The 122029-nt window shown below is 41.7% G+C and overlaps 1 pseudogene; it reads left to right on the forward strand.

Annotated features, from left to right (window-relative positions):
• The first annotated feature begins 62126 nt into the window (after positions 1–62126).
• On the forward strand, positions 62127–121664 carry LOC132650922 (grainyhead-like protein 2 homolog; annotated as a pseudogene).
• Positions 121665–122029: the final 365 nt, after the last annotated feature.

Raw genomic sequence — 122029 nt, forward strand, 5'->3', positions numbered from 1 at the left:
CTAAATCACATACGTGTCGCCCGTTCAATTATTACAACAGGAAATCTGAAAAGTGATATATCACACTGTACAGCACAGAAACAATTTTCCAACCGAAGAACAGAAATCCAAAGCACTACTTTGTGTCGCTCGCACAATTAGGAATACAGGAAAACCGAAAAGTGTTATCTCGCACTGTATGACACAGAAACCATTTTCCAAAGAAAGAACAGAAATGCAAAGCACAACTTTGTAAACTAAATCACATACGTGTCCCCTGTTCAATTATTCTAACAGGAAAACTGAAAAGTGATATAATGCACTGTACAGCACACGAACAAGTTTCCATCGAAAGAACAGAAACGCAAAGCACAACTTTGGAAACTAATTCACATACGTGTCACCTGTTCAATTATTACAACAGGAAAACTGAAAACTGATATATCACACTGTACAGCACAGAAACAAGTTTCAAATGAAAGAACAGAAAAGCAAAGCACTACCTTTAAACGGAATCACCTGTGTGTCGCTAGCACAATTAGGAATACAGGAAAACTGAAAAGTGTTATCTCGCACTGTACGGCACAGAAACAAGTTTCCATTGAAAGAACAGAAACGCAGAGCACAACTTTGTAAACTAATTCACATATGTGTCGCCTGTTCAATTATTATAACAGGAAAACTGAAAAGTGATATAACCCTAACCCTAACACTAAGTCCCTAACCCTAACCCTAACCCTAACTCCTAACCCTAACCCTAACCCTAACTTGTTCCTAACAGGAACAAGTTTCCATCAAAAGAACAGAAACGCAAAGCAAAACTTTGTAAACTAATTTACATATGTGTCGCCTGTTCAATTATTATAACAGGAAAACTGAAAAGTTATATAACGCACTGTACAGCACAGGAACATGTTTCCATCGAAAGAACAGAAACACAAAGCACAACTTTGTAAACTAATTCACATACGTGTCGCCTGTTCAATTATTATAACAGGAAAACTGAAAAGTGATATATCATATTGTACAGCTCAGGAACAAGTTTCGAATGAAAGAACAAAAAAGAAAATCACTAATTTTAAACTAAATCACATGTGTGTCACTCGCTCCATTAGGAATACAGGAAAACTGAAAAGTGATATATCTCACTGTACAGCACAAGAACAAGTTTCCAACGAAAGAACAGAAAAGCAAAGCTCTACTTTTAAACAGAATCACCTGTGTGTCGCTCGCTCAATTAGGAATACAGGAAAACTGAAAAGTGTTATCTCGCACTGTACAGCACAGAAACAAGTTTCCATTGAAACAACAGAAATGCAAAGCACAACTTTGTAAACTAATTCACATATGTGTTGCCTGTTCAATTATTATAACAGTAAAACTGAAAAGTGATATAACCCTAACCCTAACCCTAACCCCAAGTCCCTAACCCTAACACTAACCCTAGCCCCTAACCCTAACCCTAACCCTAACACTAACCCTATCCCTTACCCAGCCCTAACCTAACCCTAACCCTAACCCTAACACTAACCCTAACCCTAAACCTAACCCTATCCCTTACCGAGCCCTAACCTAACCCTAACCCTAACCCTAACCCCTAACCCTAACCCTAACCCTAACCCTATCCCTTACCCAGCCCTAACCTAACCCTAACCGTAACCCTAACACTAACCCTAACCCTAACCCTAACCCTATCCCTTACCGAGCCCTAACCTAACCCTAACCCTAACCCAAACCCTAACTTGTTCCTAACAGGAACAAGTTTCCAACGAAAGAAAGTAAATGAAAAGCACTACTTTGTAAACTGAATCACATGTGTGTCACTCGCTCAATTAAGAATACAGGAAAACCGAAAAGTGTTATCTGGAAATGTACAGCACAGAAACAAGTTTTCATTGAAAGAACAGAAAAGCAAAGCACAATTTTGTAAACTAAATCACATACGTGTCGCCTGTTCAATTATTACAACAGGAAAACTGAAAAGTGATATATCACACTGTACAGCACAGAAACAAGTTTCCAACAGAAGAACAGAAATCCAAAGCACTATTTGTACACTAAATCACATGTGTGTCGCTCGCACAATTAGGAATACAGGAAAACCAGAAATGTGTTATCTCGCACTGTATGGCACAGAAACAAGTTTCCAAAGAAAGAACAGAAATGCAAAGCACAACTTTGCAAACTAATTCACATACGTGTCCCCAGTTGATTTATTCTAACAGGAAAACTGAAATGTGATATAACGCACTGTACAACACAGGAACAAGTTTCCATCGAAAGAACAGAAACGCAAAGCACAACTTTGTAAACTAATTCACATACGTGTCGCCTGTTCAGTTATTACAACAGGAAAACTGAAAACTGATATATCACACTGTACAGCACAGGAATAAGTTTCAAATGAAAGAACAGAAAAGCAAAGCACTACCTTTAAACGGAATCACCTGTGTGTCACTTGCTCAATTAGGAATACAGGAAAACTGAAAAGTGTTATCTCGCACTGTACAGCACAGAAACAAGTTTCCATTGAAAGAACAGAAACGCAAAGCACAACTTTGTAAACTAATTCACATATGTGTCTCCTGTTCAATTATTATAACAGGAAACCTGAAAAGTGATATAACCCTAACCCTAACCCTTAGTCCCTAACCCTAACCCTAACCCTTACACTAACACCTAACCCTAACCCTAACCCTATTACTTACCCAGCCCTAACCAACCCTAACCCTAACACTAACCCTATCCCTTACAGAGCCCTAAACTAACCCTAACCCTAACCCTAATCCTACCCCTAACCCTAACCCTAACCCTAACTTGTTCCTAACAGGAACAAGTTTCAATCGAAAGAACAGAAACGCAAAGCACAACTTTTTAAACTGATTCACATATGTTTCGCCTGTTCAATTATTATAACAGGAATACTGAAAAGTTATATAACGCACTGTACAGCACAGGAACAAGTTTCCAACCGAAGAACAGAAATCCAAAGCACTACTTTGTACACTAAATCACATGTGTGTCGCTCGCACAATTAGGAATACAGGAAAACCGAAAGGTGTTATCTCACACTGTATGGCACAGAAACAAGTTTCCAAAGAAAGAACAGAAATGCAAAGCACAACTTTGTAAACTAATTCACATACGTGTCCCCTGTTCAATTATTCGAACAGGAAAACTGAAAAGTGATATAACGCACTGTACAGCACAGGAACAAGTTTCCATCGAAAGAACAGAAACGCAAAGCAGAACTTTGTAAACTAATTCACATACGTGTCGCCTGTTCAATTATTATAACAGGAAAACTGAAAAGTGATATATCATATTGTACAGCACAGGAACATGTTTCAAATGAAAGACCAAAAAAGAAAATCACTAATTTGTAAACTAAATCACACGTGTGTCCGTCGCTCCATTAGGAATACAGGAAAACTGAAAAGTGATATATCTCACTGTACAGCACAAGAACAAGTTTCCAACGAAAGAACAGAAAAGCAAAGCACTACTTTTAAATGGAATCACCTGTGTATCGCTCGCTCAATTAGGAATACAGGAAATCTGAAAAGTGTTATCTCGCACTATACGGCACAGAAACAAGTTTCCATTGAAAGAACAGAAATGCAAAGCACAACTTTGTAAACTAATTCACATATGTGTTGCCTGTTCAATTATTATAACAGTAAAACTGAAAAGTGATATAACCCTAACCCTAACCCTAACCCCAAGTCCCTAACCCTAACACTAACCCTAGCCCCTAACCCTAACCCTAACCCTAACCCTATCCCTTACCCAGCCCTAACCCAACCCTAACCCTAACCCTAACACTAACCCTAACCCTAAACCTAACCCTATCCCTTACCGAGCCCTAACCTAACCCTAACCCTAACCCTAACCCTAACCCCTAACCCTAACCCTAACCCTAACCCTATCCCTTACCCAGCCCTAACCTAACCCTAACCGTAACCCTAACATAACCCTAACCCTAACCCTAACCCTATCCCTTACCGAGCCCTAACCTAACCCTAACCCTAACCCAAACCCTAACTTGTTCCTAACAGGAACAAGTTTCCAACGAAAGAAAGTAAATGAAAAGCACTACTTGGTAAACTGAATCACATGTGTGTCACTCGCTCAATTAAGAATACAGGAAAACCGAAAAGTGTTATCTGGAAATGTACAGCACAGAAACAAGTTTTCATGGAAAGAACAGAAAAGCAAAGCACAACTTTGTAAACTAAATCACATACGTGTCGCCTGTTCAATTATTACAACAGGAAAACTGAAAAGTGATATATCACACTGTACAGCACAGAAACAAGTTTCCAACAGAAGAACAGAAATCCAAAGCACTATTTGTACACTAAATCACATGTGTGTCGCTCGCACAATTAGGAATACAGGAAAACCAGAAATGTGTTATCTCGCACTGTATGGCACAGAAACAAGTTTCCAAAGAAAGAACAGAAATGCAAAGCACAACTTTGCAAACTAATTCACATACGTGTCCCCAGTTGAATTATTCTAACAGGAAAACTGAAATGTGATATAACGCACTGTACAACACAGGAACAAGTTTCCATCGAAAGAACAGAAACGCAAAGCACAACTTTGTAAACTAATTCACATACGTGTCGCCTGTTCAGTTATTACAACAGGAAAACTGAAAACTGATATATCACACTGTACAGCACAGGAATAAGTTTCAAATGAAAGAACAGAAAAGCAAAGCACTACCTTTAAACGGAATCACCTGTGTGTCACTTGCTCAATTAGGAATACAGGAAAACTGAAAAGTGTTATCTCGCACTGTACAGCACAGAAACAAGTTTCCATTGAAAGAACAGAAACGCAAAGCACAACTTTGTAAACTAATTCACATATGTGTCTCCTGTTCAATTATTATAACAGGAAACCTGAAAAGTGATATAACCCTAACCCTAACCCTTAGTCCCTAACCCTAACCCTAACCCTTACACTAACACCTAACCCTAACCCTAACCCTATTACTTACCCAGCCCTAACCAACCCTAACCCTAACACTAACCCTATCCCTTACAGAGCCCTAAACTAACCCTAACCCTAACCCTAATCCTACCCCTAACCCTAACCCTAACCCTAACTTGTTCCTAACAGGAACAAGTTTCAATCGAAAGAACAGAAACGCAAAGCACAACTTTTTAAACTGATTCACATATGTTTCGCCTGTTCAATTATTATAACAGGAATACTGAAAAGTTATATAACGCACTGTACAGCACAGGAACAAGTTTCCAACCGAAGAACAGAAATCCAAAGCACTACTTTGTACACTAAATCACATGTGTGTCGCTCGCACAATTAGGAATACAGGAAAACCGAAAGGTGTTATCTCACACTGTATGGCACAGAAACAAGTTTCCAAAGAAAGAACAGAAATGCAAAGCACAACTTTGTAAACTAATTCACATACGTGTCCCCTGTTCAATTATTCGAACAGGAAAACTGAAAAGTGATATAACGCACTGTACAGCACAGGAACAAGTTTCCATCGAAAGAACAGAAACGCAAAGCAGAACTTTGTAAACTAATTCACATACGTGTCGCCTGTTCAATTATTATAACAGGAAAACTGAAAAGTGATATATCATATTGTACAGCACAGGAACAAGTTTCAAATGAAAGACCAAAAAAGAAAATCACTAATTTGTAAACTAAATCACACGTGTGTCCGTCGCTCCATTAGGAATACAGGAAAACTGAAAAGTGATATATCTCACTGTACAGCACAAGAACAAGTTTCCAACGAAAGAACAGAAAAGCAAAGCACTACTTTTAAATGGAATCACCTGTGTATCGCTCGCTCAATTAGGAATACAGGAAATCTGAAAAGTGTTATCTCGCACTATACGGCACAGAAACAAGTTTCCATTGAAAGAACAGAAATGCAAAGCACAACTTTGTAAACTAATTCACATATGTGTTGCCTGTTCAATTATTATAACAGTAAAACTGAAAAGTGATATAACCCTAACCCTAACCCTAACCCCAAGTCCCTAACCCTAACACTAACCCTAGCCCCTAACCCTAACCCTAACCCTAACCCTATCCCTTACCCAGCCCTAACCTAACCCTAACCCTAACCCTAACACTAACCCTAACCCTAAACCTAACCCTATCCCTTACCGAGCCCTAACCTAACCCTAACCCTAACCCTAACCCTAACCCCTAACCCTAACCCTAACCCTAACCCTATCCCTTACCCAGCCCTAACCTAACCCTAACCGTAACCCTAACACTAACCCTAACCCTAACCCTAACCCTATCCCTTACCGAGCCCTAACCTAACCCTAACCCTAACCCAAACCCTAACTTGTTCCTAACAGGAACAAGTTTCCAACGAAAGAAAGTAAATGAAAAGCACTACTTGGTAAACTGAATCACATGTGTGTCACTCGCTCAATTAAGAATACAGGAAAACCGAAAAGTGTTATCTGGAAATGTACAGCACAGAAACAAGTTTTCATGGAAAGAACAGAAAAGCAAAGCACAACTTTGTAAACTAAATCACATACGTGTCGCCTGTTCAATTATTACAACAGGAAAACTGAAAAGTAATATATCACACTGTACAGCACAGAAACAAGTTTCCAACAGAAGAACAGAAATCCAAAGCACTATTTGTACACTAAATCACATGTGTGTCGCTCGCACAATTAGGAATACAGGAAAACCAGAAATGTGTTATCTCGCACTGTATGGCACAGAAACAAGTTTCCAAAGAAAGAACAGAAATGCAAAGCACAACTTTGCAAACTAATTCACATACGTGTCCCCAGTTGAATTATTCTAACAGGAAAACTGAAAAGTGATATAACGCACTGTACAACACAGGAACAAGTTTCCATCGAAAGAACAGAAACGCAAAGCACAACTTTGTAAACTAATTCACATACGTGTCGCCTGTTCAGTTATTACAACAGGAAAACTGAAAACTGATATATCACACTGTACAGCACAGGAATAAGTTTCAAATGAAAGAACAGAAAAGCAAAGCACTACCTTTAAACGGAATCACCTGTGTGTCACTTGCTCAATTAGGAATACAGGAAAACTGAAAAGTGTTATCTCGCACTGTACGGCACAGAAACAAGTTTCCATTGAAAGAACAGAAACGCAAAGCACAACTTTGTAAACTAATTCACATATGTGTCTCCTGTTCAATTATTATAACAGGAAACCTGAAAAGTGATATAACCCTAACCCTAACCCTTAGTCCCTAACCCTAACCCTAACCCTTACACTAACACCTAACCCTAACCCTAACCCTATCCCTTACCCAGCCCTAACCAACCCTAACCCTAACACTAACCCTATCCCTTACAGAGCCCTAAACTAACCCTAACCCTAACCCTAATCCTACCCCTAACCCTAACCCTAACCCTAACTTGCTCCTTACAGGAACAAGTTTCAATCGAAAGAACAGAAACGCAAAGCACAACTTTTTAAACTGATTCACATATGTTTCGCCTGTTCAATTATTATAACAGGAATACTGAAAAGTTATATAACGCACTGTACAGCACAGGAACAAGTTTCCAACCGAAGAACAGAAATCCAAAGCACTACTTTGTACACTAAATCACATGTGTGTCGCTCGCACAATTAGGAATACAGGAAAACCGAAAGGTGTTATCTCACACTGTATGGCACAGAAACAAGTTTCCAAAGAAAGAACAGAAATGCAAAGCACAACTTTGTAAACTAATTCACATACGTGTCCCCTGTTCAATTATTCGAACAGGAAAACTGAAAAGTGATATAACGCACTGTACAGCACAGGAACAAGTTTCCATCGAAAGAACAGAAACGCAAAGCAGAACTTTGTAAACTAATTCACATACGTGTCGCCTGTTCAATTATTATAACAGGAAAACTGAAAAGTGATATATCATATTGTACAGCACAGGAACAAGTTTCAAATGAAAGACCAAAAAAGAAAATCACTAATTTGTAAACTAAATCACACGTGTGTCCGTCGCTCCATTAGGAATACAGGAAAACTGAAAAGTGATATATCTCACTGTACAGCACAAGAACAAGTTTCCAACGAAAGAACAGAAAAGCAAAGCACTACTTTTAAACGGAATCACCTGTGTATCGCTCGCTCAATTAGGAATACAGGAAAACTGAAAAGTGTTATCTCGCACTGTACGGCACAGAAACAAGTTTCCATTGAAAGAACAGAAAAGCAAAGCACAACTTTGTAAACTAATTCACATATGTGTCGCCTGTTCAATTATTGTAACAGTAAAACTGAAAAGTGATATAACGCTAACTCTAACCCTAACCCCAAGTCCCTAACACTAACCCTAACCCTAACCCTAACCCCTGACCCTAACCATAACCCTAACCCTAACCCAAACCCTATCCCTTACCCAGCCCTAACCTAACCCTAACCCTAACACTAACACTAACCCTAACCCTAACCCTAACCCTATCCCTTACCGAGCCCTAACCTAACCCTAACCCTAACCCTAACCCTAACCCTAACCCCTAACCCTAACCTAACCTTAACCCTATCCCTTACCCAGCCCTAACCTAACCCTAACCCTAACCCTAACCCTAACCCTATCCCTTACCCAGCCCTAACCTAACCCTAACCCTAACCCTAACCCTATCCCTTACCGAGCCCTAAATTAACCCTAACCCTAAACCTAATCCTAACCCTAACCCTAAACCTAACCCTAACTTGTTCCTAACAGGAACAAGTTTCCATCGAAAGAACAGAAACGCAAAGCACAACTTTCTAAACTAATTCACATATGTGTCGCCTGTTCAATTATTATAACAGGAAAACTGAAAAGTTATATAACACACTGTACAGCACAGGAACAAGTTTCCATCGAAAGAACAGAAACTCACAGCACAACATTGTAAACTGATTCACATATGTTTCGTCTGTTCAATAATTATAACCGGAAAACTGAAAAGTGATATATCATATTGTACAGCACAGGAACAAGTTTCAAATGAAAGAACAAAAAAGAAAATCACTAATTTGTAAACTAAATCACATGTGTGTCACTCGCTCCATTAGGAATACAGGAAAACTGAAAAGTGATATATCTCACTGTACAGCACAAGAACAAGTTTCCAACGAAAGAACAGAAAAGCAAAGCACTACTTTTAAACGGAATCACCTGTGTGTCGCTCGCTCAATTAGGAATACAGGAAAACTGAAAAGTGTTATCTCGCACTGTACGGCACAGAAACAAGTTTCCATCGAAAGAACAGAAACGCAAAGCACAACTTTCTAAACTAATTCACATATGTGTCGCCTGTTCAATTATTATAACAGGAAAACTGAAAAGTTATATAACGCACTGTACAGCACAGGAACAAGTTTCCATCGAAAGAACAGAAACTCACAGCACAACATTGTAAACTGATTCACATATGTTTCGTCTGTTCAATAATTATAACAGGAAAACTGAAAAGTGATATATCATATTGTACAGCACAGAAACAAGTTTCAAATGAAAGAACAAAAAAGAAAATCACTAATTTGTAAACTAAATCACATGTGTGTCACTCGCTCCATTAGGAATACAGGAAAACTGAAAAGTGATATATCTCACTGTACAGCACAAGAACAAGTTTCCAACGAAAGAACAGAAAAGCAAAGCACTACTTTTAAACGGAATCACCTGTGTATCGCTCGCTCAATTAGGAATACAGGAAAACTGAAAAGTGTTATCTCACACTGTACGGCACAGAAACAAGTTTCCATTGAAAGAACAGAAAAGCAAAGCAGAACTTGTAAACTAACTCACATATGTGTCGCCTGTTCAATTATTATAACAGGAAAACTGAAAGGTGATATAACCCTAACCCTAACCCTAACCCCAAGTCCCTAACCCTAACACTAACCCTATCCCTTACCGAGCCCTAACCTAACCCTAACCCTAACAATAACCCTAACCGCTAACCCTAACCCTAACCCTATCCCTTACCCAGCCCTAACCTAACCCTAACCCTAACCCTAACACTAACCCTAACCCTAACCCTAACCCTATCCCTTACCGAACCCTAACCTAACCCTAACCCTAACCCTAACCCTAACCCTAACTTGTTCCTAACAGGAACAAGTTTCCATCGAAAGAACGTAAATGAAAAGCACTACTTTGTAAACTGAATCACATGTGTGTCATTCGCTCTATTAAGAATACAGGAAAACCGAAAAGTGTTATCTGGCAATGTACAGCACAGAAACAAGTTTCCATCGGAAGAACAGAAAAGGAAAGCACAACTTTGTAAACTAAATCACATACGTGTCGCCTGTTCAATTATTAAAACAGGAAAACTGAAAAGTGATATATCACACTGTACAGCACAGAAACAAGTTTCCAACCGAATAACAGAAATCCAAAGCACTACTTTGTACACTAAATCACATGTGTGTCGCTCGCAGAATTAGGAATACAGGAAAACCCGAAAAGTGTTATCTCGCACTGTATGGCACAGAAACAAGTTTCCAAAGAAAGAACAGAAATGCAAAGCACAACTTTGTAAACTAATTCACATACGTGTCCCCTGTTCAATTATTCTAACAGGAAAACTGAAAAGTGATATAACGCACTGTACAGCACAGGAACAAGTTTTCATCGAAAGAACAGAAACGCAAAGCACAACTTTATAAACTAATTCACATACGTGTCGCCTATTCAATTATTACAACAAGAAAACTGAAAACTGATATATCACACTGTACAGCACAGGAATAAGTTTCAAATGAAAGAACAGAAAAGCAAAGCACAACTTTGTAAACTAATTCACATATGTGTCGCCTGTTCAATTAATATAACAGTAAAACTGAAAAGTGATATAACCCTAACCCAAACCCTAACCCCAAGTCCCTAACCCTAACCCTAACCCTAACCCCTAACCCTAACCCTAACCCTAACCCTAACCCTATCCCTTACCCAGCCCTAACCTAACCCTAACCCTAACCCTAACACTAACCCTAACCCTAACCCTAACCCTATCCCTTACCCAGCCCTAACCTAACCGTAACCCTAACCCTAACCCTAACTTGTTCCTAACAGGAACAAGTTTCCAACAAAAGAATGTAAATGAAAAGCACTACTTTGTAAACTGAATCACATGTGTGTCACTCGCTCAATTAAGAATACAGGAAAACCGAAAAGTGTGATCTGGCAATGGACAGCACAGAAACAAGTTTCCTTCGAAAGAAAAGAAAAGCAAAGCACAACTTTTTAAACTAAATCACATACGTGTCGCCTGTTCAGTTATTATAACAGGAAAACTGCAAAGTGATATATCATATTGTACAGCACAGGAACAAGTTTCAAATGAAAGAACAAAAAAGAAAATCACTAATTTGTAAACTAAATCACATGTGTGTCGTTCGCTCCATTAGGAATACAGGAAAACTGAAAAGTGATATATCTCACTGTACAGCACAAGAACAAGTTTCCAACGAAAGAACAGAAAAGCAAAGCACTACTTTTAAACGGAATCACCTGTGTATCGCTCGCTCAATTAGGAATACAGGAAAACTGAAAAGTGTTATCTCACACTGTATGGCACAGAAACAAGTTTCCATTGAAAGAACAGAAAAGCAAAGCACAACGTGTAAACTAACTCACATATGTGTCGCCTGTTCAATTATTATAACAGTAAAACTGAAAGGTGATATAACCCTAACCCTAACCCTAACCCCAAGTCCCTAACCCTAACCCTAACCCTAACCCCTAACCCTAACCCTAACCCTAACCCTAACCCTAACCCTATCCCTTATCCAGCCCTAACCTAACCCTAACCCTAACCCTAACACTAACCCTAACTCTAACACTAACCCTAGCCCTTACCGAGCCCTAACCTAACCCTAACCCTAACCCTAACCCTAACCGCTAACCCTAACCCTAACCCTAACCCTATCCCTTACCCAGCCCTAACCTAACCCTAACCCTAACCCTAACACTAACCCTAACCCTAACCCTAACCCTATCCCTTACCGAACCCTAACCTAACCCTTACCCTAACCCTAACCCTAACCCTAACTTGTTCCTAACAGGAACAAGTTTCCAACGAAAGAACGTAAATGAAAAGCACTACTTTGTAAACTGAATCATATGTGTGTCACTCGCTCTATTTAGAATACAGGAAAACCGAAAAGTGTTATCTGGCAATGTACAGCACAGAAACAAGTTTCCATCGGAAGAACAGAAAAAGAAAGCACAACTTTGTAAACTAAATCACATACGTGTCGCCCGTTCAATTATTACAACAGTAAAACTTAAAAGTGATATATCACACTGTACAGCACAGAAACAAGTTTCCAACCGAAGAACAGAAATCCAAAGCACTACTTTGTACACTAAATCACATGTGTGTCGCTCGCAAAATTAGGAATACAGGAAAACCCGAAAAGTGTTATATCGCACTGTATGGCACAGAAAAATGTTTCCAAAGAAAGAACAGAAATGCAAAGCACAACTTTGTAAACTAATTCACATACGTGTCCCCTGTTCAATTATTCTAACAGGAAAACTGAAAACTGATATATCACACTGTACAGCACAGCAAGAAGTTTCAAATGAAAGAACAGAAAAGCAAAGCAGTACCTTTAAACGGAATCACCTGTGTGTCGCTCGCTCAATTAGGAATACAGGAAAACTGAAAAGTGTTATCTCGCACTGTACGGCACAGAAACAACTTTCCATTGAAAGAACAGAAAAGCAAAGCACAACTTTGTAAACTAATTCACATATGTGTCGCCTGTTCAATTATTATAACAGTAAAACTGAAAAGTAATATAACCCTAACCCTAACCCTAACCCCAAGTCCCTAACCCTAACCCTAACCCCTAACCCTAACCCTAACCCTAACCCTAACCCTAACCCTATCCCTTACCCAGCCCTAACCTAACCCTAACCCTAACCCTAACACTAACCCTAACCCTAACCCTAACCCTATCCCTTACCGAGCCCTAACCTAACCGTAACCCCATTAACAAGTTTCCAACAAAAGAACGTAAATGAAAAGCACTACTTTGTAAACTGAATCACATGTGTGTCACTCGCTCAATTAAGAATACAGGAAAACCGAAAAGTGTGATCTGTCAATGTACAGCACAGAAACAAGTTTCCATCGAAAGAAAAGAAAAGCAAAGTAGAACTTTTTAAACTAAATCACATACATGTCGCCCGTTCAATTATTACAACAGGAAAACTGAAAAGTGATATATCACACTGTACAGCACAGAAACAAGTTTCCAACCGAAGAACAGAAATCCAAAGCACTACTTTGTACACTAAATCACATGTGTGTCGCTCGCACAATTAGGAATACAGGAAAACCGAAAAGTGTTATCTCGCACTGTATGACACAGAAACCATTTTCCAAAGAAAGAACAGAAATGCAAAGCACAACTTTGTAAACTTAATCACATACGTGTCCCCTGTTCAATTATTCTAACAGGAAAACTGAAAAGTGATATAACGCACTGTACAGCACAGGAACAAGTTTCCATCGAAAGAACAGAAACGCAAAGCACAACTTTGTAAACTAATTCACATACGTGTCACCTGTTCAATTATTACAACAGGAAAACTGAAAACTGATATATCACACTGTACAGCACAGGAACAAGTTTCAAATGAAAGAACAGAAAAGCAAAGCACTACCTTTAAACGGAATCACCTGTGTGTCGCTCGCTCAATTAGGAATACAGGAAAACTGAAAAGTGTTATCTCGCACTGTACGGCACAGAAACAAGTTTCCATTGAAAGAACAGAAACGCAGAGCACAACTTTGTAAACTAATTCACATATGTGTCGCCTGCTCAATTATTATAACAGGAAAACTGAAAAGTGATATAACCCTAACCCTAACCCTAACCCTAACCCCTAACCCTAACCCTAACCCTAACCCTAGCCCCTAACCCTAACCCTAACCCTAACCCTAACCCTAACCCTAACCCTATCCCTTACCGAGCCCTAACCTAACCCTAACCCTAACCCTAACCCTATCCCGTACCCAGCCCTAACCTAACCCTAACCGTAACCCTAACACTAACCCTAACCCTAACCCTAACCCTATCCCTTACCGAGCCCTAACCTAACCCTAACCCTAACCCTAACCCTAACCCTAACTTGTTCCTAACAGGAACAAGTTTCCAACGAAAGAACGTAAATGAAAAGCACTACTTTGTAAACTGAATCACATGTGTGTCACTCGCTCAATTAAGAATACAGGAAAACCGAAAAGTGTTATCTGGAAATGTACAGCACAGAAACAAGTTTTCATCGAAAGAACAGAAAAGCAAAGCACAACTTTGTAAACTAAATCACATACGTGTCGCCCGTTCAATTATTACAACAGGAAAACTGAAAAGTGATATATCACACTGTACAGCACAGAAACAAGTTTCCAACCGAAGAACAGAAATCCAAAGCACTATTTGTACACTAAATCACATGTGTGTCGCTCGCACAATTAGGAATACAGGAAAACCCGAAATGTGTTATCTCGCACTGTATGGCACAGAAACAAGTTTCCAAAGAAAGAACAGAAATGCAAAGCACAACTTTGTAAACTAATTCACATACGTGTCCCCTGTTGAATTATTCTAACAGGAAAACTGAAAAGTGATATAACGCACTGTACAGCACAGGAACAATTTTCCATCGAAAGAACAGAAACGCAAAGCACAACTTTGTAAACTAATTCACATACGTGTCGCCTGTTCAGTTATTACAACAGGAAAACTGAAAACTGATATATCACACTGTACAGCACAGGAATAAGTTTCAAATGAAAGAACAGAAAAGCAAAGCACTACCTTTAAACGGAAAAACCTGTGTGTCCCTTGCTCAATTAGGAATACAGGAAAACTGAAAAGTGTTATCTCGCACTGTACGGCACAGAAACAAGTTTCCATTGAAAGAACAGAAACGCAAAGCACAACTTTGTAAACTAATTCACATATGTGTCACCTGTTCAATTATTATAACAGGAAACCTGAAAAGTGATATAACCCTAACCCTAACCTTTAGTCCCTAACCCTAACCCTAACCCTAACACTAACACCTAACCCTAACCCTAACCCTATCCCTTACCCAGCCCTAACCAACCCTAACCCTAACCCTAACCCTATCCCTTACAGAGCCCTAAATTAACCCTAACCGTAACCCTAATCCTACCCCTAACCCTAACCCTAACCCTAACTTGTTCCTAACAGGAACAAGTTTCAATCGAAAGAACAGAAACGCAAAGCACAACTTTGTAAACTGATTCACATATGTTTCGCCTGTTCAATTATTATAACAGGAATACTGAAAAGTTATATAACGCACTGTACAGCACAGGAACAAGTTTCCAACCGAAGAACAGAAATCCAAAGCACTACTTTGTACACTAAATCACATGTGTGTCGCTCGCACAATTAGGAATACAGGAAAACCGAAAGGTGTTATCTCGCACTGTATGGCACAGAAACATGTTTCCAAAGAAAGAACAGAAATGCAAAGCACAACTTTGTAAACTAATTCACATACGTGTCCCCTGTTCAATTATTCGAACAGGAAAACTGAAAAGTGATATAACGCACTGTACAGCACAGGAACAAGTTTCCATCGAAAGAACAGAAATGCAAAGCACAACTTTGTAAACTAATTCACATACGTGTCGCTTGTTCAATTATTATAACAGGAAAACTGAAAAGTGATATATCATATTGTACAGCACAGGAACAAGTTTCAAATGAAAGACCAAAAAAGAAAATCACTAATTTGTAAACTAAATCACACGTGTGTCGGTCGCTCCATTAGGAATACAGGAAAACTGAAAAGTGATATATCTCACTGTACAGCACAAGAACAAGTTTCCAACGAAAGAACAGAAAAGCAAAGCACTACTTTTAAACGGAATCACCTGTGTATCGCTCGCTCAATTAGGAATACAGGAAAACTGAAAAGTGTTATCTCGCACTGTACGGCACAGAAACAAGTTTCCATAGAAAGAACAGAAAAGCAAAGCACAACTTTGTAAACTAATTCATATATGTGTCGCCTGTTCAATTATTATAACAGTAAAATTGAAAAGTGATATAACCCTAACCCTAACCCTAACCCCAAGTCCCTAACCCTAACCCTAACCCTAACCATAACCCCTAACCCTAACCCTAACCCTAACCCTAACCCTAACCCTATCCCTTACCCAGCCCTAACCTAACCCTAACCCTAACACTAACACTAACCCTAACCCTAACCCTAACCCTATCCCTTACCGAGCCCCAACCTAACCCTAACCCTAACCCTAACCCTATCCCTTACCGAACCCTAAATTAACCCTAACCCTAACCCTAACCCTATCACTTACCGAGCCCTAACCTAACCCTAACCCTAACCCTAACCCTATCCCTTACCGACCCCTAAATTAACCCTAACCCTAACCCCTAACCCTAACCTAACCTTAACCCTATCCCTTACCCAGCCCTAACCTAACCCTAACCCTAACCCTAACCCTAACCTTATCCCTTACCCAGCCCTAACCTAACCCTAACCCTCACCCTAACCCTATCCCTTACCGAGCCCTAAATTAACCCTTACCCTAACCCTAATCCTAACCCTAACCCTAACCCTAAACCTAACTTGTTCCTAACAGGAACAAGTTTCCATCGAAAGAACAGAAACGCAAAGCAAAACTTTGTAAACTAATTCACATATGTGTCGCCTGTTCAATTATTATAAGAGGAAAACTGAAAAGTTATATAACGCACTGTACAGCACAGGAACAAGTTTCCATCGAAAGAACAGAAACTCACAGCACAACTTTGTAAACTGATTCACATATGTTTCGCCTGTTCAATTATTATAACAGGAAAACTGAAAAGTGATATATCATATTGTACAGCAGAGGAACAAGTTTCAAATGAAAGAACAAAAAAGAAAATCACTAATTTGTAAACTAAATCACATGTGTGTCACTCGCTCCATTAGGAATACAGGAAAACTGAAAAGTGATATATCTCACTGTACAGCTCAAGAACAAGTTTCCAAAGAAAGAACAGAAACGCAAAGCACAACTTTGTAAACTAATTCACATATGTGTCGCCTGTTCAATTATTCTAACAGGAAAACTGAAAAGTGATATATCCCTAACCCTAACCCTAACCCTAACCCTATCCCTTACCCAACCCTAACCTAACCCTAACCCTAACACTAACCCTAAACCTATCCCTTACCAAGCCCTAACCTAACCCTAACCCTAACCCTAACCCTATCCCTTACCGACCTCTAAATTAACCCTAACCCTAACCCCTAACCCTAACCTAACCTTAACCCTATCCCTTACCCAGCCCTAACCTAACCCTAACCCTAACCCTAACCCTAACCCTATCCCTTATCGAGCCCTAACCTAACCCTAACCCTAACCCTAACCCTAACTTGTTCCTAACAGGAACAAATTTCCAACGAAAGAACGTAAATGAAAAGCACTACTTTGTAAACTGAATCACATGTGTGTCACTCGCTCAATTAAGAATACAGGAAAACCGAAAAGTGTTATCTGGCAATGTACAGCACAGAAACAAGTTTCCATCGAAAGAACAAAAAAGCAAAGCACAACTTTGTAAACTAAATCACATACGTGTCGCCCGTTCAATTATTACAACAGGAAAACTGAAAAGTGATATATCACACTGTACAGCACAGAAACAAGTTTCCAACCGAAGAACAGAAATCCAAAGCACTATTTGTACACTACATCACATGTGTGTCGCTCGCACAATTAGGATTACAGGAAAACCCGAAAAGTGTTATCTCGCATTGTATGGCACAGAAACAAGTTTCCATTGAAAGAACAGAAAAGCAAAGCACAACTTTGTAAACTAATTCACATATGTGTCGCCTGTTTAATTATTATAACAGGAAAACTGAAAAGTGATATATCATATTGTACAGCAGAGGAACAAGTTTCAAATGAAAGAACAAAAAAGAAAATCACTAATTTGTAAACTAAATCACACGTGTGTCGGTTGCTCCATTAGGAATACAGGAAAACTGAAAAGTGATATATCTCACTGTACAGCACAAGAACAAGTTTCCAACGAAAGAACAGAAAAGCAAAGCACTACTTTTAAACGGAATCACCTGTGTGTCGCTCGCTCAATTAGGAATACAGGAAAACTGAAAAGTGTTATCTCGCACTGTACGGCACAGAAACAAGTTTCCATTGAAAGAACAGAAAAGCAAAGCACAACTTTGTAAACTAATTCACATATATGTCGCCTGTTCAATTATTATAACAGTAAAACTGAAAAGTGATATAACCCTAACCCTAACCCTAACCCTAACCCCTAACGCTAACCCTAACCCTAACCCTATCCCTAACTTGTTCCTAACAGGAACAAGTTTCCAACGAAAGAACGTAAATTAAAAGCACTATTTTGTAAACTGAATCACATGTGTGTCACTCGCTCAATTAAGAATACAGGAAAACCGAAAAGTGTTATCTGGCAATGTACAGCACAAAACAAGTTTCCACCGAAAGAACAGAAAAGCAAAGCACAACTTTGTAAACTAAATCACATACGTGTCGCCCGTTCAATTATTACAACAGGAAAACTGAAAAGTGATATATCACACTGTACAGCACAGAAACAAGTTTCCAACCGAAGAACAGAAATCCAAAGCACTATTTGTATACTAAATCACATTTGTGTCGCTCGCACAATTAGGAATACAGGAAAACCCGAAAAGTGTTATCTCGCACTATATGGCACAGAAACAAGTTTCCAAAGAAAGAACAGAAATGCAAAGCACAACTTTGTAAACTAATTCACATACGTGTCCCCTGTTCAATTATTATAACAGGAAAACTGAAAAGTGATATAACGCACTGTACAGCACAGGAATAAGTTTCCATCGAAAGAACAGAAACGGAAAGCACAACTTTGTAAACTAATTCACATACGTGTCGCCCGTTCAATTATTACAACAGGAAAAGTGAAAAGTGATAAATCACGCTGTACAGCACAGAAAAAAGTTTCCAACAGAAGAACAGAAATGCAAAGCACTATTTGTACACTAAATCACATGTGTGTCGCTCGCACAATTAGGAATACAAGAAAACCCGAAAAGCGTTATCTCGCACTGTATGGCACAGAAACAAGTTTCCAAAGAAAGAACAGAAATGCAAAGCACAACTTTGTAAACTAATTCACATATGTGTCCCCTGTTCAATTATTATAACAGGAAAACTGAAAAGTGATATAACGCACTGCACAGCACAGGAACAAGTTTCCATCGAAAGAACAGAAACGCAAAGCACAACTTTGTAAACTAATTCACAAACGTTTCCCCTGTTCAATTATTCAAACAGGAAAACTGAAAAGTGATATAACGTACTGTACAGCACAGGAACAAGATTCCATCGAAAGAACAGAAACGCAAAGCACAACTTTGTAAACTAATTCACATACGTGTCGCCTGTTCAATTATTACAACAGGAAAACTGAAAACTGATATATCACACTGTACAGCACAGGAACAAGTTTCAAATGAAAGAACAGAAAAGCAAAGCACTACCTTTAAACGGAATCACCTGTGTGTCACTCGCTCAATTAGGAATACAGGAAAACTGAAAAGTGTTATTTCGCACTGTACGACACAGAAAAAAGTTTCCATTGAAAGAACAGAAACGCAAAGCACACCTTTTTAAACTAATTCACATACGTGTTGCCTGTTCACTTCTTATAGTGAACAGGGTTAGTCCCTAACCCTAACCCTAACCCTAACCCTAACCCTAACACCTAACACTAACCCTAACCCTAACCCTAACCCTATCCCTTACCCAGCCCTAACCTAACCCTAACCCTAACCCTAACCCTAACCCTATCCCTTACCGAGCCATAAACTAACCCTATAACCCTAACACTAATCCTAACCCTAACCCTAACCCTAACCCTAACTTGTTCCTAACAGGAACAAGTTTCCATCGAAAGAACAGAAACGCAAAGCACACCTTTTTAAACTAATTCACATATGTGTCGCCTGTTCAATTATTATAACAGAAAAAGTGAAAAGTGATATAACCCTAACCCTTACCCTAACCCTAAGCCCCTAACCCTCACCCTAACCCTAACACTAACCCTAACCCCTAACCCTAACCCTAATTCGTTCCTAACAGGAACAAGTTTCCAACGAAACAACGTAAATGAAAAGCACTACTTTGTAAACTGAATCACATGTGTGTCACTCGCTCATTTAAGAATACAGGAAAACCGAAAAGTGTTATCTAGCAATGTACAGCACAGAAACAAGTTTCCATCGAAAGAACAGAAAAGCAAAGCACAACTTTGTAAACTAAATCACATACGTGTCGCCCGTTCAATTATTACAACAGTAAAACTGAAAAGTGATATAACCCTAACCCTAACCCTAACCCTAAACCTAACCCTATCCCTTTCCGAGCCCTAACCTAACCGTAATCCTAACCCTAACCCTAACTTGTTCCTAACTGGAACAAGTTTCCAACGAAAGAACGTAAATGAAAAGCACTACTTTATAAACTGAATCACATGTGTGTCACTCGCACATTTATGAATACAGGAAAACCGAAAAGTGTTATCTTGCACTGTAAGGCACAGAAACAAGTTTCCAATGAAAGAACAGAAAAGCAAAGCACAACTTTGTAAACTAAATCACATACGTATCACCCATTCAATTATTACAACAGGAAAACTGAAAAGTGATATATCACACTGTACAGCACAGAAACAAGTTTACCACCGAAGAACAAAAATCCAAAGCACTACTTTGTACACTAAATCACATGTGTGTCGCTCGCACAATTAGGCATACAGGAATACCGAAAAGTATTATCTCGCACTGTATGGCATACAAACAAGTTTCCAAAGAAAGAACAGAATTGCAAAGCACAACTTTGTAAACTAATTCACATACGTGTCCCCTGTTCAATTATTCTAACAGGAAAACTGAAAAGTGATATATCATATTGTACAGCAGAGGAACAAGTTTCAAATGAAAGAACAAAAAAGAAAATCACTAATTTGTAAACTAAATCACACGTGTGTCGGTCGCTCCATTAGGAATACAGGAAAACTGAAAAGTGATATATCTCCCTGTACAGCACAAGAACAAGTTTCCAACGAAAGAACAGAAAAGCAATGCACTACTTTTAAACGGAATCACCTGTGTATCTCTCGCTCAATTAGGAATACAGGAAAACTGAAAAGTGTTATCTCGCACTGTAAGGCACAGAAACAAGTTTCCATTGAAAGAACAGAAAAGCAAAGCACAACTTTGTAAACTAATTCACATATGTGTCGCCTGTTCAATTATTATAACAGTAAAACTGAAAAGTGATATAACCCTAACCCTAACACTAACCCCAAGTCCCTAACCCTACCCTTACCCTAACCCCTAACCCTAACCCTAACCCTAACCCTAACCCTATCCCTTACCCAGCCCTAACCTAACCCTAACCCTAACCCTATCCCTTAACGAGCCCTAACCTAACCCTAACCCTAACCCTAATCCTAACACTATCCCTTACCCAGCCCTAACCTAACACTAACCCTAACCCTAACACTAACCCTAACACTAACCCTATCCCTTACCGAGCCCTAACCTAACCCTAACCCTAACCCTAACCCTAACTTATTCCTAACAGGAACAAGATTCCAACGAAAGAACGTAAATGAAAAGCACTACTTTGTAAACTGAATCACATGTGTGTCACTCGCTCATTTAAGAATACGGAAAACCGAAAAGTGTTATCTGGCAATGTACAGCACAGAAATGTTTCCATCGAAAGAACAGAAAAGCAAAGCACAACTTTGTAAACTGAATCACATACGTGTTGCCCGTTCAATTATTACAACAGGAAAAATGAAAAGTGATATATCACACTGTACAGCACAGAAACAAGTTTCCAACCGAAGAACAGAAATCCAAAGCACTACTTTGTACACTAAATCACATGTGTGTCGCTCACACAATTAGGAATACAGTAAAACCGAAAAGTGTTATCTCGCACTGTATGGCACAGAAACAAGTTTCTAAAGAAAGAACAAAAAAGCAAAGCACAACTTTGTAAACTAATTCACATATGTATCCCCTGTTCAATTATTCTAACAGGAAAACTGAAAAGTGATATAACGCACTGTACAGCACAGGAACAAGTTTCCATCGAAAGAACAGAAACGCAAAGCACAACTTTGTAAACTAATTCACATACGTGTCACCTGTTCAATTATTATAACAGGAAAACTGAAAAGTGATATATCATATTGTACAGCACAGGAAAAAGTTTCAAGTGAAAGAACAAAAAAGAAAATCACTAATTTGTAAACTAAATCACATGTGTGTCGGTCGCTCCATTAGGAATACAGGAAAACTGAAAAGTGATATATCACACTGTACAGGACAGAAACAAGTTTCCAACCGAAGAACAGAAATCCAAAGCACTATTTGTATACTAAATCACATTTGTGTCGCTCGCACAATTAGGAATACAGGAAAACCCGAAAAGTGTTATCTCGCACTATATGGCACAGAAACAAGTTTCCAAAGAAAGAACAGAAATGCAAAGCACAACTTTGTAAACTAATTCACATACGTGTCCCCTGTTCAATTATTATAACAGGAAAACTGAAAAGTGATATAACCCTAACCCTAACCCTAACCCTAAACCTAACACTAACCCGACTCTAACCCTAAGCCTAAACCTAACCCTAACCCTAACCATTACTTGTTCCTAACAGGAAAAAGTTTCCAAAGCAAGAACAGAAAAGCAAAGCACTACTTTGTAAACAGAATCACTTGTGTGTCGCTCGCTCAATTAGGAATACAGGAAAACTGAAAAGTGATATATATCGAACTGTACGGCAAAGAAATAAGTTTTCATGGAAAGAACAGATAAGCAAAGCACTACTTTGTAAATAATTCGCATATGTGTCGCCTGTTCAATTATTATAACAGGAAAACTAAAAAGTGAAATAACCCTAACCCTAATCATAACCCTAAACCTAACCCTAACCCTAACCCTACCCTAACCCTAACCCTAACCATAACTTGTTCCTAAGTTTCCAACAAAAAAAAAACAAACGCAAAGCACTACTTTGTAAACTAAATCACATTTGTGTCGCACGCACGATTAGGAATAAAGGAAACTGAAAAGTGGTATATCGCACTGTACAGCACAGGAACAAATTTCCAACGAAAGAACAGAGAAGCAAAGCACTACTTTGTAAATGGATTCACATGTGTTTCGCTCGCTCAATTAGGAATACAGGAAAACTGAAAAGTGTTATCTCCCACTGTACAGCACAGACACAAATTTCCATCGAAAGAACAGAAACTCAAAGGACAACTTTGTAAACTAATTCAAATACGTGTCGCCCGTTCAAGTATTATAACAGGAAAACTGAAAAGTGATATATCGCACTGTACGGCACAGAAAAAAGTTTCCATCGAAAGAACATAAACGCAAAGCATAACTTTGTAAACTAATTCATATATTTGTTGCCCGTTCAATTATTATAACAGGAAAACTGAAAAGTGATATAATGGTAACCCTAACCCTAACCCTAACCTTAACACTAACACTAACCGTACCCTAACCCTAACCCTAACCTTAACCCTAAACCTAACTCTAACCCTAACCCTAACTTGTTCCTAAGAGGAAAAAGTTTCCAACAAAAGAACATAAACGCAAAGCACAACTTTGTAAATTAATTCACATAAGTGTCGCCTGTTCTATTATTATAACAGGTAAACTGCAAAGTGATATAACCATAACCCTAACACTAACCCTATCCCTAACCCTACCCTAACCCTAACCCTAAACCTAACCCTAACCCTAACCCTAACTTGTCCCTAAGAGGCACGTGTTTCCAACAAAAGAACATAAACGGAAAGCACTACTTTGTAAACTAAATCACATGTGTGTCGCTCCCACAATTAGGAATAAAGCAAAACTGAAAAGTGATATACAGCACTGTATTGCACAGGAACAAGTTTCCAATGAAAGAACAGAAAAGCAAAGCACTACTTTGTAAATGGAATCACATGTGTGTCATACTATCAATTAGGAATACAGGAAAACTGAAATGTGATATACAGCACTGTATTGCACAGGAACAAGTTTCCAATGAAAGAACAGAAAAGCAAAGCACTACTTTGGAAACAGAATCACATGTGTGTCCCTCGCTCAATTAGGAATACAGGAAAACTGAAAAGTGATATATATCGAACTGTACGGCAAAGAAAGAAGTTTTCCTGGAAAGAACAGATAAGCAAAGCACTACTTTTTAAACTAATTAACATACGTGTCGCCTGTTCAATTATTATAACAGGAAAACTGAAAAGTAAAATAACCCTAACCCTAATCCTAAACCTAAACCTAACCCTAACCCTAACCCTACCCTAACCCTAACCCTAACACTAACCCTAACCCTAACACTAACCCTAAACCTAACCCTAACTCCTTCCTAACAGGAAAAAGTTTACAACAAAAGAACATAAACGCAAAGCACTACTTTGTAAACTAAATCACATGTGTGTCGCTCGCACAATTAGGAATAAAGGAAAACTGAAAAGTGATATATCGCACTGTACAGCACAGGAACGAGTTTCCAACGAAAGAACAGAAAAGCAAAGCACTACATTGTAAACGGAATCACATGTGTTTCGCTCGCTCAATTAGGAATACAGGAAAACTATAATGTGATATATCGCACTGTATTGCACAGGAACAAGTTTCGAATTAAAGAACAGAAAAGCAAAGAATAACTTTGTAAACTAATTCACATATTTGTTACCCGTTCAATTATTATAACAAGAAAACTGAAATGTGATATAGCACACTGTAATGCACAGAAACAAATTTCCATCGAAAGAACAGAAACGCAAAGCACAACTTTGTAAACTAATTCACATACGTGTCGCCCGTTCAATTATTATAACAGGAAAACTGAAAAGTGATATATCACAGTGTACATCACAGAAACAAGTTTCCAACAGAAGAGCAGAAATGCAAATCATTACTTTGTAAACTAAATCACATGTGTCTCGTTTGCTCAGTTACGAATACAGTAAAACTGAAAAGTGATATATCGCACTGTAAGGCACAGAAACAAGTTTCCATCGAAAGAACAGAAACTCAAAACACAACTTTGTAAACTAATTCCCATAAGTGTCGCATGTTCTATTATTATAACAGGTAAACTGCAAAGTGTAATAACCCTAACCCCAACCCTAACCCTAACCCTAACCCAAACCCTAACCCTACCCTAACCCTAACCCTAACCCTAACCCTAACCCTAACCCTATCCTTTACCCAGCCCTAACCTAAACCTAACCCTAACGCTAACCCTAACTTGTTCCTAACAGGAACAAGTTTCCAACGAAAGAACGTAAATGACAAGCACTACTTTGTAAACTGAATCACATGTGTGTCACTCCCTCAATTAGGAATACAGAAAAACTGAAAAGTGACACATATCGAACTGTACGGCAAAGAAAGAAGTTTTCATGGAAAGAACAGATAAGCAAAGCACTACTTTGTAAACTAATTAACATACGTGTCGCCTGTTCAATTACTATAACAGGAAAACTGAAAAGTGATGTAACCCTAACCCTAACCCTAACCCTAACTCTACCCTAACCCTAACCCTAACCCTAACTCTAACCCTAACACTAACCCTAACTTGTTCCTAACAGGAAAAAGTTTCCAACGAAAGAACATAAACGCTAAGCACTACTTTGTAAACTAAATCACATGTGTGTCGCTCGCTCAATTAGGAATACAGGAAAAATGAAATATGATATATCGCCCTGTACTGCACAGGAACAAGTTTCCAATGAAAGAACAGAAAAGCAAAGCACTACTTTGTAAACGGAATCACATGTGTGTCGCTCGCTCAATCAGGAATACAGGAAAACTGAAAAGTGATATATATAGAACTGTATGGCAAAGAAAGAAGTTTTCATGGAAAGAACAGATAAGCAAAGCACTACTTTGTAAACTACTTCACATAGGTGTCGCCTTTTCAATTATTATAACAGGAAAACTGAAAAGTGAAATAACCCTAACCCTAATCCTAACCCTAAACGTAACACTAACCTTAACCCTACCCTAGCCCTAACACTAACCCTAACCCTATCCCTAACCCTAAACCTAACCCTAACTTTTTCCTAAGTTTCCAACAAAAGAACATAAATGCAAAGCACTACTTTGTAAACTAAATCACATGTGTTTCTCGCACGATTAGGAATAAAGGAAAAATGAAAAGTGATATATCGCACTGTACAGCACAGGAACAGGTCTCCAACGAAAGAACAGAAAAGCAAAGCACTACTTTGTAAACAGAATCACATGTGTGTCGCTCGCTCAATTAGGAATACAGGAAAACTGAAAAGTGATATATCGCACTGTACGGCACAGAAACAAGTTTCCATCGAAAGAACATAAACGCAAAGCATAACTTTGTAAACTAATTCATATATTTGTTGCCCGTTCAATTATTATAACAGGAAAACTGAAAAGTGATATAACCCTAACCCTAACCCTAACCTTAACACTAACACTAACCGTACCCTAACCCTAACCCTAACCCTAACCCTAACCCTAACCCTAACCCTAACCCTAACCCTGACTTGTTCCAAAGAGGAAAAAGTTTCCAACAAAAGAACATAAACGCAAAGCAATACTTTGTAAACGGAATCACATGTGTGTCGCTCGCTCAATTAGGAATACAGGAAAACTGAAAAGTGTTATCTCCCACTGTACGGCACAGACACAAATTTCCATCAAAAGAACAGAAGCGCAAAGCACAACTTTGTAAACTAATTCACATACGTGTCGCCCGTTCAATTATTTTAACAGGAAAACTGAAATGTGATATATCACACTGTACAGCACAGAAACAAATTTCCAACAGAAGAGCAGAAATGCAAATCATTACTTTGTAAACTAAATCACATGTGTGTCGCTCGCTCAATTAGGAATACAGGAAAACTGAAAAGTGATATATCGCACTGTATGGCACAGAAACAAGTTTCCATCGAAAGAACACAAACTCAAAACACAACTTTGTAAATTAATTCACATAAGTGTTGCCTGTTCTATTATTATAACAGGTAAACTGCAAAGTGATATAACCATAACCCTAAGCCTAACCCTAACCGTAACCCTAACCCTAACCCTATCCCTAAACCTAACCCTAACTTGTTCCTAACAGGAAAAAGTTTCCAACGAAAGAACATAAACGCAAAGCACTACTTTGTAAACTAAATCACATGTGTGTCGCTCGCCTAATTAGGAATACAGGAAAACCGAAATGTGATATATCGCCCTGTACTGCACAGGAACAAATTTCCAACGAAAGAACAGAAAAGCAAATCACTACTTTGTAAACGGAATCACATGTGTGTCGCTAGCTCAATTAAGGATACAGGAAAACTGAAAAGTGATATATATATCGAAATGTACGGCAAAGAAAGAAGTTTTCATGGAAAGAACAGATAAGCAAAGCACTAATTTGTAAACTAATTCACATATGTGTTGCCTGTTCAATTATTATAACAGAAAAACTGAAAAGTAAAATAACTCTAATCCTAATCCTAACCCTAAACCTAACCCTAACCCTAACCCTACCCTAACCCTAACCCTAACCCTAACCCTAACCATAACCCTAACCCTAACTTGTTCCTAATAGGCACAAGTTTCCAACAAAAGAACATAAACGCAAAGCACTACTTTGTAAACTAAATCACATGTGTGTCCCTTGCAAAATTAGGAATACAGGAAAACTGAAAAGTGATATATCTCACTGTACAGCACAGGAACAAGTTTCCAACGAAAGAACAGAAAAGCAAATCACTACTTTGTAAACGGAATCACATGTGTGTCGCTCGCTCAATTAGGAATACAGGAAAACTAAAAAGTGTTATCTCCCACTGTACGGCACAGATACAAATTTCCATCGAAAGAACAGAAACTCAAAATACAACTTTGTAAACTAATTCACATACGTGTCGCCTGTTCTATTATTATAACAGGTAAACTGGAAAGTGATATAACTCTAACCTTAACCCTAAACCTAACCCTAACCCTAACCCTACCCTAACCCTAACCCTAACCCTAACTTGTTCCTAACAGGAAAAAGTTTCCAATGAAAGAACATAAACACAAAGCACTACTTTGTGAACTAAATCACATGTGTGTCGCTCACTCAATTAGGAATACAGGAAAACTGAAATGTGATATATCGCACTGTACGGGACAGAAACAAGTTTCCAATGAAAGAACAGAAAAGCAAAGCAATACTTTTAAAAGGAATCACATGTGTGTCACTCGCTCAATTAGGAATACAGGAAAACTGTAATGTGTTATCTCCCACTGTACTGCACAGACACAAATTTCCATCGAAATTTCCATCGGTCAATTAGGAATACAGGAAAACTGAAAAGTAATATATCGCACTGTAAGGCACAGAAACAAGTTTCCATCGAGAGAACAGAAACTCAAAACACAACTTTGTAAACTAATTCACATACGTGTCGCCTGTTCTATTATTATAACAGGTAAACTGCAAAGTGATATAAACCTAACCCTAACCCTAACCCTAACACTAACCCTACCCCTACCCTAACCCTAAACCTAACCCCAACCCTAACTTGTTCCTAACATGAAAAATTTCCAACGAAAGAACATAAAGGCAAAGCACTACTTTGTAAACTAAATCACATGTTTGTCGTTCGCGCATTTAGGAATACAGGAAACTGAAAAGTGATATATCGCACTGTACTGCACAGGAAGAAGTTTCCAATGAAAGAACAGAAAAGCAAGCACTACTTTGTAAACTAAATCACATGTGTGTTGCTTACTCAATTAGGAATACAGGAAAACTGAAAAGTGATATATATCGAATTGTACGGCAAAAAAACAAGTTTTCATCGAAAAAACAGAAACACAAAGCACAACTTTGTAAACTAATTCAAATACATGTCCCCTGTTCTATTATTATAACAGGAGAACTGCAAAGTGATATAACCCTAACCCTAACCCTAACCCTTACCCACTAACCCTAACCCTAACCATAAGCATAACCATAACCCTACCATAACACTAACCGTAACCCTAGCCCTAACCCTAACCCTAACTTTTTCCTAACAGGAACAAGTTTCCAATGAAAGAACAGAAAAGCAAAGCACTACTTTGTAAACTAAATCACATGTGTGTCGCGCGCTCAAATAGGAATACAGGAAAACTGAAAAGTGATATATAGCACTGTACAGCACAGGAACAAGTTTCCAACGAAAGAACAGAAAAGCAAAGCACTACTTTGTAAACGGAATCATATGTGTGTCGCTCGCTCAATTAGGAATACAAGAAAACTGAAAAGTGTTATCTCCCACTGTACGGCACAGACACAAATTTCCATCGAAAGAAGAGAATCGCATAGCATAACTTTGTTAACTAATTCACATATTTGTGGCCCGTTTAATTATTATAACAGGAAAACTGAAAAGTGATATATCGCACTGTACGGCACAGAAACAAGTTTCCATCCAAAAAACAGAAACTCAAAACACAACTTTGTAAAATAATTCACATACGTGTAGCCTGTTCTATTATTATAACAGGTGAACTGCAAAGTGATATAACCCTAACCCTAACCCTATCACACTAACCCTGACCCTAACCCTAACCCTAACCCTACCCTAACCCTAACCCTAACCCTAACCCTAACCCTACACTACCCTAACCCTAACCCTAAATCACATGTGTGTCGCTCGCTCAATTAGGAATATAGGAAAACTGAAAAGTGATATATCGCACGTTTCAGCACACGAACAAGTTTCCAACGAAAGAACATAAAAGGAAAGCACTACTTTGTAAACTAAATCACATGTGTGTGCTCACTCAATTAGGAATACAGGAAAACTGAAAAGTGATATATTGCACTCTACAGCACAGGAACAAGTTTCCAATGAAAGAACAGAAAAGCAAAGCACTACTCTGTAAACGGAATCACATGTGTGTCGCTCGCTCAATTAGGAATACAGGAAAACTCAAAAATGTTATCTCCCACTGTATAGCACAGAAACAAGTTTCCATCAAAAGAACAGATACGCAAAGGATAACTTTGAAATTAATTCACATTCGTGTCGCCTGTTCAATTATTATAGCAGGAAAACGGAAATGTGATATATAGCACTGTACAACATAGGAACAAGTTTCTAATGAAAGAACACAAAAGCAAAGCACTACTTTGTAAACTAAAAAACGTGTGTCGCTCGCTCAATCAGGAATACAGGAAAACTGAAAAGTTATATATCATACTCTACAGCACAGGAACAAGTTTCCAATGAAAGAACAGAAAAGCAAAGTACAACTTTGTAAACTAAATCACATGTGTGTCGCTCGCTCAATTAGGAATACAGGAAAACTGAAATGTAATAGATATCGAACTGTATGGCAAAGAAAGAAGTTTTCATCGAAAGAACAGATAAGCAAAGCACTACTTTATAAACAAATTCACATACGTGTCGCCTGTTCAATTATTATAACAGGAAAACTGAAAAGTGAAATAACCCTAACCCTAACCCTAAACCACTAACCCTAACCCTAATCATAACCCTAACCCTAACCATAACCCTAGTCCTAACCCTACCCTAACCCTAACCCTAGCCCTAACCCTACCCTAACCCTAACCTTAGCCCTAACCCTAACCCTAACCCTAACCCTAACTTGTTCCTAACAGGAAAATGTTTCCAACAAAAGAATATAAATGCAAAGCACTACTTTGTAAACTAAATCACATGTGTGTCGCTCGCTCAATTAGGAATACAGGGAAACTGAAAAGTGATATATCACACTGTACTGCACAGGAACAAGTTTCCAATGAAAGAACAGAAAAGCATAGGACTACTTTGTAAACGGAATCACATGTGTGTCGCTCGCTCAATTAGGAATACAGGAAAACTGAAAAGTGTTATCTCCGACAGTACGACACAAACACAAATTTACATCGAAAGATCAGAAACGCAAAGCACTACTTTGTAAACTAATTCACATACGTGTCGCCTGTTCAATTATTATAACAGGAAAACTGAAAAGTGAAATAACCCTAACCCTAACCCTAAACCACTAACCCTAACCCTAATCATAACCCTAACCCTAACCCTAACCCTAGTCCTAACCCTACCCTAACCCTAACCCTAGCCCTAACCCTACCCTAACCCTAACCCTAGCCCTAACCCTAAACCTAACCCTAACTTGTTCCTAACAGGAAAATGTTTCCAACGAAAGAACATAAATGCAAAGCACTACTTTTTAAACTAAATCACATGTGTGTCGCTCGCTCAATTAGGAATACAGGGAAACTGAAAAGTGATATATCACACTGTACTGCAGAGGAACAAGTTTCCAATGAAAGAACAGAAAATCATAGGACTACTTTGTAAACGGAATCACATTTGTGTCGCTCGCTCAATTAGGAATACAGGAAAACTGAAAAGTGTTATCTCGCACTGTACGGCACAGAAACAAGTTTCCATTGAAAGAACAGAAACGCAAAGCACAACTTTGTAAACTAATTCACATATGTGTCGCCTGTTCAATTATTATAACAGGAAACCTGAAAAGTGATATAACCCTAACCCTAACCCTAACCCTAAGTCCCTAACCCTAACCCTAACACTAACCCTAACACCTAACCCTAACCCTAACCCTAACCCTATCCCTTTCCCAGCCCTAACCTAACCCTAACCCTAACCCTAACCCTAACCCTAGCCCTAACCCTAACCCTAACTTTTTCCTAACAGGAACAAGTTTCCAATGAAAGAACAGAAAAGCAAAGCACTACTTTGTAAACTAAATCACATGTGTGTCGCGCGCTCAAATAGGAATACAGGAAAACTGAAAAGTGATATATAGCACTGTACAGCACAGGAACAAGTTTCCAACGAAAGAACAGAAATGCAAATCACTACTGTGTAAACTAAATGACGTGTGTCGCTCGCTCAAATAGGAATGCAGGAAAACTGAAAAGTGATGTATCACACTGTACGCACAGAAACAAGTTTCCATCCAAAGAGCAGAAACTCAAAACACAACTTTGTAAAATAATTCACATACGTGTCGCCTGTTCTATTATTATAACAGGTGAACTGCAAAGTACTATAACCCTAACCCTAACCCTAATCCTAACCCTAACCCTAACCCTAACCCTATCCTAACCCTAACCCTAACCCTAACCCTAACCCTAACCCTAAACCTAACCCTAACTTGTTCCTAACAGGAAAAAGTTTCCAACGAAAGAACATAAACGCAAAGCACAACTTTGTAAACTAATTCACATACGTGTAACTGTTCTATTATTATAACAGGTAAACTGCAAAGTGATATAACCCTAACCCTAACCCTAACCCTATCACACTAACCCTGACCCTAACCCTAACCGTAACCCTAACCCTACCCTAACCCTAACCCTAACCCTAACCCTAACCCTACACTACCCTAACCCTAACCCTAAATCACATGTGTGTCGCTCGCTCAATTAGGAATATAGGAAAACTGAAAAGTGATATATCGCACTCTACAGTACACAAACAAGTTTCCAACGAAAGAACATAAAAGGAAAGCACTACTTTGTAAACTAAATCACATGTGTGCGCTCACTCAATTAGGAATACAGGAAAACTGAAAAGTGATATATTGCACTCTACAGCACAGGAAAAAGTTTCCAATGAAAGAACAGAAAAGCAAAGCACTACTCTGTAAACGGAATCACATGTGTGTCGCTCGCTCAATTAGGAATACAGGAAAACTCAAAAATGTTATCTCCCACTGTATGGCACAGAAACAAGTTTCTATCAAAAGAACAGATACGCAAAGGATAACTTTGAAATTAATTCACATACGTGTCGCCTGTTCAATTATTATAGCAGGAAAACGGAAATGTGATATATAGCACTGTACAACATAGGAACAAGTTTCTAATGAAAGAACACAAAAGCAAAGCACTACTTTGTAAACTAAATAACGTGTGTCGCTCGCTCAATCAGGAATACAGGAAAACTGAAAAGTTATATATCATACTCTACAGCACAGGAACCATTTTCCAATGAAAGAACAGAAAAGCAAAGCACAACTTTGTAAACTAAATCACATGTGTGTCACTCGCTCAATTAGGAATACAGAAAAACTGAAAAGTGCTATATATCGAACTGTATGGAAAAGAAAGAAGTTTTCATCGAAAGAACAGATAAGCAAAGCACTACTTTATAAACAAATTCACATACGTGTCGCCTGTTCAATTATTATAACAGGAAAACTGAAAAGTGAAATAACCCTAACCCTAACCCTAAACCACTAACCCTAACCCTAACCCTAACCCTAACCCTACCCTAACCCTAACCCTAGCCCTAACCCTAACCCTAACTAGTTCCTAACAGAAACAAGTTTCCAACAAAAGAACATAAACGCAAAGCACTACTTTGTAAACTAAATCACATGTGTGTTGCTCGCTCATTTAGGAATACAGGAATACTGAAAAGTGATATATATCGAACTGTAAGGCAAAGAAAAAAGTTTTCATCGAAAGAACAGATAAGCAAAGCACTACTTTGTAAACTAATTCATATACGTGTGGCCTGTTCAATTATTATAACAGGAAAACTGAAAAGTGACATTACCCTAACCCTAACCCTAACCCTAACGCTAACCCTAACCTACCCTAACCCTTATCCTAACCCTAACCCTAACCCTACCCTAACCCTAACCCTAACCCTAACCCTAACCCTAACCCTAGCCCTAACCCTACCCTAACCCTAACCCTAGCCCTAACCCTACCCTAACCCTAACCCTAGCCCTAACCCTAAACCTAACCCTAACTTGTTCCTAACAGGAAAATGTTTCCAACGAAAGAACATAAATGCAAAGCACTACTTTTTAAACTAAATCACATGTGTGTCGCTCGCTCAATTAGGAATACAGGGAAACTGAAAAGTGATATATCACACTGTACTGCAGAGGAACAAGTTTCCAATGAAAGAACAGAAAATCATAGGACTACTTTGTAAACGGAATCACATTTGTGTCGCTCGCTCAATTAGGAATACAGGAAAACTGAAAAGTGTTATCTCCGACAGTACGACACAGACACAAATTTCCATCGAAAGATCAGAAACGTAAAGCACTACTTTGTAAACTAATTCACATACGTGTCGCCTGTTCAATTATTATAACAAGAAAACTGAAAAGTGATATAACCCTAACCTTAACCCTAAACCTATCTCACTAACCTTAACTCTAACACTAACCCTAACCTTAACCCTAACACTAACACTAACTTGTTTCTAACAAGAAAAAGTTTCCAACAAAAGAACATAAACGCTAAGCACTAATTTGTAAACTAAATCACATGTGTGTCGCTTACTCAATTAGGAATACAGGAAAACTGAAAAGTGATATATCGAATTGTACGGCAAAGAAACAAGTTTTCATCGAAATAACAGAAACACAAAACATAACTTTGTAAACTAATTCACATACATGTCGCCTGTTCTATTATTATAACAGGAGAACTGCAAAGTGATATAACCCTAACCCTAACCCTAACCCTTACCCACTAACCCTAACCCTAACCCTAAGCATAACCATAACCCTACCATAACACTAACCCTAACCCTAGCCCTAACCCTAACCCTAACTTTTTCCTAACAGGAACAAGTTTCCAATGAAAGAACAGAAAAGCAAAGCACTACTTTGTAAACTAAATCACATGTGTGTCGCGCGCTCAAATAGGAATACAGGAAAACTGAAAAGTGATATATAGCACTGTACAGCACAGGAACAAGTTTCCAACGAAAGAACAGAAATGCAAATCACTACTGTGTAAACTAAATGACGTGTGTCGCTCGCTCAAATAGGAATGCAGGAAAACTGAAAAGTGATGTATCACACTGTACGCACAGAAACAAGTTTCCATCCAAAGAGCAGAAACTCAAAACACAACTTTGTAAAATAATTCACATACGTGTCGCCTGTTCTATTATTATAACAGGTGAACTGCAAAGTACTATAACCCTAACCCTAACCCTAATCCTAACCCTAACCCTAACCCTAACCCTATCCTAACCCTAACCCTAACCCTAACCCTAACCCTAAACCTAACCCTAACTTGTTCCTAACAGGAAAAAGTTTCCAACGAAAGAACATAAACGCAAAGCACAACTTTGTAAACTAATTCACATACGTGTAACTGTTCTATTATTATAACAGGTAAACTGCAAAGTGATATAACCCTAACCCTAACCCTAACCCTATCACACTAACCCTGACCCTAACCCTAACCGTAACCCTAACCCTACCCTAACCCTAACCCTAACCCTAACCCTAACCCTACACTACCCTAACCCTAACCCTAAATCACATGTGTGTCGCTCGCTCAATTAGGAATATAGGAAAACTGAAAAGTGATATATCGCACTCTACAGTACACAAACAAGTTTCCAACGAAAGAACATAAAAGGAAAGCACTACTTTGTAAACTAAATCACATGTGTGCGCTCACTCAATTAGGAATACAGGAAAACTGAAAAGTGATATATTGCACTCTACAGCACAGGAAAAAGTTTCCAATGAAAGAACAGAAAAGCAAAGCACTACTCTGTAAACGGAATCACATGTGTGTCGCTCGCTCAATTAGGAATACAGGAAAACTCAAAAATGTTATCTCCCACTGTATGGCACAGAAACAAGTTTCTATCAAAAGAACAGATACGCAAAGGATAACTTTGAAATTAATTCACATACGTGTCGCCTGTTCAATTATTATAGCAGGAAAACGGAAATGTGATATATAGCACTGTACAACATAGGAACAAGTTTCTAATGAAAGAACACAAAAGCAAAGCACTACTTTGTAAACTAAATAACGTGTGTCGCTCGCTCAATCAGGAATACAGGAAAACTGAAAAGTTATATATCATACTCTACAGCACAGGAACCATTTTCCAATGAAAGAACAGAAAAGCAAAGCACAACTTTGTAAACTAAATCACATGTGTGTCACTCGCTCAATTAGGAATACAGAAAAACTGAAAAGTGCTATATATCGAACTGTATGGAAAAGAAAGAAGTTTTCATCGAAAGAACAGATAAGCAAAGCACTACTTTATAAACAAATTCACATACGTGTCGCCTGTTCAATTATTATAACAGGAAAACTGAAAAGTGAAATAACCCTAACCCTAACCCTAAACCACTAACCCTAACCCTAACCCTAACCCTAACCCTACCCTAACCCTAACCCTAGCCCTAACCCTAACCCTAACTAGTTCCTAACAGAAACAAGTTTCCAACAAAAGAACATAAACGCAAAGCACTACTTTGTAAACTAAATCACATGTGTGTTGCTCGCTCATTTAGGAATACAGGAATACTGAAAAGTGATATATATCGAACTGTAAGGCAAAGAAAAAAGTTTTCATCGAAAGAACAGATAAGCAAAGCACTACTTTGTAAACTAATTCATATACGTGTGGCCTGTTCAATTATTATAACAGGAAAACTGAAAAGTGACATTACCCTAACCCTAACCCTAACCCTAACGCTAACCCTAACCTACCCTAACCCTTATCCTAACCCTAACCCTAACCCTACCCTAACCCTAACCCTAACCCTAACCCTAACCCTAACCCTAGCCCTAACCCTACCCTAACCCTAACCCTAGCCCTAACCCTACCCTAACCCTAACCCTAGCCCTAACCCTAAACCTAACCCTAACTTGTTCCTAACAGGAAAATGTTTCCAACGAAAGAACATAAATGCAAAGCACTACTTTTTAAACTAAATCACATGTGTGTCGCTCGCTCAATTAGGAATACAGGGAAACTGAAAAGTGATATATCACACTGTACTGCAGAGGAACAAGTTTCCAATGAAAGAACAGAAAATCATAGGACTACTTTGTAAACGGAATCACATTTGTGTCGCTCGCTCAATTAGGAATACAGGAAAACTGAAAAGTGTTATCTCCGACAGTACGACACAGACACAAATTTCCATCGAAAGATCAGAAACGTAAAGCACTACTTTGTAAACTAATTCACATACGTGTCGCCTGTTCAATTATTATAACAAGAAAACTGAAAAGTGATATAACCCTAACCTTAACCCTAAACCTATCTCACTAACCTTAACTCTAACACTAACCCTAACCTTAACCCTAACACTAACACTAACTTGTTTCTAACAAGAAAAAGTTTCCAACAAAAGAACATAAACGCTAAGCACTAATTTGTAAACTAAATCACATGTGTGTCGCTTACTCAATTAGGAATACAGGAAAACTGAAAAGTGATATATCGAATTGTACGGCAAAGAAACAAGTTTTCATCGAAATAACAGAAACACAAAACATAACTTTGTAAACTAATTCACATACATGTCGCCTGTTCTATTATTATAACAGGAGAACTGCAAAGTGATATAACCCTAACCCTAACCCTAACCCTTACCCACTAACCCTAACCCTAACCCTAAGCATAACCATAACCCTACCATAACACTAACCCTAACCCTAGCCCTAACCCTAACCCTAACTTTTTCCTAACAGGAACAAGTTTCCAATGAAAGAACAGAAAAGCAAAGCACTACTTTGTAAACTAAATCACATGTGTGTCGCGCGCTCAAATAGGAATACAGGAAAACTGAAAAGTGATATATAGCACTGTACAGCACAGGAACAAGTTTCCAACGAAAGAACAGAAAAGCAAAGCACTACTTTGTAAACGGAATCATATGTGTGTCGCTCGCTCAATTAGGAATACAAGAAAACTGAAAAGTGTTATCTCCCACTGTACGGCACAGACACAAATTTCCATCGAAAGAAGAGAATCGCATAGCATAACTTTGTTAACTAATTCACATATTTGTGGCCCGTTTAATTATTATAACAGGAAAACTGAAAAGTGATATATCGCACTGTACGGCACAGAAACAAGTTTCCATCCAAAAAACAGAAACTCAAAACACAACTTTGTAAAATAATTCACATACGTGTAGCCTGTTCTATTATTATAACAGGTGAACTGCAAAGTGATATAACCCTAACCCTAACCCTATCACACTAACCCTGACCCTAACCCTAACCCTAACCCTACCCTAACCCTAACCCTAACCCTAACCCTAACCCTAACCCTACACTACCCTAACCCTAACCCTAAATCACATGTGTGTCGCTCGCTCAATTAGGAATATAGGAAAACTGAAAAGTGATATATCGCACTCTACAGTACACGAACAAGTTTCCAACGAAAGAACATAAAAGGAAAGCACTACTTTGTAAACTAAATCACATGTGTGCGCTCACTCAATTAGGAATACAGGAAAACTGAAAAGTGATATATTGCACTCTACAGCACAGGAACAAGTTTCCAATGAAAGAACAGAAAAGCAAAGCACTACTCTGTAAACGGAATCACATGTGTGTCGCTCGCTCAATTAGGAATACAGGAAAACTCAAAAATGTTATCTCCCACTGTATGGCACAGAAACAAGTTTCTATCAAAAGAACAGATACGCAAAGGATAACTTTGAAATTAATTCACATACGTGTCGCCTGTTCAATTATTATAGCAGGAAAACGGAAATGTGATATATAGCACTGTACAACATAGGAACAAGTTTCTAATGAAAGAACACAAAAGCAAAGCACTACTTTGTAAACTAAATAACGTGTGTCGCTCGCTCAATCAGGAATACAGGAAAACTGAAAAGTTATATATCATACTCTACAGCACAGGAACAATTTTCCAATGAAAGAACAGAAAAGCAAAGCACAACTTTGTAAACTAAATCACATGTGTGTCACTCGCTCAATTAGGAATAGAGGAAAACTGAAAAGTGCTATATATCGAACTGTATGGAAAAGAAAGAAGTTTTCATCGAAAGAACAGATAAGCAAAGCACTACTTTATAAACAAATTCACATACGTGTCGCCTGTTCAATTATTATAACAGGAAAACTGAAAAGTGAAATAACCCTAACCCTAACCCTAAACCACTAACCCTAACCCTAACCCTAACCCTAACCCTAACCCTAACCCTATCCTAACCCTAACCCTAGCCCTAACCCTAACCCTAACTAGTTCCTAACAGAAACATGTTTCCAACAAAACAACATAAACGCAAAGCACTACTTTGTAAACTAAATCACATGTGTGTTGCTCGCTCATTTAGGAATACAGGAATACTGAAAAGTGATATATATCGAACTGTAAGGCAAAGAAAAAAGTTTTCATCGAAAGAACAGATAAGCAAAGCACTACTTTGTAAACTAATTCATATACGTGTGGCCTGTTCAATTATTATAACAGGAAAACTGAAAAGTGACATTACCCTAACCCTAACCCTAACCCTAACGCTAACCCTAACCTACCCTAACCCTTATCCTAACCCTAACCCTAACCCTAACCCTAACCCTAACCCTAACCCTAACTTGTACCTAACAGGAACAAGTTTCCAACAAAAGAACATAAACGCAAAACACTACATTGTAAACTAAATCAAATGTGTGTCGCTCCCTCAATTAGGAATACAGGAAAACTGAAAAGTGATATATCGCACTGTACAGCACAGGAACAAGTTTCCAACGAAAGAACAGAAAAGCAAAGCACTACTTTGTAAACTAAATCTCATGTGTGTCGCTTCCTCATTTAGGAATACAGGAAAACTGAAAAGTGATATATTGCAATGTACAGCACAGGAACAAGTTTCCAATGAAAGAACAGAAAAGCAAAGCACTACTTTGTAAACAGAATGACATGTGTGTCCTTCCTCAATTAGGAAAACAAGAAAACTGAAAAGTGATATATCGCACTGTACAGCACAGGAAGAAGTTTCCAACGAAAGAAAAGAAAAGCAAAGCACTACTTTGTAAACTAATTCACATACGTGTCGCCTGTTCAATTATTATAACAGGAAAACTGAAAAGTGATACAACCTTAACCCTAACCCTAACCCTACCCTAACCCTAACCCTAACGCTAACCCTAACCCTAACTTATTCCTAACAGGAACAAGTTTCCAACGAAAAGAACAGAAAAGCAAAGCACTTCTTTTTAAACTAAAATACATGTGTGTCGCTCGCTCAATTATGAATACAGGAAAATTGAAAAGTGATATACGTCGAACTGTACAGCAAAGAAAGCCGTTTTCATCGAAAGAACAGATGAGCAAAGCACTACTTTGTAAACTAATTCACATATGTGTCTTCTGTTCAATTATTATAACAGGAAAACTGAAAATTGATATAACCCTAACCCTTTCCATAACCCTAACCCTAACCCTAACCCTACCCTAAACCTACCCTAACCCTAACCCTTATCCTAACCCTAACCCTAACCCTAACTCTAACTTGTTCTTTTTTTTTTTTTCAATGCAGTTTATTCAGGAACCTTGAACAATCCTCGGACCCTGGAGAAAGCCAGCCCACAGCTTAAATAGCCTCTGGTTAGCCAACCCAGGCGTGCCACGTGGGCAATGCAGATAGGTCCACATACATGGAAGCAAGCCAGATCCTCAGCCTTAGCCAAATGTGGAATTGTTCGTGACAGAGAGCACTCACCATCGGGAAGGTGGAAGGCGGAAACCAGCTCCATCTTTAAGGCATAGCATTCCGCAGCTCTCTACAGTTCCCCCTTTTTGTTTTAGACGCATCAGGCAAGAGTAGAGGTCTGATCTCTGATATTAGAAATAAATTGGGACTTTGTACTGATGTTCATTTAGGTGTCATCCACCCAAAGAGCATCATACCCTTCCGATACCTTTTTCTCAGAGGCGGAACCTGGGGCATCAACCCGCATGCAATCAGACATGCTCTTCTCTGGGTCAAAAGCTGCTGACCCTGAGTGCAGTGCTTAGCCTCGCATCCTGAGCGTATCATTTTAGCTTTTTATGGTATCCAACCATGCTTGGGGAGAATGTCCTGCTTCAATGGCTGTAAAGGCCTGAATGATCATGGCTGCATCACACTGTTGTGAGACTCTAATCTTGCATATATACCACAGGCAAACCAAGGAGACCAACACCAGAAGGCCTGCTAACGCTCCCATGCCCGCCCATTCCTTCAGATGATTCATGGCTGCAGCAATCCATGTTGATAATCCTGTGGCTAGTCCTGCGTCCACTCCGGTAGAATTTACTGTGACAATGGCCACTCTCAGCTGCTCCATCGTAGTATCGAATTCTCCAGTCCAATTACCTAAAATATAGCTCGACAATTGTTTAGACAGATTTGCAGCGCAGGAAAAATTCTCATGTTGTATGCTAGTGACACAAAGTCCAGCATACTTTCATTGACAGCCAGGTTGAGCGATTTGCCATAGGGTATCAATTTGCTCCTGCAAGAGGTCAATCCTCTGATTGACCACCATCAAGCTTCCTTTTAGTTTAGCATTAATTCCTTTATGTACAACTAAGGCATGAGCTACATTGGGTAAATGATTATTCAGGGTCTGAGCAGTCTGCCCAGTATGACTCATGGCTAATGCCCTGGTGGTAGCTCCAACAGCCGCCAATGAGATGGTAGTAACAATGGTGGCTGTAGTTCCAAGATCCCTTTTCTGTCTGAAGAGAGTCATAGCATGAGGGGCATCAATGGGCACAGGCACCCAGTGAGGCATGCGAGTAACCAGGGCATACCTAAATTTACTAGCATTCCAGCATTGGGCAAAAAAGCAAGTATCATTACCACAATTACTTGGCTCTATCTGGCTAATAATGAATAAAAATGGGGGATATAAACAAACAGGTGTGGGCTTATAGGAAATATTATGAGAAGCCTTAACCCCTCGTTGGAACATCCTGCATCAGTTCTAGAACTAGCAGTGGTGATGTCTGAGGTCTGAGTAGGTTCAGGAGACCATTGCCCCCAGGGGCGAGACGTGCTCCATGCCAATTGACTAACTCCATGTTTTCCTCCACTTTTGAAAGTCATTTAAGGTTCTTAAATTATTTTTTCCCTTTTTTTTAAAAATTTTCATCAATTACACTTTATTCATTCTGCATCCCCCCATAAGCCCCTCCCTTCTCCCCTCCCACTCCCACCCTCCATCCTCCCTCTGCTTGCATGCCACTCCCCAAGTCCACTAATAGGTGAGGTTCTCCTCTCCTTTCTGATCTTAGTCTGTCAGTTCACATCAAAAGTGGCTGTATTGTCCTCTACTATGGCCTGGTAAGGCTGCTCCCCCCCAGAGGGAGGTGATCAAAGAGCAGGCCAATCAGATTATGTCAGAGGCAGTCCCTCTTCCCATTACTATGTAACCCAACTGGACTCTGAACTGCCCTGGGCTACATCTGTGCAGGGGTTCTGGGTTTTCTCCATGAATAGTCCTTGGTTGGAGTATGAGTCTCTGGGAAGTTCCCTGTGTTCAAATTTTCTTGTTCTGTTGCTCCTTGTGGAGACCCTGTCCTCTCCAGCTCTTACTATTTCCCAGTTCTTACCTAAAATTCCATTCACCTGCCCAACAGTTGCCCATCCGGCTCAGCATCTGCTTTGATAGTCTGAAGCGCAGAGGCTTTCAGAGGCCCTCTGTGGTAGGTTCCTAGGTTGTGTCCTGTTTTCTTCTTCTTCTGATGTCCATCCTCTTTGCCTTTCTGGATGGGGATTTGACAGGATAGGGTCCTCTCTCTTGCTTAGTTTCTTTAGATGCACAGGTTTTAGTGGGTTTGTCCTATGTTGTATGTCTATATGAGTGAGTATATACCATGTGTGTCTTTTTGCTTCTGGGACAACTCACTCAGGATGATCCTTTCCAGATCCCACCATTTACCTGCAAATTTCATGATTTCCTTATTTTTCATTGCTGAGTAATATTCCATTGTGTAGATGTACCACAATTTCTGCATCCATTCTTCAGTTGAGGGGCATCTGGGTTGTTTCCAGCTTCTGGCTATTACAAATAAAGCTGCTACAAACATGGTTGAGCAAATGTCCTTTTTGTGTACTTGAGCCTCTTTTGGATATATGCCCAGTAGTGGTATGGCTGGATCTTGAGGAAGCACTATTCCTAGTTGTCTGAGAAAGCGCCAGATTGATTTCCAGAGTGGTTGTACAAGTTTACATTCCCACCAGCAGTGGAGAAGGGTTCCCCTTTCTCCACGACCTCTCCAGCATGTGTTGTCACTTGAGTTTTTGATCTTGGCCATTCTCATGGGTGTAAGGTGAAATCTCAGGGTTGTTTTGATTTGCATTTCCCTAATGGCTAGTGAGGTTGAGCATTTCTTTAAGTGCTTCTCTGCCATTCGGTATTCCTCTACTGAGAATTCTCTGTTTAGCTCTGTTTCCCATTTTTTAAGTGGATTACTTGGTTTGCTGCTTTTCAGCTTCTTTAGCTCTTTATATATACTGGATATGAGTCCTCTGTCAGATAAAGGGTTGGTGAAGATTCTTTCCCAATCTGTAGGTGGTCACTTTGTTTTGATGACGGTGTCCTTTGCTTTACAGAAGCTTTTCAGTTTCATGAGGTCCCATTTATTGGTTGTTGCTCTTAGAGCCTGTGCTGTTGGTGTTCTGTTCAGGAAGTTTTCCCCTGTACCAATGAGTTCTAGGGTATTTCCCACTTTTTTTCAAGCCGATTTAATGTGTCTGGTTTTATGTTGAGGTCTTTGATCCACTTGGACTTCAGTTTTGTGCAGGGTGATAAGTATGGATCTATTTTCATTTTTCTACATGTAGACATCCAGTTAGACCAGCACCATTTGTTGAAGATGCTATCTTTTTTCCATTGTATGGTTTTGGCGTCTTTGTCAAAGATCAGGTGTCCATAAGTGTGTGGGTTTATTTCTGGGTCCTCTGTTCGGTTCCATTGATCCACCATTCTGTTTCTATGCCAGTACCATGCAGTTTTTAAAACTGTTGCTCTATAGTACAACTTAAGATCAGGGATGGAGATACCTCCGTAAGATCTTTTATTGTAGAGGATTGTTTTAGCAATTCTGGGTTTCTTGTTATTCCATATGAAGTTGAGAATTTTTCTTTCCAGGTCTGTAAAGAATTGTGTTGGTAATTTGATGGGCATTGCATTGAATCTGTAGATTGCTTTTGGTAAGATGGCCATTTTTACTATGTTAATCCTACCAAGCCATGAGCATGGGAGATCTTTCCATCTTCTCATATCTTCTTCTAATTCTTTCTTCAGAGATTTGAAATTTTTTCCATACAAGTGTTTGACTTCCTTGGTTAGGGTTACTCCAAGGTACCTTATGTCATTTGTGGCTATTGTGAAGGGTGTTGTTTCCTTAATTTCTTTCTCAGCCCTTTTGTCCTTTGTATATAGGAGGGCTACTAATTTTTTTGAGTTAATTTTGTATCCTGCCACTTTGCTGAAGGTGTTTATCAGCTGTAGGAGTTCCCTGGTAGAGTTTTTGGGGTCACTCACGTATACTATCATATCATCTGCAAATAGTGATAATTTGACTTCTTCCTTTCCAATTTGTATCCCCTTGATCTCCTTCAACTGTCTTATTGCTCTAGCAAGGACTTCCAGCACTATGTTGAAGAGATATGGAGAGAGTGGGCAGCCTTGTCTTGTCCCTGATTTCAGGGGGATTGCTTTAAGTTTCTCTCCGTTCAGTTTGATGTTGGCTATAGGCTTGCTGTATATCGCCTTTACTATGTTTAGATATGTGCCTTGTATCCCTGATCTCTCCAATACTTTGAACATGAATGGATGTTGGATTTTGTCGAAGGCTTTTTCAGCATCTAGGAAGATTATCATGTGGTTTTTTTTCTTTCAGTTTGTTAATATGGTGGATCACATTGATGGATTTCCGTATATTGAACCACCCCTGCATACCTGGGATGAAGCCTACTTGGTCATAGTGGATAATATCTTTGATGTTTTCTTGGATTCAGTTTGCAAGTATTTTATTAAGTATTTTTGCATCAATGTTTATAAGGGAGATTGGCCGGAAATTCTCTTTCTTTGTTGAGTCTTTGTGAGGTTTAGGTACCAAGGTGACTGTGGCTTCATAGAATGAATTTGGTAATATTCCTTCTGTTTCTATTTTGTGGAATAGTTTGAAGAGAATTGGTGTTAGCTCTTCTTTGAAGGTCTGGTAGAATTCTGCGCTGAAGCCATCTGGTCCTGGGCTTTTTTTGGATGGGAGACTTTTGATGACCGCTTCTATTTCTTTGGGGGATATAGGTCTATTTAGTTGATTTACCTGGTCCTGGTTCAGCTTTGGTAAGTCAAATCGATCAAGAAAATTGTCCATTTCATTTAGATTTTCAAATTTTGTGGCATATAGACTTTTGAAGTAAGTCCTAATGATTGTTTGGATTTCCTCAGTGTCTGTAGTTATATCCCCCTTTTCATTTCTGATTTTGTTGATTTGGGTTGTGTCTCTCTGCCTTTTAGTTAGCCTGGCTAAGGGTTTGTCGATCTTGTTGATTTTCTCAAAGAACCAGCTCTTGGTTTCATTGATTCTTTGAATTGTTTTATTTGTTTCCAATTGATTGATTTCAGCCCTGAGTTTGATTATTTCCAGCCGTCTACTCCTTCTTGGTGTGTCTGCTTCTTCTTTTTCTAGGGTTTCTAAGTGAGCCATTAGGGTGCTTGAATGAGCTGTCTCAAATTTCTTCTTGAAGGCACTTAGTGCTATGAACTTTCCTCTTAGCACTGCTTTCATTGTATCCCACAAGTTCAGGTATGTTGTGTCTTCATTTTCATTGATTTCTAGAAAGACTTTAATTTCTTTCTTTATTTCTTCCCTGACCCAGCTGTCATTTAGTAACAAGTTGTTCAGTTTCCATGTGTGTGTAGGCTTTTTGTTATTTCTGTTATTGTTGAGGTCCAGCTTTATTCCATGGTGATCAGACAAGATACATGGGATTATTTCAATCTTCTTGTATCTGTTGAGGCTTGCTTTGTGACCCACTATGTGGTCTATTTTGGAGAAGGTTCCATGAGGTGCTGAGAAGAAGGTAAATTCTTTTGTGTTTGGGTGTAAAGTTCTGTAAATGTCTGTTAGGTCCATTTGATTCATGACCTCTGTCAGAGACATTGTTTCTTTGTTTAATTTCTGTTTAGTTGACCTGTCCTTTGTTGAGAGTGGGGTGTTGAAGTCTCCCACTATTAATGTGTGTGGATCTATATGTGCTTTAAATTTTATCAATGTTTCTTTCACAAATGTGGGTGCCCTTGTATTTGGGGCATAGATGTTCAGGATTGTGATGTCTTCCTGGTGGAATTTTCCCTTGATGAGTATGAAGTGTCCTTCCCCATCTCTTTTGATTAATTTTGGTTGAAAGTCTATTTTATCAGATATTAGAATGGCTACTCCTGCTTGCTTCTTGGGTCCGTTTGCTTGGAAAGTCGTCTTCCAACCCTTTACCCTCAGGTAATGTCTATCTTTGTGTCTTAGGTGTGTTTCTTGTATGCAACAGATTGCTGGGTTTTGTTTATGTATCCATTCTGTTAATCTGTGTCTTTTTATTGGAGAGTTGAGTCCATTGATGTTGAGAGAGATTAATGACCAGTGGCTGTTAGATCTCTTGATTTTGATGTTGGCTGTGGTCATCAGGTTGTGTGCTTGGTTGCTTTTTGTTTTACTGAAGTGAGGTTATTTATTTCCTGTGTTTTCTTGAATGTAGCTAGCTTTCTTGGGTTGTATTTTCCCTTCCAGTGTCTTCTGTAATGCTGGATTTGTTTGTAGATATTGTTGAAATTTGTTTTTGTCATTGAATATCTTGTTTTCTCCATTTATGAGGACTGAGAGTTTTGCTGGGTATAGTAGCCTGGGCTGACATCTGTGTTCTCTTAGGGTCTGCATGATATCAGTCCAGGCCCTTCTGGCTTTCATAGTCTCTGTTGAAAAGTCAGGTGTGATTCTAATGGGTTTGCCATTATATGTTACTTGGCCTTTTTCCCTTGCAGCTTTTAGTATTTTTTCTTTGTTCTGTATACTTATGGTTTTGATTATTATGTGGCGGGAGGATTTTCTTTTCTGGTCAAATTTGTTGGGTGTTCTGTAGGCCTCATGTATTCTAATTGGCCTCTCCTTTAGCTTGGGGAAATTTTCTTCAATGATTTTGTTGAAAATATTTTCTGGGCCTTGGAGAAGTGAGTCTTCTTTTTCCTCTATACCTATTATTCTTAGGTTTTGTCTTTTCATATTGTCTTGCATTTCTTGGACGGTCTGTGTCAGGAATTTTTTCGGATTTAACATTTTCTTTGACAGATACATCGATTTCTTCCATTGTATCTTCTACACCTGAGATTCTTTCTTCCATCTCTTGTAGTCTGTTGGTTATGCTTACCTCTGTAGTTCCTGTTTTCTTCCCTAGATTCTTCCTTTCCTTATTTCTTCCATTTGTGTTTTCTTTAATTTTTCCAATTCTATCTTCAGGTCTTGAGTTGTTTTGTTTACTTCCTTCACCTGTCTGATTGTACTTTCCTGTTTTTCTTTTAGTTCCTTCAACTCTGTTTCTATCATTTCATTCAGTGTTTTAAGCATTTCCTTTCTAAAGGCCATAAACTGTTTGGCTGCAGCTTCCTCTATTTCTTTACGGATGGCAATATTCTGTTTGAGTTTATCTTCCTCTATGTCTTTACGAATCTTATTTGTTTCCTCTGTTATCATTTTCATGAGCATACTTGTTAGGTCATCTTCTTGGATTTCAGTTATGGTGGGGTGTCCAGGGCTACTTGCCCCTGGGTAACTGGGTTCTGGAGATGCCATATTGCTCTGTCTTTTGTTGCTTGAGCTTTTATGCTGGCTTCTACCCATTGTGTTATCTTAGGTGTTTGGGGTTATTTTCTGGTGGTTCCTGGGGATCCTGTGGTGGAGAGAATCCCCTTTGCAGAAAGCTGGTTTTTCCTGAAGGATGTCTTCTCAGCTTTTTGGGTATAGTCCCTGGATGGCTGGTGCTTTTTCAGGAGTTGCTCACCTCAGGGATATAGACCTGAGTGGTAACTGTGGTCTTTGTTAGTCAAGAGGGTTCTCCTCTTACCCAGGGAAGTCCTGAGGGCAGCTGCCCTGTTTCTGGGTTTCTTGTTGCAAATTTAATGATCAGCTGCTGTGACCCAGTTGGACATCAGGCACGCCTCAACTGTTTGTGCTTATGTCTGGAGCACAGCTGAGTGCTGGCGCCTCGGCCCCACTAGACTGCTAGACTTTTTCTAGGGAAGGATTGGGTGATTTAGATCAGTACAGTTTCCTTCCTTCCCCGTGGATTCTCTGGAGACACGGACTCCTAGTGTCTTTTTTTGCGCTGGTGCACACTGCTCAGTGTCCGCCAGCTGGCTGGCCGCAGAAATTGCCTGTGCCTGGAGCACAGCTGTGTGATGGCGGCTCAGTCTCTGCCAGCTGTCTGGTGTGCAAAAACTGCCTGTGTCTGCCTTTGCGGCTTTTGGGAACCTGAGTGGCTCCCTAAGCTGGGTAATTTTTCGGGGACCTTTTCAGGTTGGGGGTGAGCTGAGTGCTCTGAGATCAGACCCGCCGTTTCTATCTCCGGCAGCGAATCAGGCGCGCAGGCAGGCAGGGCTCTGTGCCGGAACCTGGGTTCCCGGCTCTGGCTCCGGGCTGGCTCCTGGGGTGCCCGTGGAACCCGCCCGCCCGAGTCTTTTCCAGGGGATGTCTGGGTGACCTAAGGCTGGTCCCAATCGTTTCCTGTACCCTGGGGTTATCTCTCGACTGAAAATTCCAGTCTCTGATAGTGTGGTGCCCAGGGTTCAGTCTGGGACTGTGACCAGAGACACTGGCTTGTGGCTCTGGGATGGGGCTGGCGCTGGCGGCCAGCAGCCAAGCGTCTGGCGGAACCGGGATCTCTTCCGCGGTTTAGCCAGGTGAGTTAAAAGCTGATTGAATCCCCCACCATGGGGTATCCTCTCACCTGGGAAACACAATGACTGTGTTTTATGGCTGAGAGTTCTGATTGCTGGTCACTGTGCTGATCCTGCTGTGCTGCTGCTCAGAATGAGAGTCCTCCCGGCTCTGCCATCTTGCCCCTCGAGCGCTAACTTGTTCTTAACAGGAAAAATTTTCCAAAGAAAGAACATAAACACAAAGCACTACTTTGTAAACTAAATCACGTGTGTGTCACTCGCTCAATTAGGAATACAGGAAAACTGAAAAGTGATATATCGCACTGTACTGCACCGAAACAAGTTTCCATCGAAAGAACAGAAAGGCAAAGCATAACTTTGTAAAATAATTCACATATTTGTTGCCCGTTCAATTATTATAACAGGAAAACTGAAAAGTGATATATCGTACTGTACAGCACAGAAACAAGTTTCCATCGAAAGAACAGAAACTCAAAACACAACTTTGTAAACTAATTCACATACGTGTCGCCTGTTCTATTATTATAACAGGTGAACTGCAAAGTGATATTACCCTAACCCTAACCCTAACCCTAACCCTAACCCTAAAATTACCCTAACCCTAACCCTAACCCTAACCCTAACCCTAACTCTAACCCTAACTTGTTCCTAACAGGAAAAAGTTTCCAACGAAAGAACATAAAAATAAAGCACTACTTTGTAAACTAAATCACATGTGTGGTGCTCGCTCAATTAGGAATAAAGGAAAACTGAAAAGTGATATATCGCACTGTACAGCACAGGAACAAGTTTCCATCGAAAGAACAGAAACTCAAAACACAACTTTGTAAACTAATTCACATACGTGTCGCCTGTTCTATTATTATAACAGGTGAACTGCAAAGTGATATTACCCTAACCCTAACCCTAACCCTAAACCTACTCTAACCCTAACCCTAACCCTAACCCTAACCCTAACCCTAACTTGTTCCTAACAGGAAAAAGTTTCCAACGAAAGAACATAAACATAAAGCACTACTTTGTAAACTAAATCACATGTGTGTTGCTCGCTCAATTAGGAATAAAGGAAAACTGAAAAGTGATATATCGCACTGTACAGCACAGGAACAAGTTTCCAACGAAAGAACAGAAAAGCAAAGCACTACTTTGTAAACTAATTCACATACGTGTCGCCTGTTCAATTATTATAACAAGAAAACTGAAAAGTGATATAACCCTAACCCTAACTCTACCCTAACCCTAACCCTAACCCAAAACCCTAACCCTAACCCTAACCCTAACCCTACCCTATCCCTAACCAAACACTAACCCTTACCCTAACCCTAAATTGTTCCTACCCAGAACAAGTTTCCCACAAAAGAACAGAAACGCAAAGCACAACTTTGTAAACTAATGAACATACGTGTCGCCTTTTTAAATATTATAACAGGAAAACTGAAAAGTGATATAATCCTAACCCTAACCCTAACCCTAACCCTACCCTAACCCTAACCCTAACCCTAACCCTAACCCTAACTTGATCCTAACAGGAAAAAGTTTCCAATGAAAGAACATAAACGCAAAGCACTACATTGTACACTAAATCACATGTGTGTCCCTCGCTCAATTAGGAATACAGGAAAACTGAAATGTGATATATCGCACTGTACTGCACAGGAACAAGTTTTGAACGAAAGAACAGAAAAGCAAAGCACTACTTTGTAAATTAATTCACATACATGTCGCCTGTTCAATTATTATAACAGGAAAACTGAAAAGTGATATAACCCTAACCCTAACCCTAACACTAACCCTACCCTAATCTTAACCGTAACCCTAACCCTAACCCTAACCCTAACTTGTTCCTAACAGGAACAAGTGTCCAACGAAAGAACAGAAAAGCAAAGCACTACTTTTAAACGGAATCACATGTGCTCGCTCAATTAGGATTACAGGAAAACTGAAAAGTGTTATCTCCCACTGTAGGTCACAGAAACAAGTTTTCATTGAAAGAACAGAAACGCGGTAGCCAAGATGGCGACTAGTACACACATTTTCTGAGTGGTGGGATACCTGATCTTCTGATTTGGAGAATGGAAGGACCCCCAACCCAGGAAAACCACAGCGAGACTTTCTGAACACCAGGGAACATCGCAGGAGGTGAAAACTTTGGCCTCTGGTCACCCGGAGACTTGCTTGGGGAAGAAGAGAAACAATCCTTTGTTCTTGCGGCACTCCCTTCCCCCAGACCTCCTTCCTCCTCGGCAGAGTGGCACAGCAGACTCATCTTTCTCAGCGCAGACCTAACTGCCTGGGTATACAGCTGCTGAGACGGAGCCCCAAGCACTTTAGCGGCAGACAAAAGCCAGCAGTACGTGCCCTGGAGTCCCAGATTCGTGCAGCGGCTGCACCATCCTCCCAGGGCGCGAATCTGCTAGACACCATACTAGCTCTGCAGGATTGCCATCACTGACGGTACGGCCCGCCCAATCCCACAGTGACAGAGAATACACTATATACTCACCAAAACCAGGCAGAAACGTCATACAACCTGGACACACCAGGCACTGGGCCTCCCAAGCTTGGAGAGCACAACGAATAGATCCCAGAACTTCTCAGAAAGCATTGGGACTAGCAACCCAGTCTCGAGTTACAGCGGGACGTGGAGGCTGAGCAGCACTGAACTGGTGGGGCACCACAGCCCTCCAGTTTAAGACTAACCAGGGCCAAACCAGAGAACAGAGAGCCTGGTTACCCCATCCCTGCTGAAATGACCACCCTGAAATCTCCAGCTGCAGCAAGACATCAGAACCTGGCAGTGACAGCAGCACAGAACTGGCGGAACACATCAAAGAAGCAGGGCCAAACCAGAGAGCAGAGAGCCCAGAATACCACGATCTCTGCCAAGAGACCTGCCTGTAAGACCACCCTTGAGAATCTGCAGTTCCCCAGATCCTGGGTCCTTCTAAATCAGAAGCCAGGCATCGAACCCCCCCTCCCACCCACATACCCACTTTGGGAAACAGAGGGGCACTAGGGACATTGAAGTTCCTGCCCTGTGGGCCTGACTGAGGAGTTAAGACAATTAATGCCAGAAATTGCACTGCGATCATCATTAGTGCCTGCGACATATACAGTGCAGAGCCCCTCCCACACACTCAAGGGTTCAACATTAGCCATCACTCAGTCCCTCGAGAAACTCATCCACCCACACTTACACACACAGACACACACACGCGTGCGCACACACGCTTGCATTTGCCCCGTTTGCGCCTGCGTACTTTCCTCCCACAGGTACAGCTAGTCCTCAGCACATGCTGAGAGTGCTCAGCTTCCTGAAGAACTCTCCAGACACCAGAGAGAGACAGCACCAGTCTGATCTTCAGAATCCAAAAACAAACAGGGAAGGTTTCAGATAAGCCAATGGCCAGGGGTAGGCGAAAGAACACTTCCAACATAAATCAGGACATCATGACTTCACCAGCAAACCCCAAAATCGATGGATACTCCAATTCAGCAGAAGCACAGGAAAATGATTTTAAAGCCATGCTTGCCCAATTATTTGAGGCTCATAAGGAGGAAATGAACAAGTCTTTCAAAGAGATGACCAATCAATTGGAGGCAAAGAAAGAAGAAATAGACAATATCCTTAAAGAAACACAGGCAAACATAGCCAAACAAATAGATACACAAGTAGAGGAAAAATTAGTGGCATATAAGAAGGAAATGAAAAAAGAAATAGAGGCCATCGTAGAGAGTCAGGAATCCAAATTCAAACACATGAAAGAAATGGTGCAAGGCATAAAAACAGAATTAGAATCAATAAAGAAAACACAAAATGAGAAAACCCTTGAGCTGGAGAACTTGGAGAAAAGATCAGGAACCACAAAAGTAAGCATCACCAACAGAATACAAGAGATGGAAGAGAGAATCTCTGGAGCTGAAGACACACTTGCAGAAATGGATACTTCTCTCAAAGAAAAAGTAAAATCAGAAAAGTTCCAATCACAAAATATCCAAGAAATCAAGGATGCTATGAAAAGACAAAATCTAAGAATAATAGGAATTCACGAAAAAGAAGACTCCAGACTCCAAGGACCAGAAAATATTTTCAAGAAAATCATAGAAGAAAATTTTCCCAACTTAAAGAAAGAGATGTCCATAAATATACAAGAGGCCTACAGAACTCCAAATAGACTAGACCAGAAAAGAAACACACCACGTCACATCATAGTCAAAACACTAAATCTAGAGAACAAAGAAAAGATATTAAAAGCAGCAAGGGAAAAAGGCCAAGTAACATATGAAAGTAGACCTATCAGAATCACACCGGACTTCTCATCAGAAACTATGAAAGCCAGAAGGGCCTGGGCAAGTATCATGGAGACTCTAAGAGATCACAAATGTCAACCCAGACTATTATACCCTACAAAGCTTTCAATCAACATAGATGGAGAAAACAAAATATTCCATGACAAAACTAAATTTACACAATATCTACACAGCAAACCATCCCTACAGAAGATACTAGAAGGAAAACTCCAATCCAATGAAAACAAATTCACCCAAGAAAACAGGGCATACAGATTATGTCCCAACAAAAATGAAAAGAAAACAAGCAATGAAACAGGGTTAGATCATCGACTCCATTACAAAAGGAACTAACATGCATTGGTCACTATTATCTATCAATATCAATGGACTCAACTCACCAATAAAAAGACACAGGCTAACAGAATGGTTAAGGAAACAGGATCCAACATTCTGTTGCATCCAAGAAACACACCTATGCAACAAAGACAAACACTACCTCAGAGTAAAGGGCTGGAAAACTGTTTTTCAAGCAAATGGTTCCAGAAAACAAGCTGGAGTAGCCATCCTAATATCTAATAAAATAGACTTTCAACCCAAGTTAATCAAAAAAGATAAGGAGGGCCACTATATTCTCATCAAAGGAAAAATCCACCAAGAGGACATCACAATCTTGAATATCTATGCCCCAAATACAAGAGCACCGACATTCATAAATGAAACATTATTAAAGCTTAAATCATACATTGATCCTAATACCTTAATAGTGGGAGACTTCAACACTCCACTCTCACCAAGGGACAGATCAACTAGACAGACACCAAATAGGGAAAAGCACTCACAGAATCCCTAAATCAAATGGACCTAATAGACGTCTACAGATCGTTTCACCCAAACTCAAAAGAGTACACCTTCTTTTCAGCACCGCATGGAACCTTTTCCAAAATAGACCATATAGTGGGTCACAAAGCAAGCCTCAACAGATACAAAAGGATCGAAATAATCCCTTGTATACTATCTGACCACCAAGGACTAAAGCTAGACATCAACAACAACAGAAACAACAAAAAGCCGACATGCACATGGAAACTGAACAACTTACTACTCAATGACAGCTGGATTAAGGAAGAAATAAAGAAAGAAATTAAAGACTTCCTAGAATTCAATAAAAAGGAAGGCACAACATACCCAAATTTATGGGACACATTGAAAGCAGTGCTCAGAGGAAAATTTATAGCACTAAGTGCCTGCAAGAAGAAATTCGTAACATCACATACAAAAAATTTAATGGCCCAACTGAAAACCCTGGAAAAAAAAGAAGCAGATACACCCAAGAGGAGCAGACGGCTGGAAATAATCAAACTAAGGGCTGAAATCAATCAACTAGAAACAAATAAAACTATCCAAAGAATCAATGAAACAAAAAGCTGGTTCTTTGAGAAAATCAACAAGATAGACAAACCCTTAGCCAAACTAACTAAAAAGCAGAGAGAAACTATCCAGATCAGCAAAATCAGAAATGAAAAGGGGGACATAACCACAGACATTGAGGAAATCCAAACAATTATTAGGTCATACTACAAAAGCCTATATGCCACAAAATTTGAGAATCTAAATGAAATGGATAATTTTCTTGATAGATTCCATCTACCAAAACTAAGTCAAGATCAGGTAGAAAGACTGAATAGCCCTATATCTCCCAAGGAAATCGAAGCAGTCATTAAGAGTCTCCCCTCCAAAGAAAGCCCTGGACCAGATGCCTTCAGCGCAGAATTCTACAAGACTTTCAAAGAAGTGCTAACTCCAATTCTCCTCAAGCTATTCCACAAAATACAAACAGAAGGAACACTACCAAACTCATTCTATGAAGCCACAGTCACCTTAATACCTAAACCACACAAAGACCCAACAAAAAAAGAGAACTTCAGGCCTATCTCTCTTATGAACATTGACGCAAAAATACTCAATAAAATACTTGCAAACCGAATCCAAGAACACATCAAAGATATCATCCACCATGATCAAGTAGGCTTCATCCCAGGCATGCAAGGGTGGTTCAACATACGGAAATCCATCAATGTAATCCACTACATAAACAAACTGAAGGAGAAAAACCACATGATCATCTCCTTAGATGCCGAAAAAGCATTTGACAAAGTCCAACACCCATTCATGTTTAAAGTCTTGGAGAGATCAGGGATACAAGCACATACCTAAACATAGTAAAGGCAATATATAGCAAGCCTATAGCTAACATCAAACTCAATGGAGAGAAACTTAAATCAATCCCACTGAAATCAGGGACAAGACAAGGCTGTCCATTGTCTCCATATCTCTTCAACATAGTACTTGAAGTCCTAGCCAGAGCAATAAGACAACTAAAGGAGATCAAGGGGATACAAATCAGAAAGGAAGAGGTCAAAGTGTCACTATTTGCAGATGATATGATAGTATACATGAGCGACCCCAAAAATTCAACCAGAGAACTCCTTCAGCTGATAAACACCTTTAGCAAAGTGGCAGGATACAAAATCAACTCAAAAAATCAAAAGCCCTCCTATATACCAAAGACAAAAAGGCTGAGAAAGAAATTAGGGAAACAACACCCTTCACAATAGCCACTAATAACATAAAGTACCTTGGTGTGACTCTAACCAAGCAAGTGAAAGACCTGTTTGAGAAAAACTTCAAGTCTCTGAAGAAAGAAATCGAAGAAGATATCAGAAGATGGAAAGATCTCCCGTGCTCATGGATTGGTAGGATTAACATTGTGAAAATGGCCATACTGCCAAAAGCAATCTACAGATTCAATGCAATTCCCATCAAAATACCAATTCAATTCTTTACAGACCTCGAAAAAAAGATTCTCAGCTTCATATGGAGAAACAAAAAACCCAGAATCTCCAAAACGATCCTGTACAACAACAGATCATCTGGAGGTATCTCCATTCCTGATCTCAAGCTGTACTACAGGGCAACAGTAATAAAAACTGCATGGTATTGGCATAGAAACAGAAAGGAGGATCAATGGAACCACATAGAAGACCCAGAAATAAATCCACACACCTATGAATACTCGATATTTGACAAAGAAGCCAAATCCATTCAATGGAAAAAAGACAGCATCTTCAACAAATGGTGCTGGACCAACTAGATGTCTACATGCAGAAAAATGAAAATAGATCCATATTTATCACCCTGCACAAAACTAAAGTCAAAGTGGATCAAGGACCTCAACATAAAACCAGATACCCTCAGTCAATTGGAAAAAAAAGTGGGGAACAGCCTAGAACTCATTGGCACAGGAGACAACTTCCTGAACAGAACACCAACAGCACAGGCTCTAAGAGCAACAATCAATAAATGGGACCTCATGAAACTGAAAAGTTTCTGTAAAGCAAAGGATACCGTCATCAAAACAAAACGACTGCCTACAGATTGGGAAAGAATCTTCACTAACCCTTTATCTGACAGAGGACTAATATCCAGTATATACAAAGAACTAAAGAAGCTGAAAAGCAGCAATCCAAGTAATCCAATTAAAAAATGGGGAACAGAGCTAAACAGAGAATTCTCCACAGAGGAATATCGAATGGCAGAAAAACACTTAAAGAAATGCTCATCCTCATTAGCCATCAGGGAAATGCAAATCAAAATGACCCTGAGATATCACCTTACACCCATCAGAATGGCCAAGATTAAAAACTCAAGCGATAACACATGCTGGAGAGGTTGTGGAGAAAGGGGAACCCTCCTCCACTGCTGGTGGGAATGTAAACTTGTACAACCACTCTGGAAAGCTATCTGGCGCTTTCTAAGACAAATAGGAATAGTGCTTCCTCCAGACCCAGCTATACCACTGCTAGGTATATACCCAAAGTTTGTTCAAGTACACAAAAAGGACACTTGCTCAACCATGTTTATAGCAGCTCTATTTGTAACAGCCAGAACCTGGAAACAACCCAGATGTCCATCAACGGTGGAATGAGTACAGAAATTGTGGTATTTTTATACAATGGAATACTACTCAGCAATCAAAAAGGAGGAAATCATGAAATTTGCAGGCAAATGGTAGGATCTAGAAAAGATCATTCTGAGTGAAATATCCCAGAAGGAGAAAGACAAACATGGGATATACTCACATATATAGACCTATAAGATATGATAAACATAATGAAATCTATACACCTAAAAAAGATAATCAATTGAGCGGACATGGGATAAGATGATCAATCCTCGTTTAGAAAGACAGATGGGATGTGCATTGAACGTATGACAGGAGTCTACTGAGCGCATCTGAAAGACTCTAACTAGCAGTGTTTTCAAAGCAAAGACTCATGACCAAACTTTTGGCAGAGTACAGGGAATCATAAGAAAGAAGGGGAGTTAGTCTGATGGGGAAAGGATAGGAGCTCCACAAGGACCAAATATATCTGGGCACAGGGTCTTTTCTGAGACTGACATTCAACCAAGGACCATGTATGGATATAACCTAGAACCTCCGCTCAGATGTAGCCTGTGGTAGCTCAGTAACCAATTGGTTTCCCAAAGTGAGGGGAACAGGGAATATTTCTAACAGGAACTCAATGACTGGCTCTTTGGTCTCCCCACCCCCAAAGGGAGGAGCAGTCCTGTTAGGCCACAGAGGAGGGCTTTGCAGCCAGTCCTGAAGATACCTGATAAAACAGGATCAGGGGAGGAGGTCCCCCCTATCAGTGGACTTGGAAAGGGGCATGGTGGAGATGAGGGAGGGAGGGAGGGACTGGAAGGGAATGAGGGATCGGGACACGGCTGGGATACAGAGTTAATAAAATGTAACTGATAAAAAAAATTAAAAAAAATAAAAAAAATTAAAAAAAGAAATATAACTTGCAAGAAATGAGTAAAGAAAGCGAATATGTGGGCATACTCATCATTTTCCACAGCACCAGTGCCTTTGGTTTTCTTAGATGGGCTAGCTTGACCTTCTCACTCAGCCTTCTCATGCTAGCAAGTTCTAAAAATATTTTCTTGTTGAAGAAAACATTTCAGCATTCCCTGCCAAAGTACCCTATTCCTGCCTTCCTTTGTAAGTAACTTCCCACAGTCCCCAAATGCCCAGTTTCCTTTCCTCCTTCACCATACATTCCCTCAGCACCTCATAAAGCAGTTGCCATTGAAGTATGTGCTTCAATATCTGCTGATGATTTATGTTTGAAATTGCAGTTAAAAATGCGGCTGTTGGTATCAGACAGAACTGAATTCAAATCATAGTTAATTAGTTATCAGAATTTTTGACTTCCATAAACAGTTTGGCTTCTCCCTATGAGAAAACATGCTGATTGCTACCTCAGGAATTATTCCAAAAACAGACCTCATCATTGGCACAAGGCCTGTCCAGCATGAACATGTATGTTCTTAACTAGACCACAGTTATCATTCCAGGAATCTTTGGGTCTGACTGCCAAGAGATGAGAGTGGTTTTATCAGAAAGAAACAATATCTTTGAGTCCACTCTAGGTACAAGGATAGACCTCTTGGAGTGAGTCTAAGTGTTCCTGGTTAGATAAGTCCTCCGCCATTGTATAGCCTTGTGTCTGTTCATCAAGAAAAAAAGTTTGTTTTTTTTTTGTTTTTTGGTTTTTTTTTTTGGTGGGGAAGAATAGACCATTACATGGACCTCATAAATAAAGACTAATGTATATATATTTTTTTCTTTTTACTTTTTCCCAAACAGGGTTTTTCTGTGTATCGTTGGCTGTCCTGGACTCTTTGTAGACCAGGCTGGGCTTGATCGCCTAGAGATCCACCTGCTTCTGTCTCCCTGAGTGCTGGGATTATAGGCGTGCACCACCAACTAATGTGCTTTCTAAGATCATGGTGGTGAAAACCAGAAGTACCCAAAAGATCCATTCCATTTTACAACAGAGTCAAGACTTCTCAAATGTAGGAACCCCACCAGCCCCACATGAGAGTTGGCAGAAATGTAGTATTGGCTTCACTCCATGCTCATGACTGAGAATATCTGGCACTGGCCTATGTCTCACCAAAGCCCTATGCTGGCCTCCAACATTTGAAAATGTGCTTCTCAGATAGTCTTTAAACCCCGAGAATCCATGAATTACCATACTGCTCTGGGGCATCCTGACACACCCTGGATGATGTCTGTGGCTGTGTATTTCCATACTACTTGGCCTGACTTGGAAGTTCAGGACATGATAACCTCAGACTGGAGATGTGGCTTTATGGCTGGCACCATGGCATCAATGGGATCAGTTTCATTAGAATTACTCCTCCCCGTGATTCCACTTATTTCAACATGACTTACTAGCTGAGCATTTAGTGATTGTCCTTTTGAGTGTAAATTATCATAATTAATAAGAACTGCCTTCATCCTATTTTTCTGTTTTTGTTGGGTAAGAAACAGAGAAAAGAACATTCAAGACTTCTTTGAAAAATCAGGCAGATTTAGAATAATTATCTTGTTTGTTTATGTTTATGTATTTAGTTGTGTTCTATTTTCTATATTGCAAGAGCTATAAGACTAGGGGCCTACTGAGGACATTTCCTGGCACAGAATGAGCATTTTGGTTGCCATATTTATTGGTTGAGTGCCATATTAGAAGACTCTGGTGTGTTTCTATATGACAAGTGGTATGAAATTCTTTTTCTTTTTTTCAGCCCTTTTTGGGGGAAATTAAAACTGGAAAAATGAAGCCTTGTGATGTAGGACTCCACAGTGTCCATCTAAGCACCTTTCTTGTCTTAACTTCTAGATGTGACATTTCTTCTTCACAGCTGATCTTACCTGCTCTTCACTCAAACAGCTATAAGATTATCTTGCAAGGGATTAGTGAAGAATCATGGAATTCAAATTTAAATTTGGCTTTCTTCTCTCTCTCATAGAGGAAGCCTGAAGAAAGCACAGGTGTGCATTCATGATCGTCCCAAACATAAAGCCTTTTTAGAAACTGTAAGGGGTAATGTTCTTTTCTTTTGATTTTCCCCCTCATTTACCTTTGAGTATTTATTTTAAAATCATGACTACCCTAAGAGAAAAGTGGATCAAGAATAAAATTAGAAAAGCCAAAATAAATGAATGAACTTACAAAAATAAAAATAATAAGAAGAAATGCAAATAGCCAGAGAACAAGAATGACTATTCAACGCCTTTAGCAATCAAGGAATTTCAGATTAAAATAATGTTTTGAATATTAGTTTGGAAAAAAGACAATCTGAGAAGAAAAGACATAATTGCCCTAAGTGTAAATTGTTCCTCCCTGGACCAGTGTGGCAATATTAATCAGCCTTAAAATTATAGCTGGGTCTAGTGGCTCAGATCCCTAACCTCAGCACTTGAGAGGTAGCAGCAGGCAATCTCTGTGAGTTCCAGGCTAGCCAGGAATACACAGTGAGACCTTGTTTCAACAGAACAAAACAAAGTAAGAAACAAAAAACTTATTTCTGGAAATATGCTTTTTTAAAATGTCTTTTGTTTTAATGCTAGCTGTTGAACCCAACTTCTCCTAGCCCTTGCTCTACCAGCAAGCTATACTTCTGCCCCTGAGAATTTACTTTAATAAAATATAATTAAATTTAAATGAAATTTAGCTGTACAAAGAAGTGAAACACTGGGGTAGGGCAGCAGACTGTCAGCTGTCAGCTGAGTGACCAATAAGAATAAAGCCATGACACATGGTCTGATACAATCGTATAATTTTACAGAAGGTTTTACATATGGAAGACACCAGAGATGAGCCAAGCAAAACAATATAGCAATGAAAAAGATGTTTATTAATCACGGTATAAAAATATCTACATGTTTGGAGAAAAGGAGCTAGATGAGAGATAAGAGCACATAGATAAAGTTTAAAGGCAGTTAATTGTGGGTTAGTAGACTGTGGTTGTCCTTAATTTTTTTTATTTATTCATGGTCTCTGACTTTCCTATGTTGAATATACATACTTTTATGCTAAAAGTTTATGTGCTTTGTTTAAAATATAAAGGTTTGGAGTTGGATATGACAGCTCAAACCTGTAATCTCAGCATTCAGGACAAGTTTAACCAGCTTGGGTTATACTTGTGGAACTGTGTCTCAAGGCACAGAGAAACAAAACAATGCCAAAAAAGAAAAGAAACATTATCTTGCTTTGAGGTTTCTCTAGGCAAGACCACTGGAGTGAGTGAAAAGGAAATAAGTTAGCACTCTCCACAAGAAGAGTCTAGGCTGGCTAGGTGCATATGGGCAGATATTTGCATGTAGGGTAGATGAAATGAAGACACAGCATTCAGCAAACTGCTTTGAACTCCTCAGGGATCATAGAAAGCAGAGGTGATCCGAGAAAGAGGGGGAAATAGAATTCAGCCTGAGGCTAGACCAGCCAGCCTATCCCAGGGAGTCTGGAGAGCATGAGGTGGGTTTTCCTGCACCATTCTGCTCCCAGCAATAAGGAATCTTCCTGCAGTGCTGAGGTACCAGTTTCATCATTGGAGATAAGCAAATTGGGCTTTTCTGTGTAGCCCAACATGCCCATAACAGTACACAGCACCCATGCTGATCTCTATTGACTCCATGGGGAGTCTAATGGGATGACAGGGAATAGCTACATACCATAAGGAAATAGATACCTACTCTGTAAGGGAATCACTACATACTGTATGAGGGAATAGACGCATACTATAAGGGAATAGATAACATATTGTGTAAGGAGTGACCATAGGACAGAGCCCAAAGTGGTCAGGTGATGACAGCCGAGTGAGATTAATGCAACGCTCTGGAGTACTAAGATAAGTTTTAGAAATGTCCTTCTTTGGCATGGGGGTGCCTCAGTGTAGTGTGTGCTTAGTGTGTGTTTGATCTCTATCACCATCACTGCTCATGGAAAGCCTTCACTCTACTGCAGTTCCTTTAGTGACATCGCCTGACTGGCAGAATATTTTGCTTCTAAAAATTGTCCCTGTGTGTGTATGGGGGAGGCGGGGGATGGCTGTCAAAAAAGTGGGAAGTAGGAAGGTGAACAGAAAAAAAGACCTAATAATCAAATCAGATAAAGACATGGTTCACATAGATTTACTCTTAATAAAAAGACGTGAGTAAATTTTTTTTCAGCCGTAGAATTCTGTAAGCAGAAATATGTAGCTTGTCACATTGCAAAATAGGCAAATTCAAAACTTTACCATTGACAAATAATGTGTCATCGAGGGACTCTTACTTTAGTGTACAATCATGTGTGCGTGCATGGGTGCATATGTATGTGTGTGGCGTGTGAGTGTTTTGAGCCAGGGTCTCATGTACTGGCCAAGGCTGGTCTCTGTTACAAGGATGACCCGGAACTCTAGATCCTCTTGTCTTTACCTCCCAAGTGCAGGGATTAGAGGCCTGTGCCTCTCCTCTTGGCTACCACCCTGCTAAGCCCTTTTTCTCTTTCACTGTCATAGCTGACTACAAGGAGAGCTTCAACACCATTGGAAACATTGAAGAGATCGCGTACAATGCTGTTTCCTTTACCTGGGATGTGAATGAAGAGGCAAAGGTTAGTGAAACCTACCATGACTCTTAATGAATGAAGACTCTTGTTCAAAACCCTGTGTAGTGTTTTCCTAGAAACTTGAGTCAAAAAGAAGAAAATGAGCGTGGTCCCTTTCTTATTTTATTTATTTATTTAGTTATTTGTTTATCTATCATCTCTGTATCTATCTATGTATCTGTATGCATGTATGTATCTGTCTGTCTATTTTGGTTTTTAAAGACTGAGTTTCTTTGTGTAACAGCCTTGGTTCTCCTGGAACTCTCTTTGTAGACCAGGCCAGCCTTGAATTCACAAAGATTCAACTGCCTCTTCCTCCCAAGCACTGGGGCGCTGCTATATTCCCTTTTAGAGGATTCATGCCTTTCTCCTTTTGTTGTGGGGTGTGAGCTTCTGCTCTGAAAAAATGTGATGAGCCGCCATGTTGCCCCTCCTCAGTTCTTCAGGCCACATGTTCCAGTCTAGAACTTGCATCTAACACTTGGATTCTTGTAAGCCCCCCAGCTTCTCTATGCCACCATCAGGAAGCTTGTATCTTCACAGTGAGCGACATACAGCTTCAGTAGGTGAAGGAGCAGAGCTCCAGAAGTAGGGCTTCCAATCACCTTCACCACGATGACTTTGAAACACTTCTTTGTTGACTGACCCTCTTCTGTTTCTTTGGGTGTAAGTGTAGCTGAGACGTGCAGGGGTAAGTAATGTCTCTGACAAACAGGCATCAAGGACAGATGCCTGCCCTACCTTGGTTTGGATAAGGAAGTGTTTCCACAGATAGCCCTGTTTGCTCACAGGTCTGTTTTGAAGGCCCCAAAGCTCATTCTGGGTCTCAGTGTCTTATTCTTCAGCCTCATTTTGCACTTAAAGGATGTTTCAGATAAAACCTAAGCTTGTTTTCTGCTTCAGTTGTGTACCTGTGTACCGGCTGGAGAGTGTTAGAAGACTTTGTCTTTCATCTCAGGAGGAGGTCAATGTAAACAAGGCTGTCAATGCTTCATTGTCCTCAGCGGGAAGGCTGGGTGAGAGAGGAAACTGGCTGGGAGTTTGCAAGCAGGCTTTCCAGAAGAAAATGAATTGCTCAGTGTCTCATTCCACTCATGTATAAAACAATGTAGGTGAAACTGGCTTTAGGCCCAAGAAAGCTGACCCAAATGGGCATTCAGTGACAAGTCAGCAGTGCAGCCTGGAGAATGTTCCAGAGAATGGAACAGGCCCTACTACAAGATGCTTCACACAGAACTTCAGGCAAAATGTGTCTCTAGCATGCCTGCACACAGCATGTGCTCTTGGTTGCCTGAGACCTCTCCAACTCTCTCCTCACTCCTGAGACTGTCACAGCTTACTGAGGTTGTCTGCGCCATTCCACGGCTCCTGCCACCTATCTTTCTTTAGCCTGTGCTGGCCCCTGCTCTTTCTGTTTCTCTTTGAGGCTAGACTATTGCACAAAGGGGGTTTGTGTTAGGGCACAGTACTGGGATGTGCTGGAATCTCTGGCAGTCAAAACAAATGTCTCTACAGGCATCTTACTAGGCTTTGGGGGATATCGATCCAGCAAGGGATCCAGTAACCAATCAGCAGTGTGACCAGGGGGAGGCCATATCCACTTCATGGTTACTGAGAAGAAAAATGGGATTTTGCCACAGAAGATGTCCTAGAGTGTTAAAGCTAGCTCTAAACATGCACCACAGTCCTCTCTGTATTTTCAGTATTACAGTCTGCTATAATGGATGGTAGAGACAAGTGAGTTAAGGGCTGTTTCAGTAGGGACCTTTGAAAGAGAAGTGGACATCCCAAGAGACAGGTTCCATGGAAGCTGATGGAATAGTTGATTTGGGGCTACACTAGCTGATCTTGCAGCCAGTTCATTCTACACCACTCACTTGCCATATACAAGTGCTCACTTTATGTATGCATGGATGGATACATGTATGTCTGTGTGCATGAGTGTGCACATGTGTGCCTGTCTGTATGTGAGTTTGCACATATGTGCACAGGTATACTTCTAGGCACACATACTGGTTTTCTGTACACATTGGCAAATGGTCTTGGGCAATATTTTATGATACTTCCTGCAGCAGTGTTTGTTTTATTTCCTTAATACCTATTTTTAGTGAATGTCTTTTGTTTTAAGTGATAAGTAAGCTTTTTAATGTTACAAATGGTTATTACTGATTTTATAGTAAGTAGACTGCAAAAGAAACACTAGGATAGCAGTTGTGGGAAAGACTGTCAGCTAAACAGGGAGGATTGGTGATATCATACAGAAAATGTTTTCTTTTCGGGGGTTGCTGTTACGTTTATACCCAACAGATATCTGCAGGCTTCAGGAGGGGGTCTCAGCAGCTCAGTCTATATCACAGGATGTTTGGGATTTTTTTTTTGGTGGCCAGAAAACACAGACCAATGGTCCACAAAGCACATGTGTTAATATTGTGCATTTATGAATTATTCTAAATTTTAACATTTTCACCCATGTTTAAAAATAAAGAGTTTTTAGTTTGTTTGTAGCATTTTTTTTGGAGATAGGGTCTCCCTGTGCTGCCTTCTGGGGTGTGGGATTATAGGCCTAAACTATAATACCAGGCTTCATCATTATCATCATCATCACTATTGTTGTTGTTATCACTATTGTTGTTGTTATTATTATTATTATTATTATTATTATTATTATTATTAGATGCAGGTTTTTTAATTATTTTGATAATTAAGAATTCTAGAGGCACTGGGCCTAAGTTTTCAAGGTTGTAAGTGGCTTTCATGATCAGTGACATTATCCTAGTGCTACTCTGTTCTGGAACTTTCTCTGCCCAGCCCTGGGTATACATTTGAATTTTTATGCACTATGGCATCCACCCGAGGTTCAGGTCTTTGCTAGCTTCCACTGTTGGGAGGTAGCAACACAATGAGATTTAAAATGTTTCTCATGTGTATGTGCCAAGTACTTTACCCACTGGGCCTTCTCCTTAGCCCCTCTTCTAATGTTGTGTTTATTGTTTGTGTGTGCGCACACTCCTGTGTGGTCCTTAAAATTGACCCCAGGACTTCCCATGTGCTAGGCAAGTGCTCTGCTTCTGAGGACCTTACGCAGCCCTGCCTCTTAGCCCTGCATCTGTCTTTCCTCTGGAGCAAGCAGGAGAAAGGAGAGGACACCAACACTGAGTCATTTAGCTTCCTTTAGTAATGGGAACAACATTTGGCCAGGAATGTGCTCAAGTTCTGTGGTGGTCCCAGGCTCTGGCCATGGTCCCAAGCTGGCTGCCTGCTTCAGGCCTAGTGGCTGCAAGGTTCCACCTCTCAGAGCCGGTTTTTCTGGTTGTGCCACAGTGGCTTTCTGGTAGGTGACTCAAGCAGGCTAAACAGTCTTGGACAGGACCTGTTCCCTTCGGGGTCTGTGCAGTCTGGAGGACCATGCACTGTGCATTGTCTCAGGTTCTTGGTGTGTAGATGGTGGAGTTCTGAGTGTCCCCACTGTCCCCACAGGTGGGCATGGGTCCTGGCCAGTGCAGCAGAAGGCACCTGCAGTGAGGTACAGCTGTGGCCTAGACCTGGCACCAGAGTTTCCAGCATTTGTGTTTATTTTTTCTGGGGACAGGGGTGGTTTTTAAGCCAAGCTGTGTGGCCCAGACTGGCTCAGAACTCACAGCAATCCTCTTGTCTCAGCCTTCCAAATGCTGGTATTACAGGCATTGCCGGCTTCCAGCATCTCATGTCCCCTTCCTCAGTTTTATTTGCCGAGCTGTGGAATGGTGGGGAGTCAGGGTAAACACTCCACAGATGCCTGAGGTCCCACCCAGAGGGTTATGATGGGACAGCTTCTGAGCCTTACTTTCTCACATGACTCTCACCTGCAGGGCATTCCGATTTTAAGTTTTAAGTCAAACACTGGTACTAGAAAGCAGGTTTGCCAAGCACAAATCTCCAAGATGGTGATTTTTCACACAAGACTGTTGAGTCATTCAAGAGTAGTGAGCTTGGAGTACTGGTTCAGAGCATCTCTGCGACGGTGACATCACCCACACGGTGCAGCCCTAACTGCAGCTCTTTCTCAGGTTTCCAGGGAGAGTTCAAATGCCCCCTGCCTCTTCAGTGTTGCTCTCTCTTCCATACTGATTCCAAGGTTAACCTAGTCCCTGAGTGCTAGGATGTCTGTCATGGAGACCATACAGGAGACCAGCGTGAGCGTTAGAGTGCTGCAGAATTCCTTGCACTCTTTGCCTTGTTACCATATTAGGAGACCAGCACACTACACCCTTTGTTTTGTGTTTGCGCCTTCCTACTCTAGCAAATGCTAGGATGAGGGAGGTCACCCCTTCCCCAGTCTTTAAAAAAAAATCCCTCTGCAGCCAATATTTTGGAAGAATCTTAATTCAGTAAAAATATTTCTCAATAGGGATCGAGCATAACAAAAGTCCTCCCTCTTGATTAGTTTCTTTAGGTGTACAGATTTTAGTAGGTTTATCCTATATTATATGTCTATATGAGTGCAATCCCTATCCAGAAAAGCAAAGAGGATGAACATCAGAAGAAGGAGAAAAAGAGACCTCTGAAAGGCTCTGCCCTGTACACTATCAAAGCAGATACTGAGACTTATTGCCAACCTTTGGGCAGAGTGCAGGGAATCTTATGAAGGAAGTGGGAGACAGTAAGATCTGGAGAGGACAGGAGCTCCACAAGGAGAGCAACATAACCAAAAAATCTGAGCACAGAGGTCTTTCCTGAGATATACTCCAACCAAGGACCATGCATGGAGATAACCTAAGACCCCTACACAGATAATACCCCATGGCAGTTCAGTGTCCAAGTGGGGTTCCATAGTAATAGGAACAGGGACTGTCTCTGACATGAACTGATTGGCCTGCTCTTTGATCATCTCCTCCTGAGTGGGGAGCAGCCTTACCAGGCCACAGAAGAAGACAATGCAGTCACTCCTGATGAGACCTAATAGAATAGGATCAGAAGGAAGGAAAAGAAGACCTCCCCTAAGAGTGGACTTGGGGAGGGGCATGCATGCAGAGGGGGGAGGAAGGGAGGGATTGGGACGGGAGGAGGGAGGGAACCACAGGAAGGATACAAAATAAATAAAGTGTAATTAATAAAGAATTAAAAAATATTTCTCCTTCACCACCACTAAAGACGAGTCTATTACATCTTTCTTTAGAAAAATTTTTGTTTACTGTCTATTATTATTATTAATGTGTCTCTCTGTGTGAGCCTGGGTGCACAGGAGTGAGGACATGCATGTAGAGCTTAGAGGACACTTTCCCAGAGTTGTATCTCTCTTTGTACCTTGTTCTGAGTCAGGGTCTCTTGTCTCTGTCACCCTCCACAGTCCAGGCAGGAGGACATAAACTTCCTGTCTCTGCATCCCATCTCTCAGGAGGACTGTGGGATTACAGACACACCAGCATCCCTAACTCCCTATCTAGGTTGTGGGAACAGGTCTCAGATTGCCAAGCTTGTGTGGCAAGTAGTTTTGCCCACTAAGACATCTTGTTGGCCTTTCTTTTGACAAGTTTTAAAGAAAAACCTGCCAGGCTGTGGTGGTACATGCCTTTAATCCCAGTACTGGGGAGGTAGAGGCAGACTGATGTATTTATGAGTTTGAGGACATCCTGGTTTACAGAGCTAGTTCCAGGAGAGCCAGGGCTAAATGGTGAAACCCCATCTTGAAACAAACAAACAAAAGCAACCTAAAATAATTCAGTAATATTAAGCTGGCATAGTAGGGTATTCTTTGCTGCCTTTGGATTTAGCGTCTCTGCCTGTCAGGGTAGAACAAGGCTTCCTGTTTGATGCTGTCTGTCCTGTTTGCCTGAATACCTTCCACTAGCTGCACTTAAGGACTTGATGTGTCCCACTCATCCCTTTATTATTAGATTACCAGTGAATGTTCTTCCAGTCTCAGGAAGAGAGTTTCAGAAACACGTCTGTATCAACAGATGTTTAGGATGCAACTGGATGTACAGGGCTAAGAGATGTCATGGAGGACATTTCTTTGCATCTCAACTTCCAATTTGCATCCCAGTCCTGCAAGATTAGGTAGATGGAAGGGTGGATGCTACCCTCAGGCTCCTGTCCTACCCATCTTCATGGAAGCAAATCATCCATTACAATGAGACCAAAAAAAAGTGCTATAATTTTCCTTTTCCAATAATTGCAGAGTGCAACTTACATGGGCCCAGGAGGGAAGATGGGCATCAGCTTCACCTCCTCAGCAAAGCGGATTAAATGACTCTTCCTGCTTGGCCACAGGCCCCATGTTTAACATCCTCAGCCCCACAGCAGCCGGCCCCCAGAAAAGCTGGTGTGCTGTTTTAACACTTCAGAGCCCAGAGCTTTCCTTATCCTTATGCCCTGGAGCATTACTTGTTTGTATCATAAAAACCATTGTTAATCCCATCACTCAGGAGGCAGAGGCCAGGTGGATCTCTGTGGTTTGAGTCCAGCCTGGTCCACATAGTGAGTTTCAGGATAGCCAGGACTACACAGAGAAACCCTGTCTTGAAAAACCAAAAAGAACTACCACCACCAACAATAACAAAAGCCCAAACCATTGACCAGAATGGACGTAGCTACTACTTCAGATATTTTGCTCTCTTCAGCTGAGTGCTTGTATGTGTGTAGACTAACTTGACATCAACAATCTCTGCTGAATGTGTGTGTACGTGCCCACTCACACATGCGTGCTCTGAATAGCCTAACATTAGTGGGTCTTTCTACTCTGTACATACTAAAGAGCAGCATTTCCCAAGACTGCAGTTCTGAGGTATTTAACTGGGTTCTTTCTACCTTTACACATTTATTCTCTATCTACTCACCTCTCTAGTTCTTTCTCTGGTATCCTGAAATTTATTTTCACATTTATGGGCTTGTGTTTTTCTTTTATACTTTTTTCCTGTCATGAATAGTAGAGACTTTTTGTTCTTTTCCTTTTGTTCAAAACCATGCAAGAGGCCCAGCATCTAACACACAAACAAAACTAAGATGGAGATTATTTTCAGAGAAGATGAAGGTATGTGCAACTTAAGCAATCAAATAAGCAAACACACTGCAAGTTGTTCTGACCTTCACACACACCCCACAGGAGAGAGAGGAGGAGGAGGAATGGAGAGAGAGAGAGAGGATTTAGAATAAAAAGTTGTCTGTAAGCTTGTACCTGTAGAAACCCATCAGGTGATTGTGGCCATGGCGTGCTGACATTTCCCCTGAGCCCTGCTTCCTTACTAGTCTACTTCTAATTAATGTTAAGTATCTGAGTTTGCTCTAATATTTAAAAGATGTCATCTAAAGCTGAGGCTGTTTTTTGAGGAGTGGTTGTTGAGATGGCTGGCTGATGACAACTGAAGATAAGAGGTCTCCATCCATCTGTAAATCTGTCTCTGAGGAAGACAAAAGCCAATGGGAAGCAGTGCCTAGCAGCACCTGTACTATAGGGCAAGTAGGCAGAGTCAGTGTGTAGAGATCTGAGGACCTGTGTCCTGTAGAGCAACTTCCCTTGTCTCTCCTCCTGTGTGTTGGTTTCTTCCTTCAGGTGCTCCTCTCTCAAGGTGCAGCTAGTGGTGAGCAAGCCCCACCCAGTCCCTGCATGTGAGCCAGGAGTGGACAGTACAGTCCCTCTGAGTTTAAGAGACAACTTGTTAACAGAGCAGGTCTGTGATGGCAGTGACATTTCACTACAAGAAAGCAGTGAAATGGGGAGAACAGAATTTTTTAATCTTGTACAACTTTATAGTTACTTTAGGTGAGTGAGATTATGCTAATTAAAAGCTATCCTTAAACTCAGTACCTATCATGTCTCAGGTTTGCTATTTCTTTTCTTCCTCCTCCTCTTTCATTTTTTCATTTTAATTTTTATTTGGGTGTGTGTGTGTTTGTATGCATTTCCCGTAGAGGCCAAAAGAGGCTGTCAGATTCCCCTTGAACTGGAGTTATAGGCAGTTGTAAACTTCCAAATGAAAGACTCCCAGGAGCCTATCTAGACGGGGAGACCCCGCTTCCCAAGGAACAGCGAGACCAGCCTTCGGATGCAAGCCGCAAGAGGTTTATTTTGATACACGGGTACCCGGGGTGACCAAGCCTATCGGAGGACTTGCGCGCCTCTCGGTTGGGGTGACAGGTTTTTATAGGGCTCGGGAGCAGGAGGCGCGGTTACAGAAGCGAGAAGCATAGTTACAGGGGTCTGATTGGGTGGTTTGAACAAAGCCGTAGTTAAGTCACGTACCCAGAACAGGGAAGGCGGGAAGGCAGATTGTGAGCCGAGTCACGTACCCACCCGGAACCGGGAAGGTGGGAAAGAATGCAGCGAGGTAGCTCTTCCCTCAGGGAACTTACTGCTATACCGCACCTACTCTACATAGTGTTAACAATCGCTGCTCATCTTTTGGTCTCTCATTTCCCCCTTTCCTACGATCATTTGAAGACCCAATCTTGGGTCTTCCAGATATGACCCCTTGTATCTTATAGATTATTTTTTATAATGGGATCTGGGGTCCCTTCAGGGTGGATATAGGGGTAGTAAGCCAAGGAGAACTATTACAGGATCTCTCTAGGCTTTTAGCCCAGTTGCTGCAATATTAGTGTCCATTTCAGCTAAGCAGATGTCCAAGACAATAGCTAATGCCAGGGAGCCCCTTTTGACTTAGCATTTCAGCCTGCTAGGGGGAATTTGGGCGTAGATCCGTCTTCTGGAGCTTCTTCGAGCTGACCGTTGGACCGTAGGCATCAGGGGCTAGGAAGGCTGAAATGCCAGTCAAAGGCTGGGCAATGGGGAAGTCCCAAGCATCTGGTTCATTGATCCACCCGAAGAGGCAGGGAGCAATCATGTCAGTTTCCAGGAAGTCCAGATCTCAGCTTGCAGTCCACAGCTGATCCCGGACAGAGTTAAACAGGTGAAGATCTGCTGAGACAAATTCAGACTGGAGAGAGAAGTTAAAATTTGTCTATTAAATGGGAAAGATCAGGGAAAATCTCATCTGCGATCCTTTTGAGCTATGCCAGATCCAGGTCACATCCTGAAACTCACATGAAATTTTAGTACACAAAAGGAAATATACATAATTTTAAATACTCAGAAAAGTAACATCTCAGCAAATCAAACATTTTGAGAGTAACAGGTAAAACTGCATCCCACTGAATGAGTATCAGTTAGCTGTTTGTTTTATAACCTTTATACACAACCTAAGTGTGTCCACAGTAACATTTTTTTGTGGGCATAGCTGTTTGTAATTAGTCACGAATGAAGCTTGGCCATTCTTATACACTCAGCATATACTTTTAGTTTTCACTTTTACTTTTATGTTTACACTGGAAAGTTAGGCAGAAATACATTACTGGCTTTTAGTGCTAAACCCTGGATGCTTGGACTTTCCTTAACAAAGCAACTAGAAGGAATAGGTTTAGGATATTTCTGTGTCAAAATCTACCCCAGAAATGGCAGATATTAAGAATACCATACTAAAAGCTATGACTTTTGGGTCAGATACACACATTAAACAGATGTTTTTAAAATAACAAGAAGCACCTTTAGTCTATCTTCAGAAGCCAACAAAGGAAATTAAAATCTTAACCTGGTGACTGAATAATAAGCAGTTATTGCTCCATCAACTTATCAGAACTCTATTGATCAATGTCAACACTCTGAACTTTTAAAATTTTATAACATAAGCACAACAGTAGCAAAGGGGGGAGAAATTTAAAATATTTCCCATTTTTAATCTGCTTTAATTATATCTTAAAAAAACTACTTAGACTCTCCAATCTTTTGAATTTATCAACCCTGAAACATTTTTTTAAACTAAATAATAACACTCTAGATTTTTACAACCTAAACTCCTATATTCTCAGACTCTATATAAGCTCCACTTATTTATCATAAGACATGAGTCCTGTGAGCAAGGCAAACCTGTCTTTTTTTCTAAATAAGGTATCTAGTACTCTGTGGTTCTAGCTAATGAGTTGATCAATGAGCTAACAGTCGATCTAATTGTCTTTTCTCTAGCTGCAAAGCTACCGTAAGCTTAGCATAGCCGTCAAGGTGTTCAGAGACCTGAGAAGGATAAATTATAAGCTAAATAAATACCAATCCACGTGCCAATCAAAATGACAGGGATGACTAGTTAGCCCATTACCTAGGCAGTGTCCCTGGCTCCTGTGTTTCAGCATCCTGAACAGACGCAGTTCTGCCAGGCACATAAGATGAGAGACTGTTTCTGTGGAGAAAGAAACGAGAGAATGGCCTCACCTCGCCCTTAGCAATGTGAAACATTGACTCCAGGTGTCCACAGTTTTGGCTGGGCCCTAACAGTAGGCCAGTTGAGGCAGTATTGCCCAGTGGTTAGCATACCACAATCCAGAGTAGCATTCATCTGTCGTTGTGCCCAAATCTTCTCAGAGACCTTGGGGGACCTACTGCCAGGATTGCGGGACTTCCTGTCACAATAAGCTTACACATGTTAAAATGCCTAATTCAGATTTCTGACAAGCTTGAGGGCCAGCATATCCGAGTTACTCTGTTTTTATCATCTGCTCTAAACTGTGTCCTATAAAACAGAATGCTATGATCTCAAATTCTAGCATATTTTCGAGATGCATGTCCTAGAAGTATATATTTTAAGACAAATAGACAAGAGACTAGGTAAGGCTCAACTGCAGTATTTAGCATGACTTTAAATCTGTTCTTTCTGAACTAAAATCAAAGCAAACCTTTTAATCGGATACAGTTTATAGAGAGGCTAGCTAATCTTGATGCTCCTACCACTTGCATTAAAATTGAACATTAAAAAGCTTTGCATTTAGCACTAATGACTAAACATATCTCCGGACCAGCATGGCGGCTGGCCACGTGTAACCGAACTGAGCTGGAATCCTTAAACAAACATGGCAGCCAAACTACAGCTTTACGAGCTCTCCATTGCTGAACCATCATGGCGGCTGGCCATGTGCTAGCATTAGCACAGGCTGTGACTGACAATACCAAACATGGCCATTAGGTGCTGATGATACAGCAAACACTTCGGAGCTTCCATAATCCCCCACAACCAAAAGTTCCCAGTAATCGAACAAGCTTTAGAACCAACTACATAACAGAACAATTTTAAACTGTAATTATTTTAGCCATACCAAACCTATCAGCTAAAATTTTTTCCTTAAAAGAGCATAAAAAAACATTTTGTAATGAGGAATCACCAGCCTTTTAAATGAAGTATCACATTTTAAAATACAGTTTTTCTTTAAATCATATTAACTCTCTGGCTTTTTATAACACATCCACTAACCTTCTGCAACATGCTATATACATTTAGATTTCTAGCTTTTCTTTTCTGGCTTAACCAGACATGCTTACTTTTTTGCTCTCTTTCTTGCTTTTTAGACAACATAAAAACTCTCACTAAAATCCTTTCCATTCTGACATGATCCTGCCGAAGCCCAGAGTCTACGTACGATTTGCTTTTTATAGGCAAAGCAAAAGCAAGTTACATTACTATAAAGAGGAGTTCTGAAACTGCCAATTTTTTTTTTAAAATAACTTTCCTGCATCTGATAACATAAAGGTAACAACCAAACTCTAAGGAACTTAGAACAAGCTTTAAGGAACTTGGTGAAACTTCCCCTTTTCTTTGTCTCAAGATAAAGAACAGGGTGTAAACATGTTTTTTTTATAAACAAAGCAGCTTATCAAACAAACAGCTCTCCATAAGATACATTTCAAAAACTGCAATTTTCTCAGTCATAGTCATACCCAAATGTCTGATAAACTTTAAACAATTTTTTAAAACCCGTTTTTGCAATATTAAAACAAAGTGCCCCTTTTGTAGAAGTCACAAGGCATAAACATAATCTTTAAAATTAAAACCAGATTTTAAAACCAGAATTTACCAGTGCAAGCAATTTAATTTTTAAAACCAATACCAATTTAAAATAAGCTATCCTTTTAACCTAGAAGGAAATGAGAATTATTTGACCAAGGTTTTTCTTTTTTTTTTTTTTATCCATACCAAGATGGTGGTTACATTATAAAATCACATGGTGAAGTCAAGATGGCGGCGAGACACTGAGACACTTTAGACCACGTGGCAGCCTATACAATATGCGCTTATGGATCTAATAAGGCGCATAGGCACACATTTTAAACAAATTTCGTGAGGCCTTTCAGAACAGAAAACAAAAGGTAGACAGACAAACAACACTCACTACACTTATGACAAAAATCAGGCAGACAGAAGACAACACAAACCGCGCGGTACGAGATCGGTGCCAAAGCGAACACAAAAATTCAGATGGAGACAGTGTTGGAGGTCCGGTTCCTCCGTCTCCCAGATGAAGCACGAAGCCTTCTCTCAGGGGCGTCGCCCCAAAGAGTCCCACTCGGCTCGTGTTTCCAGACAGGAGGGAACCCAAGAAGGGTTACCTTTCAGACGGGGAAGCAAATGATTCCCCTACCAGGCACTCCTGAGACGTCTCCCAGGAGGCACGGAAAAGAAGTCCAAGCCCGTCGGCTCCTTCTAGTTTCCGTCTGATACAGATGACCTGGCCAAGTCCAGACCACAGGGGGACTCGAACCCCCTGGAAATGAACTCACACAAAGACAGACCGTTCTGTGAGACACAAGACTCACAGAACAAGAAGCCGGCAGGTCTTACCTCCCGACGCTGGGTCGGTGGTCCCTGGGCGGGGGTCTCAGATCTTGGTGGGACCTCCAAATGAAAGACTCCCAGGAGCCTATCTAGACGGGGAGACCCCGCTTCCCAAGGAACAGCGAGACCAGCCTTCGGATGCAAGCCGCAAGAGGTTTATTTTGATACACGGGTACCCGGGGTGACCAAGCCTATCGGAGGACTTGCGCGCCTCTCGGTTGGGGTGACGGGTTTTTATAGGGCTCGGGAGCAGGAGGCGCGGTTACAGAAGCGAGAAGCATAGTTACAGGGGTCTGATTGGGTGGTTTGAACAAAGCCGTAGTTAAGTCACGTACCCAGAACAGGGAAGGCGGGAAGGCAGATTGTGAGTCGAGTCACGTACCCGGAACAGGGAAGGCGGGAAGGCAGATTGTGAGTCGAGTCACGTACCCAGAACAGGGAAGGCGGGAAGGCAGATTGTGAGCCGAGTCACGTACCCACCCGGAACCGGGAAGGCGGGAAAGAATGCAGCGAGGTAGCTCTTCCCTCAGGGAACTTACTGCTATACCGCGCCTACTCTACATAGTGTTAACAATCGCTGCTTATCTTTTGGTCTCTCACAAACATGGGTGCTAGGAACCAAGTTTGGATCCTCTGGAAGAGCACTGAATGCACTTAATTGCTGAATCATTTTTCCAGCCTCATCTAGCTGTCTCTTTTCCAGTATTTCTTTTTTCATCTGAGATGTCTAACAGGTGCTGTTGTTGAGTCAAGCTTTCATGTAGCAGAGGCTGGCTGTGATCTCTTGATAATCCTGCCACCATTGCCCAGTGCTGGAATTACAGGCTTGTGCAATCACACCCTGCTTTATTGGTGCTCTGTGCCAAGTACAGGGCTCTTAGAAAGCTAAACTTCTGAGTCTGGAGATGACTTAGTGGTTAAGAGCACTAGTCTTGTAGAGGACCCAAGTTCTATTTCCAGCACTCACATGGTGGCTCACAACCATCTGTGACTCCAGCTTTGAAGGGTCTGATGCTTCTAAACTCATAGAGCCTGGGCCATGCAAATGGTATACATACATACATACATACATACACACACACACCACATACACACACCACGCACACACACGCAAAACACTTCTGTTCATAGAATAAAATGCATAAATCTGAAAAGTAATTTACAAAAATCTAAATTTGGTAGTCATGGTGTACCTTCCTAGGGCATGCTTCTAAATGGACTCTCCCTTGAACTCTTCCTTGAACTCCTGGACACCAGAGGAGGGGACAAGATGTGCAAACATTGGTTTTCAGAATGCACAGAGAGAGAGAATGGACTGCCTAAAGGATGCCATAGTTCCGGGTGAGCAAGGTTCATAACTTTGCTGGTTCCCTACCCCACAGCATCAACAGGAAGTTGATGCCTTTTCTTAGGGAGCTTCTATGGCAGTTAAAAGATAAAGCCGTTTGTGCAGAAGTTACCATTCACTTAGACTAAGTTAGTATTTTGCTTAACTTAGGCCGATTTTAAGCAGGTTATCTGATAGAGAATATTATAGGGCATCCCATGGTCTCAAAAGTAAAGAGAGCACTGGGAGAGGCTCCTGGGAGAGGTCTCAGAAGGATTGAGTTACACACAGCCGAGCAGGGCAAATGGCGTTTTTATGGGTTTGCTGGGGCGTGGTGTGGGCGGAGGGAGCTTTAAAAGGGAAAGACAAACATTTGCTGGAATCTGTGGTATTGAACTTAAACAAAGCCTTGCCTTTGTTCCTCTTTTATAAGGTAAGGGCTGACAGGAAAACTGGAGCTAATGCTTGTGAACAAGGAGTAATCTTTGGATGGCATCTCACCGAAGATATCAGTTGATCTTTTGTTAGTGTGGAGCAGCCATGGTCTCTGCCCTGCATTCTACTTACAGCTCTGAACTTCACAGCTATAAACTATTGTGTTGTGCAGAGAATTGGATTACACACTTGGATTTCATGACATAATGGTGTGTGCCTGTGTGCACAATGACTAATATTTGTTCAGCAATTACTATATATCAGGCACCCTGCTAGGCCTTTATACGTATTATCCAATTATTCGTGATTCTAACCAGGTGACAGCTTTCATCTGAGGAGTGAGTTGAAGTTAGTAGCTTACCTCAGTAACACAGCAAATTCACAACAGAGCCAAGCAAGTCTAGGCTGAGCACAGTCCTTCCATAGTGCTGGTCTATGTTGGGAGGACTGTGAAGGGACATCTCCACTCTCATGGCCAGGGAGACAAGGGTGTATTTGAGGCAGCAGATGAGATACCAGTTTTGAGAGATGGGATTCCTGGCCAGGCACAGGTCCTGCTCTCAGAGAAGCTAAGACAGGCCTGGAACTAAGGTGAACTTCCAAGACTCTTGCCTCCACCTCCCAGCACTGGTATCACAGGCAGGAACCACTGAGGCATGGCTTTTTCTTCTCCACTTTCAGCTGGAGAAAACAACTTAAGCAGCAAATTTATGTTCCTGTGTACAGTTGTATACAAAAACCACACAGACATTCACACTGGCATTGGTTATAAACTAAAAGCTGGAAACAGCCTAATTGGGGGGGGGGATTTCTCATGCTATATGTAAGCATTTTTAAAGAGACACAGCTATCAGATTTCATCATTATGTGGGAAAAGTGAGAATTGGGAATATGTGTTCTCTTCTGCCCTTTGAGAATAGGACAGAACTCACATTTGCATAGTACACTGAGGTACTTGACTGGGGAGCAAGGGCGGGAGAGTGTTTGCAGTTTTGCTTTTGGTGCCTTTTGAGTTTTGTATTGGATTGGAGCATTACAAAGTTTTTAGATCTGGGGATGTGGCTAAGTTGCTAGGTTGCTCACCTGGTATGTGCAAAGCCCAGGTTTTGATCACCAGCCACACACATACCAGGGATATATGAGGCCCTATCCAGAGAGGGTGTGATAGAGAGAAAGAGAGGACAAGAAAGCAAAACCACCAAAAAGTTGACTGAATTTACACTTAAATTCCCACAACAGGGAGCTTGTCAATGTGTGAAGCAGTCACTGTTAGGCAGTGTCCAAGGCCCTCCTCATCCTAGTATGCTGCTGTGTAAGATCCAATGGGGTGGCAGAGCTGAACAGTGAAAATTGGAGATGAATGGAGTCTCTGGCCTAGACATCCCTCCTGCTAAGTTCTGTGGAGAAGTAGACTTAATGATTTTTTTTTTGAGACAGGGTTTCTCTGTGTTGTTCTGGCTGTCTTGGAATTCACTATTTAGACTGGGATGTCCTTGAACTAAAAATCCCACCTTCCTCTGCGTCCCAGTGCTGGGATTAAAGGCATGCACCACCAGTCAGCCGATTTGATATTTTAAAAATAAATTTACCTTGATTTAATGTTTGTTTAATCATTGAGGCTTAGAAACTGGAGTCATCTGAGGTTGGCTTTACAAACTCCCTGAGGAAAAATCTGGCCAGGATAGGGTAGTGTCCCCCTGAAAGAGCAGGGTTGGGGGCCCCTGTGGTGCAGTAGAGCTACCTGAGCAGTGCACAGGGGTGGTCTGCTTGACTGCTCTGGCTCTGAGGAAGAACAGTTACAAAGATGAGCATCATGGAGGTTGGCTGTGGGCTGTGTGGTGGGTGGCGAGGTTGGGGAAGCTCCTTACTTTTGCTTGCATGGTTCCTTTCCGGTTGAAAAGTATGGCCTCATTTAAATACCATAGCACCAAAGTGGGGATTATTAGAGCTTCTCAAAAGACAGGGTCTGCAAGAAGGAGGGCTGGCTGAAGGAGCTTCCTTCTGCTCCTTCCTTCCTTCCTTCCTTCCTTCCTTCCTTCCTTCCTTCCTTCCTTCCTTCCCTCCCTCTCCCCTTCTCTTTCTTTCTTTTTTCATTCTTTCGTTCTCTCTCTCTCTGTTTTTGTTCAAGACTTTCACCCTGCTCTCAGCTGTAGAGAAAGCTGGCATCTTCTAACCCCCTCACTGCAGGTGACACCACTTACCACTTGCTTTGGAGGCTGTAGCCGAAGCCTCTGGCTCCCTGGGGAGCCCTGTGCCCTTTCACTACCAGCCTGCCTGGCCCAGGTTTGTCTTACATTTTTAATGTTTCACCTACTCTGGAAGGGTGTGAACCCTGCCACTCCGGAGCCCCACTGCTTTTCTCAGGTCTCACTGGGCCTCTTACTGGGTACTGTGGCCCACACCTACTTGTCCCACTTGACCCATGACACACGGGCCCCAGGGCAGCTTCGGCGCTGATTCCAGGGATCTCCGCATCCTGCAGCCTTTGTTCTCACCCCTGATTCCTACAGGGAGCCTTCCCAGTTAAGCTCTTTACTTCTTTGCAAGTTCTCATAGCAAGTATGGTTTGTATTGTTCAACTAATTATGCTTGTTCCACAACACTGACTAGAACTGGGCATGAGCAGTGCTCTTGTCCCGGGAGCAGGGCCTGCTGTTAGAGAGCCTCTGTGCTTCTCATCTGTAGCCCTTCCAAGGGTGTGAGCATGTGTGGATAGGGAGGTGGTTTGCTGGACGGACAGACAGACAATCATGCTGACTATGTTGTTGGTCTTATCGTAGCTATACTGCTACCTCAGTCACTAGGTAGGTAAATAGGCACGCAGACGCGCTGTCAGGTAGCTTCAGAGGGTATATCCGGTCAGCAGTGACCCACTGTGTGGTCTTGACAACTTCAGCTACTCTGTCAGTCTCAGCTTCTAGGTACTATTATGAAAGCACGATTGTGCATAAAGGAAAAATGCATATTTGGAAAAAAAATTATGTTTCTTAACTCATTGAGTAAATACTTGATGAGGAACCTAAGCCTGGCAGAATGAAGCTGACCTGAGACAGAGAAATGGCCTTTTGGGCTTTTGCCCTCATGGAACAGGTAACTAAACACATTAAATTCAAATACTTCTTCAGTGTATGAAGAAAACAGAAAAGAGAAATGCAGTCAAGTATGCCTCTGGATGGGAAGGAGAGAAAAGTAACTCTGGCTTGTGTGTCTGAAGAGTTAGTATTGAACTGAAGTCTCAAAGGGGGCGGGGTAGTCGTCCAGTCGTCCAGTGTGGATCTGCAGAGACAGCAGACCAAAGTGCCCTGAAATGGACCAGATTTGACGTGCTCTGAAAACAACAACAGAAAACACACTGGTGGTGGAAAAACAGAAAAACCATGGCAGGGTAGAATGTGAGAGCAACTCAAATGTTCATCTGTGTATTCAGACGCACTTGTAGCATGTGTAAAAAATAAAATACATTGTAAGAATGAAAGATAAAACAAACAAAAAAAAGAAATACAGTAATCATATCTACAAGTGCTGTATAATCGGAGGCTTCAGGAAATCCTGAAATCCTGAACAAAACAGCAAAGGGGCCTGAGAGCAGGTGTGGGGGCTGGTCTTGCCTTGCTATCCTCACCTCTGAGCACACTGCCAGCACAGGAGGATGCTTGTCACTGCTGGGTGAGTCACAGCGTGAAGTGAGTGATAGCTCACATTTTATTATGTTCTTGCTTGGCTAGAGTTTACTCTTACTTTTTTGCCTGTTTCATTTGTCATTCCATCTGCACTCATGTGGAAGAAAAATGACAAAATGTAAGGAAACTATCTAAAGGTCTTTAATAAGAACCAAGAACTAATCCCAGCACCTGGGAGGCAGAGGCAGAGGCAGAGGAAGAGGCAGGAGGATCTCTGAGTTCAGGACAGAGAACTATCTATCTAGTGTGTTCCAGGACAGCTAGAGCCACATAGTGAGATCCTGCCTAAGGAAGGAGAAGGGGAGAGAAGAAGGAGGAGGGGTGGGAGAAGGAGAGAGGGAGAAAGGGAAAGAAGGAGGGGGAGGAGAGGGAGGAAGAAGAAAAAAGAGGAGAGAAATTGGCACCAACACACTTACTTATTTATATAATATTCATGAAGGGAGAATGGGTTCTAGTGTTAAACTTATTTCTGGGTGCACACCCTACCTGTGGTTATTGCAATAAACCTGTGTGATTCTTTAGATGAGTTCTTTAGGATCCTGAGTATTAGGAAATACATTAATATATAAATAGCCTTTAGCCAGAAAGATAGTACAAGTACAAAATTCAATTTGTATGAAGTCAAATAAATCCATGACACTGAATCATGGTTGTGAGGATTTAGTTTTAAATCTTAAATTGCTTTCTAAATTAAATCAATTAAAGATAGGGTTGACTGTTTCTATTGGAAAGCCCAAGAAACAGTGGAAATTAATAATGAGATCATGGGATCAATGGAACCGAACAGAGGACCCAGAAATAAACCCACACACTTATGGACACCTGATCTTTGACAAAGACGCCAAAACCATACAATGGAAAAAAGATAGCATCTTCAACAAATGGTGCTGGTCTAACTGGATGTCTACATGTAGAAAAATGAAAATAGATCCATACTTGTCACCCTGCACAAAACTGAAGTCCAAGTGGATCAAAGACCTCAACATAAAACCAGACACATTAAATCAGCTTGAAAAAAAAGTGGGAAATACCCTAGAACTCATTGGTACAGGGGAAAACTTCCTGAACAGAACACCAACAGCACAGGCTCTAAGAGCAACAACCAATAAATGGGACCTCATGAAACTGAAAATCTTCTGTAAAGCAAAGGACACCGTCATCAAAACAAAGCGACCACCTACAGATTGGGAAAGAATCTTCACCAACCCTTTATCTGACAGAGGACTCATATCCAGTATATATAAAGAACTAAAGAAGCTGAAAAGCAGCAAACCAAGTAATCCACTTAAAAAATGGGGAACAGAGCTAAACAGAGAATTCTCTGTAGAGGAATACCGAATGGCAGAGAAGCACTTAAAGAAATGCTCAACCTCATTAGCCATTAGGGAAATGCAAATCAAAACAACCCTGAGATTTCACCTTACACCCATGAGAATGGCCAAGATCAAAAACTCAAGTGACAACACATGCTGGAGAGGTTGTGGAGAAAGGGGAACCCTTCTCCACTGCTGGTGGGAATGTAAACTTGTACAACCACTCTGGAAATCAATCTGGCGCTTTCTCAGACAACTAGGAATAGCGCTTCCTCAAGATCCAGCCATACCACTACTGGGCATATATCCAAAAGAGGCTCAAGTACACAAAAAGGACATTTGCTCAACCATGTTTGTAGCAGCTTTATTTGTAATAGCCAGAAGCTGGAAACAACCCAGATGCCCCTCAACTGAAGAATGGATGCAGAAATTGTGGTACATCTACACAATGGAATATTACTCAGCAATGAAAAATAAGGAAATTATGAAATTTGCAGGTAAATGGTGGGATCTGGAAAGGATCATCCTGAGTGAGTTGTCTCAGAAGCAAAAAGACACACATGGTATATACTCACTCATATAGACATACAACATAGGACAAACCCACTAAAACCTGTGCATCTAAAGAAACTAGGCAAGAGAGAGGACCCTAACTAAAACGTCCAAACCCCATCCAGAAAGGCAAAGAGGATGGACATCAGAAGAAGAAGAAAACAGGAAACAACCTAGGAACCTACCACAGAGGGCCTCTGAAAACCTCTGCCCTTCGGACTATCAAAGCAGATGCTGAGCCTGATGGGCAACTGTTGAGCAGAGTGAACGGAATTTTAGGTAAGAACTGGGAAATAGTAAGAGCTGGAGAGGACAGGGTCTCCACAAGGAGAGCAACAGAACAAGAAAATTTGAACATAGGGAACTTCCCAGAGACTCATACTCCAACCAAGGACTATTCATGGAGATAACCTAGAACCCCTGCACAGATGTAGCCCAGGGCAGTTCAGAGTCCAATTGGGTTACATAGTAATGTGAAGAGGGACTGCCTCTGACATAATCTGATTGGCCTGCTCTTTGATCACCTCCCTCTGGGGGGGGAGCAGCCTTACCAGGCCACAGTAGAGGACAATACAGCCACTTTTGATGTGAACTGACAGACTAAGATCAGAAAGGAAAGGAGAACCTCCCCTATTAGTGGACTTGGGGAGTGGCATGCAAGCAGAGGGAGGAGGGAGGGTGGGATTGGGATGGGAGGAGGGAGGGGCTTATGGGGGGATGCAGAATGAATAAAGTGTAATTGATGAAAAATTTAAGAAAAAAGGGAAAAAAATAATTTAAGAACCTTAAATGACTTTCAAAATTGGAGGAAAACATGGAGTTAGTCAATTGGCATGGAGCACATCTCGCCCCTGGGGGCAATGGTCTCCTGAACCTACTCAGACCTCAGACACCACCACTGCTAGTTCTAGAACTGACACAGGATGTTCCAACGAGGGGTTAAGGCTTCTCATAATATTTCCTATAAGCCCACACCTGTTTGTCTATATCCCCCATTTTTATTCATTATTAGCCAGATAGAGCCAAGTAATTGTGGTAATCATACTTGCTTTTTTGCCCAATGCTGGAATGCTAGGAAAGTTAGGTATGCCCTGGTTACTCGCATGCCTCACTGGGTGCCTATGCCCATTGATGCCCCTCACGCTATGACTCTCTTCAGACAGAAAAGGGATCTTGGAACTACAGCCACCATTGTTACTACCATCTCATTGGCGGCTGTTGGAGCTACCACCAGGGCATTAGCCATGAGTCATACTGGGCAGACTGCTCAGACCCTGAATAATCATTTAGCCAATGTAGCTCATGCCTTAGTTGTACATAAAGGAATTAATGCTAAACTAAAAGGAAGCTTGATGGTGTTCAATCAGAGGATTGACCTCTTGCAGGAGCAAATTGATACCCTATGGCAAATCGCTCAACCTGGCTGTCAATGAAAGTATGCTGGACTTTGTGTCACTAGCATACAACATGAGAATTTTTCCTGCGCTGCAAATCTGTCTAAACAATTGTCGAGCTATATTTTAGGTAATTGGACTGGAGAATTCGATACTACGATGGAGCAGCTGAGAGTGGCCATTGTCACAGTAAATTCTACCGGAGTGGACGCAGGACTAGCCACAGGATTATCAACATGGATTGCTGCAGCCATGAATCATCTGAAGGAATGGGCGGGCATGGGAGCGTTAGCAGGCCTTCTGGTGTTGGTCTCCTTGGTTTGCCTGTGGTATATATGCAAGATTAGAGTCTCACAACAGTGTGATGCAGCCATGATCATTCAGGCCTTTACAGCCATTGAAGCAGGACATTCTCCCCAAGCATGGTTGGATACCATAAAAAGCTAAAATGATACGCTCAGGATGCGAGGCTAAGCACTGCACTCAGGGTCAGCAGCTTTTGACCCAGAGAAGAGCATGTCTGATTGCATGCGGGTTGATGCCCCAGGTTCCGCCTCTGAGAAAAAGGTATCGGAAGGGTATGATGCTCTTTGGGTGGATGACACCTAAATGAACATCAGTACAAAGTCCCAATTTATTTCTAATATCAGAGATCAGACCTCTACTCTTGCCTGATGCGTCTAAAACAAAAAGGGGGAACTGTAGAGAGCTGCGGAATGCTATGCCTTAAAGATGGAGCTGGTTTCCGCCTTCCACCTTCCCGATGGTGAGTGCTCTCTGTCACGAACAATTCCACATTTGGCTAAGGCTGAGGATCTGGCTTGCTTCCATGTATGTGGACCTATCTGCATTGCCCCCGTGGCACGCCTGGGTTGGCTACCCAGAGGCTATTTAAGCTGTGGGCTGGCTTTCCCCGGGGTCCGAGGATTGTTCAATGTTCCTGAATAAACTGCATTGAAAAAAAAAAATAATGAGATCATGGGTTGGCTCTGAAGCTCCCTGCTGTGTTTATTTTAATAAACTGTCTTATTTGCCTGGTGTGCAGCTGGGGTTGAGACCTCAGCAAAGTCACTTTTATGTTCGAAGCCACAAAAGGGGAATTGTCACTCACATGTAACAAGTGATTTTATTTTTAAAAAAGTCACATGCTTTAGACTGCTTTTTCTGGGGAAGGTGTCTAAAAAATTATCTGCTTCACTCTGAACATGTGAGGAAATTGAAATGGTGTCTATTATTTGCCTGACTGCACAAGATTTAATTAGTCTTCCTGAAGAAGGAAAAGTGTGCTTCTAGAATTAGAGGAATCCACCTGAGGTTTGGGAAGGATGTAAGCAGAGGCCGCACAATTGTGTGTAACTCAGGGACAGGTCAGCTATGTACCGGGTCCATCTGCTCTTTGCATAGCCTGAGCTCCTGTTGAAGCTAGAAATAACTTTCTGTGCTTGACATTTAGATGAACATTCAGGGGGTGAAATCATGCTTTGTCTTCAGCTCTGCAACACATTTACATTGGGTTCTTTGTAGGTCAACTTAGGGGAAAGTTGCTCTTGTGTTTGCCTGCTGCTGGTGGAGCTGTGGGACATGGTTGGGTTTGCCAAAAGAAGCAAATGCTTATCAGCTCCTCCGCCAAGGTTTCAGTTAACAGCCTTCTGTGCAGCCCCACCCCCACTTCCGTTAAAGTTCAACCATTTGGATTTTGAGTGTGGCACAGCCAGGCTGTGATTGATGCCATCAGACCCTGAAACTGCTTTCCAGGAGGTGGCCAGGAGAAGGAAGCGCTGCTGAGCCCAGCACAGCACCCTGCATGCTGGGCTGACCCGAGAGATGCCAGCACAGAAGGCAGGCTCCTGAGGTTTACCTTTTATGGGATCAGGCTGCCTTGAGTCTGAGCCACTCTGGGCCTTCTGTGGAGACCTTTCTCTTTTAAGAGCATTAAATCTAAATATCTCCCTGTTGAACTCTATTGGCTCTTAAGGACCTTGTGTAAAGGGTGATTGACTTTTATGGCTTCTCCAAGGATGACTGAGTCTATTTATTGCCAGTGAGCATCCGTTATCTCATTGGCTCTAGATGACTAGGCTACTTAAGTGGTCCTTGTAAATAGTCATGATCTGTTGCTCTAGCTCTCTTAGGTCAGACTTGGAGATGACAGACCATAATTAGCTTTTCTTCCTAGCTATCATTGACCCTCAGTGAATGACATGCAAATTAGCAAGCCAGTCATGTGGGAAATATCCACCGGAACATTGTCTTCTCTTCTACTAGGCAGACCTATAGATGGAGTCTGGAGTGATGGTGGATTACATCAGGGAGATCTTTGTGAAATGCAGGGCCAGAATTAGGGACAACCACTAATTCAGCAGAGTGAGCATTTTGTTTGCTGATACAAAACTGCATTCTGGCCTAGATCATCCCATTGGCAGCAATAGAACAAGTCAAGTGTGCCTAGAAAAGGATGCCTCCTTCCTGACCATCACATCAGTGGTCACGTTGCTACTGTAATCTTTAAGACACCAGCACGTATCTCTCACCCCATCTCACCCCTGCCTTCTGTGGTTGCAGGGCACAGAGCTTGCATATTTGTGTTGCTGCAGCCTCAGGAAACTTAAGATATTTGAAAACATTTGCTGCTTAAGTGAATGTTAAATAAAATTTCTCTGTCATTTAGGGACTCTCCAAGGTAGCATTTTCTGTTACTGTGACTGTTATGGACAGAATATTTCTACCCTGGAAGTTTGGAAGATGCATCCTGCCTACCATAGTCTTCATTACTCAGGCATTTGCATCTTCAGTGGATCTCACCCCCCTGCCCCCAGGCTTCTTTAGATTCTGTGAGGCCCCTGCTCAAATCTAGAGTATCTGTGGCTTATGTTTCACTAGTTTCCTCCAGGCTGAGGACTTTGTTCTGCGGGACCTCTGCTCACACCTCTCTTGTACTCGACCACTGTATGATGGTCATTGCTGAGCACTGGTTGCATTCTCCTCGAATTGTTAGCTTCTGTCTCTTTCTAAGATCCTACACCATTTAATGCATTGTGTGCTTCACTGTGTGCTTCCATGGATACTTATAGACTGAATAAATGAATGAAAAGAATGAATGAGTGAAATGAATGTATATATTTAAAAGTATCTTTTCTTTATTTTTATAATATATAACATGATATTACAGGGTATATAAAGAGCAAAGTAGGGAAATTAAACTATGTATTATACAGTTATTCTTTCCCTTCCTGTGCGCACGCACCTATGCCTGTGTCTGTGTACAAAGCCGCTAAAATTTATTGTACACCATGCCTGTAATTCCAGCTCTAGAGAGCCTTCATCAGGAGGATCACCACAAGTTTAATACTAGCCTGGGCTAAAGAGGGAGCTTCAAGTTTCAGGTGACCTTGAGCTGCCAAGGGGACCCTGTCTCAAAGACAAACAGATGGGAAAACATTTCTTTAACACAAATCCAATGTCTCTCAGAGTACCCACACATTAGATCTCTAGACGTACAGTGAGACAGAGTACCTTTAGTATTTGTTTTCGGGTTTTGGCTAGAAAGGTGGGAGCTAGTGGCACAGCTGGCAAAGTTGTTGTAATTAGCACATCATTGAAACTTGTCAAATGTCCTTAGACACCCCTGATGGGCATAAGGAGGAGCTCACAGGTAAAAGGATGTGTGAAGAGGTGAAGCACTGACAATTAGATGCCTGGTGGTGTAAATTACTAAAAGTCTACAGGGTATCAAACAGATCAGCCCGGTACCTAGGAAGAACTCTGTGGCCTTCATTTTCCTTCAGGGCAACTCTAGGCACTTTCACAGAGGCACAAAGGTTTTGACATCCATCAAAAGCCCACTTTTGATGGGATAACACTTTTGAAACTTTGTGTTACACATAATAATATATGTCCCGGTCCACCCCTGTCCCTGCTACCCTTCCTCCTAGTTCTTGTCAGTGTTCTTTGCTCATTCCAATAAAAATCGCTATTACATAGTGTCTATATTAGTTTGTGTCACAATGACCAGAGCACCTGTTAGAAACAGCTTAGTGGAAGAAAGGTGTTTTGTTTTTCTTTCTTTTCCCAGAGTTTCAGAAGGTCCCAGTGCATTGTGGGTGGGAGGCATCATGGTAGGAGTGTGTGGCAGAGGCTGTTCAGATCAAGGTGGACCAGAAGGCAGAGAGCATGCCAAGAGCCAGGGGCTGGCTATATAACATAGGACCCAGAGACAGAGTTCCCAGCCAGGCCACTTCCTAAAGCTTTCATAGCCTCTAACAGTACTCATCTCTAGGGGAATTGTAGATGCAAACTATGAAAATGCCATCTTTTGGCTGTGACCCACCATTATGTAGAACAGGGTCATTTTTAGCTCATTTACACTCATCCTCTGTCTTTACCAATCCTTTACAGTGAAACTTGTTTTTTATTCTGTTAATCAAATAGAACTCTCAAAAACTGATTAGAGTTTCTGTCCTGTTGGCATCATGTCATTTCTATTGTATATTTTTTGTTTGTTTGTTTGTTTGTTTTTTAGCTTGAAGGTTTTAAAAGTTTTTCTATTGCATTTCCTGATGCCACATGTTATAAGATGAGGATTTAGTTTGTTCAGAATCTTGCTATAATTCCGAGGTTGCACTGGTCCTCATGATCCTCCTGACTCAGCTCCCTGACTGCTGGATTACAGGTGTGTGCCACCACTTCCTGTTAACAGGAGGAGGTTTATGCTGTTATTTAATCCCTCCTGTTTCGTTTCTTGCCTTTGCCAGCTCCTCTTCTTCACTAACGTGGAGTAGGTTAGCATTTAGATTTTCTTTTTCAGGGAGAGGGCTTGCAGGCACTTTAATGGGACCATTGAACATGGCAAGTATTGAGTGACATGTATGAGGCCCCTTAGCTGGTTAATGCTACCAGAGGCTGAAGTCGGGGCTTTTGCCTTGCAATCTAGTGGGATTCCTGTAAATTCAGTTATCTAATGCTTAGTGAGTTCTTTTCTAGGCATTGTATTAGGTGCCAGGTCATATTAAATAATAAGAAATTATTCCAGACAGACCTCACGCTCCACAGTCAAGGAAGGAAGTTTTACAAAACATAACTGGGTTTCAATGCTATTCTATTAAAAAAGAATAGTTATCTCATTATTATTATTTTTTATCCTGCAGGTCAGAGGTTAGGGAAAGTTATAACTAGAAGTGTCAACTTCTTAGATTAATTGACTAATTTAGTATGTGGCTGTGCCTGAGTGTATGTATGTGTGCCACGTGCATCCAGGAGCATAGAGAAGCCAGAAGATGGTGTCAGATCCCCTGGAACTGGAGTTACAACAGTTGTGCACCACCGTGTGGGTCCTGGAAATCAAACCCTAGTCCTCTGCAAGAGTAGCAAGTGCTCTTAACTGCTGACACATTTCTGTAGCCCCAGAAGTGGCGATTTTAATATACCAAGAAAATAACATAGTTAACTCATTTATAGTGATGTTCTTTCTAGACAGTCATTTAAATTGTCTATTTCAAGTTCAAATATCAAAGCAAATTGTTTAGAAGTTTACAGCCATATAATGTTTTGTGCATCTGGCAGGATTCTATGGGAGAGTATTGAACAGTTATCAGTTGTCCTTATAGGTTTGTGTAGGATTTTCACTTCACATGCCTGCCTGCCTCCCTCTTTGAAGGTCCTCTGCATGGCAGTTTGTGAACTTTCTTCTTTTGCTGCCTCCTTCAGCTTTTCATCACAGTGAATTGCTTGAGTACAGATTTCTCCTCCCAGAAGGGCGTGAAAGGACTTCCTTTGATGATTCAGATTGACACATACAGTTACAATAACCGCAGCAATAAACCCGTCCACAGAGTGTACCGCCAGATCAAGGTCTTCTGTGACAAGGTGAGTAAAGACAAATTTGTCAGAAAGGTTCTGTTATGGCTAGATGTTCTTTTTAATGACATTTCTCCCTTGTCGCTGTTCTCGGCCAACCACAGAGACATGGCAGTCTTTTATTCTCAAGTCCTGTTAGATATTTAGGGAGTCACCAATCCATCCACTGTACTTTGTCTTGGCTCTTGCTTTTTTCAGTATTTTTACCATTAATTTAATGACTGGCATTGCCCTGGGGCTTAGTTCTTTCAGGCTGATAAAACAAAATACCTGAGGCTAGGTGGTGTGAGCAATAGAAATGTACTCTCTACGGAAACCTCAGCGCTATGAGTTCTGTCCCTGTGAGCGACTTCCTGGCTGCCGGTAGGCATGTTCTTTCCTTGTGCTCACATGGAAGAAAAAGAGAAGAGCTCTCCTGTGTCTTTTCACGGGACACTGTCACATCAGGGATCAGCCTCATCACCTCACCAGCGTTAAGGGCTTCGCTTCAGCACATGGCGGGTGAAGTGTGGGAACCTTCAGTTTGTAGCATACTGTGCTTTGGTCCGAGTGTGCAGCTGAGATGACAGATCTGGAATATCCGCTGGGTGTAGACACTACTGTAGAACACACATTGCAATCTTGGCCATTTGTTGAGTTGCATGGGGCCTCACCTAGAACTTTCAGGACTAGAAACCTTGCCTACAAAATAAGTTCATCATTTTTACACAGCACACAGTGCTTTCGTCTCCATGATTGCTACTATAAACTTTAACAGAATAGTTAGAATAAGAAAGCTTCAACCCTGAAGGTCAGGTACAAGAGATGGTCACAGGTGTGAGCACGTGTCCTGATCATTTGACAGCCTGTGTGAGGTCAGCCTCTGTGAGGGCAAGTAACGGAGCCTAAGGCACTCATTGGAAAGCACCAAGGGGCCTTCTGAGGACAGGGTGTGAGGTGGGCTGGGGGAAAAAATTCTAAAGACCCTAGCTGGCTGGTGTGTGCAAAGGGACTGACATTGCTATGTTGTTTTTCATGAGAAGTTACAATGTAAAGCCCTGATCTAGGGGGAAAACCCTGTTCTGGGCAAAACTGGTAAGAGTAAAATCAGCTGCTGGAATGGGCAAACAGGTGGCCAGGAAAGAAAAGCACAAAAGAAAATTAAGATAGGAAGGGACACTCTCCTGGTTAGTTTTTGCCACACAGCTGGAGAGTTTTCTCGTAAGAGAAGGGCCACCGAGAAAATTCCTCTAGCAGATTGGCATGTGTGTAAGTCTATGGAGCATTTTCTTGATTGATGGGTGATGTGGAAGGGCTTAGCTTACTAAGGGCTTAGCTTGCTAGCCCTGGGCAGGAGATCCTGGGTATATAAGAAAGCAAACTGAGCAAATCTTGAAGAGCAAGCCAGTACGAGACATTTCTTCATGGTCTCTGATTCTGTTCCTGCCTCCAGGTTCCTGCCTTGAGTTTTTCTCCCTCAGTGATGGCCTGCACCTGTAAGAAGAAGTAAGCCCTTTGCTCTCCAGGTTGCTTTTGCCGTGGTCTTTATTGTAACAATAGAAAGCACACAGAAATATCTTTATTTTCTCCTGATATAGTATTACTGTTGAAATTTTTGATGATAAAAATATCCCTATTCACTTCTAATTATTTATTTTCCTTTAATTAAATGCCCAAAGAATAGTTTTCATCTTTTCAAAGTCTATACTCTGTATTTATATACAGAGTAGGCCATCTTATAAAACAAAAGACTAGGGGCTGGCTCAGTCCTAAAGAACACTTGCTGCTCTTGAAAAGGACTCAGATTCAGTTTCCAGTAACTGACAGCTTTACAGCCATTGGCAACTCCAGTTCCAAGGGATCTGGTACCCTCTTCTGGCCTCTGTGGGCACCAGGCACTCATGTGGTGCATGTACACACATGCAAACAAAACACTCCCCAAAATAAAATGAATACACCTTAAAGCAACAATAACAGTGCGCTTCTTTGTATTACTGTGTGAACATTTAAGAAGAGGGATTGTAGGTTACAAGCCTCAGGGGAGAACTGTCCTGGCTTCTCATGTTGCCCAACGTGACTCAGAAAATAGCCCCCCCCAAAAAAAACTGCATTTCATTAAAAACAAGATTAAGGTCAGACCAACTTCCTTATGAACAGTGAATGAACATCATGAAGCTACTACCACCCAGCAGATGAAAAATAGCCCAATATCTCAAAGTGAGCCAATGAATCTCGCTAACAGGAAGCTTGAAAACCATGTATATGAAGAATAGACCTATGCTTGAGCTCAGGCAAGAACTTGCAATAGAAGCAGAAGTATTCCATAATGTACGAGAAGCAGCTAGCAGCTAGGCCAGTGACAGGTCATAAGGAGGTGCAGGTGGGAAAACAGCGCAGAATAGAAGGAAATTATGAAAGAGAGGAGTGAACATACCACAGACAAGAGCTAGAGATGGCCGAATATTTGTAGAACAGTGGTCATTGAGAAGAACAAACCAAGAAAAAAAAAAACAACAAACTCCCAAGCAACAGAATACAACAAATGCAAAAATGGTACATCAGAACCATGGGAGAGTGTTTATACCGTGCTGGGGGAACTGGCTCAGGAAAACAATATGAAGCAACAGCTATCAGATGGGCAGAGTGGCACACACCTTTTAACCCAGCACTAGGGAGGCAGAGGCAGGTGTGTGTCTGTAAGTTTGACCAGCCGTGTCTATGTAGTGTGTTCCAAGACAGCCAGTGAGACTCTGTCTCAGGGGGTTAAAAAAAGAAAGCATAGCTATCAGACTTTGAAAAGATGAAAACTATTCTTTGGGCATTTAATTAAAGGAAAATACATAATTAGAAGTGAATAGGGATATTTTTATCATCAAAAATTTCAACAGTAATACTATATCAGGAGAAAATAGTTATCTGAATAGAATAAAGTAAACCAAGGACTTTTTTTCGACCCAATTAACTCCAATGTAAAGAATATAGAAAAACAGAAACTTCAAATAAAACCTAAACGACAATATAACATCCCAATTCTGGTGAATATTGCTTCTCCGTAAATCTAGTAGAGAATAAACTCTAGACATGGAATGTGAAAGCACAGGTGATATGCTGATGGAGGGCACACAGTTATCTGTAAATTGGTGAGTGATGGGGGAGAGTGCAGACATGTAGCCATCAGTGTGGCCATAGGATGACTACTGAAAAGCTCAATAAACTGCAGGGAAATGGCTCAGTGGATAAGAGTACTTTTCATGTAAGCACAAGGCCCTAAATTTGAATCCTTACCACTAGTATAAAAATCTGGGTGTATTGCATGTTCCTGTAACATTGGGATTGTTTCTGAGGCATGTGGGTGTCCAGCCACTCACTGTAGCTTAAATGGCAAACTTTACGTTCAATGAGAGACCTGTCTCAAGGCAATAAGTCAGGGCATAATAGAGGAGGACATTCCAAATGCTTCTCTGGCCTCAGAACACACTGAAGGACACTTGCACACAACACACATACATACAAGTGAGGTAACAAAGACGGTGTAATCTCACTGGCTGCTTATAGGTATGCACTGGTGACTACTTCAGATTAGATGATGGAGAAGAGAAATGAAAAGAGGCCCGTAGCTAATTCCATGCTACCCTTCATTCTTAAAGCTACACCAGTCTGTTTTAAATTGCCTGTTATAGCAATGAAATAGCACAGGGAGGAATGCGTCCCTGTGAGCCGAGAGAAGTGACAGCAGAGAGGAAATGGTTAAGAGAAGATAATAAAAGCCACTGGAATTGCACTGTAGGCACAGCTGTATAGCCCTTATAGAACCGAGGGACAGTTAGGTAGCCTCCAGAGCCCAGAGGCCATTTGACGCAACACTCAGTGAGTACATACACATGGGTCAAAGGCACTTGGCTGGACTCACGCAGCAGAGGAGCTGGGTCCAGACATAGATCTGTCTCAGTTCAGACTCCTTGAATCAATAACTAACTTTATACACTGAATGTGAGAGTGACTACTGATCATTCAAAAAACCCAAAACTAAACAAACACACACACAAAACCCCAAACTTGTAGGGAGGAGAGTATTGCACTGTGGCTGTGAGCCTATGTCCTAGAGGAAAAGAGGCTTTAAGGGATAAAATGGGCTCATTATACCAGTTGTTTGCCAATTGAAAAAAAAAAACAAACCTATTTTCATTCAGTTATTTTTCCTTTCAGTGAGAAAGGATGAGAAGGGGAATGTGTACGTTCCCTACCTGCCCCAAAGCTTTGTTGTTGAAGTCACATGGCGGGGCCTTAGGCTAGGAAAAGGTGGTTGGAAAAACCATTTACTTGTATGGCTATGATTTTAAACATTGAAAACCCAGAATGGATCACTCTCGTGTACGCTTTGCCAATAAGAAAGGTCACATTCCTAATAGTTCCTGTTTTAAATGCCCTAATGAAGCATGATGGATTGGCATTTTTTTCAAGCAGTGAGTGATGACATAGGTTTCTGTATATTGCAGTGTTAAGGAGTGGGGAATGTCAAGAAACTCACATGAAGAAGAGTCTTAGGACCTTGCGGATGGGTTAACTGTAATTGCATCAGCTGCATCAAATTTGCCCTCTTAAATGAAATGGACTTCTTCCCTAAGTGTAGAAGTAATGTTTTCTGGAAGTTTTGGCGACAAGTACTCCTAGGAAATAAAGTGATGCAAGATCTTGGTGGAGGCAGATCTGTCTGTACTGAATGTGTAGTGCTTTTTTGGGTCTTACTGAAATCACAGCTTTATTTAGAAATGAGAATGACAGTTCCCCAAGAGTGTATAATGTGTTTCTAGTTCCTGAAAACTATACTGCACATATATAATTTTTTTCCAAAAATACGCTTAATTCATTTTATGATCTTGTATAAAACCCCATATGTGGTAGCCACAGCTGGAGCCTAGGTCCTCTGAACTCTGGTGAGGGTTTTCTCAAGGTGGTCCATGAATTCCTGATGAGGTTATTTGATGAACACAGTCTTTCCCAGAGGTTCCAGGATCAAGAAGCTGTAGGACTTGGAGATGGCATGAAAGGTGGCCTTGATGGAGTTGCCCAGGGTGGCAGTGCAGCCCTGTCTGATGTTGGCGGTCATTAATACTGGCCATACTTAGCAGCTTTCTGGACACAGGAGCAGAGATGATGCTAGTGCCTCTCGGTTGGGGGGGACTCAGCAGTGTGGAACCACAGCTTCCTGTCACTCTGCATGGAACAATGTGGGGCTTGCCAATCTTGTTCCCCAACTAGCCTTTCCATACAGAAAGAGTGGAAAGCTTGGCCAAGATGATAGCCCCTCGGGTTTTGATTGGCTATATCCTTGGACCACTTAATACCAGGGCCAACATAACTATTCTAGTCCCCAATAGCAACTAAAGCCTTGAACTGGGTCCTCATTGCAGCATCTACCCTGGCACGATCTTCAGAATCTCATCTTTTGGGGATGCTCTCAGGAAAAAGCTGATGGTCTAGGATTCCTTAATGGGTGGGGAATTGTCTCCAGGAACTCGATTTTCAAGTCCTTGACCAGGTGGCCCAGCTTGGTGACAGGGATCCACTCCTTGTCTTTGGCTTTACCTCCAGAAGCCTCACAGCATCTATTATAACCTCAGTCCCCAAGGCTACTGCCAAGTCCTCTGCAGAAGCTGTTGTGGCCTTCCAAGCCTGGACCAGAGGTATTCTGCACCATCCGCTGTTTGCTGTTTTCCTGAAGAGGAGGATGATATAGATAATTCTTAAACAATTCTTTCTTGGCTATTCTCAGAAATAGCACAAATAAAACCATTCTTTAAAAGTAAAATTTCTTGGGCTGTACCCATTTTTATTGGTTACTTTTCTCGTGCTAAGATAAAATGCCATATGGGTCCAGAGGGTTGAGTTTATCATGGCAGGTGAGGCATAGCAGTGTGAAAGTGAGCATGAAAGTAGGAGCAAGAAGATGAGATGCAGGCATAGTGCAGAGAGAGAAAGTGGAGTAAGGTTTTAAACTCTCTTAAGCCCTCCCCCAGTGATGCACTTTCTCCAATGAGCCTGCCACCTTCCCAGGCATCACCACCAACTGGGGACCAAGTGTTTGCATACCAGGCTCTGGAGAATGTTCTCATTCAGGTCATTGCACTATCTGTCTGAGTTAGCCGTCTAGCACTGGGATAAAGCCCATGACCAAAAGCAGCAGGTGGGAGAGTGGGCTTGTTTCGTCTTATTCTTCCAGGGCACATCACAGAGTGAAGGCAGGGAAGGAGCTCACAGCAGGAACCTGGAGGCAGGAACTGAGGCAGTGGTTATGGAGGAGAGCTGCTTACTGACTTGCCCTGCTCCTGCACACCCCCTCTCCCCGGCTTGCTCAGCTTGCTTTCTTAGATCCAGGAGCCTGTGCCACGGCCAACACCACTGCCAGCAGGCTGGGCCTTTTCTCATCCATCAAGAAAATGCTCCACAGGCATTTTCTCAGTTGAGATTCTCTCCTATGACCTTAGCTTGTGTCAAGTTGATCAACAAACAAATAAAACAAAACAAAAACACAACAAACTAACCAGGGCAATATTCAGCATGATGAGTGTTTTTCACATGACACTAATACTTAAAAAGAACACAAAATTTGACAATGAAAAAATAATTTGTATAATTTGGGATGTGTCTTGAGTGAACTATAATTTATAGGGGTAGATAATACATATTTGTATGGAATACTGAATTACACATAGCTTCCAACACATGGCAAAGTGCTCTGTATGCATCTAAGAAAAAATGTTGCCATTTCCCACTCCAAACTTGAAGTTGGTTTGAGCAAGGTGTTATTGGGGGCATTTAGAATTGATTTCTCTTTGTTTAAACACAAAGGCTCTACAAAAATCTGGGTTATTTTGATGAGTTTTTTTGTAGCCGGTGTATCTATATTTCTCTATGTTGTCCCTCTTGCTGTGGATTTCCATGACCTGTAAGTATCAATGACACCTCAAAATTTAATGTAAAATAGCATAAGAACTGCTAGTTCTTTGGTAGTTTTTGGTATGAAAGGTGCATTGTGATTGTCTGAGTCTCATCTATGGAAAACAGCAGTGGCCCATCCTTCAAGAACTCCCTCCAAAGCCATGGTGCTCTTGCTGAACCCAAGTCCCCACTGTATCCTAGTCTTGTCTGGCTTTCTGCTCTGAGTCAGTAAGACCAGTAAGAGTCAGTGTGACCAAAAGTGTATTTGGTTTGTCTGAAGGGTGCAGGTTACTGGGTGCTTTATGTGGTGTGTGTCACTGTTTCCTAAACAGACTGTTAACATGGACCTAGGAAGCAGGTTTGGCTTGGTGTCCTGTGAATGTCACCTGTGTAGGGCATTGTGAATTCATGGTCTACTTGAATTCTGCTGAAGCCAGAATGGAGGAAGCTGTGCTGGATGCCTTTCTGGGATCAGGAGAGGAAAATAGGTTAAGAAATGGCCCAAAAGAAATATGAACAGCAAATGATGCTGACACCAGGGGCAGCTGATCAGGTAGTGGAGCAGGAGAAGGCCTTGAATTTGGCTAATAAGAAGTCAAATTACAAAGAACAGGAGCACAGAAGTGAGTGAATGCATGTTTCTCCTACGTGGTAGAGTGAGCACCATCTCCAAGCATACAGGGAAATACGATAATTTCATGTGCAGAGTGATCCCACATCTTTGTGTGGCTACAAAAACGCCCCCTTTATTTCTTCCTGTGATGATTTTTTGAAAAAATTCATAACCATAGGCAGAGGAAAACTTGCCCTGGGAAGTGGCACTTGCCTGAAAGCTGTCTGTGCCTAGGAGCGGACGCCATGGGCCAGTGCTTAGGCTGTTCTATTAATAGCACTGAGCTACCCAGCAGGTGACACTGGGCCAGAGAACTCAGCCTGTTCTTTCCCCATGGATTCAAAAGCCAAGTTCATGGAGTAGGCATGAGACAGGAAGAGGCAGCAATCCGATGAGCTGGCCTTACAGGTCAGAATGTAGCATGAAGATCTGTGAGTGTTCTCATTTCGCTGAGGCAGGAGGCTTCCTGGCTTCCTCTTCCCATCTTCACGCTGTGTGTGAGAGAGAGAAAGAAAATGAGAATATTCTTTTATGCTCTGAAAACATACCTTGCTTGGTCTCTGTTTTCCCCATCAGGGAGCAGAAAGAAAAATCCGAGATGAAGAGAGAAAGCAGAATAGGAAGAAAGGGAAGGGCCAGGCCTCCCAAACCCAGTGCAACAACTGTAAGTCAACCCCTCCCCAATGCTGATGGTAGCCAGCAGGGTCCTTTGAAGAGACAGAAGAAGCTGGCTACAGGGGAAGGTACGAAGGCTCCAGGTGTGGCCTGCTTTGCCCCTACAGTGCAGACAGGGGCAGCGTTGATATGGAAAGCAAACAGAAGTCCTCCGCGGTACACACAGGACAGCTGGAAGTGGAGGAGCCTTCCACCCTCATTGTACTTCCCAGAATCCCATGCTCTTTTTGTTTATTTGGGCCTGGGGAAGGGCATTTGAAGCATAATCTAGGCTGCTGGGAAAGCTTTGGGGGAGGATCATGGACTTGGCTGACAGTGTTCATGTGTGCATAGCCCTGTTCTGTGGTTGTTGTGGTTTCGTGCAGCCTCTGACGGGAAGCTGGCTGCCATACCTTTACAGAAGAAAAGTGACATCACGTACTTCAAAACCATGCCTGACCTGCACTCGCAGCCCGTGCTCTTCATACCAGATGTTCACTTTGCCAACCTGCAGAGGACTGGACAGGTACTACTTTTGCTCACAGCCTCCTACTGCCCTCCTCAGGGTGTGCTGGTGTGTACGCAGAACAGGCCACAAAAATAAACTCAAGCAGCAGGGGAATGGCAACACAAAAAGTAGGTTTTTACAGAAAACATTGTCTTGGGAGGAAAGCCTGGCATGCTAAGGCAAAGAAAGGTGTGAGCTGTTATTAGAACATTGTTGACAACAGGACAGGAGAAAGCTCCTCATCTGCCTGTTCAAGTTGTGGTGTCTGTGAAGCAGACTCCGTCAGTGCACATATCGCCACCTAGTGGTGAGAGGTAAAACTGTTTCATACATTTCATACATACATTTGCCCAGAGGAGAGAAATTAAGATCTTGTCAACAATTTTTTCCTTAGCAAATTAGTAGTTCTCATTGAGTGGATAAATCATTAGTCATCTGAAGGAAAAAGAGTGTTAGATCTTCCTTCAAAAACACAATAGCCAAGTCCTATGGTTATATCTACAAATGAAATGAAGGATTGGAAATCAAATAAATATTCAATAATTAAATCATTATGACAGCTTAGTTTTGTGGAAGATTATGCAGACACTGAAATTTCATGATGAAAACTATGCATCCACAGGAGATTTAATTATGATTTTGTTCAATAAAAACTAAAAGTAGGGTACTGGTGTGCTGGGTCTAGCACTCCAGTGCTGACGGAGCTGAACTGGACCTTGCTCACGGTTTTTCCTGTGCTAACTGAAGACCGGTCCTCTATAAGGGAAGGTTTCCAGAGTTCTCGGGTGATGCTGATGTTATTTCCTTTACTCTTTAAGGTTACTTCTCCCAAGGGAGAAATGAAAACTGGAGAAGAAAGAGAAGATGTTTCTTAGCATCAGCCCGAGTTTGTTTTGGCCATACTAATTGGGACTTTAATTTTGCCTCGTTTTGTTTTCTTTTGAATCCAGAATCCTTAGCTGAAAGGATTGTTTTGAGAAATAGGAGCATTATGACAAACTCAAGTCCCCTCGCATTCTAAGTGCTGGGACTTGACATCAGCCTGATTTCTCAATCTTGCAGCTTCTCCTTTTTCTGGAGAATGTTTTATATAGTGACAAGGCAGCTGTACAACCAGAGGATCATGGTGTGGGGGGGGTTGCATGTGTGCATATGCATGAGTGTGTGTGTTTATTTGTTTCTCGGTTCATGATATAATATGATAATAAATATATTCATACTTTTTGCATGGAGTACATTTCTACTAAAATTCATTTTAACATTTCTATCTTGTCTTATTACATAGGAACCAATATATAAGAGGAAAGAATATGAATATTGTATCTTGTCCAGAAAAGACAGCCAGCAAGGCTGTGTGTGTGAGAGAGAGATGGTTGCCTGCATGTGCCACCACTGTCTGGCACTGTCTGCAGGATGCTTCAGTTTCTCTAATTCTGATTGTGCTTGCCACTGCTCGTTCCTAATGACACTTGTCCTTGGAGAGCTTCCTTTTGCCACATGACCTTTAGAGCATGAAGAGAGTTAATGAATGAAAAACTGAAATAAAAAGAGGAGGATGTGGCTACCCTTAAAGTGTGGAGATTTTTATTGTATATGTAAAGGACAAAGCAGGCAGAGGGAGGAGTCCAGGCTGAACACGGCCAGCTGACTAAACGGGTGAGGAGAGAGAAGTAAGAGAGAAGCCAAGAGCTGCCACCAGGTTCAAGAGGCAAAGAAAGCCAAAATGGCTGAGTTACATGCTGTTGGAACAGGAAGTCCAGCCAAGAGAGGAGTGTAGAGGAGGGGTTGGGGTGAGGTATGCTGAGAGGAGCCACAAGTCCTGAGGGATGCTGGCCCTATTTGATATGTGAAATAGGCATCCCAGTTAAATATTTGTCCACCAGTTTCTTTGCTGACAGTTTACCCTTACATTTCTGTGGTGATGGGAAACCAGGGTAAGCCCGCTTTGATGAACAAACACGCGGGAGCCAGCACAGCCTTTCTAAAGAATGTGTTTAGATCTTACCAACAGATTTTCTTATTGTCAGGAGCAGCATTTGGCAGAGAGCCAGAGTAACCTGATCAGATCAGACCAGCTTAAGCTAGAAATAGTCACATTTCTGAATTTACTTTATAAAATCTAACACACACACCATTGCTAATCAAATGTATCTTTTTTCCTCTTCACAGATAGTTTGTACAGTCAGACAACTCATTCAGATTTCTGTTTTATGCTGTCTGACATGAGCCTCTTGTTTTCCCCACAGGTGTATTACAACACAGATGACGAACGAGAAGGGTAAGAGCAGTCCTTCATTCTAAGCACATAATGTTTGTTTGTGGGGTGGCAATGCACCTTCCCAGCCTGGGCCGCCCTGGGCAGGAGATGGGACCTTCCCGTGTGCTGTGACCTAGAATGGAGAGAGGGGCAACAGGTGGTCACCTTTTCCTGCAAGCCCATCTTCTGTACCTTCCCTTTCTCCCTGTGATCTGCCTTTGACTAAATGGTAATTTTGCAAATGTGGCCCATCCCTTCTAGTGCACTGTTTGTTGAAATCTTTCTGATAGCTCTTGCTTCCCATCGTTTCATCTCAGCACAAGATCTGGTTGAGAGTGTAAAAGCCTTTCCTGCTTTCAAAACTGCCCGAGACACAAACAGCTCCTGAAGCCTTACTCAAGGTGTTGAATGGGGCCTGAGTAGGTTGAGAACCTGTTCACTGCCCTGTGGGTTTGGGGTAGGAAGTTGTCTTCTGTATCTTCCAGATGTGTCTCTCTGGCCCCATCTTTGCAGAGAATATATGCCCACCTATAAATGTTTAGGGGCAGCTAACTCTTCAGTGTAGTTTCTTTCCTTAACTCATTTTATATACTCAGAAGCTTGCAGGTATGAAAGGGCTGTTTTAAGGTCACGAGATGACTCTTCTAGGACACAGTGACGTTGGTAGCACATTCTCACAGGGTAGGTGTTGAGCTAGCTGCCTTCTATTTGAATATTGCCAGTGACGAATGCTCTCTGCATATGAGGAAGCTCATTATATTATTTCTAAGAGCTGGGTGGTTTCAGCTTTTAGAGTTTAAAGGAGGAAAACTGTACTTTGGCTTATTCTTTTGGAACAACATAGGGCAGAGGCAGGGGCAGACGCCAGAGCTGTTCCTCTGTGGCCTCTGCCAGTTAGAGAATGTCATTTAGGCTTCCAGTCTCTTGAATGACACTGCCTATGTTTAGTATGATCTTCTCTGGTTAATTAATTCTTTTTGGAAACATCCTGACAAACATACCCAAGAGTGTGTTTTACAAATCTTCTTAGGGTCTCTCATTTCATATTGGTTAACAGTTGAGATTATCATAGCACGTTCTCTCTGATAACAGTGTTCAACTTCTGTCCATTCACTCCTGCTCTGCTCTCTGGATAAGCCTTTTCCACCCTCAACATTCAAACTTCTGTTCTTTCCTGAAACTGTTCTTAGTTACAATATAATTTTATCTTTTAATATCTTAATTTCTCTCATGGGAGACTACTAAATTTATACAACAACAGCAAAAAAAAAGAGCATTTTGCCTCTGTGTGGGTTTGTGTACCAGTTACATGCCTATTGCCCATGAAGGCCAGAAAATGGCATTGAATCCCTGGAACTGGAGTTACAGGTGATTATGAACTGTGCTATGGATGCTGGGAATTAAACCCAGGTCCTCTGGAAGAGCAGCCAGTGCTTTTAACCTCATAGTTCTCCAGCCTGACCACTAAGTTGGTTTTGTTTTGTTTTTATTTGCTTTTGTTTTCTGAATACATGTGTTTAGAACCTCCTGAATTGCAGATTATGTTGGGAACTCTCTTATAAGCTCAATGCTATATTTTTCTCTTAAAGCAGGCTAAAACCACATTCATTCCTTAATACGTATTTTATGCTTATTGTTTGCATTAGTTGTGTATACCTAACATCCCAAGATAAATTTCCTACAAACCATAGTCAAACTTTTCCATTCCTATGTAAGACACTTCATAATTGGTGAAGGAAGTATAGCTGATATTGCTGGCTTTATTCCTGAAGCAGAAGTTTTCAAGTGACAGACCAAGGGCCAGATCTTCTTTTGGTGGTGGTGGGGGTGGGCAGGGTCTCAGTCTGTAGCCCTAGCTGCCTGGAACACAGCATGTAGGCCAGGCTGGCCTTGAGCTCACAGAGATCTTCCTCCTGAGTGCTGGGATTAAAGGTGTGTACGCCACACAGCCTCAATCACCCATTTTGAATGGTCTACAGACTAAGATAGTTTCAATAGTTTAAAAACCTCCAGTGAAGACTGGCATTACATGATCGGTGATATGAAGTACACCTGAGCCTCTGCAAGGAATGTTTTTCTGGAACACAGCTGTATTAGTTCCTTCATGTGTTCTCTATGGTTTCTTTGGTGATACAGCAGCAGAATTGAGTGTTACAGTAAGAATCTGAAAAACCTTTGCTGCTGGGCCCTTTTCAGACAAACTTTGCCACCTTCTGTCTCAGAGGAAGACACTCTCAAAGGAATTAAATTAAATAACCCTCAGGCTGCTTAGGACTGGAACTTGTCCAGGACCAAATCTCTAAAATCAGTTGTAAATCCTTTAAGTATTGATTAGAAAGACAAGCATAGTGGCTCATGCCTTTAGTCCCAGAAATCAGGGATCTGAGGCAGGAGAATCAAACGTTTTGGCTAGCCCAGTCTGTCTAGAAAATAAAAACTCCCATTTCAAAAACAGAAATGGGTAGTTTGTTCTTTTTATCCTGGGACAGAAATAATCAGATTTCAGTTGGTTGGAACAAACAAGTGATTAGATCTATGAATTCTAATCTTTAAATCACATATTTTATAAAGAGACAGCATGACGTCATGAAAAGAATGTTGGCTTGAGCTCAGGAAGCCAAGTCCACCCTCTGGACTGTTGTTTATCCACATGAAGCCTCATCCAGCCTTCCTGTCCCTAACCTCCATGTCCTCAGGTCTATACTGAGGGTGCTGTAGAAGGCTCTCTCTCTTACATCCCCAGCATTTGGCATTTTGCTTAGTGGTATTCCTGAGATAAAGTTCACAGGGAGTGTTATAAAGGGGAACTTTAGGAGAGTGTGAAGTGATTGTGCAGACCCATCAGCCTGTCTTTTGCAAGCTAAGTGGCCAGTGACCTACCTGTAACTCCACTGGTCTCTCCATAAGAATTGCCTGTGTTGTTGCGTAGTCATCCATTCCAAGGACAGCCATGTCCTGTACTTCCATACATCTCTGATTGAGCAATGTGGACAGGTTAGTGCCTCTGTGTTAATGCATGCTGGGTCCTTGGCTATTGCTATATGTTAAAGTAATAGCACTCCCTGGATACCTTGGCTAGGTTCTGAATGCTTTTATGTGTATTCTTTTCATAATAGGAAATCTGGGAGATTTCCTGTTATCTCCCAGATTTCCTATTATCTGCCATTAACAGTGAGGAAAAAGGCCTTGAGAAATTTGGAAACTTCTTCAAAGTTGTCTAGCTGGTACATGATAGAAGCACAGGTTGAGCCAGTGCTTACCCATAATTCCCAGCACTCACCAATGTGCCTCCATTGCCCTGTTTCCTCAATTCTAGACCCATGGCTGAGGGGAAGGCACAGGGGTGGGGGCTGGGCATATCCTATTGTGTAAGCTTTCTGGTCTTTACCAAGGCCTAACCTTGTTTCATCTCATGAGCTCTCCTGGCAGGGCAGACAGATCTCTGAGCTCTGAGGACACCGTGTGTGCTCATCTAGCCCTGAGGAGGTACTGACTTCAGTGGCATTGTCACAGCAGCCATCAGGACGATGGATCAGGCCAAGCTTGTGATTTTGAGTTAGCTTCACTGTTTGCGGTAGTTAAAGAGGCTGGAGAATACCCCGCAGAGCGTGTCTGTGCCTTGTGCTCTCCAGAAGCTTCACCACAAGTCCTGGTAGCTTTGTAGCTCTTGCATCAGACCTAACATTTCTCAGGATTTTTTGGATGAATCTTAATATTGTTTGTTGCTTCCAAGGGTCTTGTTTTCCTTGTGATTAACCCCACAAGCCTATGGCTGAGTGTGCTGCTGGCCCTGGGTTTTTCTAACTGATGGCCTCGTGATGGAGATGATGTCAGGGAAAGCTCTGCTCTGTTGCTCTCTGATCCTTTGCAAATGATTATATAGTGTCACTGAGCTGGGCACAAGAAGGCCTTCAGCCTGCATTCTTCTCATTAGAATGCGGGCAAGTCATAGCTGCCTTGTTTGGTTTTGCTTTGAAAAATAAATGAAACTACTGGATTCATAACATAGAAAACTTACTGACTCCTACTGGGTTTATAGATTTGAAAGTGTTTGGCCTCCCAAGAGAAATGTGGTTTATCTGAGATACTATTTTAATGACAAAGCCTGCTGTGGCTTGGATTAAGTTGTTCTCAAAAGTCAACTGAACTGGAAAAATATAAATGAATCTTGCTTTGTGAAGCAGCTTGACTCACACAGCACGAGAAGGTATCTGATAACATTTCAGGCAATTTACCAGTTATTAACCTAATGGTGCCTGGCTGCTATGTGTATGGATTTTTTTTTAATCTTCTAGTTCTAAGTTCATGGTCACTAGTTCATGGTCACTACTATTACAGTTCTAAGTTCTTGGTCAGTTCCAAGAGGAGACAGTATCATGCCTGCTTTTATGACAAAGCAGCAAGGGCAAGGCAGAGGCAGCAGTGTCCTAAAAGTTCTTTACTGCCTTCAGGTGAGACCTGAGTCATAGTTTTTTCCTTAGCTGTTTCTACTGTTTGACATAGAGGAAATAAAATAAGATGGCTCTTGATAGGCTATCCTCAAAAGCATCTCAGATGCTTCTTGGGTAGCTCTTTCATGAGATGGTTCCCTTGAAGGTGGCACATGCGAATAGCCTTTTTTCCTATTAGCTGGATCACAGTGTGGAAGGCTGATAACACATTTGAGCATTCTGTCATTGTGGACACAAGGGCTAAGATTGTTCTTATCCAGCTGCCTCAGAGTGCTCGGGACGTAAGTGAGCAAGGCGGAGATGTGTGTTAAGAAACTCAGTTGGCTGATGCTCCCTTTGGAGGTAAATTAAGTACCATTGGTTTTAGTGATATACGCTTCCAACATGGATAGGAATGTTTTCAGACTGTCCCAGGTAGTGTGCATGTGCTTTTATAAGCTGGGTCCCTACCAACCCGACTTGAGAAGTGTTGAATGGCTCTCTGGTGGCAGGAAGCTCACTCAGGCAGGAGTCACAGTTTTGTGTTACCCGCAGGACTGGGGTTAATTACTGTGTCCATCTCCTATGTGAGACCAGGAGGTAGTGAGCTGTTTGCTCTGGGTGGAAAATCTAGTCTTCTCTGTTCTTGCCCTCAGCCTGTGATCATCGGCATCTTCATTGTCTTCATCTAGCAGTTTGGTGGTGCTTCCCCTCAGTCCCCGACACTCATGGAATTCTCCTGGGAGCCTCCTGTAGAGAGCCTCCTGTAAATTTAGCATTTTTATTATTTTTTTAAACCATGTGTGCATTGCATGTGGGTATGTACACACATGTGCAGGTGTTAGTGGAGGTCAGATGCATTGGATCCCTCGGAGCTGGAGGACAGAAAGCTTAGGCCCCTGCCATGGTGCTAGGAACCTAACTCTGGTCCTCTGCAAGAGCAGTGTACAGCCTTTATTGCTGAACCGCCTCCCCAGCCTCCTTTTAAATTGTATTAAAGTAATTAATTTTTATTTGCACATAATATTTGTACTTATTTATCTGGTGTGGTACGATCACTTGACAGTGTAAATAGTGTATACTGATCAATTTGGTGTAATTAATACTTCTAGTTCCTCAAATATTATCATTTCTAAGTCAACAGCCTCCTTTTAGGAGACTGAGGAGCAGGGAAGTTGAGCAACATGCCAAATTTGTACAGTAATAAACTACAAAGCAGGGATTTAAAATCCATCGAGGTGGTCTGACTGCTGAAGTCCTGTCCTAACCATTCTGCTAAGTGATTGCTAGACACTGCCTCATGGGCTAGTCTCCAGAGAAATGATCATTTTCTACAAGTCTGCATCTACGCCTGAGACTAAAGAATTGAAAATCTCCACTTTTCTGATTTCTCTTCTAATTCCCTTAGTCTGTCTGAAAAGCATAAGAACTTTGAAAGCAAATGCAGAACTGACTCCAGAGAGAATGTTCTGGTCTCAGTGGAGTGGGTTGAACCTTCACTGTGGCAACCAGGAAAGGGAGAACTGTAGGAAGCCAGGACAGTCTTCAAGAGAGGTCTGTTGAAGTGGCCTGTGTTGTCTCCTGTCGGGAGCTCACCGTGGATGTGAGAGGCTGCTGCAACTTGGGTGCCATCAGCTTTTCCGTGGCCCTGACCTTCTGAACAGAAAAGGAGAGGCAGGCTCAGCAACCTCCCTTTTGTGGCTCCATCTTTCTCCCTCAGTGGGGATGGTGGTGTAGAGCCTGCAGGGGAGGACAGGTCAGTACCCTCTGATGTATTTAACCATTTCTGCCTGTCTTCTCCAGCAGCAGCGTCCTTGTTAAACGGATGTTCAGGCCCATGGAAGAGGAGTTTGGTCCGACACCGTCTAAGCAGATTAAAGAAGAAAACGTAAAGCGAGGTATCTCTCCTTCCTGTGTGCCACTGGTGTGAAGGTTAGGGAGTGTCTTGTCAAGAACTCACTCCCTGAGACTGAACCATTCCCAATCCTGGTGGGGTTTCCCTCATATGGGAGGTTACAGGCTTTTCCATTACAGGCCTTGGAGGAACGGTTATGTGGCTCCCAACTCCTCCAGCAGGGAAATACATAGTTCAGAGGACATTGGCTCTGTGAGTGCGTCTCATGAACCAGTGATTCAGAGATATTCAATAGATGAAACAATTAACAACAACAGGTTGGGCACGCCCATATGAGATGGTGGCTCCCAGTTCACCATCACTTGTTTTCACCTCCATTCCTTGGTGTCTTTTCCTCCCTGACTTTACTTAGGAATAGGGCAGAGTCATAGGGAAACCAGGAGTCACACTGGTGTGTGGAATTATATTTACAGCCTGGTAGCTGGTCCAATAAACTATTTTTCAAAGCTTGTGAAACTGCCACCAAAATTGCCACTACAAATTGTATTGGCCTATAAGTAAAAGTTAAGGTATGGCTTCTGAAACTTTGAATTCAGACACAGAGGGCGCTGTAACCTACCAGCGGTAAGAACCACCTCCCCGCTACCTCCAAGAGCTTCTCTTTGGAGAAGGATGGAGACATCACTGGGCCCCTTGCTCTGAGCAGGTGCTTGGCTCGGGTATTGAGGGTTAGTGGCAGCTCCTACTTGTCAGAAGTCGCTCAAGAAGAATGGTGACAGTTAACAGCAAAGCCATCGTTACAGGTTGTTTTTCCTTTGCAGCCACTTGTCAGGGTAACTGGGTCAGAGTCATTTTGGGGCTCCACAAGAGGCTGCCTGCCTTTGGCTGTGTGATGTCTGGGATGTTCAGTGCTGGTTCCTGTTGTGGTTGGCAGGATTGTTGCCATTGGTACACCCCAGAATAAATCTAATGAAAACTGGCTCTGTGGGCAAGCCCTCTAACGGTCTGGAGCCCAGTATGGCCTCTAGGCTAGCTGTCAGCAAGCCTGACAGGGGAAGGCTGAGACTGCCCCACCTGCTCAACAAAACAGAACAAAATGAAGCACCTGAGCTCTTACCAGCCACCCCTGAGCAACAGGAAAAGCAATGGTTTAAGCTGAGGCTATTTATTAGTAGTGCTAATTTTAATAGAATGTAAGCTCTCTAGGGTCATCCTGATGGAAGTTGCTCTTTCCCTCTCTTTCTGTTGTTGAGAGCTTCAAGAAGTTACAGAATTTCCATCAAGTAATAGCTGCCAGTATGTCTTCCTCTTGGGTTTACTCTTCCTTATCTGGATGTAGCCAGGGTCCGCATTCTAAGTATTTTTCTCACACTGTTCACATTGCCTCCTTTTCTGATAGCCTTTGGGTTCTAGGCAGCTTAACTGACATGGAAGTGATGCAGGATTGCTTCAAGGGACTAAAGTTGTAAACTTGTAGGAAATGCAGTCAGTCTGCATATTTACTCGGCACTTCTGTTTTGATGTTTGATAAAGAAGGTACCAGTGCCCAAGTCTGCCTCTCTCCTTCCTCTGCCTCTCCTCCCGTTACCACAGTCACCACAATCTACCTGAACATTCACAGGCCACAGAAGGGAGTTTGGGCAGAACCCCTGTCAATGTGGCCTTTATATGCACAGCTTTAAGAAAGCCTTTGGGATGGAGGGGGAGGGGAGACATGGAGTTTGGATTTGGCTGATTTCATTTCCCAGTCCTGCCTTTGTTTTTCTGCTGATGGTGATGGTAGCTAGGTGGATTTAAGATGATAGTTGAGATGTAGGCTCACCAGTGTTTTGCTGTTATTGTTTTTGCCTGGGGCAGTTTTCCCTAGTGTGGACAGATGAGGGGTTTCAGCTTTTTCTTCCCTTGGGTGAGAAGTTACGCTGCTGCCAGAGGATAAAAAGAGTAGCCCTCTGGGATGCTGGACTGCACCTGAATGACAGTGGCCAGTTTTTTGTTTGTTTGTTTGTTTGTTTGTTTTGTTTGTTTTTGTTTTCTGGGAGCTGACCTTTCAGCATGATTGCTGGAGTGGTGGGCACAGGAGGAGGACTCAGTGGTCAGGGGAAGCAGAAGCAAGGGTGACCATGTTTGTGGGACCCCACAGGTGCATCTTAGCCTCCCGAGGTCCATTTACATTGCTGAGATCGGCAGTGCCTGCCCATCTTAGCCTGCACACTCCCCAGTTCAGAGCTCTTACAGAGAAGTGAAAGGAAAAGCTATGCCCTCGCTGGAGGGCACAGGGACCACACCTACTTCCTGGTTGCTTCTGTAGGTTGAAGACTGAGCCTCTCTGTGTGCTGGGCCTAGATGAAGCCTACCACAAGGACCTTATTTCCCAGAACTGGCAGCAGGCACCTATGTGCTGGATGCTAGTGTCCTACTTCACAGATTATCCAGACAGGGAAAGATTAAGTCATTAGGGTCACAGCAGGGGCTGAGCTGGACTTGCACCCAAATCTGTGATTCTCTGCATCCTAAGTTCTTCCTGGACTGTCCTAGGTGCTACCCTGGTACCCTTCCAAGCCTGTGCAGGAGAATGTCTGCCTGACCTGCTCTTCTCCTGGTGTCATTCCTTTCTAGATTTGGTGCTTCTATGCTCTTCACAACTCAGAGATACTTGAGTATCTTAGCCTTCTCCCTCACCTCACCATGGTAGGAGCTGTCTGGAAAGCATCCTCTTTTTGGCTCTTTCTTTATGACTCTCACAATGGTGTCTAGGTCATCTGGTACCTGCCTGTCTCTCCTAATGGACCATAAACTCCCTAAAGACAGAGAATGGGGTCTATTAGCTCTCTGCCTCAACCTCAGCTCTTGGTATATACAGCCTATGGCACCCAGGAGCCTTCAGTGGTATTCACTGAATGAGCACAGGGAACAGTAGTCATGAGGAGACTGTGTGCCTTTCTTGAGAAACTAAAGTGTGGATCTAGGTGTCAGAGCTGGTACATCCCAGTAGTCATTGGCCTGTTGGCAGAGCAGGTGGTGTCAGCTTGAGACTCCCATGTGACAGGAGTCACGCTGGCTGTCCCCTTCTCTTGCAGTGCTTTTGTACGTGCGGAAGGAGAGTGATGACGTGTTCGACGCCCTGATGCTGAGATCGCCCACAGTGAAGGGCCTGATGGAAGCGGTAAGCCACAGCCCCCTCAGCCTCCAGAGTCCCTGCCCTGCCACCTGGGCAGAACTTAGGTGGCTCCATGGTGCCTTGTTGGCTTGGCTAGCGTATTCCAAAGTGGAGAGAGGACATGTTGGTTATGGGGAAAGATCTGCTGCAGAACTGCAGTGGTTTGAGATGATTCTCCCCTTCTCTCCACTGCCCTAGGCCAGGGTTAGCAGCACGACCTAGGGAAAGCTGTGTTTTATTCACACGCTGTTCACCCAGCTTTGACTGTGCCTCAGTATGAGCAGTTTCAGAGACAGCTGTGCAGTAGGGAATAGGCTGTGACAGTGATGGGGACCAGCGCTGCCTCTCACCTCTCCTGGGGGCTGCTGGTCTGAGAAATGCATCGGATGGGATATTTGGGCTTATGGCTGAACACTGCAGTACGTGAGGAAGTTCCTATGTGTAGACCACACAACGCAGTGGCCTGAGATCACTTTCATTTGTACTTTTCCCTGGTGTGTGTCCATGCTAGAACATGCTACAAACCAGCGCTTCCTTCTCTTTACTGGCAGAGTAATCATTCACTGTATGAACACAACATACTTCATTTTTTTTTTCATTCATTCAGCTAACAGGTCCATGTGCTTTTCCTTCTTGGGGTGCTCCTGAGAATGCCCTGCTGTGAATGCTCACGGGCTACTTTCTGTTTGGACATCTGTTTCCAATTCTTTAGGAGTATATACAGAGTAAAACTGGCAGGAAGACACAAAATGTCCTCTATTACACGATTCAATTTATCAGTAATGTCCAGAATCAATGACTTCTGGGAGAGAGAAAGCAGGCAAGTTTGCCATGGGTTGGGGAGCAGAAGGAAGATCTACACTAGTGCATTTCCTGTGGAAGTGATGAGAAAGTTTTGGAACTTGAGAGAACAGCTGTGTGATATTGTGAATGTATTGTGAGTGTCTATCTACAGTTCTGAGTAGTAATCAGAAAAAAATTAGAAGAATGTGGCCACGGTGGGTTTCATACTGCTCCCACTCTGGCATTTCATGACCCTGGTCATTCTGAGCAGAGCAGCACTGTCACTCTCCAGAAAGCGCAGGAGGAGGCTTGGCAGCTTTTTGTTTGTCGTGACTTGTGGGGACTATTGATTTCTATTCTACTCAGAGCAGAAACAAATCCAGAAGCAAATGCAAGAAAGACTATGGAACTTCTAATGAACTATGATTTTTGTTGTTGTTTGTTTTGTTTTGAGACAGGGTCTTACTGTGTAGCCCCAGCTGACCTGCAATTCACTGACTGTATAAGCAAGGCTGGCCTATATAATTCAGAGATCCACCTGCTTCTGCCCCGGTAGTGCCAGGACTAAAGGCTGTGTCACCACCATCATGGGCTCTGAATTTTAAACTGATTAGAAAGAACAGATACTGCAAAAGGCCTAGAAGGGATGAACCAAGATTTTTTTTTAATGACCTTGAAATTGCTGAAGGATGGATAAATGGTCTACAAAATAATGTAAAATAGTCAGATTTCTCTGAACATCATTGTCCACTTCCATACCTTAGTCTGGTTTTTAAGAGCAGATAAAATAAGTGTTTATAGGAGTATCTAGAGGTTATTTCAATGCACATTCTTAGTCCTTCCTGCTGAAGAGGCAATGTTGCTGAAGATTCAGGCTGACCTGGATTCTTGCCTCACCTTTCTGAGCACAGGGATTATGGGACTGTAAGCATATACCACGAGGCCTTGTAGGAATCCATATTTAACCAACTCCTAGAACAGCCTGAGGGATGGATGCCACAGATCTAGAACAGGTTTGAACTGCTGTGCTATTCTGGGATCCTGCTTTGGTCCTTGATGTCTTTTTTTCCTTCTGTAACCTCTGTCTACTTTCATAAGTACCCTGAAGATGTGTTCATACTGGACCACTGTGGAACAAAAGGTCACTTCACCTACTCAACAGCAACTTTTCTAACTTTTCAGCCTCCCTTCAACTCCTGTGTTGTTTTGGTAGATGGTAAATGGGGGTGAGGCAGGGGAATGGGTAGAGAGAGCTGCAAGCCTTGGAAACTTCAGGTTCCCTCCATGGCTTTAGTCATAGTCTTCAGGCAATTCTGGCTTCATCTTCCTTTCAACTCTGGAACAAAAAGTTTCCTTAACGTTTAACACAAACTACCTGCTTGCTTCTGGAGTGTTACAAGTGGGAAAGGTGGTCAAGAAGAGCCTTTTCAGGGTCCACAAGTGGGCTGGTAGTGATCTACAAACCAAGTTCATTGACCTTAGGGGTGTCAAGACCACAGGCTCTGTCGAAGGGGACCATCAGCGTGTGATGGAGATGGTGTCTTTTGAAGAACACTAGAGCTTACTGATGTAGTTCTCTTTTTAAAAATGATTTATTTGTTTTATGTGAATTGGTGTTTTGCCTGCATATATGTCTGTGTAAGTGTGTCAAGTCACTTGGAGCTGGATTACAGTCAGTTGTAAACTGCCATGTGGGTGTTGGGAATTGAACTCAGGTCCTCTGGAAGAACAGGCAGTGCTCTTAACCACTGAGCCATTTCTCCAGCTAATGTAATTCTATCCTGAGTTGATTTGTGTCTCTGTGTGAGGTAGGAAAACACTGACCGGAATGTGGATCCGCCGAGAACCAGGATATTTTATTATACTCACATTTACCAGTACATGTTTGTATGTTATAATAAATATGCACATGGGTATATAATATGCATGTGTAATGTATGTGTATTCCTATATATTGTAATATGTATGCATAAAATTAATACATAAATTTATACATCATCTCTCCATATCTAGAATTTGTTTCACAACTTTCCATAATACTAAACTTCATGAGTACTCAAGTCCATGTGTTTTATATAAAATAGCATATTCCTATGCAACTTCGGCAATCCTCCATCTGCTTTAAACCATCCCTAGTTACACTACCTGATGAATGTAAAAGCTATGTAAATAGCATTGTTTAAGAAGTAATGGCAAAAAATGTCTATACATATTCAGCACAAGCACAACTTTTATAAAATACTTTTGATCTTTAGTCACTTAACCCTGTGGGTGCTGCCTGCAGTTATCGAGGGCAGACTGTATAGATGTCCGTATTGTTAGTGGCATAAATATGGGTGATATGTGCTTGTGTGAAATGAATCCACATATGTAAACGTGTCAAGAGTACAGTGGAGTGGTCAGTATTCCTGTCTTCAGCCATGACTCTGTTACTTGGATATATGTTCCCTCTTACTTATTTTATTGCAGTTTTGTCATTAGCATACAAAACATTAGATTAAAACATTTTTGAACGAAGTGAGTTTTAGTACACTCTCCTCCCTCAGTCTTCCCACCTCTTGTCCCCAACCTCTGGCAACCTCCTTCAGTCTCTTTTCTTCTTTCATGTCATACGTGCCCTCGTTTTTTCTGGTTTTGTTTTTAAAGTAGTCTTTTACTTTTTAAAAAAAGAAAATAATTATTGACAGTGATGAAATGTGACTCTGTCACCTAAAAAAAATACAACTGTGTTCCCACCCTTTCTTCAGGTGTGAACTGGTATTTGAATCAGAAGGTACCATATCAGACAGATTCATGAACAGTTCCGAGGTGGTGACTTTCTGTAGCCCACATGGATGTCCTACAGCCTGTGAGCCAGGCCACATGATGGGTGCAGTAGCTCGGTTAGCTAGAAGGTGGTATGCTCACTTTAAAAAAACTGGTGTTTGTGTGTATGTGTGTGCACATGTATTTTCATCAGTGAGCATGGGCTGTGTCATGTGTGGAGGTCAGAGGACAACACTGAGGTCACTTCAGCTTCCCCCTGATTGAGACAGGCTCAGTCTCTGCTGTAGCACCTGCTGCAAGTCCATGGGAGCTCGGCCATCACAGGTGTGCACTGCAGCATCTGGCTAAACGTGCAGTTTGGACATCCAGACTCAGGTCCCCATGCTGTGTGGCAGGCACTTTAACCACTTAACCACTGATGTGTGTGGGCTTGCTATTTCTTGAGACTGTTTCAGAGCTTGCCTGGCTCTTACCACAAGCATACACAGCAGCAAGCAAAAGATCATACCTCCTAACTGTGCTACTTCCTGTGGGCCAAGCATTCACACACACTAGTCTAGGGGGGCCGTTCCTGAAACCACCACACAGTAACCTTACGAAGAGTGAACTTTGACCATGGAACCTGGGAGCTTGTTCTGGAGGTCAGTGAAGCCACTCAGACCTCAGGGCTCTTGCACATGCTGTCCCCTCTGACAGGATGCTCTTCTTTCATATCACGATGTTGGGGCTGCTCACCCCCAGCTCGTGGGGCCTGTCAGACCACTCACATAAATAACACCTCTTCTCTGTGTGCCTCCACCTGCTTTATTTTATTTCAACCTGGTGTCTTGATCAGTTTTTATTGTCAACTTGACATGACCTAGAGTCACCTAGGACAAGGGACCCTCAGTTGAAGAATTGCCTGAGACAGACTGGCTTTTGGCCATTTCTGTGAAAAATTGTCTTGACTGATGAAAGATATGGGAAGACCCAGCCTGCTGAGTCAGCACTGTCTCTAGATGGCTGAGCAAGAGCCAGTCAGAAAACCAGTAAGCAGCTTTCCTTTCTGCCTTTCTGCTTTACTTCCTGCTTGAGTTTTTTAGCTTCTCAGTAACAGACTGGTATTTGAGGTATAAGAGGAAATAAACTTTGTCCTCAAGTTGCTGATGGTCAGAATGTTTTGCTACTGCAAGAGGAAAGAAGCCAGACCCCCTGGCATACCTAATATTGGTTGGGTGTTCCTTCCTTCTTTTCTCCAGTAGAATATGCAGTCCCGAGGGGTTTGTCTCTTGCTGTCAGTTGCATATCCTCAGGCCTTGGGCACAATGTTTGTTGCAAATGTTTGCTATTCGCAGAGTATGTCCCACCATGCTGAGTGCTACAGGCTCCTTTTAATTATTGTCATACTCCTATGAACATGGCATGGAAATAGCATCATCACCATTTTACAGATAGGGAAAATGAGGCTGGAAGACATAGGTGCCTCTTTTACCTAGCTCTACCCTAAATGGTGGCACCACCCTAAGCTCTCCATCAACTCAAGTCTAGGTAGGCAGATGTCCATATGTTTACATAAAAGAAGAATAAACAATGCCAGTCACACAAAGAGTAAAGGGAAAGCAAGAGTCGATAATAAGCATCCAGGAAAGAGGCGGGATAGACAGTTGATTGATCAGCCCTTTGCCGAGTACATGCTTTGGAGAGTGGAGAGCCTAATTACTGAAAAGAGGAGCCAGGAATGGATTCCTTTTTCTTTTAGAAAAGGGCAAATGAACAGACATGAGACTACTGCTGTTGAGTAAGCAAACTTTTTCACTTGAAAATTAAAAAGAAATTGCAAGTGACACTAACCAAAGCCAAATCTTAGAAGGCAACTGAGTGAGAATAATTAGGTGAAAATACTGGGGACTCCATCCTCCCCCTCCCCCTCTCCCTCCCCCCAGCACATGTACACATGCAGCAAGCACTATGCACAGAAAGGAATGCTATCCAGGGCTTCCTACTTTTTTGTGCCATGAGTGCCTTTTGCAATTTCAAATCCATTGACTCTTTGAGAGTGCTTTTAAGTATCTAAAATAAAACAGAATTACAAAGAAAAGCAATGGCATTATGAAAGGCAGTCACCAAGATGGTAGAAAGTGTCTGTGATGTAGGATAGTGCATCAGATATGATGTAGGGATAAGATGAGTAGCACCCAGTGGGGTGGGTGAGTGCAGCCCATACTGTGAAATGCATACGGAAATTTTTAAAGATTCATTATTTTGTGTGTATGTCTGTGCACATCTGTCCCTACTGATGAGGAAGTAGTGAACATCCTTGTGGAAATAGAACCCGAGTCCTTTGCAAGAAGAACAAGTGCTCTTGGCCGCTGAGCCAGCTTTCCACCCTGCAGGCCGAATGCTAATGCACCACAAAATATCCGTGATCCCCACCACCAAAAAACAAGCTAGTTGCTGTGTGGGAAAGGCATAGAAAGGTTCTGGTTTGAGGCTAATTTAAGTATGGGTGTATGTATGTTGTCCTATCCGAGTTCTGTGCATCGTCTTGCTGTGGCTCTGGCCAGCTATGCTGAGGAAGTAATCAGGAAATAATGTGGAAGCAGGCTGCTCTCAAGGAGTTTCTGAGAACTAGTTCTGTTCACTGAGTGGTTCTAGATCCCCAGGGAATGAGTAAGGAAGTGAGGTCACTCTTGAGAGCCTTGCCATTTCAGCAAGAACTGAATTCAGTTCAGAGCTCAAAAGACAGAGCTAGTTCACCATACTGGGTTCCTCTCTCTCTCCCTCCTCCCTCTCCCTTCTTCCATCTCTTTCTGGGTCTCATGTGTCCCAGGCTGCCTTCAAAACTTGCTATGCAGGGGAGGTTGACCTTGAACATATGCTCCACCTGCAGTGCTGAGATTGTACAGATACCCTTCACACCCAGTTTATGTGGTCTTGGGGCTCAAACCTAGCCTTGTGTATACTAGGAAAGCACTCTTATCAACCTGTCTAAAATGGAAGTGGCTTCCTTTTATTTGCATATGCAAATAGGACACCAAGGGGCTTGCCAAATAGTGTAGGGGCCTCAATGGGAGGAAGAGAGAAGAGAGTAGAGGCAATGTAAAGTATTCCTGAGAGGCTTAACATTTTTTATTAACTTCTCAACTTTTTATTTCTCATTTTATTGAATTATGGTTCAATTGTCTTTGTTACACATTATAAGACAGAGTATCTTTGGGAAATTCAGTATGTGTATGTGTATATGCATTTACTATTTTATAAACTAGATCAACCGTGTCATTGTAATTTATCTGCTAAATTTCTCCAATTCTGAATTAAGTCTTCCACCATGCGTGTGTGTTTTTGAGACTTCCTGTGTCCATTCATTTCCCTTAGCTTTTGCCTCTCCAGCTGCTACTCATCTGCTTTTCATTTTATCTGCCTATTTGTTTGTTTACATTTTCTGCAAACAGGCCCTTCTAACACAAGGCCTGTTTTCTTTGCTGCCTCCAGGCTCTTGTGAGAAATGTTGCCTTTTCTATTTATTTGAATGTTCATGTGGAAGTCAGTAAACAACTTGCAAGTGTCAAGGTTCTTGCCTTCCACCTTGTGTTTCTGGAGTTGAACTCACCTGGCCAGCCTTGGTGGTGAGGGCCTTTACCCACTGAGCCATCCCACTGGCCAACAAGTGTGTTGTTTTGTTTTGTTTTGTTAACTTTTGTTCATTGGGCCTTATTGTGGCTGTGGGGAAACCTCATCAGGACCACCAGTGATGTGCCCCACGCAGGCAAGAGGATACTTGTCTAGTCTGTCTTTATCACCCTGCCTCTCTGTCTTGCTTCTGAGTGTACATATGGTGAAGAGGTCTTTCTGCCCTGTGGTAGGGATGGAAAGGCAGGAACCTAGGGTTCTCTGGAACAAACTTTTCTCAGGATCTCAGCTCTCCCCTAGGGTTCTGCAGCCCTTTTCTAGCCTGTGCTGCACTTCCTAAGTCTGGGTCCCAACCTTACCTGTGAGCCACTAGCGAGGGCATGGCACATATTTGGAGTAGATCTTTCTCGAATACATCTTGCCACTTTGTACTTACAAAAATGACACAATCATAAAAATAAGCACTGTGGAATTATACAAAGTAAAAGGGAGCTTGAATCTGACCATTTATCAATGTAGCTATCATTAATAGATTGCTATGTCATTTAAATATTTTATATACATTTAAATATATGTAAACGTGAAAAATTCAGACAAGATTATATTATATTGACAAATTTTCACTTATTTTCCCCTCTAATATGCTAGCAATTTTTAAAGTGTAAGTGAAGAAAATGTCAAGATATTTAATGCATATTTGTTATGACTTTCCTCTGTTATGAACAGGTATGTTCCAAACATGTTTGAGCATGAGAGTATTTCTGTATGTCCGATTACTAGACATGATGTCAATGGCTCATATTCACTTTTAAAAACTATGCTTCTGTCAAACTTCTTTTCCAGGAGGCTGAGGGGTCACTATTCCTTATATAGAATCTGAACACTGCTGTTTCCTCATGCTCTGACCAACATTAGATTATGACTTCAGTTTTGTTTCGTTTTAGATTTTTTAGATTTATTTTTAATGTGTCATTTGTCTGCCGTGTATGCAGGTACATATGGAGGCCAAAAGAGGGCATCAGATCCATCAGAGCTGTAAACCAAAAGCAGAAAATGTTTAAACCTGCTGGATCTCTCATTCCCCTTCTTCCCCCCCCCACCCTGCTTGGTTTTCCAAGACAGGATTTCTGTCCTGGACTCACTTTGTAGACCAGGCTGGCCTCCAACTCACAGATCCACCTGCCTCTGCCTTCCAGAGTGCTGGGATTATAGGGGTGTGTCATGGCACCTGGCTCATTTGCATTTTTGATAGTTAAATTAAAAGTACTATCCTATCATTATTTTCATTTGAAATTTTTAAATAAAAGTTCAGTGCAGTTTTCATATGCTTATTGCCTGATTATATTCTTCTTGTATATAATTTTTCTGTTTTTTTCTTTCTTCTCTGCCCTGTTCCCCATCGAGTTCTTTTTAACAAAGCAGTTTGCTCTGTATATATTGTTTGTATTTTAAAATGCTTCCCAGTACATTATTTTTCTTTGTGGTATGTTTGAGCTACTGATATTTCAGAATTCCACAGTTATTACTATTCAGGCCTGTTTTGCAGGTGTCATGTCTCCCAGAAAAACTGTACTTAGGATGATGGCTATCTGAAGAATGAACTCATGTTTATCTTTTCCTGTGCTTTCATGGTCTCAGTGGTCTCATCTTTCATATATAAATCTTTTATCCACCTGAACTTTTTCTCTCACTACCTCTTGAGGTTGGTCTGGAGAGCATTCCATCGCTCATGCTGACCTCAGGGCTGGGCTCACAGGGGTGAGCCACTGCAAGTGGCTCAGTTGAAATGTGTTTTGATGCATGGCTACCTATTTAATCCAACATTGTGAGTAGATGTTTTTTTTTTCCAAGGGATCGGAAATGCCACTTTTATCAAGATTGTTTTGCTGACTGATTTAAGATCTATCCAAAGGGAGAATCAAAATTGGGATGGCACTAGACATGGGCTCTGACACACTGCGAAGCATGAGCTGCATTTCTCTTCCTTCTAAGGGCAGAGGAAATAATGACTTGGTGAAACTAGTCAGGGCCATAGTTAGTGAGCTGTGACTCTGTGGCTGCTAACGTGGATTGGGGCTCCATTCACTTCTCTACGCCTCATTTTGCTAATCTATAAAGCCAGTGGCTTGGGCTGAATGGTCTCAGCAGTTAGTGCAGGGAAAGTGTTCATCATGAGATTTCCTGACGTGTCTCATTAGGGGACTGTGCTGTGCTCAGATGTGAGGTCTGAGCTGGAATGTTGTGCTTCCCAGTGTGTCCCTGCTCTCTGCTGACCACTTTCCTGTTATTCATGTTTCAGCTGTCTGAGAAGTAAGGGCTGCCAGTGGAGAAAATCACAAAGCTTTATAAGAAGAGCAAAAAGGGGTAAGAAAAAAGCTAACTCAGCTAGCTGCCCTGTCTGCAAGGTACATTTTTAATATAGCTTTACCTGTTGTCACATCCGTGGCCCACGATGCTAGCAGTTCAGGCAGGGAGACCCACGGTGCATTTCTAACATGTCACCCGAGGTGCTTTCATCTACTGACAGCCTCACAAGGGCGGGAGTGGTCTAGAGGTGGTAGGACATCAGGGAAAATGACGTTGCAGAACTACATGTAGCTCTTCACATTGGCTTCTGAGTGACACAGTACGGACAAAAATTAGCTGAGGCTAAAGGAAATTATTTCAAGGTAATCATTAATGAAATCTCAAATGGGCGTCAGGCTGCTCGCCCACATGGTAAGGAACAGTGAACAGTTAGTCCTTCCTGGTTGGGTGGTGAGGAGCCTCTGGGTTCCCTGATCCATTTCCTCCTCACAGGCTCACTGAGGAGGAATGAAGCCCAGGGCCTGCTTAAGTATTTGCCCCAGGTCTCACTTTCAGTAAACAGAAAGCATAGTCAATGCCTGCAGGGAGGTGGGCCGCTTCAATGGCCTCAAGGAGCAAGTGCTTCCCTCTCCTCTGCCCCTCTTAAGACCTTTCTAAGGCTTCCTCTTTGGGAGTAGGTACCATAAAACTCTTCTGGACCCTTTTCATAAAGAAAATGTGACCTGGGTTCTCAGGCTTTCTGATTTTGGAGTCTTTGGCTGACTGAGCATCAAACTTGAACTCCTGTTAGACACTCAGTGAATGTGTGCTGCAGTTCTTTCCAAGATCAGTGCAGTAGGCTGGGGATACCACTTTGAGTGAAGCCTCAAGTCTTGCTGGCTAGAGAGCTTCAGTGTGGACAAACACACTGCTGATAGCACTGCCTTTCAGCACTGGGCCTGTGAAGGCCTATGCATAAGGCTTTTATCCCAACATCAGCCCACTAAGCGTGGGTGCCTTTTAATTCTGTAAAAGAACAAACTGAAGGTATGGCAGCATCCATGATGACACCACTATAAAGTGATTCAGGGAGTCATTCTTTCTCAAATGGAAATCTCTTTGGCTAACAAGAGTGAGACAGGCTCAGGCACTTCTCAGTCACAGATAGAGGTGCTGGAGGGACACTTTACTGGTTAAGAGCGTGTGTGGCTCTTCCACAGGACCCTGGTTTCATTCTCAGCACCTACATGGCATCTCACAACTACCTGCAATTCTAGTCCAGGGGATTAAATTGGTCTTCAGAACTCTGAGGGTACCATGCACACATACCATACACAGAGATGCATTCAGGCAAAACACTCAAATATAAGACAAAAACAAAATTTATATTAAAAAAAATCACAGATATAGACTCTGGAAGTTGGTTTTCTTGAAACCAAACTGCCATGGAGTAGGCAGCCAGGAAGAGGTGAAGTAGCTTGGGGTGAGGCAAAGCCAGCTTTAGACCCAGCTCAGGCGTTCATTGGCTGGAGAGCCATTGACCTTACTGAGTTGTTTCTTACTTGCAAAACGCTGCTGATAAAACTTGCCTTTATAGTTGCTGTAGAGTCATATGTAACTTTTACTGTACATGTGTGTTCAGCCAAGGGCAGTTGAGGTTTGTAATGAAAATACAGAGGGGCCTAAGAATGTGATTAGTCAGTAGCTTGAAGGCTGCTCTTGCATAAAGCCCTCTGTTCACTGGCTTTGTTTCTTACTCCACCCCATCTCACCCAATTTCGGCAGCATCCTGGTGAACATGGATGACAACATCATTGAACACTATTCAGATGAGGACACCTTCATCCTCAACATGGAGAGCATGGTGGAAGGCTTCAAGATCACGCTTATGGAGATCTGAGCGCTGGGCCCAAGTCCCCTTGACAGGAGCTTCTGGTGCACTCCTTCCTGGGAGAGGTGGGCTCGCTGCCCTACAACCTGGAGACCCATCTCACCCATCTCAAGTGACTGTTACAAGACTGCTTGGAAGGGGGCAGGGCCCAAGGCCCACCAATAGACCAACAGTCAACTCTTCTACTTGCTTGGAGCTGAAGCCTGTATCCCTCGGCTAAGTTCTTTAAGCCTGTCAGGCCCTTATTTATTGTCCATTTTTTCCCCAAGAGCCTGGAGTCCAGGCCCTCCAGGACTCTACAAGTTACTGATAGCTCCACCTGAGACCTCCAGAGTTCCCCCTTCAAGGGAAACACAGCTAGTCCATTCATCTCGAAGTGCCTGGGGAACTGCGATGCCTTTTTTTCTTACCTCTCCACATTTCTTGAGTGGATGGACAAGATGAGCTGC

This window comes from Meriones unguiculatus, assembly GCF_030254825.1.
Source record: "Meriones unguiculatus strain TT.TT164.6M chromosome 13 unlocalized genomic scaffold, Bangor_MerUng_6.1 Chr13_unordered_Scaffold_34, whole genome shotgun sequence".
In the NCBI taxonomy this organism is placed as follows: Eukaryota; Metazoa; Chordata; class Mammalia; order Rodentia; family Muridae; genus Meriones; species Meriones unguiculatus.